Raw genomic sequence first — 135,950 nt, 5'->3', positions numbered from 1 at the left:
CCAAGTACTGGGATTACAAGCGTGTGCCACCATGCCCAGCTCTACAAATGGATCTTGAGAGCTTGTTTGAAGGTTCTAGCAGGAGAGCACAGCTACTCATATAACCTTGACTGAAGACTGGTCCTCCTTTATTCAGGGAAGTTTGTCCTCTTGACCGATCACACAGCTTCTGGAGGGGCGCATATGGAGCAGTGAGGGAGGAAGGGGACACCCGCCTAGCCAGCCAGATCAGCCGAATCAACCCTGGAGATCAATGGGGTGACAGATATCACAGCCAGATCGCCCTCACATCCCAGAGTTGAACATTTTTCTGAGTTCTCAACAGTTAAACTTAGGAGCATTCCTTCAGATTCATGTGCTAAGGACTAAGGAGATCTTGGGTCCATCTGGTTGAAGAAATTAGATCTCTTCTAGTAGAAACTAGTCCCCTTCCCTGGATATGGGTAGACTTTTATTTTAGTTGTCAAATGTAATAATCCCAACTGCCTGTCATTGAAACAAGAGGGAGTTTATTAGCTCTAACAAGAAGGGCACTGTGACCATCAGAATGTGTGTCCTTGGCGACAGTCCTGATAACTGGGAGTGACTTGCAGACTGCACCCTACAGTTTATGGGCTCCCTTTGAGCACAGAAAGGAAGACCTAAGGGGTTGAGACCTTCCACACACACAGTGCTAGTGTCCTCCAGACAAACTGGGTTGCTATTATGGCTCCAATCAGAGGGTGTATGTGTGTGTGTGTGTGTTGATGGAGATCAAACTGAGGGCCCTTGTGCAAGCTAGGCAAGTATTTCCAGAGGTACCAGTCACAGAGCCTGGCTCCTTCCCAAGGCAGTCTGGGACACCCAGCTCATGTTTGATGTAGGTGGTGGATAGCAGGACCATGCACAGCAAATGCCCTTCATCAGACAGCTGCCTGCCTTCTGCATACAGGGAACCAGATATCCTAGGCAGATCTGACAGCAGAATGTAGGTGGTGAGCTGGAGGGAGGGTTTTTTTTTTTTTTTTTTCAGTACTAGTGATGGAACCCAGGGGTAGTTGACCTCCGAGCTACACCCCCAGCCCTATTGTGTGTGTGTGTGTGGGGGGGTCTGGGAATGGAACCTAGGGGCATTTGACCTCCAAGCTACACCCCCTGCTCTGTTTTTTATTCTTTATTTTGTAACAGGGTCTCACTAAATTGCAGAGGGCCTCACTAAGTAACTGAGGCTGGCCCCACAAACCACGATCTTCCTGTCTCAGCCTCCCAAATGCTGGGATTACAAGCGTGCACCTTCATGCCCAGCTCCCAGCCCTATTTTGTTTTTGTTTTTTTTATTTTGCGGGTCTGGGGATGGAACCCAGGGCATTCGACCTCCAAGCTACACCCCCTGCCCTATTTTTATTCTTTATTTTGAAACCAGGTCTCACTGAGTTGCAGAGGGCCTCACTAAGTAGCTGAGGTGGCCTTGAACTGTGATCCTCGGGTCTCAGCCTCCCGAATGCTGGGATTACAAGCGTGCGCCACCACGCACCGGCTCCAGCCCTATTTTTTATTCTTTATCTTGAAACAGGTCTCTTTGAGTTGTAAAGGACCTCACTAAGTAGCTGAGGCTGTTCGTGAACCTCGATCCTTCTGTCTCAGCCTCCCAAGCGCTGGGATTATAAGCATGCGCCACCAAGCCCAGGTAGATTTTTGTTTTGAAACAGGGTTTGTGCTAGGTTGCTGAGTGGCTTATTATATCGCTGAAGCTGTCCTTGGACTTGTGATCCTGTTTTAGAATCCCAAGTACTGGGATTAGATGTGTGTACTCCCGCTCCCCCAGCCCCTTTTATATATTTATTTATTTATATTATTATTATTATTATTATTATTATTATTATTATTATTATTTTGCAGTACTGGGGATGGAACTCAGGGGCAGTCTATCTCCAAGTGACACTGTCAGCCCTGTTTTTATTCTTTATTTTAAAACAAGATCTCACTGAGTTGCAAAGGGCCTCACTAAGTAGCTGAGGCTGTCTGTGAACCGCTATCCTCCTGACTCAACATCCCAAATGCTGGGATTACAAACGTGTGCCACCATGCCTGGCCCCCAGCTCCTTTTAAATTTTTCATTTTGAAAAGGGTATCCCAAGGCTCTTAACCTACAATGATGTTACTACCAGGAAACATTGCTGTTAAAATGCAAAGCAAGCCAGGGCATGGTGGCACACGTTTGTAATCCCAGCATTTGGGAGGCTCAGACAGGGAGATCATGTGGTTCAGGGACAGTCTCAGCTACAACTTAGTGAGGTCCTCTGCAACTCAGTGAGACCCTGTCTCAAAATAAAGGATAAAATGCCGGGCATGGTGGCACACACTTGTAATCCCAACACTTGGGAGACTGAGACTGGAGGAATGCACAGTTTCAAAGCCAGCCTCAGCTACTTAATGAGGCTCTCAGCAATTTAGGGAGACCCTGTTTCCAAATAAAAAATAGATCTGGGAGTATAGTCTGGAGGTAGAAAGCCCCTGGGTTCCACCCCCCAGTACCACACACGCACACCAAAAAAAGAAAAGAAAGAAAGGAAAAAGAAGAAGAAATGACTTTATCAAATCAATGAGAAGAAAATTAGATCAACTGTTGAAAATTCTCTGTGATCTTACAAAACTAGAGGTTTTTTGGGGGGGTGATGGGGGTGAGGGGTTGATTCAGAGGCATTATAACTCTAAGCTACAGCCCTAGACCAATTTTATTTCTATTTTCCTTTTTTTTTTTTTATGTGTGTGTGGTACAGAGACATTCTACCCCCAAGCTATACCCAGCCCTATTTTTTATTCTTTATTTGGAAACAGGCTCTCACAAGGTTAATGAAAGTCTATTTGCTGAGGCTCTTTTAGAACATGTGATCCTCCTGTCTCAGCCTCCCAAGTACTGGTATTACAAGTGTGTGTCAACAGGCCCAATGTATTTCTTATTTGGAAACAGGGTCTCACTAGGTTGCTGAGAGCTTTGCTAAGTCGCTGAGGCTAGCTTTGAATCTATGATCTTCCCAAGTATTGGGATTAGAAGAGTGGGCCACCAGCCCCATCCCTGGCAGCAGTTTTGTTTAAGCATCTCACAGTAGTTTTGTGTAAGTAGAGTAACAGGTGAAAAAAGAACTATGAGTCCAGCCTGGCATGGAGGTACACACCTGAAATTCCAGTACTTGGGAAGCTGAGACAGCAGAATCGCAGGCTTTTTTCTTTTTCCCAATACTGGGGATTGAACCCAGGGGCATTCTACCTCAGCTTCACCCCCTCAACATTATTTTTATTCTTTATTTTGAAACAGAGTCTCACCAAGTTGCAGAGGACCTCACTAAGTAACTGAGGCTGGCTGTGAAGCTTTAATCCTCCTATCTCAGCCTCCCAGGTATTGGGATTGCAAGTGTTTGCCATTATGTTGGGCTAGGAGCATAGGTTTGAGACCAACCTCAGCAATTTAGGGAGACTCTTAGCAACTCAGTGAGACCCTGTTTAAGAAAACAAACAATTTTTAAAGGGCTCTGGGTAGCTGGGTGTGGTGGCACACCCTTGTATCTCCAGTACTTGGGAGGGTAAGATAGGAGGATCACAGGTTCCCTGCCAGCCTCAGTTATTTAGTGAGGCTCTCCACAGCTTAGTGAGACCGCGTTTCAAAATAAAGAAAAAAACAAAACAGTGCCGATGGGTGTAGCTCAGAGGGAGAAATTCCCTGGGTTCAGTCCCTAATACAGCAATTAATTAATTAATTAAGGCTGGGTATAGTCCACCCCAGGCTTCTATCCTTTGTACTAAAAACAAAACAAAACAACCCCCCTAAAAAGCCAAAACCCAAAAAACATAAAAAAGAAAAACAAAAGAACTGTGAAGCCAGGCGTGGTGGCGCACGCTTGTAATCCCTGCGCTTGGGAGGCTGAGACAGGAGGATCGCGCAGGTTCGAAGCCAGCCTCAGCTGCTTAGTGAGGCTCTCAGCAACTTAGAGAGACCCTGTTTCCAAATAAAATATAAAATGGGTCTGGGAGTATAATCCGGAGGTAGAAAGCCTCTGGGTTCCACCCCCAGTACCACCAAAAAGAAAAAAAGAAAAAAAAAAAAACAAAAGAACTGTGAGCTGACACAGGAGGATTTCATGTTCTAGGCCAGCCTAGGCAACATAGTGAGACCCTCTGCATCACTTGGTTGCCTCCCCAAGTGAGTCTTTGGTCATGGGGCTCCTAAATTTTTTGTTTTGTTTTTGTGGTACTGGGGATTGAACCTGTAATGTTGAAATTGGGTTGGGGTGTTGTGAAAGAGGTAAACACAAGCCAAGTTATCAAAAGCTGCTTTAATCAAACAGTGCCTTTGGGCGATATCTACGGACCTTGGAGGAAGGGACCGATGAGCCACGCGGTCAGCAGAGTTGCACAGTGGAGCGAAAGTACTGATATTTTATAGCGGGGTGTTTGGGGTGGGGCTAGCAGTGTGGGAATGCCAATTCTCTCACAACATCCGGAGTCTCATGGCATCTGGAGTCTGGAGTCTCATGAAATCTCTGGCTTCCCGGGTTCCATCTCCTATCCCCTCTGCACTGTCTCGTGGGGGAAGGGAGGGACCTGACCTATCAGAACCCAGGGGCATTCCACCTCTGAGGTACACCCTTAGTCCCCCACCCTTTTTTTTTCAAAATGTTGAAACAGGTCTCACTAAATTCCTGAGGCTGATCTACAACCTGCAATCCTCATGCAGGCGTGGTGGCGCACGCTTGTAATCCCAGCATTCTGGAGGCTGAGACAGGAGGATCATGGTTTGCGGACAGCCTCAGCTACTTAGGCCCTTTGCAACTCAGTGAGACCCTGTTTCAAAATAAAGAATAAAAAATAGGGCTGGGGGTGTAGCTCGGAGGTAGAATGCCAGAATGCCCCTAGAATCCTAAAGTTTTTTCATGTGTTTGGCTTCTTTCACATTGTATATATCAAGTTTTGTGGTTTTTTTTTTTTTTTTGCGGTACTGGGGATGAAACCCAGGGGCATTCTACCTCAAACTACATGCCCAGCCCTATTTTTTAGTCATTTTATTTTATTTATTTATTTTTGTGTGTGGTGCTGGAGATGGAACCCAGAGGCTTTCTACATTCAGGCTACACTCCCAGGCCGATTTAGTATTTTATTTGGAAACAGGGTCTCACTAAGTTGCTGAGAACCTCACTAAGTAGCTGAGGATGGCTTTGAACCTGCACAATCCTCCAGTTTCCACCTCCCGAATGCTGGGATTACAAGTGTACGCCACCACGCCTGGCCAAGTTTTTATTTATTTATTTATTTATTTTTATTTTGTGGTACTGGAGACTGAACCCAGGGTGTTCTACCTCTGAGTTACATCCCAACACCCCCCCTTTTTTTTTTTGCAGTACAGGGGATGGAACCCAGGGGCATTCTACCTTCAAGCTACACCTCAGGCCTATTTTTTATTATTTTTATTATTTATTATTATTTTTTGAGGGTCTGGGGATAGAACCCAGGGGCATTCAACCTCTGAGCTACATCCCCTGCCATATATATAAATATAGATATAGATATATAGATATAGGTATCTATATATATCTATAGATATCTATATATATATATATATTTTGTGTGTGTGTGTGTGTGTGTGTGTGTGTGTGTGTGTGTGTGTGTGTGGTACTGGGGTTCCTGGAAACCCGTCTACCTCCGGGCTACACTCCCAGACCTATTTTTTATACTTTTTTTGTGGTACTGGGATTCCTGGGAGCCCTTCTACCTCCGGGCTACACTCTCAGACCTATTTTGTATATTTTTATTTGGAAACAGGGTCTCTTAAGCCAGCGCTCCAGTTGGCTTCAAACCTTCGAGATACTCCTGTCTCCGCCTGCCAAGCGCAGGGATTACAAGCGTGCGCCACCACGCCCGGCTCCCTGCCCTAATTTTTATTTATTTTTATTTTTATTTTTTTATGGTACTAGGGGTGGATCCCAAAGGCTTTTTATTTGGAAACAGGGTCTCACTAAGTTGCTGAAAGCCTCACTAAGTAGCTGAGGCTGGCTTCGAACCCATGCGATCCTCCTGTCTTAGCCTCCCAAGCGCAGGTATTACAAGCGTGCACCACCATGCCCAGCGGCTATTCTTTATTTTGAAACAGGGTCTCACTAAGTTGTGGAGGGCCTCATTAAGTAGCTGAGGCTGTTGGTGAACCACGATCCTCCAGTCTCAGGCTCCCGAATGCTGGGATTACAAGTGTGTGCCACCATGCCTGGCTTACTCTTTTTATTTTTTATTTTTATTTTAAATATTTATTTATTTAAATATTTGTTTAAATATTTGTTTGTTTGTTTTTGGTGCTGGGGATGGAACCCAGAGGCTTTCTACCTTTGGGCTACACTCCCAGACCTATTTTCTATTTTATTTGGAAACAGGGTCTCACTAAGTTGCTGAGAGCCTCACTAAGTAGCTGAGGCTGGTTTTGAATCTGTGCAACCTCCTTTCTCTGCCTCCCAAGCGCGGGGATTACAAGGGTGCACCACCACACCCAGCTATTCTTTTTCTTTTCTTTTCTTTTTTTTTCTTTTTCTTTTTTCTTTTTTTTTTTTTTTTCTTTTTTGGTGGTACTGGGGTTCCTGGAAGCCCTTCTACCTCCGGGCTACACTCCCAGACCTATTTTTCATATATTTTTTTGAAACAGGGTCTCTTACACCAGCGCAGCTGGCTTTGAACCTGTGTGATCCTCCTGTCTCTGCCTCCCAAGCGCGGTGATTACAAGCGTGCGCCACCACGCCCGGCTTATTCTTTTTCTTTTGAAACAGTCTCACTGAGTTGAAAAGGGCCTCGTGACCACAAATCTGCGATCCTCCTGTCTCAGCCTCTCAAGTGTTGGGATTTTAAGTGTACGCCACCACACCCAGCTCCCTGTTTTTTTTGAAAGAGGATCATGCTAAGTTATCTAAGTATGTGCAATTGCACCCAGCAAATTGGTTTCTTTTCTTTTTTGCTACTATGGATTGAATCCAGGGGTTTTCTACCTCCAAGCTACACCCTCATCCTTTTTAAAAAAAATTATTATTGCGGCACTGGGGATGGATCCCACGGGTATTCTACCTCTGATCTACACCCCCAGCCCTATTTTTTATTCTTTATTTTGAAACAGAGTCTCACTGAGTTGCAAAGGACCTTACTAAGTAACTGAGGCTATCCACCAACCATGAACCTCCTGTCTCAGCCTCCCAAATGCTGGGATTACAAGTGTGCACCACCACGCCCGGCTAAAAAATTTATTATTATTACTATCATTACTATTATTTTTTTTGCTACTGGGTATTGAACCCAAGAGCATTCTACCTCTGAGCTATATCTCCAGCCCTATTTATTATTATTTTTTGAAGCAGGTTCTTGCTAAACTGCCAAGGGTCTCACTAAATTGCTTAGGCTGAGAGTGAACCTGCAGTCTTCCTGTCTCAGCCTCCTAAATACTGGGATTACAGGTGTAAAACACTATGCCTAAGTTTTTTTTAAAATTGCATTCCAATGATAAATATACCACTACATTTCTATTCCATATTTGGTGAATATTTGAGTAATCTCTAGGTTTTGGCTATTAGTTTTTTTGTGTGGGGTCTTGTTAGGTTGCTGAGGCTGGTATTAAACATGTGAGACTCCTTTCTTAGCCTCCCAAATATTGGGACCACAGGCATGTGCCACCATGTCTGGGTAAATTTTAGCTATTATGATTTATGCTATAAACACTTTATTTTTGTGGTAAAGGAGTTAAACCCAGAGGCATTCTACCAGCCTCTTTTTATTTCAAAACAGGGTCTTACTAAGTTGTGGAGGGCTTCACTAAGCAGCGGAGGCTGGTACAAACCTGTAATCTTCTGGTATTAGCCTCCCAAATACTGGGATTACAGGCATGTGACATTATGCCTGGACTATGAACACTTTTGTACATGTCTTTCAGTGGACACATGCAAGAAATTTATATTAGGCATATACCCAAATTAAACTGCTCGGTTATAGTGTATATTTATTTTTAGCTTAATTAATTTTTTAGTGTGTGGTACTGGGGGTGGAACCCAGAGGCTTTCTACCTCTGGGCTATACTCCCAGACCCATTTTATATTTTATTTGGAAACAGGGTCTCACCAAGTTGCTGAGAGCCTCACTAAGTAGCTGAGGCTGGCTTCGAACCTGCGTGATCCTCCTGTCTCAGCCTCCCAAGCGCAGGGATTACAAGCGTGCGCCACCATGCCTGGTTTAGCTTAATTTATTTTTGAGGTAGAGATCAAACCCAGTGCCTCCTACATGCCAGATAAGCACTTTACCACCCAGTATTTAGCTTTAGTAGCTCTGCCTAGTTTTCCAAACTGCTTATATAATTAACACCACTAACACTAAAGTGTGGGGGTTCCAATTCTAGTCCCTTGCCATTTTGAATTTTCTAGTTTCAGTAACTTTTGTGGGGTAGAATACTTCATTGTTTTTATTTGTATTCCACAAGAACATTTTCACATGCTAATTAGATATCTCAATGTCCTTATTGCTCAAAATTTTAAAAACCCAGCTGGGTGTGGTGTCTCCTGTTTGTAATCCCAGTACTTAGGAGGTGAGACAGGAGGATTGAAGGTTCAAAGCCAGCCTCAGCAATTTAGTGAGGCTCTCAGCAACCTAGTGCTCTACCACTGAGCCATACTCCTAGCCCTTTTTCATTTTATTTATTTTTTTATCTTGAAATAGACTTTTGCTAAATTGTCAAGGTTGGTCTTGAATTTGGGATTTTGTCCCCCAAGTACTAGGATTAGAGATGTGCATCATCATCCCTGGCTCCCAATCTTACCAAAGGTTAGACCTGCCAGTACAAGGCTGAATGTAATGGTAATAGTTGATATGCTTGATTAGTTCCTAATCTCAAAGGCAGAGAATTCTAAATCTGATCACTACATGTAATGTTAACGCTGTTTTTATAGCTTGTCCATTATTAGATTGAAGAAGTTACTATCTCTTTTCTTTTTGGTGGTACTTGGAAGCTACACTGCCTGCTCTGTTTTTACATTGAAACAGGGTCTCACTAAACTGTGGAGGGCCCCACTAAATTGCTAAGGTTGGCCACAAATCTGTGATCATCCTGTTTTAGCTTCCCAAGTACAGAGATTACAAGCATGTACCAACATGCCCAACTTACTATTTCTAATTTCCTAAAAGTATTTTTGTGTGTGTGATACTAAAGATTGAACCTCCGAGCTATAACCCAGCCTGTCATTTATTTATCTATTACTTATTGTGGTACTGGGGACTGAACCCAGAGGCATTATACCTCTGAGCTACACCCTCAGCCTGATTTTATTTCTTATTTGGAAACAGGGTCTCACTAGGTTGATGAGTCTCACTACTTGCTTAGGCTGTCCTCGAACCTGTTAGCCTCCTGTTTCAGCCTTCTAAGTACTGGGATTACAGGTGTGCACCACCATGCCTAATTTTTATTTATTTATTTATTTATTTATTTATTTATTTATTTATTTATTGCAGGTCTGGGGATGTAACCCAGGGGCATTCGACCTCTGAGCTACACCCCCTGCCCTATTTTTTATTCTTTATTTTGAAACAGGTCTCACTGAGTTACAAAGGGCCTCAATAAGTAGCTGAGGCTGTCCACGAACTGTAATCCTCCAGTCTCAGCCTCCCAAATGCTGGGATTACAAGCGTGCGCCACCACACCTGGTTTGTTTTTATTTTGAAACAGGGTCTCACTAGGTTGATGAGAGTCTCACTACTTGCTGAGGCTGGTCTTGAACCTGCAATCTTTCTGTCTCAGCTTCCCAAGTTTTGGGATTATAGATGTGCGCCAAGCACCCAGGTACATTTCACTTCTGAGCTACACTCTTGGCCCTATTTTATTCTTTTATTTGTAAATAGAGTCTCACTAAGTTGCGGAGGACCTCACTATGTAGCTCAAGTTGGCCTTGATCCTTCAATCTTCCTGTCTCAGCCTCCTAAGTACTGGGATTACAAGCATGTGCCACCATGCCTTGCTCACTAGGTATGGTAGATCTGCGGTGACAAAGACAGGGAGTAGGTGTGGGTGGACCTGGCATTGCTTGCATTGCTTTGCTCAAAGAAGGCCTTTAAACACTGGGCGTGGTGGCACAAGCCTATAATCACAGTATTTGGAAGGCTGACAAGAGGATCTCAGGCTCAAGACCAGTCTCAGCAATTTAGTGAGACTTTCAGCAATCTAGCAAGAACCAGTTTCAAAAACAAAAAATAGAGCCAGGCTTGGTGGTGCACGCTTGTAATCCCAGCATTTGGGAGGCTGAGACAGGAGAATCGAGGTTCGCGGACAGCCTCAGCTACTTAGTGAGGCCCTCTGCAACTCAGTGAGACCCGGTTTCAAAATAAAGAATAAAAAATAGGGCAGGGGGTGTAGCTTGGAGGTCGAATGCCCCTGGGTTCCATCCCCAGACCCGCAAAAAAAAAAAAAAAAAAAAAAAAGGCCTTCAAGCCAGGCGTGGTGCCGTATGCCTATATTCCCAGTACTTGAAAGGCTGAGACAAGAGGATTGAAGGTTTGAGGAAAGCCTCAACAAGTAAGACTCTCAGTAACCTAGTAAGAACTTTTTTCTTTCTTTCTTTTTTTTTTTTTTTGGTGGTACTGGGGGTGGAACCCAGAGGCTTTCTACCTCCAAGCTATACTTTTTTTATATATATTTTATTTGGAAACAGGGTCTCACTAAGTTGCTGAGAGCCTCACTAAGTAGCTGAGGCTGGCTACGAACCCGTGCGATCCTCCTGTCTCAGCCTCCCAAGCGCGGGGATTACAAGCATGTGCCACCACACCCGGCTTAAGAACTTGTTTCAAAACAAAAAATTAAGCCAGGAGCCAGCCATGGTGGAGCACATTTGTAATCCCAGTACTTGGGAGGCTGATACAGGTTCATGGCCAGCCTCAACAATTTAGTGAGGCCCTCTGCAATTTAGTGAAACCCTGTTTCAAAATAATGAATAAAAACAGGCCTGAGTAGCTGGACGTGGTGGTGCACCCGTGTAATCCCGGCGCTTGGGAGGCTGAGACAGGAGGATTGTGCAGGTTCGAAGCCAGCCTCAGCTACTTAGTGAGGCTCTCAGCAACTTAGTGAGACCCTGTTTCCAAATAAAATATTAAAAAAAAAATGGGTCTGGGAGTATAGCCCAGAGGTAGAAAGCCTCTGGGTTCCACCCCCAGTACCACCAAAACAAAAAACAAAAAAAAAAAAACAGGCCTGGGGGTGTAGCTAGGTGGCAGAATGCCCCTGGACTCAATCCCCAGTACTGAAAAATAAATAAAATAAATAAATAAATAAATAAAGCAAGCCAGGTGTGGTGGTGCATGTTTGTAATCCCAGTACTTGGGAGGCTGAGATAGGAAGATTGCAGGTTCAAGACAGTTTAGAGTAAAGCACTATGCCATAAGGGTGACACAGTGGGGTGACTTGAAGTCTTTCAGATACAGACTAGCTTTTTTTTTTTTTTTTTTTTTTTTGGTGGTACTGGAGGTGGAACCCAGAGGCTTTCTACCTCCGGGCTGTACTCCCAGACCTATTTTATACTTTATTTGGAAACAGGGTCTCACTAAGTTGCTGAGAGCCTCACTAAATAGCTGAGGCTGGCTTCGAACCTGTGTGATTCTCCTGTCTCAGCCTCCCAAGCGCAGGGATTACAAGCATCCGCCACCACGCCCGGCAGATACAGAGTAGCTTTATACCCAGTCTTCTGTCCAAAGTAGATCTGCTCTTTTTCAGGGGCAGGTCTTTTGATATGGGGATTCCTTCCTGTAGACCTGCCCTGTCTCCTGCAAGACCCTAAGTTGTTGGTTACACCCCAAAAGGTGTTAATTGAATATCAGTGTCTGGGATCATTTGGAGGTTCATGGCATCCTCCCACATCCTTGTGAAGTTCATTTATCTTTAAAATGTAAGAAGACCCAGGGCTTCCTCAGGAGCCACCCTTCCCATCCTTGAAGAAGTTTGCTTCTTAGAAATGCAAAGACCAGCTGGGCATGGTTGCACATGCTTGTAATCCCAGCAATTCAGGAGTCTGAGACTGGAGGATTAGCTACTTAGTGAGGCCCTCTGCAATTTAGTGAGACCCTGTTTCAAAATAAAGAATAAAAAATAGGTATAGCTTGGAGGTTAAATGCCCCTGGGTTCTATCCCCAGACCCACAAAAAAAAAAAAAAAAAAAAAAAAAGAAAGAAAGAAAGAAAGGAAGGAAGGAAGGAAGGAAGGAAGGAAGGAAGGAAAGAAATGCAAAAGACCTTGGGCTTCCTCTATTTCTTGCTAATCCCCCTTGGCGGGCTGGAACTCTGCAGCCCTTATTGAAACATTTTAAAACCATTTCCCAATACTGGTGCATTCATACATTTTAAAGCCCTTTTCCAATACTGGCACATTAATACATTTTGAAGCCATTTCTCAATACTGGTACAGTGCATGTTTGTAATCCTAAGTACTTGGGAGGCTGAAAAGGACTGAAGGTTTGTTGCTAGCCTCAGCTACTTAGTGAGGCCCTCTACAATTTAGTGAGACCCCCTGTTTCAAAAAGAATTTTAAAAAAAGGGCTGAAGGTGTAGCTGAGAGGTAGAATACCCCTGGGTTCCATCTCCAGTACTGAAAAAAAAAAAAAAAAGAAAGAAAGAAAAGAAAAAGAAATAATAAAATAGGGCTGGGGGTGTGGCTCAAATGCCCCTGGGTTCCATCCCCAGTACCAAAAAATTAAAAAAATAAAAATAAAAAAGGTATGAGAGTATAGCTCAGAGGTAGAATGCCCCTGGGTTCAATCCTCAATACAAAAAAAAAAAAAAAAAAAAAGCAGTAGTAGCGCTGGACATGAAACTAACTTCCTGTTGCTGCTGCCCACTGGCTAGTCACACAATTAGAGGTGTGTAGGTGCCCTGCTTAGCTAAAAGCCCTGTGATTATTTTTAGATCGGTGACTCAGAGGCCTAGACAAACACTGAGGCCTTGAAGAAGCAGTCCCTGCTCAGGTGCTGGCATTTGTGGGTAGCTGGGGTTTGTTTCACACCACAATCACCTTCATATCAGGGCATCATAGCGAGGTCGCCATTTCAAGGCAGGTGCAGTGGTGCACATCTGTAATCACAGTATGTGGAAGGCTGGGAGAGGAGCACTGGAGGTTGGAGGCAAGCCTCAGCAATTTAATGAGATCCTGTTTTTAAAAAAAAGTATAAAGGGAGCTGACATGGTGGCGCACGCTTGTAATCCCAGCATTTGGGAGGCTGAGACAGGAGGATTGCGAACTGGAACTGGTGCTCAAAGGTATAATGTCTCTGGTTCATTCCCAGTACCAGCTGGGCGTGGTGGCGCACGCTTGTAATGCACACACTTGTAACCCCCGCGCTTGGGAGGCTGAGATAGGAGGATCGCACAGGTTCAAAGCCAGGCTCAGCTACTTAGTGAGGCTCTCAGCAACTCAGTGAGACCCTGTTTCCAAAAAATACTTAAAAAAGGTCTGGGAGTATAGCCCGGAGGTAGAAAGCCTCTGGGTCCCACTCCCAGTACCCAGCCCCCTAAAAAAAATAAATTCCCAGTACCAAAACAAACAAACAGAATTTGTGTTTCCAAAAGTTCATTCTGGCGACTGTACAGAAAATAAAGTGGAGAAATATAGTATGGAGGGAGAGTGACTAATAAAGAGGCTACTGTGGTGGCTTAAGCAAGAGCTGAAGGTGCTCTAAATTAGAATAGAAACAGATTTTCTGGTTCAAGATGTTAAGTCAAGTGCAAGTCTTTACTTTCCCTTTGATACTTCATTAAATTTTAATAAATGAGCCAGGCCTAGTGTTACACACATGTCTGTGATCCCAGTACTTAGGAGTGTGAGACAGGGAGGACTGCAGATTCAAGTTTGAGGGTAGTCTCAGTAATTTTGCAAGACTCTCAATAATCTGGGGCGATCCTATTTCAAAACATAAAACAAGGTGGGTGAGGTGGCTCATAACTATAATCCTAAGTAGGGCTGCTGGGGTAGCTCAGAGGCAGAATGACCCTGGGGTTCAATTTCTAATAAAACACACACACAGCAAACAACTCCCACAAACAAAGAAACAAACAGGGGCTGGGAATGTAGTTCAGAGGTAGAATGTCCCTGGGTTCAATCCCCAGTACCAAAAAAAGTGTCAATAAATGAATAAAATTATACTTACACATAGAAAATGGAACTGGCCAGGGAGGAACCTGTAAGGCATTTAACAACTTTTTTTTTTTTTTTTTAACGGTACTGGGGATGGAACCCAGGGGCATTATACCTCCGAGCTATATATCCCCAGCCCTATTTTTTATTCTTTAGTCTTTATTTTGAAACGGGGTCTCATAAGTTGTTGAGGCTGGCCGTGAACCTGGGATCCTTCTGACTCAGTATCCCAAGTACTGGGATTACAAGTGTGTGCCGCCATGCCTGGCTCCATTTAACAACTTGTGTGTGTATGTGTGTGTGTCTGTTTCCTGGAATGAAACCCAGGGGCTTTCTATCTCCGGGCTACACTCCCAGACCTATTTAATATTTTATTTGGAAACAGGGTCTCACTAAGTTGCTGAGAGCCTAAGTAGCTGAGGCTGGCTTTGAACCTGTAGCATCCTCTTGTCTCAGCCTCCCAAGTACTGAGATTACAAGTGTGTGCCACCACACCTGTCTCCATTAACACTTTTTTAGACTAGCAGTTACAATTCTGGTGACCCAGAGCAGAGCACAGTGTTGCGGTGAAATGTGTTTTGTGTGTGAGGGGAGAAGTAATTCCCCCCACCACAACCACACAAACAGAAAAACAGAAAAACCGTGGATTCTTGTCCTAAGCTAAGAATAAATATGCATAGCTTGGACAGTTGCTGAAGATTTAAAGAAGTTTATTAAAAAGATAGAAATACAGGAGATAAGTACAGCCCTGTGCCCGAGAGAGAGGCACAGGGGGACATTTTGAATGAAATATACCGAAGAACTCCAATTTACTAAGTGTTTTTATCCCAACCAAGTCCACGGCAGGTCCTTTGATCTGTAGATATACTAGCCCTATCTCTAGCCCCGTTTCTCTGCTGTCTCCAGACGGATTTGCCCCGGAAGGGGGAGGTTGTCCTGCCTCCAAACACAGCAGCCCTCTACATCTCTTGTTCCATCCCCCAAGATGTGTGAAATTGTTTCTCCAGGATCTAGGATTTCTTCAGATTTCCCTTAGGCCATTTGTTTCTCTTTTAGAAATGTAAAGAAGCCTCTTTTCTGGTTCTGGCTTTCTTTCCTTCCCTTTAGAAATGTAAATTACAAGTCCCCCTTTCTGCTAGCCCTGGCTTTCTTTAGTATATATGATATATTTTCAAAATTGGAAATCTTTCCCAATACTGACATATTAATACATTTTAAAACCTCTTTCCAATACTAGTACACACAGGGTGCTGCTGCCTGGGCCATGACCCATGGGACCTTGATGTGCAGGAAAACCACTCAGCACAGGGCATGAGTGAGAAGGGCTCCTGAACATAGGGAAATTAACCCAAGGTCTGCACAAAAAGTTCTGAAAAGTCTTTTCAAACTGCTGCAGTCAGAATGATTATATTTAGGCAGTCTACTCCTATGAAAAGCAAGTAAAGGGTTTCTCTGTAGATATGTGAGATCTGGAGACACATTCTGGAATTGAGGGATCTCAAGCATAAGTTGGGCATGGTGGTGTATGTTTGCAATTCCAGTACTTGGGAGGCTGAGACAGGAGAATCGTAGGTTTGTGGCCAGCCTTGCTATTTAGTGAGGCCCTTCATAACACAGTGAGATTCTGTTTCAAAAACTAAATAAAATGGCCTATGCAGAATAATATTAGGGTTAAACAAAAGGACCAGCTGTTCATAGTGGCTTACATCTATAATCCTATTACTTGGTACACTAACACAGAAAGATCACAGGTTTGAGACCAGCCTTAGTAACTTAGCAAGACTCTGTTTTTCTTTTTTTGTGGTACTAGGGGAGAACCCAATACCAGTTGCAAAGGGCCTAAGTAGCTGAGGCTGTCTGTGAACCACCTGTCTCAGCCTCCCAAATGCTGGAATTACAAATGTGTGATACCATGTCTGGAAAGACCCTGCTTCAGGATAAAAAATAAAGCCAGGCCTGGTGTTGCATGCTTGTAATCCCAGTATTTGGGTGATAGGTTGGGTTCCTCCCTTCCTCCACAGGACCCCACAGCAGGGACAGGAGGCAGAACCTGGGAAGCCAGAGTGAAGATGTCGCGAGACTACAGAAATCGTGGGAGAACCTGCTAGTCCCCACAAACCTCCCCCTACACCCGCTTAAAACATCAGTACTTCCACTCCGCTGTGTGACTCTGACCAGGACTACTGGCCGACTCTGCTGACCGCATGGCTTATTGGTCCCTTCCCCCATGGCCAGCAGATCCACCTGAAGTTGCTGGTTGATTCAGCTGATTAAAGCCACTTTTAATAACCTGGTTGGTGTTTGCCTCCTTTGCGACTTCCCAGCTCAATTTCAATGTTACATTAGGAAGCTGAGACAAGAGGATTGCAGGTTTGCGGCCAACCTCAGCTACTCAGTGAGGCACTATGCAACCTAGTGAGTATGTGTTTCAAAATAAAGAATAAAAGCTGGGCGTGGTGGCGCACGCTTGTAATCCAAGCATTCGGGAGGCTGAGACCTGGAGGATCCTGGTTCATGGACAGCCTCAGCTACTTAGTGAGGCCTCTGCAACTCTGTGAGACCTGGTTTCAAAATAAAGAATAAAAAATAGGGCAGGGAGTGTAGCTCAGAGGTCAAATGTCCCTGGGTTCCATCCCCAGACCCACAAAAAAAAAAAAAAAAAAAAAAAAAAGAAAAAAGAATAAAAACTAGGACTGTAGGTGAAGCTCGAAGGTAGGATTCCTCTGGGCTGGAGTGTAGCTCAGAGATAAAATATCTTTGGGTTCAATTCCCAATAAACACACACACACACACACACACACACACACACACAACCTGATATTAAATTTAGGTAAGAATTATTTTATTTATTTATTTTGTGGTACTGGGATGGAACCCAGAGGCAATCTGCCCCCAAGATACACCCCTATTTTTTATTCTTTATTTTGAAACCGGGTCTCACTGAGTTGCAGAGGCCTCACTTAGTAGCTGAGGCTGTCCGCAAACCGTGATCTTCTGGTCTCAGCCTCCCAAATGCTGGAATTACAAGCGTGCGCCACCATGCCTGGCTTTATTTCTTATTCTTTATTTTGAAACAGGGTCTCACTTGTACCAGTACTGGGGAATGACTTAAAAATGTATTTGAAAATAGCTTTGGTATTAGAGAGCCAGAGCTTGAGTGCAGGCAGGCACTCAGACAGGGAAGGAACCCTGCAAAATTCCCCCCAGGGCCCTTTTTTCATTGTAAAGATAAGCTAAAATTTACCCAGGATATGGGAGGAGGCCATAAGCCTTCAAGAAATCCCAGACTCTGATGATCAATTAACATATTTTGGGGTATAACAAAAGGCTTGGGGTCTGTACCGGGGACAGGGCAGGCCTACAGAAAGGAATCCCCACATCAAAAGACCTGCCCCAGAAGGGGCGGATCCAGTTGGGTCAGAAGATTATTGGTATAAAACTGTTCTGTATCCAAAAACCTTCAGTGACTTATTTTCAAGTCACTCCCCTCCATCCCCCCCATTTGGGTGCAGGGCTTTAATATCTGTCTCTATCTTTCCATCTTTATAATAATAAAATTGCTTAAGCTTACAGAGTTCTGGCTATTGTTTTCTACACATAGCTAAGAACAAGAACCCGCAGCTACATCTCACACTGGTACAATTTCTTTGTACGGGTACCATAACATCACTGAGTTGCAAAGGGCCTGAGTAGTAGCTAAGGCTGTCCTCCAACTGTGATCCTCCTGTTTCAGCCTCCCAAATGGGATTACAAGTGTGTGCCACCACGCCTGGCTTCTTATCTGGTTTTTCACATAGACTTTGTTAGAAAGCTTCCTAAGGAACAAGTTGTGAACATGTTAGAAATGTGCTGGTATTGGGAAATGTCTTAGGTACTAATGTCAAAATGTATTTATTTCAAATGCTTTGGCATTAATTTTAAAATATAGAAAGTAGTTAGAGCTTGGGTATCATGCAGGCACTCAGGCAAAGAAGGAACTCTGCAAATAGGGAATCCTGCAGAGTTCCCCAACAGAGGTAGCCCAGGGCCTTTGTATTCTAAAGACAAGTTTTACATAATAAATAACTTCTAGGACAAGCTGAAATTCCTAAAGGATGTAGGAGGATGCCACAAGCCTTCAAGAGATCCCTGACTTAGATGGTCAATGAACACATTCTGGAGCATAACAAAGGCTTGGGTCTCTACTGGAGACAGGGCAGGCCTACAGGAAGAAATCATTACATCAAAAGACCTGCCCCAACAGATCCACACCTATGTCTGTCCAGTCAGGAAGATGATTGGTTAAGTAAAGATATGGATAAAAATGTATAAAAATGGTTTGGAGCTGGGCGTGGTGGTGAATGCTTGTAATCCTAGCATTTGGGAGGCTGAGACATGAGGGTTATGCAGGTTCAAAGTCAGCCTCAGCTACTTAATGAGGCCCTTTGTAACTCAGTGAGACCCTGTTTCAAAATAAAGAATAAAAAATAGGGCTGGTGGTGGTGTTCAGAGGTAGAATGCCCCTGGGTTCCATCCCCAGTACCGCAAAACAAAAACAAAAACAAAATAAAAACCAACCAACCAAACAAAAACCCTGTTCAGTATTCAAAACCCCCAGTAACTTATTTTTAAGTTACTCCACTATATACCTCATGTAGTGCTTTAATCTCTGTCCTATCTTTCTGCCTTTGTAATAATAAAATTGCTTAAGCTTACAGCAGAAGCATTCAGGCTATTCTTTTTGTAAAATAGCCCAGAACAAGAACCCGCAGCTATGTATCACACTGGTACAGTTTTGCTGTTCCAAATAATAGTTTTTGGTGCCCAACAATGTTGGGCACTGTAAGAGAAAGACCATTTCAAAATAAAAGAATAAGAGGTGGGTGTGGTGGTACACACTTGTAATCCCAGCATTTGGGAGGCTGAGACAAGAGGATCACACGTTCTCAGCCAGCCTCAGCTGCTTAGTGAGGCTCTCTGTAACTTAGTGAGACCCTGTTTCAAAATAAAATAGGTCTGGGAGTGTAGGCCAGAGGTAGAAGGCCCTGGGTTCCATTTCCAGTACCCTCCCTACCCCCCCACAGTATAAAAAATAGGGCTGGGAAGCTGGGTGTTGCATCATATGCTTGTAATCCCAGTACTTGGGAGGCTGAGACAGGAGGATAATGCAGTTTCTAAGCCATCCTCAGCTACTTAGTGAGGCCCTCTGCAACTCAGTGAGACCCGGTTTCAAAATAAAGAATAAAAAATTGGGCAGGGAGTGTAGCTCGGAGGTCGAATGCCCCTGGGTTCCATCTCCAGACCCGCAAAAAAAAAAAAAAAAAAAAAAAAAAAAGAAACAGGGTCTTACAAAGTTGCTAAGAGTCTCACTAAATTGCTGAGGCTTGCTTCAAACCTGTGATCCTCTTATCTCAGTTTCCCAAAGTACAGGGATTATAGGCATGCAAGAGAATAACAAGTTCAAGCCAGGCGTGGTGGCGCCCGCTTGTAATCCCTGCGCTTGGGAGGCTGAGACAGGAGATCGCACAGGTTCGAAGCCAGCCTCAGCTACTTAGTGAGGCTTTCAGCAACTTATTGAGACCCTGTTTCCAAATAAAATGTAAAAAAAAAAGGTCTGGGAGTATAGCCCGGAGGTAGAAAGCCTCTGGGTTCCACCCCCAGTACCACCAAAAAAAAAAAAAAAAAAAAAGAGAGAGAGAATAACAAGTTCAAGGCCAGCCTAGACTATTTATTTTGTGGTATTGGGGTTTGAACCCCGGGGTAGTCTACCTCCAATCTATACCTCCAGCACTATTTGTATTTGGAAACAGGGTCTCGCTAGGTTGATGAGAGTCTCACTACTTGCTGAGGCTTGCTCCAACCTGCAATCCTCCTGTCTCAGCCTCCCATATTCTGGGATTATAAGCGTGTGCCACCATGCCCAGCTCAGCCTAGACAATTTAGGAAAACTCTTTCAAAATACAATAAAAAGGGCTGGTGATGTAGCTCAGTGGTAGAATGCTTGCCTGGCATGTACAAAGTCCTGGGTCCAATCTCCAGTACCTTGCACTTGCCCTCTCCCACAAAGAAGGGGAAGTATAATGCAATTTTTTTCCATTTGATATTGAGTCTCCCTAAATTACTGAGGCTGGCTTCCAACCTGCCATCCTCATATCTCAGCCTCTCAAGTACTGGACTTACAGGCATGTGCCAGGTCCCTCAGCCCCATGTTCCTTTTTTTTTTTTTTTTTAAATAAATGCAGTCTTCAATGATCCTCAAACTCATTTGGGGACAAAAAAATTTTATAAAATACTAGGGCCTGGGTGTGATGGCACATGCCCTGTAATCCCTGTGCTTGGGAGGCTGAGACAGGATTGCAGGTTCAAGGGCAACCTCAGCAAGTAGTGAGACTTTCATCAATCTAGGGAGACCCTGTTTCCAAATAAATAAAGTCGGGTTGGGGGTGTAGCCTGAAGATAGAATGCTTCTGGGTTCAATCTCTATTATCAAAGCAAAACAAAACAGAAAAAACCTAGGGAATTGAGCAAGGGAGAAGCATTATCCAACCAATTCAGAAAGAGGAAATTTACACAATTCTTTCAGCACAAGCAAAATCCTGAATTGCAATGTTGGGATTTGCATTCTCATCAACAATCCTGTATGAGGCTGGTACCCGAGGATTATCTGGATTAGGAAGGCACTAGGATTAGAGTTACACTCCAGACACCTAGTAAACATGTTTCTATCCTCTGTGCTATAAAAACTATTCACTGGAATTCATTACAATTTTGCTGGGGGCGCAGGCTTCTCACAGCCTGTCAGTATTGACATTCTTCACTCCTAGACTGCTCAAGTCTAGGGAAAAGGTGAGACTTTCTGGGCCATGGGCTCCTTTGGTGGCTGTCCTCACTTGTTTTTGTGCCACTAATCTATGAGTGACTATGAGCCACTCCAAGAAAGCCTTATTATTATATTGAAACATGTTCAGGTCTCAAAGAACTGCTTTATTTCCCTATAAACCACTGGTATATTTTAAAGCATTTCCTTAAAATCAACATTATGACTTAAAATTAGATTCAGATATGTTTTGATATGTTTATGACCTAAACCTGAAAATATTTTCATCAGCCAGCCAAACTCACTCCACATGAACTGTGCTGGAATTTAAAGCACACTTATACCAATGGCTTACTTTTTTTTTTTTTTTTTGGTGTGTGTGTGTGTGTGTGTGTGTGTGTGTGTGTGTGTGTGTGTCTGGGGATGGAACCCAGGGGCATTCTACCTCCAAGCTACATCCCCTGCCCTACATTCTACCTCCAAGCTACATCCCCTGCCCTATTTTTTTTGGTGGTACTGGGGGTGGAACCCAGAGGCTTTTCTACCTCTGGGCTATACTTCCAGACTTATATTTTATTTAGAAACAGGGTCTCACTAAGTTGCTGAGAGCCTCACTAAGTATCTGAGGCTGGCTTTCAACCTGTGCGACCCTCCTGTCTCAGCCTCCCAAGCACGGGTATTACAAGCGTGCGCCACCACGCCCAGCTTCCCTGCCTTATTTTTTGTTCTTTATTTTTATTTTATTTTATTTTATTTTTGTGGTACTAGGGGTGAAACCCAGAGGCTTTCTACCTCTAGGCTATACTCCCAGACCTATTTTTTATATTTTATTTGGAAACAGGGTCTCACTAAGTAGCCGAGTCTGGCTTTGAACCTGTGTGATCCTCCTGTTTCAGCCTCCCAAGCGCAGGGATTATAAGCGGGCGCCACCACGCCCAGCTTGTTCTTTATTTTGAAACTGGGTCTCACCGAGTTGCAGAGGGCCTCACTTAGTAGCAGAGGCTGTCTGTGAACCGCGATCCTCTGGTCACAGCCTCCTGAATGCTGGGATTACAAACGTGCGCCATCACACCTGGATTGGCTCACAATTCTATACTAAGAACAAAAACCACATTGAGCCAGGTGTGATGGTGCATATCCATAATCCCAGTACTTGAGAGGCTAAAACAGGAGGATTGCAGGTCCGAGGCCAGCATCAGTAACTTAGCAGAATCCTTGGCAACTTAAGACTTTATTTCAAAATAAAATTGTTGGGAGCCATTAAGGTGTTCCCCTAGATTGGTGTCTCTGACTCAGCTGACTGTCCTTCGCCCAGAGTCAACAAGGTTTAGGGTTATGGAAAGTTCAAAGAGGTCTGAGAGAGGATCAGGTGGTGATGACACGAGGGTACTGATAGGCCTATCTGTAATAAGTGTTTTGTATTGGTCTTTATTGTATTCTGGTGGTGGTAGCACGAGAATGTTGATTGACCTGTAGCTGTGTATAAATACCTCTTGAGAAACAAACCTGTCGTCTGCACAATAAAGATGAGATTGACCCAGAAGTTGCGTTGGCCAGGAGTGTCGGCACAATAGAGAATACTGACCCAGGAATAGTCGTCGACCCGTAGGAAATATTGACCCACGAACAGGGGTCGACCAGTAGAGATAGTAGGCTGGCGGCTCCCCCATGTTAGAATTTAAAATTCTCTATCCTCACGCCTCACTTCAGAACCCGTACTCTTACCAGCTGGCTCTGGCATAAAATATAGAAAGTGTTGGGGGCAAGCCAGGCACAGTGGTGCACACTTGTAATCCCAGTACCCGAGAGGCTGAGACAGGAGGATCGCAGGTTTGTGGACAGCCTCAGGTACTTAGTGAGGCCCTCTGCACCTTAGTGAGACCCAGCTCAGAAATAAAGAATGAAAAATAGGGCTGGCGTGAAGCTCGGATGGTAGAATGCCCCTGTATTCAATACAATAGTAAAACAAGACAAACATTAGATTCAGTCTTACATTGTGCTCTTGGAGCTAGATTACATCAAAACCACAAGCCTCCTTTTATTAACACTGGTTCCGATAAGCAAGACATGGGCCTTTGCACCACTCCTCAGGAGGCTGGGATTACTCCCACAGGAGCAGTGCCTGACTGGCCCCTGCACCATTGGCCTCCCAGGGCACATTAGCAGCTGGGTGGCCAGCTGCTGCTGCTGCTGGCCTCCGAGCCTCTGTTGTCAAAGCTCTCTCCCTTACTTCACTTAGTTGGCTACTAACCGGATGACACCTCCAAGAAGCCCTGTCTCTCAATCTTCAGAGAAGCCATGGCAGCCTGCTGTGCACGGATCCTCAAATTCTGAGATTATTGGTACCACTTTAGGCCTCCAAGTTCAATTCCAATTGCACTATAATGTGTGGTGATGGGAAAACACTCAAGTCATGGGTTTGTGAGGCAAACACTCTACCACTGACTCAGTTATGTCTCTGGTCCTTGTCATTATTTATTTTGTGGTACCGGGGATTGAATCCAAAGGTATTCTACCTCCGAGCTACACCCCCAGCCTTATTTTTTTATTTGGAAACAGGGTCTCACTGGGTTGCTGAGAGGGTCTTGTTAAGTTGCCAAGCCTGGCTTTCAACTCATGATGCTCGTCGCAGCCTCCCAAGTACTGGGATTACTAGAATGTACCACCATGCCTGGCCCTTCTCATCTTTTGTTTTGCGGGTCTGGGGATACAACCCAGAGGCATTAGACCTCCGAGCTACAGCCCCTGCCCTATTTTTTATTTTGAAACAGGGTCTGTGTTGGAGAAGGCCTCACTAAGTAGCTGAGGCAGTCTGTGAACCGCGATCCTCCGGTCTCAGCCTCCTGAATGCTGGGTTTACAAGCATGCGCCACCACGCCCAGCTCCCTTCTCATCTTTTAAAAATAAGGCAGGACGCCGGGCGTGGTGGCGCACACTTGTAATCCCCGTGCTTGGGAGGCAGAGACAGGAGGATAGCGCAGGTTCGAAGCCAGCCATGTACGCTAGTTTAGGAGACCCTGTTTCCAAATAAAAATGTAAAAATAGGTCTGGGAGTGTAGCCCAGAGGTAGAAGGGCTTCCAGGAACCCCAGTACCACCAAAAATAAATAAATAAATAAATAAATAAAATAAAATAAAAAAAATAAATAAAATAAATAAGGCAGGTGTAGTGGTGTACACCTCTAATCCCAGTACTAGGGAAACAAGAAGATTGCAGTTTTTTTTTTTTTTTGGCAGTACTGAGATTTGAATTCAAGGCCATTCTACCTTTGAACTACACCTCTAGCCCCATTTTTTTATTCTTTTTTTGAAACAGGGTCTCACTAAGTTGCAGAGGGCCTCACAAGTAGCTGAGGCTGTCCTCAAACCTGCGTTCCTCCTATTTCAGCCTCCCAAATATTGGGATTACAAGTGTGCGCCACTACACCTGGCTAGGATTGCAGGTTTGAGGCAATTTAGTGAGATGTGTGTGTGTGTGTGTGTTACTGGGAAATGAACCCAGGGTCATTTTACCTCTGAGGTATACCTCTAGCCTTATTTTTATTTTGAAACAGGGTCTAAGTTGCTGAGGCTGGCCTCCAACTTGATTCTCCTGCCTCAGCCTCCCAAATCCTGGGATTATAGGTGTATATTACCACGCATGGCGTAAGACCCTGTTTCAAAAACTAAAAAAGTTGGGCTTGGTTGTGTGTACCTGCAATCTTAGTACTTGAGAGGCTGAAACAGGATTGTAGGTTTGAGGCCAGTCGCAGCAATTTAGTGAGGCCTTTAGCAACCTTTAAAAGACCTTGTTCAGCCGGGCGTGGTGGTGCACCCTTATAATCCCCACGCTTGGGAGGCAGAGACAGGAGGATCGTGCAGGTTCAAAGCCAGCCGCGCACTGGCTTAGGAGACCCTGTTTCCAAACAAAAATGTAAAAATAGGTCTGGAGTATAGCCTGGAGGTAGAAGGGCTTCCAGGAACCCCAGTACCACCAAAAAAAAAAAAAAAAAAAAAAAAAAAACCTTGTTCCAAAACTTAAAAAATAAAAAAGGGAGACTGAGGAGTGTAGCTTGGAGGTAGAATAGAGTATCTACAGGTACGATCCAGTTAAAAAAAAAAAGGGGCCCCTGGGCCCCCAACCCTGGGCGGGTGGGCAGGTGCTGGCGGGGCACCCCTAGGCAACCCCCCTTCCCACCCGGAAGGACCCCGTGGTCTGGGCCCTGGGCCCCCGACCCTGGGCAGGCGCTGGTGGGGTGCCCCTAGGCGAACCCCTCTCCACCTGGAAGGACCCTGTGAAAAATTAAAAGAAAAAGAAAAAAGGAAAATATTGGAGAGGGGTCAAGGAGGTGGTGGATGCCAGGATACTGGAGATGCAGACAAAACTTATCCAAATGAACTGGAATTATTGGAAAAATTCCCCGCTAAGGAGGACTGCTTCTTCTCTACATTGTTAAGAATCTTGGACATCACCTGTAAGGAGAGAGACTTTAGCGGAGACCAAGGAGAAAGGTGGTGCTGAAAGCAGTCTCCGCGTTGGCGGTGGAGAATTGTATTCAGGAGAAGCAGAAATCGGAACCTACCAACCTTATTTATTTTTTTGGAGAAATTACACCAAAGGTTGAATGCTACCATCGCGCATGCTTAGGAAGATTGGACAACATTCAGAGTGGAAAAAGAGCTTGGGAAAGATTTGAAAAGGTGAAGGCAGTGGCAATGGCGGTGGCCAGTACTCAGGGGAGGCAGAGATCTGATACATTACACCTGGAACTTTTGAAGTAATGACCCCAGAGGCAGAACGCTACCACAACCACGCATCCTCGAGAACATGGGAAAAAGAGTTGGGCGAAGAGGGTGCTCGGATTAGAGCCTGCCGAGGGGTGAGGCCGGCAACGGACACAGCAAAGCTGGGATCGGAGCCTGCCGTGAGGCAAGGCCGGTGCTGGGGCCTCCGAGACCAGGATCGAAGCCTGCCGAGGTGTTAGGCCGGTGCTGGGGCCAGCGAGGTTGGGATCAAAGCCTGCCGCGAGGCAAGGCCGGTGCTGGAGCCTCCGAGGCCGGGATCAGAGCCTGCTGAGGGGTTAGGCCAGTGCCGGGGCCACTGGCCAGCATCGGAGCCTTCCGTGAGGCAAGGCCGCTATTGAGGCCTCTGAGGCTGGGATCGGAACCTGCCGAGGGGTTAGGCCGGTGCTGGGGCCAGTGAGCCCGGGATCGGAGTCTGCCATGAGGCAAGGCCAGTGCTGGGGCCTCCGAGCCCGGGATTGGAGCCTGCCGAGGGGTTAGGCCGGTGCTGGGGCCAGTGAGCCCGGGATCGGAGCCCGCCGTGAGGCAAGGCCGGTGCTGGGGCCTCCGAGGCCAGGATCGGAGCCTGCCGAGGGGTCAGGCCAGTGCCGGGGCCAACGAGGCCGGGATCGGAGCCTGCCATGAGGCAAGGCCGGTGCTGGGGCCTCCGAGCCTGGGATCGGAGCCTGTCGAGGGGTTAGGCCGGTGCCGGGGTCAGCGAGGCTGGGATCAGAGCCTGCCGTGAGGCAAGGCCGGTGCTGGGGCCAGCGAGCCTGGGATCAGAGCCTGCCGAGGGGTTAGGCCGGTGCTGGGGCCTCCGAGGCCGGGATCAGAGCCTGCCAAGGGGTTAGGCCGGTGCCGGGGCCACTGGCCAGCATCAGAGCCTTCCGTGAAGCAAGGCCACTATTGAGGCCTCTGAGGCCGGGATCGGAGCCTGCCGAGGGGTTAGGCCAGTGCTGGGGCCAGCGAGGCCAGGATCGGAGTCTGCTGTGAGGCAAGGCAGGAGCTGGGGCCTCTGAGGCCGGGATCGGAGCCTGCCGAGGGGTTAGGCTGGTGCCAACGAGGCCGGGATCGGAGCCTGCCATGAGGCAAGGCTGGTGCTGGGGCCTCCGAGGCTGGGATTGGAGCCTGCCGAGGGGTTAGGCCGGTGCCGGGGCCAGCGAGGCCGGGATCGGAGCCTGCCGTGAGGAAGGCCGATGCTGGGGCCTCCGAGGCTGGGATCAGAGCCTGCTGAAGGGTTAGGCTGGTGCCGGGGCCACTGGCCAGCATCGGAGCCTTCCGTGAGGCAAGGCCACTTTTGAGGCCTCTGAGGCCGGGATCGGAGCCTGCCGAGGGGTTAGGCTGGTGCTGGGGCCAGCAAGGCCAGGATCGGAGCCTGCTGCGAGGAAGGCTGATGCTGGGGCCTCCGAGGCTGGGATCAGAGCCTGCTAAGGGGTTAGGCCAGTGCCAGGGCCACTGGCCGGCATCGGAGCCTTCCGTGAGTCAAGACCACTACTGAGGACTCCGAGATCTGGATCGGAGCCTGCCGAGGGGTTAGGCTGATGCCGGGGCCATCGGCTAACATCGGAGCCTGCCGTGAGGAAGGCCGGTGTGGGGCCTCCGAGGCCGGGATCGGAGCCAGCTGATGGGTTAGGCTATTGTCGGGGCCAGCGAGGCCAGAACCGGGGCCTCCCATGAGGCAAGGCCGTTGCTTGAGCCAGCATGGTCTGATCAGTCCACCGGGTGGCCAGGCCGCAACTGGGGCCGTCAAAAGTGGGATCGGTATTTGCAACGCGGCATGCACAGAGAAATATCGCAGAAAATTAAAACCAGATGCTTCCCCTAATCAGCAATAACTAGGAGGAAAGGGGCAACAGGAAGTAGTCGAGCTATAGAAAGGGCCCTATAGTGAAGCAATTAAGGTGACCAATCAGAGGGTATGGAATAGGGGAGGATGGAGCCTCTTTAAAAAGCAGGAGGTACATAAACATATGTATCAAAGTTAACCACCAAACAAGCATGGGATCAAGGGAGGGGGAGGGAATGGGATGGGGACTGGATGAGGGCTAATTGGATGATGTGTGCTTGTATATCCTCTCAAGTCTTATATTCCAATGTGATGTATAATTACAATGTGCCAATAAAAAAAAAAAAAAAGCTAGCCGGGCGTGGTGGCCCACGCTTGCAATCCCCGAGCTTGGGAGGCAGAGACAGGAGGATCATGCAGGCTTAAGAGACCCTGTTTCCACATAAAAAAGTATAAAAATAGGTCTGTGAATGTAGCCCATGGGAGTGCAGCAGGAGGTAGAACGACTTCCAGGAACCCCAGTACCACCAAAAAAAAAAAAAAAAAAAAAAAAAAAAAGCTAGGTATGGTGACATATTCCTATATTCCCAATACTTGGAAAGCTGAGACAGGAGGATCTCAAGTTCATCACATACTTAGTGAGGCCTCCTGCAACTTAGTGAGACTGGTTCAAAATAAAGAAGCAGCTTGGTGTGGTGGCACACATTGGTAATCCCAGTACTTGGGGGGCTGAGACAGGATCGCAGGTTCACAGCCAGCCTCAGCAACCTTCTGAGGCCTTCTGCAGCTGAGACCCTGTTTCCAAGAACAAAACAAAACAAAACAAAAAACATAAAAATAGGGCTAGGGGTGTAGTTTGGAGGTAGAATGTTCCTGGGTTCAATACCCAGTATTGCAAAAAAGAAAAAAAAGAAGAAAAAATATACACATATAATATAGATAGTTTATACAACATACACACATACATACATGGTAATAAAGTCAGGCATGGTGGCGCATGCCTATAATCTTAGTGACTCAGGAGGGTGAGACAGGAGGATCACAAGTTTGATGCTGTCTCAAAATAAAAAAATAAAAAGGGCTTGGAGCCAGATTTGGTGGCACACACTTTTAAACCCAGTACTTGGGAGAATGATAGGAAGATTCCAGGTTCAAGGACAGCTCCGGCAGCTTAGTGAGACCCTCAGCAACTTAGCAAGATCTTGTTTCCAAGTAAAAATTAAAATAGGGCTGAGGGTGTAGCTTGGAGGTAGAATGCGCCTGGGCTCTATTTCTAGCATGAAAAATAAATAGAGAGGGGACTAGTTCAGAGGTAGAATGCCTCCAAGTTCAAACCCCAGTACCACATACACAAAAGGGCTTGGAATGTAGCTCAGGGGTAAGAGTGCTCCAGGGATCAATTCCGAATACTGGAAGCAAAAAGTAATCACAGGTAAAGCAAGCAAATTGGTGACAACTGATCTGAAGATACCATTAACCATGACTGGCCTGTACCATCAAACTTTCCCAACCTTCACAATCTCTCAAGTAATAGGGTAAGTGGATCCCATAACACACCAAATCCAGACATGATTAGATATAGTAAATAATAAAACTTTAACCCTTTAAGATAAGAAAAGTGGCTTCTTGGCTTATGCTTGGGAATAAGGGGGTCCCAGAAGAACAGCTTCTCATGTACCTTAATATATACAAGGATGAGGGAAAACAGGTAAAATTGCAACAGAGAACATATACTCTATTATGTTAGAGAACATATGTTCTAACATAATAATGTTCTAACAGAGAACATTTCCACTATGCTAGGAATGAAAAATCACGTCTCAGTTCTCAATGAATCTAAGGACTGAAGGAAATGTTGAATCTCAACCTTCCCATTTCTCCCTAGATCTGCCCTTCCAAGGTCCTCAGAGGAGGGGGATAGATTAGATGAGCCAACTGAAATATATAATTGTCTTTCTAAACCTGACTGATGAAAATTACCTGTGAAACTAGAAAGAACAGAGCTGGCCAGGCATGGTGGTACAGGCTTCTAAGCTCAGTACTTGGGAGAGTGAGACAGGAGGATGAGTGGTTTCAGGGCATCCTTGGCAAGTAGAATCTCATCAACCTTGTTTCAAAATAAAAGCTGGATGTGTGGCACATGCTTGTAATCCTAGCATGTGGGAGGCTAAGATAGGAGGATGATTGCAGGTTTGCGACTAGACTTGGCTATTTAATGAGGTACTTCACAACTTAAGAGATCCTGTTTCAAAGATAAAGAACAAGCTGGGCATGATGGCACACACTTGTAACTCCAGTACTTGGGAGGCCTAGACAGGAGGATTGCAGGTTTGCGGTCAGCCTCAGCTACTTAGTGAGACCCTGTTTCAAAATTAAGAGTAAAAACTGGGCTGTGGGTTTAACTCAGAGGTAGAATGCACCTGGGTTAAATCCCCAGTACTGCCAAAAATAAAAAAATAGGGCTGGGGGTATAGCTCAGAGGTAGAATGCCCCAGTACCAAAAAAAAAAAAAAAAAAAAAAAAAAGCTAGGCTGGACATGGTGGTGCATGCTTAAGCAGTGAGACTATCATGGACCTAATGAGACCGTTTCAAAATAAACAATAACCCTGGGCGTGGTGGCGCACGCTTGTAATACCCGCGCTTGGGAGGCTGAGACAGGAGGATCGCACAGGTTCAAAGCCAGTGTCAGCTGGCTTAAGAGACCCTGTTTCCAAATAAAATATAAAATAGGTCTGGGAGTATAGCCCAGAGGTAGAAGGCCCCTGGGTTCCATTCCCAGTACAAAAAAAATAAATAAATAAAATAAAAAATAAAAAATAAATAAGTAAATAAAATAGGGCTGGGAGTGTAGGTAAGAGGTGAAACGCTGCTCGGTTCAATCCCCAGCATCACAAACAAAAATACATAAACATAAAACAACCCAAACCCAAAATGCTTCTCAGTAAATCTGACCAGATAGAGGGCAGAATGAAGTGGTCGCTTCTATTTGACAATAAATCCCAAAATGTTGATGGTACTCTTGGAAATAAGATCTTTTTATACCTTGCCTGCTCTTTCTTTCCCTCCCTCCTTCCTTCCTTTTAATTTTGCAGTATTGGGAATGGGTCCCAGAAGCTACATCCCGGATCCGGGTTCAGGACAGCTTCAGCTACTACTTTGTGAGGCCCTTTGCAACTCAGTGAGACCCTGCTTCAAAATAAAGAATAAAAAATAGGTCTGGGGGTGTAGCTCGGAGGTAGAATGCCTCTGGGTTCAATCACCAGTATAAAAGAAAAAAGAAAAAATTAGTTTTGTTATTACAGAATATACGCCACAATTCTGATCTTACTATATATAAATTTATATTTTTTTTGTGGTGCTGGGGATCAAACCCAGGTCTCGTGCTTTCAATCTTATATTTAGTGGGGCTTTTAAATTTTTTTTTTTTTTTTGATAGTGGGGATTGAACCCAGGGCCATTCTACCTCCGAGCTACATCCTCAGTTCTTTTTTTTTTTTTTTTTGAAACAGCGTCTAAGTTGCTGAGGCTGGCCACGAACCTGCGATCTTCTTGTCTCAGCCTCCCAAGTACTGGGATAATGGGAGTGTGCCATCATGCTTCCAATCTTTAAAGATACTTTTCATTATATTTCTTTGGAAGAAAATGTTACTATTTAAGAGAAAGAACTTTGACGAACACTTTTTATTGAACAGTTTTATTCTGTTTTAGAATAAAAACTTTGCTTTAATATTGTAAGGTGCACTGCAGGTATGCCATGCTGCCAGTTATTACGGGGACAACATATGTCCCAGTCAGTGACCCAGAGGGTGGGAAAACATGTGAATTCATACTTTCAGTGTGTAGAACTGGTATTTACAGTTTTCCTTCTTGAAATCTGCTTGGGACATCTCAGTCTACACAGGTATTGCCACAGCACTTGCTTAGATGCTCAAAATGCCTCAGAAATGTGTTTAGTATCATGATTTGTGGGTCCTCCAAAAGGTTTTGTTGTAAACATGCAAGCAAATAGTACTAAACAATATTATCTAAACTATGGCTGCCAAGTACTGGATCTTAATAATGAAGCCAAATTACAAAACATTTCCTTGTAGAGCCATACAAAAGATAGAAAATTAAAATTAAAAATATCAACCATCCTTAAATATTCCAATTCTCCTACAGTAAAGATTTTCACATCTTCATCACTACTGAATGTTTTAAGGAGAAAGTTAACAAAAATCAAAATAGATAAAATATTTAAATCTTTGGATCCCTTTATCCATGGCCTTCACAAAAACAGAAAAGTGGCCAATTTTTTTTCTACTATAGTGTAAAATATCAAAAAGATTTATTAATAATTTATAATTAGTGGTGAACTCCATACTGAGTCATTTGAAGGTCATAGGCCCAAGGACCAGTGGTAATAAAGTGTTACAAGTTGTCAAAATAAATTTGAACACACTGAATCTTCTTGAAATATAATGGAATGAGAATCAACATTATTGCAACAAAATTCCAGGCATATCAGGAAAAACATGTTAATTGATGCCTAGTTTTAAAGTTTTAAAAAAGGGGGATGATTACTTACTTGAAAATACAGCTAAGAACATTCTTATCTATTATTATTTACATTCATATACTGAAAATATCTATTATTTGGACAAATCCTGTGATATGCCATTTGCTATAAAATGAAGTTCTTACATTGAGCATGAATAATTTATCCTCTTTAGATAATGGAAGAATGTATCAAATCTTCATTTATGTTCCAAACATTAAAAAAGAAATAAAAAATCTTAAGCCAGGAAAGCTAAGAAAAAAAAAACACCCACCCACAATTCTGCTCCTCAGCACATCAACTTCTGCAAGGACACAGTACGTTCGCTGACTTTAAAATGTTTATTCTTTAAAAAATTAGTTGCTTTTTATACAGCTATACAAAGTTCTTAATGTTTCTTTGGCAATGGAATATAATGGAATTTTACAACTATATAAAAAAGTTACCTTTGCCTAAGAAACAGTATTTACTGTGTGTACATAGTTGACTGACAAAATTCTCTACCATCCAGCACCCTAATTAATTGATGAAATAAGCTACCTCATATTATAGGATTTCCAAAAAGAAAAAAAAAAAAGATATACATACACACATACACACACACATACACACACACACACACACCTTCTGTGGCTCAAAACACAGTATCACGGCCCTATCTGCAGGCAACTTGCAATAATTGCCAATACAATTTAGTGATAAGAAAAATCCTTTCAGTGATGAAAAAATACTTGTAAGTCCCATTGAAGTACTGCTTTAGCTTAACTATACATAAGAAATTACTTAACCTTCTGCTATTCCAAATATATTTAGTGCTCATTTCTTAAGATGAGCCTTTCTCCCCCCAAAAGCAACTGCATTGTATCTCTGAAATTAAGCAGAAAAATAAACAAACAAATGAAACCCAGTGCTGGTGACAAATATACAGCAAATTCACTTCTTCATTCTTCACAAAGACTGAAACCAATTTTCAGGACCATGAAGAGCTAGAAATTCACCTATTTTTCAAAGACTTGTTTGTAGACTAGGCAGCAACTTTGTTGTCTTTCTAAAAAGAAAAGAAAAAAAAATTAGCTCCCAAATTACTGGTTTATTAGTAAGCCTTTCTTTTTAGCAGTTATTGATCGACTGATTGCATTGGGGATGGAACACAGGGCCATTCTACCTCTGGGCTACACCCCAGCCCTGTTTTATTTTTTTCTTTGTAAACAGGGTCTTGTTAGGTTGATGAGAGCCTCATTACTTGCTTGTTCTCAAACCTGAGATTTTCCTGACTCAGCCTTACAAGTACTGGGTTTACAGGTGTGTGCCACCATACTCAGCTTCAGTTTTAAGTTAACTTTAAATATACTCTTCCTTTTATTTTCATGGAAAACTCTGTTTTACTGATTCCTAAGTAATATTTTTTATAACTTCTATAACCAAGTAGTAGCTCAGTTATCTGTTTACTACATTTTCTAGTCAACATAAGTGAAAGCAGTGGTGTTTGTGTGCTGGGCACCCGAAACATAGGTACAACCCCAATATCTTTGGTTATTGTAATGACTTTGAAAAAAATAGTGAAGCCGGGTGTGGTGGCGCATGCTTGTAATCCCCACGTCTTGGGAGGTAGAGACAGGAGGATCGTGCTGGTTCGGAGCCAGCCTCGCTGGCTTAAGAGACTCTGTTTCCAAATTAAAAAAAAACAAAAAAAAAAAACCCAAAATAGGTCTGGGAGTGTAGCCCGGAGGTAGAAGGGTTTCCAGGAACCCCAGTGCCACAAAAAAAAAAAAAAAAAAAAAAAAAAAAGAAATATCGCCAGGCTGGGGTGTAGGCCAGAGGTAGAAAGCCCCTGGGTTCCACCACCCAGCACCACAAAAAATAGTGAAATAACATAATGTTTGAACTTAGTAGTAACTCATCAAGTACAATGGACAATAGTTTTTCTTCTTTTTTTTTCTGGTACTAGGTATTGAACCCAGGGGCATTCTATTCCTAGGCAACACCCCTAGCCCTATTTTAGTTTTTGTTTTGAAACAAAATCTCACTAGGTTGTCAAAAGTCTTTATACATTACTGAGGTTGTCCTTGAACCTGCAATCCTCCTGTCTCAGCCTCCTAAGAACTGGAATTATAGGCATGTGCCATTATGCTCAGCTTTTACAAATTCTTTTGAAACAAGCTTCATTAAATCCCCAAGTCTTCGATATCTTTATAAGCAATAAAATACCAGGATAGTAAGATAATATTTCTCTCCAAAATTTCACGCCAAGAGAAAGCAATGATTATAAATGTAACCAAGTGAGAAAATAATAAAAATCTGAAGGAGCTTTCCAGTTAGACAATTCCTAAAGGCTTGTACACAGCATCAGAAGTATAAAGTATAGGCTTCTTTGCCTCTAGACTAGCTGCTACCACATAGAGTGGAGCTCTCTGCATTGTAGGTTTTGTATCTGCAGATTCAATCAATTGTGGATGGAAATTAAAGGGGAGATGGGATTGTACTGGTAGTGAATATGTAGATTCTTTTTTTCTTGTCATTATTTCCTAAACAATAGTTTATTTTTTGGTACTAGGGAATGAACCCAAGGGCATTCTACCTCTGAGCTAGACCCCTATCCCTATCTTACTTTTTATTTTGAAATAGGGTCTCATACTGGGTGTGGTGGTACATACTTGTTATCCCAGTACTTGGGAGGACTGCAGGTTCAAGGCCAACCTCAACTAGTTAGTGAGGCCCTCAGCCACTTAAGTGAGACCGTTTTCAAATAATAAAATAAAAAGGGCTGGGGATGTAGCTTGGCGGTAGAAGGCCCCTAGGTTCAAGCTCAGTACCAAAAAAAAAAAAAAAAACCCACAAAAAAACAAAAAATAAAGGGCTGGCCTGTAGCTTAGAGGTTTAATATCCCTGGGTTTAATCCCCAGTATGGGGAAAAAAAAAAAAAAAAGGGTGTTGTTGAGACTAGCCTCAAACCTGTGATTCTCCTATGTCTGCCTCCCTAATACTGGGATTATAGGTAAGTGCCATCAAGCCCAGACAATGCTTCTTTTTTCTTTTTCGTTTTTTAAAGGGACTTGGAATATGGGTCCTGGAACCAATCCACTGTGGAAACCAACGGGCAAATGTGCTGAGTCTCACTCAAATTAATTAATTAGTTAATTAATTAATTTATTTATTTTAGTACTGGGGATGGAAGCCAGGGGCATTCTACCTCCGAGCTTTATCCCAGCCTTATTTTTTATTCTTTATTTTGAAACAGGGTCTCCCTGAGTTGCAAAGGGCCTCACTAAGTAGCTGAGGCTGTCTGAGAACTTAGATACTCCTGTCTCAGCCTCCTGAATGCTGGGATTACAAGCGTGCGCCACCACACCTGGCTTCACTCCAATTTAGAAGCAGACATTTCCTAGGTAAAAGATTGGCTTCACTCCAATTTAGAAGCAGACATTTCCTAGGTAAAAGATTCCATTTGTGTATACAATACTAAATGGTTTGTACAAGGTTATTAAAATGAAATATGTATGGGATAGTACGAGATGGTACAGAAATAATGAACCAAAGATGAACCCGTTGTTCTTCCATAAAGTAAACCTTCACATCTCCCAATTATTTAATTAGCTAATCAATTAATTAATTTTTTTACCTTTCAGAAAGCAGTACGACCAATCCAGACCTTTTAGGGCCCAAAAGCTGTGGTTTTCTGAAAGGTAAAAAAGAAAAAAAAAGAACAAAGAAAAAAAAGGAGAGAGAGAGGGAAGAAAAACAGAGGGAGGGACGAGGGCAGGGTAGGGGAGAGAAGAAAAAAATAAAAGGGAGAGATGGAGAGAATCATGCTCAGTCATTTCAGATTCCTCATTGTCTCTAGACTCTCTATGAAGAAACATAGACTAAGTGCACTCTCACTTACCAGGGTGGCTTAATTTCCTTGGAAGCAGCATATAAAATAGGAGCTGACTACATTCGATTATCCTAATCCTGACCTAACCCTATCCTCCATAAAACAGAACAAAAAACCCCAAAACAAAACAAACCACCATAGAATCAAGTTTATGTTTAGAAAATTATCCTTAAGGAAAATCAGGTCAAAGTTTTGTGCCTAGATCAATCTCTCACGGTTCTTAAGTTTCCTAACCATCTAATAGGGTTAGGGTGGCAGAAGGTTTAGCATGGTTGATCTTTATTTATTTATTTTTTTGTACTGGGGATACCCAGGGGCACTGCACCTCCAAGCTATACTTCCAGCCCTATTTTTTAGTCTTTTTTTTGAAACAGGGTCTCACTGAGTTGCAAAGGGCCTCACTAAGTAGCTGAGGCTGGCCGCAAACCGAGGAATTCAGCCTTCCAAATGCTGGGATTACGAGTGTGCGCCACCACGCCGGGCCTTACTCTTTTATTTTTACTGGGGATTGAACTCAAGGGCAATTTTACCTCTGAGCGGAAACTTGAGACCTTATTTATTTTGAAACAGGGTCTCTCCAGATTGTTGAGGCTCCCCTCCAAGCTGCAATTCTTCTGTCTTAATCCTCTAAGCACTGAAATTATAGGCCTGCACCACCATGCCCAGCTGGGTTGATTCTTTTAAGGCTTCTAAAGTTTATGACACAAAGCCGGGCGTGGTAGCGCACACTTGTAATCCTCTCCCTTGGGAGGCTGAGACAGGAGGATCAACACAGGTTGAAGCCAGCCTCATCTACTTAGTAAGGCTCTCAGCAACATAGTGAGTCGTGTTTCCAAATAAAATATAAAATAGGTCTGGGAGTATAGCCTGGAGGTAGAAAGCCCCTGGGCTCCACCCCCAGTACCACCCCTCCAAAAAAAAATCTATGACACAACTGCACGTGGTGATGCATACTTGCAATGTATGTTCACGACCAGCCTCAGCTGCTACTTTTTTCTTTTCTTTTTTTGGTGGTACTAGGGTTCCTGGAAGCCCTTCTACCTCCGGGCTACACTCCCAGACCTATTTTTCATATTTTTTAAAATTTGGAAACAGGGTCTCTTAAGCCAGTGAGGCTGGCTCCGAACCAGCGCAATCCTCCTGTCTCCGCCTCCCAAGCGTGGGGATTACAAGCCTGCACCACCATGCCCGGCTTTTTCTTTTTTTCTGATACTGGGGATTAGACCGAGGCATCCTACCTCAGGACTATATACCTCCAGCCCGATTTTACTGATTTTATTCCATATTTGAAAATAGAGACTCACTAGGTTAATGAGTTTCACTACTTGCTGAGATTGTCCTTGAACCTGCGATCCTACTGTCTCAGCCTCCCTAGTATATGTTTGCCACCATACCTCTTGTTCAAGTCTCAAGCTAGGATGGTTACTATGGTGCTTTAGGATGGTTACTATGGTGCTTTAATTTTCTTTTTTTTGTGTGGAACTGGGGATCAAACCCAGGGGCATTCTACCTCCAAACTACACCCCCAACCCTATTTTTTATTCTTTATATGAAAACAGGGTCTTAGTTGTAGAGGGCCTCATTAAGTAGCTGAGGCTGTCCATGAACCTGCAATCCTCCTGCCTCAGCCTCCCAAGTACTAGGATTACAAGCGTGCGCAACCATGCCCAGCAATATGCTCCTTTAATTTATAGATGCCTTTCAACAAATAAATTATGCAAATAAGCACAATATACAGAGCCACAAAATTTCCTTATAGCAGTTCCTGATTCCAATATATGACAATATTTTCAAGATCATGGTGAAATAAGAAAACCCAGAGAAAATATAGTAATTTTCCACAAAACTAAGTTAAGGGCATTGACTTAGGAATCAAAAATGTTAAGTTCAACACTCAGAACTATCACTTACTGCTATGTAACCATGACAAGTTGTTTCATATACCTATTCCTGTTTCCTCATTTGTAAAATGAGAACAGAATTTACATCACAGAGTTGATGGGAGGTTTCAGGTATGTGAAAAACATTTAGAACAATGCCACATACTTGCTAAATACTGTATAAATGCTAGTAGCTATTAAATGTAAAGGCATGCTTTTCATTCTGGGAATATGTGCTTCCTAGAATCTTTTAGGGGTACAAGTGTATTTATTTTGTAATATGAAATAGAAGAGCCAGTTGTGGTGGCACATGCCTGTCCTGCATCTTAGTAGAGATTCTATTTAAAAAAAAAATAGGGGGTGGGGGAACTGGGTATATACCTCAAGAGGTAGAATGCCCCTCGGTTCAATCCTGAGTACCCACGCAATAAAAGGTAGACTATATAGTCTTTCTTTTGTGTGTTTGTGTGTGTGTGTGGGTACTGAGGGATTGAATCCCCAGGGGCTTTCTACCTCCGGGCTACACTCCCAGACCTATTTAATACTTTATTTGGAAAAAGGGTCTCACTAAGTTTCTGAGAGCCTCACTAAGCAGCTGAGGCTGGCTTCAAACTTGTGTGATCCTCCTGTAATCCTGTGTAATCCCAAGCGCTGGGATTACAAGTGTGCAGCACCATGCCCGGCTGTGTGTAATGTCTTTAAGTGATCTTTCTTACCAAAATAAACTTTTTTTTTGCGGTACTAGGGATGGAACCCAGGGCCTTCTACCTCCGAACAACACCCCCAGCCCTATTTTTTATTCTTTTTTATTTTTATTTTTTTTGGCAGGTCTGGGGATGGAACCCAGAGGCATCTGACCTCCGAGCTACACCCCCTGCCCAATTTTTTATTCTTTATTTTGAAAAAGGGTCTAAGCTGCAGAGGGCCTCAAAGTAGCTGAGACTGTCGCGAACTGCAATCTTCCTGTCTCAGCTTCCCAAATGGTGGGATTACAAGCGTGTGCCACCATACTCAGCTTTTTTTTTTTTTGTCCTGAGGATCAAACCCAGGGGCATTCATCTTCTGAGCTATACCCCAGGCCCTAATTTATTCTTTTTCTTGAAACAGGGTCTTGCTAGGTTAATCAGTTTCACTACTCGCTGAGGCTATCCTTGAACCTGTGATCTTCTTCTTGTCTCAGCCTCCCAAGTACTGGGATTATAGTGTATGTGCCACCACACTTGGCTTTATATTACATTTCTACCTGTGTGTGTGTGTGTGTGTGTGTGTGTGTGTGTGTGTGTGTTACTGAAGATTGAACCGAGGGGCTTTCTACCTCTAAACTACACTCTCAGCCCTAATTTTCATTTCTGAAACAAGGTCTCACTAAGTTGTTGAGGGCTTCACTAAGTAACCGAGGCTGGTTGTGAACCTACGATCCTCAGCCTCCCAAGTACTGGGATTACAAGCGTGTGCCACCACACCTGGCTTACATTTTTATTTTATTTATTTATTTTTTACATTTTATTTGGAAACAGGTCTCACTAAGTTGCTGAGCACCTCACTAAGTAGCTGAGGCTGGCTTCGAACCTGTGCGATCCTTCCTGTTTCAGCCTCCCAAGTAATGGGATTACAAGCGTGAGCAATCACACCCAGCTTAGTCTTTTTATATTTTGAAACAGGGTCTCACTGAGTTGCGAAGGGTCTAAGTAGCTGAGGCTGTCAGAACCGTGATCCACCAGTCTGGGAGTGTAGCCCGGAGGTAGAACAGTTAATAGGAACCCCAATACCACCAAAAACAAAAACAAAACCCCAAAAAACAGAAAACCATCCTAATCAGGATACTGATCATTATAAAGCCAAATATGAACTTAATTCTAATGCTCTCCAAAAATTTTTCCACAATAAATGTTAAAAATATTTTGACCTTCATAATATTTAATACCAGCCCCAAAGTAGACAATAACTTACCCTATATTCAAAATCTGCAAACTCCCTGCCCCCACGACCTCCTCTGAATCCACCACGAAATCCTCGAGGAGTAGTAAAGGCACCACCTCTGCCACCACCACGCCCTCTGCCACCACGGAAACCAAGACCTCCTCTGCTTCTGTACCCTCCACGTCCACGGTTTGGACGAAGTGGGATTCCAAATGTTTCAGCATTTAATCTTCTTTCTTCAGCCCAGGTTGGTCTCCGTTCCCTATTACAAAAGCAAATGCCTTCAGCATTATCAGGTATAAAACAAATTTCTCAGCAAAAGTATGTAGCATTAATTTCCAAATTAAGGCTAAGTAATTTCTAAAGATAAATTAATAAGCATTTCAAACTGGCTGGGGTGATACAAACCTGTTATCCCAGTACTTGGGAATATGAGACCAAGAGGACCACAGGCTCAAGATCAGCCTCAGCAACTTAGTAAGACCCAGTCTCAAAATAAAAAGGGCCAGGTGAATGCCTCAGAGGTGGAAAACTGCTGGGTTGATCCCCAGTGCAACAAGTGTCATAGTGAAATTATTAATTTGTACAATACAATTAATTTGTAATTATTTATATTATCAATTTATATCAATAAAAATACGATTAATAAAACAAAGAAACACAAGCTAGGTGGTGGCACATGCTTGTAATCTCAGCATTTGGGAGGCTGAGCCAGGAGGATCGCAATTCTAAAACAGCCTCAGCTACTTGGTGAGGCCTTTTGTAACTCAGTGAGACCCTGTTTCAAAATAAAGAACTTATGATCCTCAGCCTCCCAAGTACCGGGATTACAAGCGTGTGCCAACACACCTGGCTTACATTTTTATTTTATTTATTTATTTTTTACATTTTATTTGGAAACAGGTCTCACTAAGTTGCTGAGCACCTAAGTAGCTGAGGCTGGCTTCAAACCTGTGTGATCCTCCTGTCTCAGCCTCCCAAGTAATAGGATTACAAGCGTGCGCAATCACGCCCAGCCTAGTCTTTTTATATTTTGAAACAGGGTCTCATTGAGTTGCGAAGGGTCTAAGTAGCTGAGGCTGTCAGAACCATGATCCACCAGTCTCTGCCTACCAAATTCTGGGATTACAAGTGTGTGCCATCATGCCTGGCCAGATCTTATTTTTTATTGTTTTTGTGATATTAGGGGATTGAACCCAAGGACATTCTACTTCCAAGATATGCTCTCAGACCTATTTTATTTTTTATTTGGAAACAGGGTCTCAGTTGCTGAGAGCCTCACCAAATTGCTGAGGCTGGCTTTAAATCTGCATTACCTCCTCCCTCAGCCACCACCAAAGTGCCACCATGCCCAGCTTATATTTTCTTTGAGACAGGTCTTGCTAAGATGCCCAGGCTGGCCTTGAACTTGAGACCTTCTAGACTTAGCTTCTTAAGTAGCCGGGATTATTTATAGGTGCATACCATTGTAACTGGCTACAAGGTCTCACTTAGATGTTACATGAATGCATCTCTTTTAATTAGTAATATACAACTGTGACTGCATCCCTAAAGGGAAGTATATGGTTCTTTCTTCTTTTAAGGAATATAACTTAAAACTTCTTTAGTATATAGTTTTTTTTTTTGTTGTTTTTTTTTTTTGTGGTTCCGGGGATGGAACCCAGGGGCATTCTACCTCTGAGCTTCACTCCCAGCCCTATTTTTATTCTTTATTTTGAAACCGGGTCTCATTGAGTTGCAAAGGGCCTCACTAAATAGCTGAGGCTGTCTGCGAACAGTGATCCTCCTGTCTCAGTCTCCCAAATGTTGAGATTACAAGTGTGCACCACCACGCCTGGCTTTAGTATATAGAATTTTAACAAAATAAAAAATCAATTCTGAGCCAGGCACAGTGACATAAGCCTGCAATCCCAATCCCAGTACTAGGAAGGCTGAGATAGGAGAATTGCGGGTCTGAGGCCAGTCTCAGCAATTTACCAAGACCTGTTTCAAAATAGGAGGGTTGAGGTTATACCTTGAAGGTAGAATGCCCCCAGGGGTTCAATCCCCAGTACTATATATATTTGAAAATTAAAAAATATGAAACTATTTTAAACTTGAGCTTCATAAGCACCTAAGAACACTTAAAATTAAGTTAGGCATGATGGCACACATCTTGGGGGCTGAAGGAGGATGGCAGGTTCAAGGACAGGCTCAGCAATATAGTGAGATCCTATTTCAAACCAAAAAATAAAAAAGGCTAGGGGTGTAGCTTGGAGGTAGACTGTCCTGGGTTCAATCCTCAGTACCAACCCCCCCCCCCAAAAAAAAACAAAAACAAAAAACAATAAGGAATACTAAAAAGATAAAGATTATACCTATTATCATCACAAGAAATGTTATCAAAGAAGGATTTAGTCTTGTCATAATAGCAATTAGGTCCAAGTGGATCTTCTTCATCAGCATTTCCTTCACTGTTTTGGGTATCCACTCCTGAGTCTCCTTTATCTTCACCATTTATAGGTTTCTCTTGTTTCTCAAGTTTATCTTCTAAAGAAAAAAACAAAAAACAAACCATTAAAGTCAATAATTGTGCTAAATAAAATTAAACATAGAAAGTAAAAAACATCCTTAATTCATAGATCAAATACAATTCTTTTCTGAGTAAAAAAAAAAAAAAACAAACAAAAAACAAAAAAACAAAGCCTACCTTTTAATTTAAGTTTATTATGAAACTCTCTGTCAATCTCCTCCTTGTTAAATTGTGCATTTGCACTTTCAAAGTCAAAGTCTTTCTCAAATTTCATAGGACCATCTCGTCGAATACCAAATCTTCCCCTGCCACCTCGGTGACCCCCACGACCTCTTCTTGGAGCAGAAGAAGCACCTGGAACTATGTTAATAAAAGAATATATGTAATAATACCTTGAGTATTTTTATGCTGGTTAATGACAGAAGTTTTTATTGTGGTCTTTATTCTAAATTGTTGAGAAAAGAAATGTTTAAAGTCTACATACAGCAGGGTGTGGTGGTGCACGATTGAAATCCCAGTACTTGGGAGGCCGAGACAGGAAGATCACATGTTGTGCCAACCTCAGCAACTTTTGAGGCCCTCCACAATTTAGTAAGACTGTATGATTTAAAATAAAAGAACAGTATCCCAGTACTTGGGAGGCCAAGACAGAAGTATCTCAGGCTCACTGCCAACCATAGCTATGAAGTGAGACACTATTTCAAACTAAAGACTAAGCCCGCCTGTGGTGGCCCACGCTTGTAATCCCAGCATTTGGGAGTCTGAGACTGGACGATTGCGGTTCTGGGACAGCCTCAACTACTCAGTGAGGCTCTCTTCAACTTAGTGAGACCCTGTTTCACAATAAAAGAATAAAAAATAGGGCAGGGAGTATAGCTCAGAGATCGAATACCCCTGGATTCTACACCCAGACCCGCAAAAAACAAACAAACAAAAATAAAGACTAAAAATAGGGCTGAAGGTGTAGCTCTGAGGTAGAATGCCCCTGGGTTTCATCACCAGTACCGCATAAAAACAAACAAACAAACAAACAAATTAATAAAAATCGGGCTGTGGGTGGAGTTCAAAGGTAGAATGCTGCCGGGCGTGGTGGCTCACGCTTGTAATCCCCGCGCTTGGGAGGCTAAGACAGGAGGATCGCACGGTTCGAAGCCAGCCTCAGCTACTTAGTGAGGCTTTCAGCAACTTAGTGAGACCCTTTTTTCAAATAAAATATAAAAAAGGTCCGGGAGTATAGCCCGGAGGTAGAAAGCCTCTGGGTTCCACCTCCAGTACCACACACATTAAATAAATAAATAAATAAATAAATAAATAAATAAATAAATAAAAATTGGGCTGTGGGTGGAGTTCAAAGGTAGAATGCTGCCGGGCGTGGTGGCACAGGCTTGTAATCCCCGAGCTTGGGAGGCGGAGACAGGAGGATTGTGCTGGTTCGGAGCCAGCCTCACTGGCTTAAGAGACCCTGTTCCAAATAAAAAATATAAAATAGGTGTGGGAGTGTAGCCCGGAGATAGAAGGGCTTCCAGGAACCCCAGTACTGAAAAAAAAAAAAAAAAAAAAAAAATCACGTAGAATGCTCCTGGGTTCAATTCCCAACACACACACACACACACACACACACACACACACACACACACACACACAATCTGCATACAAGATTTTAGTCAATCACATGAGTATAATAAAGTAAAAACATGGGAATTAACAAAACAGAGGAATATGGAATAGCATATTTGATGTGAGTTAACTGAAAAACAGGACATAAAAGTATGAATTATTATAATTATGTGCAGTTTTTAAAAATTTTGGTGGTACTGGGGTTTGAGCCCAAGTGCATTCTACCTCAGAGCTACACCCTAGCCCTAATTTTCATTATTTACTTATTTATTTACTTATTATTATTTTTGGTGGTACTGGGGTTCCTGGAAGCCCTTCTACCTCCAGGCTACACTCCCAGACCTATTTTTTACATTTTTATTTGGAAACAGGGTCTCCTAAGCCAGCGCGCGTGGCTAGCTTCGAACCTGCGCGATTCTCCTGTCTCCGCCTCCCAAGCGCCAGGATTACAAGTGTGCGCCACCACGCCCTGCCTTACTTACTTATTTTTTTGTAGTACTGGGATGGAACCCAGGGGCATTCGACCTCTGAGCTATACCGCTTGCCCTATCTTTTATTCTTTATTTGGAAACAGGGCCTCACTAAGTAGCTGAGGCTGTCTGAGAACCATGATCTTCTGGTCTCAGCTTCCCGAATGCTGGGATTACAAGCTTACACCACCACGCTTGGCTTATTTTTTTTTTATTCCTTATTTTGAAACAGGGTCTCACTGAATTGCAAAGGGCCTCACCAAGTATCTGAGGTAGTCCATCCTGCTCAGCCTCCCCAGGCATTCATTCTTTATTTTGAAACAGAGTCTCAAGCAAGTTTAGGAAGGCCTCATTAAGTAGCTGAGGCTGGCTTCGAACCTGTGTGATCCTCCTGTCTCAGCCTCCCAAGTGCTGGGATTACAAGCGTGCACCACCACGCCCGGCTAAGACATTTTTAATTATTACTTAATATTTTTGGTACTGGGGGTCAAAACCAGAGACATCCTTTCTCTAAACTATACCCCCAGGGGTCTTTTTATTTTTGAAACAGGATCTCACTAAGTTGCTGACATTGTCCTCAAACCTGGAATCTTCCTGTCTCAGCTTCCCAAGTACGGGGATGATAGGTGTGTGTTATTACACCCAATTTTTTTTTTTTTTTTTTTGTGGTACTAGAGGTGGAACCCAGAGGCTTTCTACCTCCAGGCTATACTCCCAGACCTATTTTATATTTTATTTGGAAACAGGGTCTCATTAAGTAGCCAAGGCTGGCTTCGAACCTGTGCGATCCTCTGTCTCAGCCTCCCAAGCGCAGGGATTACAAGTATGCGCCACCACGCCTGGCTTCCCAATTTACTTTATAAAAATATTTGTGGGGTGGAAGTGCTGTGGACTGAACTTAGCAGCATTCTAGCTCTACATTACACCCTCATATCTTTTTTTTTTTTATCCATTTGGAAACTGAGTCCCACTAAGTTGCTGAGAATCTCATTAAGATGCTGAGGCTAGCTTCCAACCTTTGATCCTCCTGTCTCAGCCTCCCAAGTACTTGGATTATAGGCATGTACCACCACACCTGGCACTTTATATGTAAGTTTTGTATGATAAAAGTATGGCAATTAATTTTAGAGGAAAGCTGTTTGTTTTCCCAAATTATAAAATGTAATATATAAGCCGGGCATGGGGGCACATGCTTGGAATCCTAGTATTTGGGAGCCTGAGACAAGAAGATTGCAGATTCGAGAACAGCATCAGCAATTAGTGAGAATCACACCAACCTAGCAAGATCTTGTTTCAAAGTAAAAAATAAAATAGGGCAGGGAACCCTGAGGTAGAATGCCCCTGGGTTTCATCCCTAGCACTATTAAAAAAAAAAAAAAAAAAAAAAAAAAGCCGGGCGTGGTGGTGCACGCTTATAATCTCCGCGTTTGGGAGGCGGAGACAGGAGGATCGTGCAGGTTTGAAGCCAGCCATGCTGGCTTAAGTGACCCTGTTTCCAAATAAAAAGCATAAAAAAATAGGTCTGTGAGTGTAGCCCAGAGGTAGAAGGGCTTCCAGGAACCCCAGTACCACCAAAAAAACAAAAACAAAAACAAAAAAACTAACGAAAAAGAACTCTGTATTCTGGGGAACAAAACACATTCAACAGTGTGTATGAGGGCTGGGGTTATAGATCAGAAGTAGAAGGACCCTGGTATCAGCTTCTTGTATAAAGAAAGAAATTCACTATGTAAATAAGGTGACCATACATTGCATTTATTTACTTATTTTTATGGTGTCAGGGATGGAATCCAGGGACAGTCTACCTCTGCACTATACTCCTAGCCCTATTTTATTCTGAACAGGGTTTCACTAAGTTGTGAGGCTGTGTGTGAACTTGTGTCTTTTTTCCTTTATTAATTTCGAAGTTTTAAACTGTAATTTGAAGCTGGGCGTGGTGGCGCATGCTTGTAATCCCAGCATTTGGGAGGCTGAGACCTGGAAGATTGCGGTTCGTGGACAGCCTCAGCTACTTAGTGAGGCCCGCTGCAACTCAGTGAGACCCGGTTTCAAAATAAGGAATAAAAAGTAGGGCAGGGGGTGTAGCTTGGAGGTCAAATGCCCTTGGGTTCCATCCCCAAACCGCAAAACAAACAAACAAACAAACAAACAAACAAACAAACAAACTAACTGTAATTTGTTCTCCATCCAAAAAAAAAAAAATTTTTTGTTGGTGGTAACTGGGGATTGAACCCAGGAGAATTCTACTTCTGAGCTCTACCCCCATCCCTCTTTAAACTTTTTTTGTTTTGAAACAGGGTCTTAGCTGGGTGTGGTGGCGCATGCTTGTAATCCCCGCGCTCGGGAGGCTGAGACAGGTGGATCGCACAGGTTCGAAGCCAGCCTCAGCTATTAGTGAGGCTCTCAGCAACTTAGTGAGACCCTGTTTCCAATAAAATATAAAATAGGTCTGGGAGTATAGCCCGAAGGTAGAAATCCCCTAGGTTCCACTTCCAGTACCACCCAACAACAACAACAACAACAACAACAACAACAACAACAACAACAACAACAACAGAAACAGGGTCTTGCTAGGTTGTGCAAAATCTCCTTAAACTGCCAAGGCTGAACTTGCAAACCTCCTGTCTCAGCCTCACAAGTACTGGGATTACAAGTGTGTGCCACCACTCCTGGTTTCCATTAACAAATTTAAAATTAATAAAATAATGAATGCTTTGGGGATGTTATGAACTTCAAAACAAGGAAAATATAAAGCGATTGCTGAGGATGGCTTTAAACCGGCAATCTTCTGTTAGCATCCCAAGTACTGGGATTACAGGCATGTGCCACCAAACTTAACCATCCCTTTTTATTCTGAAACAGGGTCTTGTTAAATTACCATGGCTTAGCCTGGCGCACACTTATAATCCCAGTACTAGGGAGGATGAGACAAGAGGATGGCAGGTTTGAAATCAACCCTGGCAATTTAGCGAGGACCTCTGAAACTTAGTGAGACCTGTTTCCAAATAAATAAAATTAGGCTGAGAGTATAACATGAAGGTAGAATGCCTCTGGGTTCAATCCCTAGTGCAAAAGAAAGAAAAAAAGACCTGGCCAACGTTTATCTGAGTGTAGTAGTGCACATTTGTAATCCCAATAACTTGGGAGGCTGAGATGGGAGTATTGCAGGTTCGAGGACAGGAGCAGCAAGTTGTAAGACTGTCATCAATCTAGAAAGACCCTGTTTCCAAGTAATAGGGCTCAAATGTAGAATGCCTCTAAGTTTGATCCCTACTACCTCAAAATGAAAAAAGAGGAATAAGTAAATTGCCAAGTCTGGCACCTAGCCTTGCCACTTTCCTGTCTCAGTCTCCCAAGTACAGGGATTACAGGTGTGTGCTTTCACACCTGGCTTAATAGTTTAAAAAAGCCTTTATTTTAAATAATTATAGAAAAAAGAAAATGAAAAAATAGTACAGAGTGATCCTTAGTGACTATCACCCAGCTACCCAACAGCAACATCTTATGTAACTATTACACATTAACAAAACCAGTAAAGGGACACTGGCCCAATAGAATTAACCGAACCTCAGATCTTATTTAATGTCACCAGTTTTTTATGGTTTCATTTTCTGATGTCTTTATGTATTGGTTGGTCCATGACAATTTTATATATATATATATATATATATATATATATATATATATATATATATATATATACACACACACACACATACATACATATATAGTAAATTGTCATGGACCAACCAATACATAAAAGATATACATATATATATATATATATATATATATATATATATATATATATATAGTAAATTGTCATGGACCAACCAATACATAAAAGATATATATATATATTTGCATAACCACCTCTACCACAGTAAAGAACTGTTTAGTTACCACAAAAATACTCCATTGTGCTATTCCTTTATAATTAACAACCCCACCTTTCATTTTTTAACAGTAATTACATATCCATTTATTTATTTGGTGGTTCTGAGGATTGAACCCAGGGCATTATACCTGTGAGCTACTCCCCAAGCCCTAATTTTTTTTTTTTTTTTGGTGATACCAGGGATGGAATCCAGGGGCATTCTACCTCAGAGCTACACCCTAGCCCTATTTTATAGTCTTTTTATTTTTGAAACAGCGTCTCACTGAGTTGTGAAGGGCTTCGCTAAGTAGCTGAGGCTGTATGCAAACTGTGGATCCTCTGGTCTCCGCCCCCCAAAAGCTGGGATTACCAGTGTGCGCCACCATGCCCGGCTCCCCCCCCCCCTAAAAAAAACAACAATAAAAAACAGGGTTTCACTAAGTTGAGAAAGACCCCTCTATGTTATTAAAACTGGCCACAAACCTGTGATCCTCCTGTCTCAGTATCCCAAATACTGGGATTTTAAGCATGCACCACCATGCCTGGCTCATATATATTTAAACATTATTCATACTGAGAAGTAAAGAATAGGGCTTTTAGATCCAAGTAACTTACCTACTTGTCTCTTGTTATCATTTCTGAGTTGTTCATTTTCTGGTCTTGAAACTTTGTGTACTTCAGCTAAAAAAGGAGACACACAAAGTAACAGACATCAACTCAGGACACAAACAAAAATTTCTGTCAAGTTAGAAATGAGGGCTTGATACCACAAAACAAAATCTGTGTAGTACCCAAAAACTACACCCCCACCACCGCTTTGAGTCAAATCTGAAAGACTGATAATTCTATTAGGTTTAGCTTAAACCTTCTAGGATCAGTCACATAAAGTAAATCCTCTTAATGAAAATAAGGTAAGTGGAAAATGTTGATCAGTCAATTAAGGAACAGTAAATAGCTAAAGTTCTACCTCGCCTGTGCTCTTGATTCTCTATTGCTTTTTGGCTGGTAGATGGCAAAGGCCTGGTTGATACAGGGCTCCTTCTCCCAACAGGTGCTGGAGCAGGTAAGTGGGCCGAGGCGGTCTGTACTGCTTGTTCCATGGTTGGACTTTTTCTCAAAGGATCTAACTGAGGGCTTGAACGACCTAAAATGTAACCAAAAGATAAGAAACTACCCTAACTGGGGATTTCAAAATAATCTAGACCCTAAAAAAAATGTCTAGAATCTTATTTCTATCAATTCCAATCTTTAGCACAAGCCAAATATGATGGCGTATGCTTGTAATCCCAGTTACTTGGGAGGCTGAGACAGAAGGATCAAAGGTTCACAGCCAGCCTCAGCAACGCAGAGGCCTTCTGCAACTAATGAGACCCTATTTCAAAATAAAAAGTAAAAGGACTGGTGGTGTAGCTTGGAGGTAGAATAACCTTGGGTTCAATCCCCAGCGCTACAAAAACAAAACAATCCCCCCAAAACCCAAAAGAAACAAGAAAAACTTCATCTCCACAACTTTATCTGTGTTTCTACCTAGTGAGATAAGGTTTTACAAAGATTGTCACCTACCACAAGATTCTCTAAGAATATTATCAAAGACCACACTGTAGGCAGGTCAAATTAAGAATACCCTAATAACAACCATCACAAAATTATTTGACATATTTAAATATTTTTAGTACTTTCTGTCGATGACCAATATAATACCTCTCCATTAAATTCTATTACAAGAAAGTAAAGAACAAGAAAGTGAAGTAGGTGGTTCTTTAAATACCTTATGGGCTTGGGTAATTAAACATCAAAACTAAAAGGTCAGCAACAAATAAACCCTTCAGATAATCACACAGAAATCACACTAATTTCTTGCCATTTTAAAAATCTAGCAAGTTTTTGCTTAATAAAGGGTTTATACTTAAAAATTCCACTTTTCCTTTTGTAAGGCCTGATCACAGTAAGAAATAAGAATACAACATTAGATATTTTCATGATGTGATTTTCCTCCTACAATGTTTGCTATACATCTCTGCTCAGGGAGTTCTTGTTATTTCATGATACTGCACCAAAGTACAATTTTTTGCTTAAAAATTTTGCTCATTTTATACAAAGATATTTTCAAAAATGCTACTGTCTATGTGTGCATATTTTCATAGGTTATAAAGAACTAGTAAATGCTAACAATGTATTGGTTATCAGAAATGTCAGAGATAATTTATTAGTAACATTCTCAAGTTTACAATGATCAACAATAAGCAATGATCACCATTAATGGCAAAGTCATTTCAGAAAAAATTAAGCAAGTGTGTGTGTGTGTGTGTGTGTGTGTGTGTGTGAGAGAGAGAGGGAGAGAGGGGGGGGGCAACACACCTGTGAAATTCCTGTCTCAGGATCCCAAATACTGAAATTACAGGCGTGTACCACTTCTCCTGGCTTATTTTTGAGACAGGAGAATTGTCTCAAAAACACTAAGATGCTAAGGCTGGCCTCAAACTTGTAATCCTACTGCCTCAGCCTCCATAGTAGCTTAACTTTAGGCACTTACTAGCAGGTCTAGACATTAAGTGCTGAAGTTTTTGAAAGCTCTAGTTAATTTTACTACTACATAAAATGACCTTTTAAGTATATAAAACGATTTATCTGTGACAATTCTTTAAGATATTTGGAAATAAGATCATTTAAGTCAATATAAACAACAGTAGCTACAACTATTCCAAAATACCCAAAGTAAGATATAGTCAGGCAGGATGGCACATGCTTGTAATCCCAGTACTTGGGAGGCTGAGACAGGAGAAGCACAGGTTCGTGGCAGCCTTGGCAACTTGATGAGACCCTATTTCCAAAAGTGAATAAATAAATACAGATATATAGGATTATGTTTAGCACTGGCTTGAATTTTATATTCAAGAGCTTTTTTTGGTGTGTGCGTGTAGGTGGTGTTCCTGGGGATTGAACCCAGGAGCATTCTACTTCCCAGTTATACCGGCCCTATTTTGTTTTTTAATTTTATTATTTTTTGTGCGTGGCATTGGGGACTCATTCAGGGGCACTCTACTTCCGAGTTATACTCCCAGCCCTATTTTTTATTTTGAAACAAGGTCTAAGTTGCAGAGAGTCAGCTGAGGCTGAATGCAAACCTGTGATCCTCCTGAATCAGCTTCCCAAGGACTGAGATTACAAGTGTGTGCCACCTTGCCCAGCTTATTTTTTATTTTGAAATAGGGACTATGTTGCTGAGGCTGGCCACAAACCCGTGATCCTCCTGTGTCAGCCTCTCAAATACTGGAATTAAAAGCATGCGCTATCACGACCAGCTACCCCTAACCCTTTTTATTATTATTACAGGCATGCACCACTGTGTCCTGGTATACTCAATAGTTTTTCAAAGTAATGTCTTGTAATTTCAGAAGTTTACATTCAGAGAAAAAGACCACTATAAAAATTTAGAATAAAAACATCTGGAGGAAAAAAAACCAGCTTACCCTGAGATAACTGTGTTTTTATAGATCTTGTATCCTGTGTAAAGGCAGAACCAACTGCACTACTTTGAGATAAAGTGCTGCTGTTCGATGTTTCTGTTCCAAAGGATGTCAAGGAGCTTCCAGCTTGAAGAGATTTTTTTAAATGACAAAAAAATTAATGTTTTATATCTTCAATTATATAAAACAATGTAGAATTTTAATAATTGTCCACTATAGCACTTGTAAAGGTTAATAAACCTATAAATTAAGTATATCAAATAACTTGAATGAAAACAGCCAATATAGAGGCCAGTATCCTTGTATGCAAACAATTTTTATACTATATATAATACTGTTCAAGGTAGTTATGCAGATCAACAATAAGGGCACACATCAGACAGTGAAGCAGCAGAAATGATACATTGTACACCAATATTTAAGTTCAATATCTGTACAAATAGCCAAATCGGCACAATAGGAGCTTCTTCAGCATTTCCAAGATTTCAATGCTTCTCCTTATAATGCAACTGTGGACCTGCATTCTGCCCAAAGCAGCCACAAAAACTTGAGGAATATAAGTAATAGCATCCCAAGATAGTTTCTAATTCTCTGCCATTCTTGGCTGTGTTATCTTCTCTGAGTTTCTAAAGAACCTATATACCATTTATTTTTTCCTTGTGGTACTAGGGATTGAACCCAGGGGCATTGTACCTTGGATGTACATTCCAAGTCCTATTTTTTTTTTTTTTTTTGTGGTACTGGAAGTGGAACCCAGGAGCTTTCTACCTCTGGCCTATACACCCAGACCTATTTTTTATTTTATTTGGAAACAGGGTCTCACTAAGTTGCTGAGAGCCTCCCTAAGTAGCCGAGGCTGGCTTTGAACCTGTGTGATTCTCCTGTCTCAGCCTCCCAAGCACGGGGATTGCAAGCGTGCAACACAATGCCCTTTTTTTAGTTTGAAACACAGTCTTACTAAGTTGTAGAATGCCTTGTTAAGTTCTTGAGGCTGGCTTTGACCCTGCAATCCTGTTCCAGCCTCCCAAGTACTTGATAGGATGACAGGTATATACCAACATGCCCATCAACTCTTCACTTTTTTTTTGGTACTGGGGATGGAACCCTTCTACCTCCAGGCTACACTCCCAGACCTATTTTTATATTTTATTTGGAAACAGGATCTCTTAAGCCAGTGAGACTGGCTTCGAACCTGCTCAATCCTCCTGTCTCTACCTCCCAAGTGCGGGGATTACAAGTGTGCACCACCATGCCGGGCAACTCTTTACTTTTTATACACTGTGCTCGCCTTCTAATATTTCATCTCTGTAGGTTTTGTCTGGATTTCTGCAACCCTCATTCTCCAACCTCTAAACCCAGTCCAAGATGGTAGTCAGAATAATCTTTTGTGTGTATGTGTGTGTGTGGTACTGGGGGTGGAAGCCAGGGGCTTTCTACCTCCGGGCTATACTCCCAGACCTATTTTCTATTTTATTTGGAAACAGGGTCTCACTAAGTCGCTGAGAGCCTCACTAAGTAGCTGAGGCTGGCTTCAAACCTGTGTGATCCTCCTGTCTCAGACTCCCAAGCTCAGGGATTACAAGCATGCGCCACCACACCCGGCTTGTAAGAATAATCTTTAAAAAAAAAAAAAAATTTACATATGTATGTGGTACTGGGGATTAAACCTAGGGATAGTCTACCTTTGAGCTATACCCCAGCTTTTGGAAACAGGGTTTCACTAGGTTGATGAGAGTCTCACTACTTGCTCAGACTGTTCTTAAACCTCCTGTTTCCGCCTTCTAAGTACTGAGATTACAAGTGTATGCCACCATGCCTGGCATAAAAATCTTAAAATATAAAAAAAAACCCCACATTATTACAGTGCTTAGGACCCACTAATGGCTTCCACTGTCCCCAAGATAATAAACTACTCATGCATATTCATTCAGTAGAAGCTGTACTTTTTTTAATCTTTCCCAGGCTAACCATACGCAGTTGATATTCTGCTGTGATTTTTGGCCAGCAGCAGCATGCTGCAGTATCCAATCAGCTGTGTGATCATAGGAATTAACAACCCATACGCTACAATGTACTGTGTTGCCTTTTTTTTTTTTCTTCCGATATTGGGGATGGAACTCAGGGGCATTCTACCTCTGAGACACACCCCAGCCCTATTTTTTTATTCTTTATTTTGAAACAGGGTCTCATTGAGTTGCAAAGGGCCTCACTAAGTAGCTGAGGCTGTCTTCAAACCATGATCCTACTGTCTCAGCCTCCCAAATGCTGAGATTACAAGTGTGTGTCACCAGTGTTTTTTTTTTTTAAATATTATGCTTTGTTTTTATATCTCGTCATATCTCCAAAAGCCCATCTGGGTGTGTCCATTAAATATCCAACAATTTTGTTACAATACTTTGTGTTAGATGATTTGCCTAACTATAGGAGAATGTAACTGTTCCAAACATGTTTAAAGTAGGATAAGCTAACCTATGATTTTTGAGTAGGTCTTGGGATTTAAGCCCACTATCTGTATTACACTATAAACCTTTTCCCATCTCTGAATCTGTTCTCTTTAACTTTCTCCTCATTCCATGTGTGTGCTGTGCATTTCATTTACTCATTACGCATACTTTGTCTCAGCTCTCGCTGTGCCAGGTCTGTGTTGGAATTTGGGGATCCAGAAGTAACTAACTTAGCCCTGGTCCTTGCTGTTTTACAGTTCAGAGTTCAGTGGAGATATAGACACTTTACTAGGAAGCAAAAAAGTCCACAAGATAATCTGAGGAGTAATAAGAGGTGTAAAGGTGCCTAGGTGTGGTGGCAAATGCCTGTGATCCCAGTACTGGGGAGGCTGAAACAGAAGGATCAAAGGTTTAAGGCCAGCCTCAGCAACTCAGAGAGGCTTTAAATAACATAGTGAGACCCTGTTTCCAAATAATAAAATCATGCTAGGGGTGTAGCTTGTAAGTAGAATGCCTTGGTTTAAATCCTCATACCAAGAAAACAAAACAAAACAAAAAGTACAGAGCTGGGATGCAGTGTGGTGGCAGGGCACTTGCCTAGCAGGTATGAAGCCCTGGGTTTGATCCCAAGCATTATAAAAGAAAAGAAAAGAAAAGGGAGATACAATTTGTAATCATTCCTCATTTGAATCCTAAGTATAAGAGACTAACAGGCTATATCTATATCTATCAATATATAGTGTTTACTGGGTCTCAAACTCAGGGCCAATCTGTCAGTGAGCTATATCCCCAGTCCTTTTTGAGACAGGGTCTTATTAGATTGCTCATGCTGGTCTCAAACTTGTGACCTTCCTGCTTTAGTTTCCAAGTTGCTGGGATTACAGGCATGTAATCCATACACAGCCAAAGGGTATATATTGATTTAGCATACATAAATAATAACCTTAATAGGATTAAGAGTGGTACATGCTTGCAATCCCAACACTCAGGAGGTGAAGACCAAAGTATCGAGGTTCACAGACAGCCTTAGCTACTTAGCAAGGCACTTTACAACTCAGTGAGACCCTGCTTAAAAAAAAAAAAAAGATAAATTAAAAATTAAAAAGACTAAAAAGTAGGGCTGGGGGTGTAGCTTGGAGGTACAATGCTCCTGGGCCTCATCCCCAGTGCTGGGGGGGAAAAAAAAAAAGTAAAGACTAAAGCTAAGACTATTTCACCTATCTTTCCAAGAATAAGTATGAAAGAAATATCCACATTTTTAATTCTGGAAAATGTTAAACCTGTGTTAAATGCAAAGAGGACACTGAATACCAATATATTGCTCTAGACTCACGAGCTGCTAGCATTCTGCAACGTCTACTTCATTTCTCCCTTATTTCCCATACCTGTCCCCCTCCCTTTCCTTCCTTTTACACTGGGGATTAAATCCAAGGATATTGTTTTTCCAAGTTAAACGCCCAGCTCTATTTTATTTTTTAAGATACTGGGGATTGAATCAGGGGAATTCTTCCTTTGAGCTAGACCGCCCCCCAAGCGTGTACGTGCGCGCGCTATTTTTTTTTTTGGTGGTACTGGGGTTCCTGGAAACCCTTCTACCTCCGGGTTACACTCCCAGACCTATTTTTATAGGTTTTTAAATTTGGAAACAGGGTCTCTTACACCAGCGCGTCCGGCTTCAAACCTGTGTGATCCTCCTGTCTCCGCCTCCCAAGTGTGGGGATTAGAAGCGTGCGCCACCATGCCCAGCCCTATATTTTAGTCTTTATTTTGAAACAGGGTTTCAGTAAGTTGTGGAGGGCCTAAGTAGCTGAGGCTAGCTTTGAACCATTGATCCTCCTGTCTCAGCTTCCCAAGTACTGGGACAAGTATGCCCCCCCAGCTATTTCTCCCCCCCACACACACACACAATTTTTGCTACTGGGAACTGACTGAACTCAGGGGGCATTCTACCTCCAAGTTAAACTGACAGCCTATTTTTATTTTTTGTGGTACTGGGGGTGGGACCCAGGAGCATTCTACCTCTGAGCTCCACCCCCAGCCCTATCTTTTCTTTTCTTTTCTCTTCCCTCCCTCCCTCCCTTCCTTCCTTCTCCTTTTTTGAGGTACTGGGGATGGAACCCAGAGGCCTTCTACCTCTGGGCCATATCCCCGGCCCTATTTTATAATTTATTTGGAAACAGGGTCTCATTAAGTTGCTGAGAGCCCGTGTGATCCTCCTGTCTCAGCCTCCCAAGCGCTGGGATTACAAGTGTGCGCCACCATGCCCGGTTTATTCTTTAGTTTTGAACAGTGTCTCACTAAGTTGCAAAGGGCCTCACTAAATAGCTGAGGCTTTCTGCGGACTGGGATCCTCCTCTCTAAGCCTCCCAAATGCTGGGAATACAAGTGCGTGCCACCCGGCTTTCTTTATTTTGAAACAGGGTCTCACTAAGTTGCAGACGGCCTCACTAAGTAGTTGAGGCTGGCTGTGAACCTGCAATCCTCCTTCTTAGCCTCTCAAATACTGGGATTACGAGCATGCACCACCACACCCAGCTCTATTTAATTTAATTAATTATTTATATTTTTGTGGTACTGGGGATGGAACCCAGGGGCTTTCTTCCTCTGAGCTACATCCCCGACCCTCGTCTTTTTTTTTTTTTTTTAATTCTTTATTTTATTGAAACCGTGATCCTCCAGTTTCAGCCTCCCGAATGCTGGGGTTACAAGCGTGCACCACCACACCTGGCCTATTTTTCATTCTTTATTTGGAAACAGGGTCTCACTGGGTTGTAAAGGGCCTCACTAAGTAGCTGAGGCTGGCTGTGAATGGCAATCCTCCTGTCTCAACCTCGCAAATGCTGGGATTACAAGCCTGTGCCACTAAGTCCGGCTTTCTATTTTATTTTTGAAACAAGGTCTAAGTGGCTGGCTTTGAACCTCTGATCTTACTATCTCAGCTTCCCAAGATCTAGGATTACAGGTAAGCGCCACCATGTCCAGGTCATTTCTCCATTTCTTTATACTTTGATAAACATCTCTTTTGCTCTTACACACTACAGTTAGTTTGTACTGAGTGTAATTAATTTGTAATTTTTACAACTAATTTATAATCTGTGTATTGAGGATTGGACCAAAGTCTAAACACGAAATTAGATTATAATTCACATAACTATAAAAATAGCCTAAAGGTAATTTCATGTAATATTTTAAATGATTTTGTGCAGGAGACAAAATCTGTATATATAAGTCAGGTGTGGAATATTCCTTATCCTTAAATACTTGAAAACCATCTCATCAAAACAAAGACATTCTCAGCTAGGTGCGGTGGCACGTTTGTAATCCCAGCACTGCTTGTAATCCCAGCACTCAGGAGGCTGAGAATGGAGGATCACGGTTCAGAGAGCCTCAGGTACTTAGTGAGGCCCTTTGCAACTCAGTGAGACCTTGTTTCCAAATAAAGAATGAAAAATAGCCCAGGCGTGGTGGTGCATGCTTGTAATCCCAGCATTCAGGAGGCTGAAACTGGAGGAAACGGTTCCTGGACAGCCTCAGCTACTTAGGCCCTCTGCAATTTAGCAAGACCCTGTTTCAAAATAAAGAATAAAAAAAAAAAAAAAGTAAGGCAGAGTGTAGCTCAGAGGTCAAATGCCCCTGGGTTCCATCTCCAGACCTGGGGTGGGGGGGAGAATAAAAAATAGGACTTGGGGTATAGCTCAGAGGTAGAATTCCACTCCAAGAACAGAAAAAAAAAAAAAAAAAAAAAAGACATTCTCCTATATGGTTAAACAAAGCAGCATTACCACATCTAAGAAAATCAACAGCAGTAACAATGAACAGAGCCGAGTGTGGTGGCGCATGCTTGTAATCCCAGCATTCTGGAGAATCGTGGTTCCAGGACAGCCTCAGCTACTTAGTGAGGCCCTCTGCAACTTAGTGAGACCCTATTTCAAAATAAAGAATAAAAATAGGGCAGAGGGTGTAGCTTGGAGGTCGAATGCCCCTGGGTTTTATTCTTTTATTTTTGGAACAGGGTGTAAGTTGCAGAGGCTGGCTGCAAACTGGCAATCTGCCTTTCTCAGCCTCCCAAGAACTGAGATTATAAGTGCATATCATTTCTTTAAAATTAGATTCTGCATTTTTAGCAAGAACACCTTAAAGGTGATGTACTCTTTTTTTCCCCTCCAATCATCACATTGGGAGATTCATATTTACTACTTGATTAAAATAGTAAGTACCAGATTGCTTTCTTATAAAGGCATATTTTTCTGTTAGTAAAATGTACTTTACAACCATCTTAATAGCTGTTCTAGCACCTTTCACCCAATGACTTTAGCATTCATTATGAATCTTTGCCAACTGGAGTTTATATAAGAGTGATTGTCTTCACAAGTTGAGTATCCAAATACTTGGAACCAGAAATAATTCATTTTTTATTTTAGAATATTGCATATATATAATGAAGTATCTTGGGGAATCTAAACATGAGTTATAGTTCACATAACTGTATACATATCCCTAAAGGTAATTTTATGTAATATTTTAAATCATTTTGTGCATGAAATACAGTCTGTATATAGGTCAGGTGTGAAATTTTCTACTTGTAACAACATGTTTGGGCCTCAACAAGTTTAAAATTTAAGTATTTTAGATTAGAGATGCTTACTTACACCACCACCGTTTCGACTTAAGAGGCATTTTTCTTTTTATTTATTTATTAGGTTTCAGCCTCCCAAGTATAAGGATTACAGGTATGCACCACCACACCTGGGTTAGTAGGCATTTTTCTGTTTAAAAAAAAAAAAAAAGGCCTTGGTTCCTTGTAGTGAGATATGGCATTTAGAAACTAGGAACTTGTTCTACACGGGTTCTCTGCTACTGGGTAGCAATGCTTCTAGGCTCTTTCTATGAGCAAAGCCTGGAAATAACTTTTCTTTTCTTTCTTTTTTTTTTTTTTTTAGGTACTAGGGATTGAACCTAGGGGCATTCTACTACCACTGAGCAATCCCCCCATAGCCCTATTTTTTATTCTTCTTTTCCTTCCCTTCTTTTCCTTCTCTCTCTCTCTCTCTCTCTCTCTCTCTCTCTCTCTCTCTCTCCTCCCTCCCTCCCTCCCTCCCTCTCTCTCTCTCTCTCTCTCTTTTGCAGTACTGGGGATTGAATCCAGGGGCATTCTACCTCCGAGCTATGCCCCCAGTCCTATATTTAATTCCTTATTTTGAAACAGGGTCTCACTGAGTTGAAAGGATCTCACTAAGTAGCTGAGGCTGGCCGAGAACCTGGATCCTCCTGTTTCAGCCTCCCAAATGCTGGGATTAAGCATGCACCACCACACCTGGCCTCTGAAAGTCTCCTTAAGTAGCTAAGGCTGGCTGTGAACCTGGGATCCTCCTTTTGTAACCCCCCCCACCCCAAAGCCATGAACTTTACAAGTATGTGCCACCATGCCCGGCTTGAAAATAAATTTTTAAAAAAATGAAATGAGTGGGGCGTGGTGATGCACGTTTATAATCCCAGTAATTTGGAGGCTGAGACAGGAGAATCGCAGGTTCTTGGCCAGCCTCAGCAACTTGTGAAGCTCTCTGCAACTTAGTAAGACCCTGTTTCAAAATAAAAAATAAGGCCAGGTGTGGTGGTGCATGCTTGTAATCCCAGCCTTCGGGAGGTGGAGAGTGGACGTTTGTCGACAGCCTCACCTACTTGAGGCCCTTCACAACTCAGTGAGATCCTGTTTCAAAATAAAGAATAAAAAATAGGACTGGGGCATGTAGCTGGGAGGTAGAATGCCCCTGGGTTCCATTCCCAGTACTGGAAAAAGGAAAAAGAAAAAAAAAGATTAAAATAGGGCTGGAGGTGTAGTTCAAAGGTAGACTCCCCTTGGGTTTGATCCCCAGTTCTGCAAGGGGGAAAAAAAAAAAAAAAGAGTTGAGACTCATACCTTCAATTTACATTCAACACTACAGGGTTCTTTCTAACCTATCCCTATTAACATTATTTGTGAAATGATAAGAATAGTTTCTCAACATTAATCAATATAGTACTCAGTTGCCCTATCCTATTATACACAATTTAAGAATTAACAGCAATAAAACTACCATTAAGGCAGGCTCTCTCTCCAGTTTCTCTTGTTCTTTAAATATATCTTATTGAATATAAGAATTAAGGCTGGGTGTAGTGGTGCACGCTTGTAATCCCAGTACTTGGGAGGTTGAGACAGGAGAATCTCAGGTCTGTGGCCAATCTTACCAACTCAAGTCTCACCCTAAATTTAGTGAGACCCTGTTTAAATATAGAGAATAAGCTGAGTGTGGTGACACACACTTGTAATCCCCTCGTTTGAGAGGCTGTGACAGGAAGATCACACAGATTCGAAGCCAGCCTCAGCTGGCTCAAGAGGCCCTGTTTCCAAATAAAATATAAAATAGGTCTGGGAGTGTAGCCAGGAGGTAGAAGGCCCCTGGGTTCCATTCCCAGTACCACAAAACAACAACAACAACAACAAAAGGGACAGGGTGTAGTTTGGAGGCAGAATTCCCTGGGTTCAGTCCTCAGTGTGGTCTCCCCATCAATTTGATACATAGTTAGCAACCATCATTTCTGTTTATATTCTTCACTTTTAGTTTGCTTTCCCCTAATTTCTTTTGTGAATTAAAACATTTACATACTTGAAAAGTCACATCTGTACTAAGTGTAAAAAGATATTAAATAGTTTAAACAAAACTCTTAGAATACTAATAAGTCTTAAGATACACCTGAGCTGGCCATGGTGGTATATGCCTGAATCTTAGATTTTGGGAGGCTGAGACAGGAGAATTGCAGGTTTGTAGCCAAACTCAGAAACTTAGTGAGGCCTTCGGCAGCTTAGTGAGATCCTGTTTGAAAAATAAAAAATAGGGCTGGGATGTAGCTCAAAAGGTAGAATGCCTCTGGGCTTAATCCTCAGTAACCACCACCCCAAAAATAAGATATACTTGAAAGTGGATTTATGATTCTGTATTAAAAAAGCCTAAGTAGTTACACTCCAGCTCTAAAGTTATTCTTTACCCAGGTATGGTGTGGTGATGCATATTTGTAATCCCCGTACCTGGGAGGCTGAGACAGGAGGGCCACAGGTTTGTGGCCAGCCTCAGCTACTTAGGCCCTCCCCAACTTTGTGAGATGTTGTTTCAAAATAAAGAATAAAAAATAGAGCTGGGGGTATACCTTGGAGGTAAACCGCCCCTGGGTTCAATCCCTGGTACCACAAAAACACACAAAAAGTTATTTCTTACTGTGGCATTTCAATCAGGATGTACTTATTAATAGTGAAAATGCATAGCTATAAAGACAAAAATGACCCTGAGCTCATCTGATAATGTCTAGCTTTTGTACACAGTGGCCTTTGTCTTTTAATCATAAGTAAATTATCATTGGGCCAGATTTTCTGTATGTTATTATAGTTTTATGTTTCAAAGACATTGTTAACAACAAACAAAGCACTAAGCCTTCACATATACTATGCATAAGCATATCTCATAGGTAGATGTTAAAAGGTATAATCATTTAATTCCACTTACTATAAATAATATGCCTTAATGTCATTCTCCATTCTCCATATTATCTCTAATATTTTAGAAAATTCATTCTGCTTGAAAAAATTTTCCATCTTATTGGACACATGTTATGTAAGTTTAGAATAACATTCAATAAAATATGCTATTTGATATCTATCTAGGCTTACAATATATGAGTCTGAAAGGGGACTTCTATGAAACCACTAATCATTAACGACATTAAATAAAGACCTTGAAATAATATTAACTGTGTTCTTAACACCATAAAACAAAGTTACAAAAGGAACATCAAGCAACATTTCCAAAAGTTTGTGGTTAAGTTTTCTATACCTTTGTGGTAAAGAAAGGGAGATTACAAAAAGAGAAGAGGAAGAAGAAAACAAAAAAAAAATACCACGTACCAACACCAACAGCACCAAACTGCTGCCCAACTAATGAACTTGGACTGAACTGACTGTATGTTGGCATCCTGCCAAAAGGTCCATAGGAACCCACTGACTGGAATGAAGAAGTAGATGAACCTAGTGAAGACTGAAAGAAAATCATGGGTTATTTTTCTAAGCGCTAAGCAACATGAATATAATGAAGAGAAATTCAGATTTTATTTTTTGTGGTGCTGGGGATTCAACGTAGGGGAAAGTCTATCTCCCAGCCCTATTTTATTTTTTATTTTGAAACAGGGTCAAGCTAGGTTGCTGGGAGCCTCGCTAAGTTGCTGAGGCTAGCCTCAAACCTGTGATCCTCCTGAGACAGGAGGATCCCAAGTACAGGTGTATGTCACCACACCCAGCTAGAAATTCAAATTATTAAATGTTAAGAAAGGCAAATTATAATGATTTACAATCTGTATTTCATGTTACAACAGTTGAACAATCTTCTAGTTTTGTTATTTCTCTATATGTACCAATTATACTCAATGGATTTATAAACACTCTATGACAAACTTGTCCTTTAAGTTAAGAGTTTTATACTAGATTCAGAAAAAACAACAACAACAACAACAACAACCAAAAAAAAAAACAAAACAAAACAAAAAAACGAAGAGTTTAATTAAGGAAATAAGCTTCCTTAAAAAGAAAACTGTATTCAGGCTGGGCATGATGGCACATGCTTGTCACTCCAGTACTTGGGAGGCTGAGACAGGAGGATCATAGGTTTGCAGCCAGCCTCAGCTACTTAAGTGAGGCCCTTCGCAACTTAGTGAGTCCCCATTTCAAAATAAAGAATAAAAATATAGGGCTAAGGGTATAGCTTGGAGACAGAATGTCCCCAGATTCAATCCCCAAAATCAGAAAAAAAAATTATATTCAGTTAATACAGGGTTTCAATCTGGTACTGACATAAGATCTCTCACTTGTGATTTTTTTTTTTTTTTTTTTTGGTGGTACTGGGGTTCCTGGAAACCCTTCTACCTTTGGGCTACACACCCAGACCTATTTTTTAAATATTTTTATTTGGAAACAGGGTCTCTTAAGCCAGTGAGGCTGGCTTTGAATCAGCACAATCCTCCTGTCTCCGCCTCCCAAGCGCGGGATTACAAGCGTGTGCCACCATGCCTGACTTCAATGTGCGTTTTTTTTTTTTGCGGGTCTGGGGATGGAACGGGGGGGGGGGGGGGAGCGGCAATTTGACCTCCGAGCTACACCCTCTGCCCTGTTTTTTTATTCTTTATTTGAAACAGAGTCTAAGTTGCAGAGAGCCTCACTAAGTAGCTGAGGCTGTCCGTGAACTGCGATCAGCCTCCCAAATGCTGGGATTACAAGCATGGGCCACCACGCCTGGCTATGTTTTTTTTTTGTGTGTGTGGTACTGGGGTTCCTGGAAGCCCTTCTACCTCCGGGCTCCACTCCCAGACCTATTTTTACATGGTTTTTTTTTTTTTTTTTTTTTACTGGGGATGAAAAGCAGGGTCATTCTACCTAGGAGATAAACCTCCAACTCTCTTTTTTTTTTTTTTTTTTGAAAAAGGGTTTTACTAAGTTGCTGAGGATCTTAGTAAGTTGCTGAGGCTAGCCTTGAACCTATGATGGTACAACCAATAGACTCCCAAGTACTAGAATTATAGATGTGTGCCACCACTCCCAGCTTTCCTTTCCTTCTTTTTCTTTTTTTAAAATTGGTGCTGGGGATTGAACCTAGGGGCATTCTACCTCTGAGTTATACCTCTGGCCTTACTTTTTATTTTGAAACAGGGCCTCCCTAAATTGCTGAGGTTTGTTGCAAATCTCAAGTACTATGTTTAAGAAGTGTGTGCCACCACACCCGGCCTCCTTTATTTTCAATAAAGGCCTAATGTTAATGCATGAGAAAAGATATAAAAATATATTCCATATAAAAATCATCTATATATTTACATGCAATTAAATTGAGGAATACGAAATTAACCCTAACTTACTAAACCCAAAATGTTTTAACACAGGTTTTGTTAATTTATCTTTTAACTTATTTTATAATGTAAATATTTGTAAATATACATATACATATATACATACATACATACATACATACATACACACATATATATATATATATATACATACACATATATGTATGTATGTATGTTTTTGGTGGTGGTACTGGGGGTGGAACCCAGAGGCTCTCTACTTCCAGACCTATTTTTTTATATTTTTACTTGGAAACAGAGTCTCACTAAGTTGCTAAGAGCCTCACTAAGTATCTGAGGATGGTTTCGAACCTGTGCGATCCTCTGTCACAGCCTCCCAAGTGCAGGGACTACAAGGGTGTGTCACCATGCCCGGCATAAATATAAATTATATTGAAGGCTACTGAGATATAAGCACATTTATGGTGGAATCTTGTGTTCACTTCTGATATCCAGTACATGCTGAGTTCTCAATAAAGATTGCTGAATGAATAATAAAATGATCAAGTTGAAGGTTATGATGGTTGGAAGAAGTCATTCGGCACTATTTTGGTATGTGCTCGCTTCATCTTTTTTCTTTCATAAAACAGCACTCACCTTGTTTCCAGAGAATTATGGGGGAAAAAAATAAGCTGGACATAGTGGCACAAGCCTGTGATTCCAGTACTTGGGAGGCTGACATAGAAGGATTGCAGGTTCAAGGATAGCCTTGGCAACTTAGTGAGACCCTCATCAACCTAGTAAGACTCTGTTTGAAAGCAAAAAATAAAAAGGGCTGGAAGTGTAGCTCAGAGGTAAAATATTTCTGGATTCAATCCCCAGTACCACAAAAAAAGTGTCTTGTTGGGAGTAGTGGCACATGCTTATAATCATGGTAACTGGACAGGAGAATTATAGGTTCAATGATAGCCTCAGCAGCATAGCAAAATTCTCAACAATCTAGAGAGGCATTGTTAAAAAAAAAAAAAACTAAAAAGGGCTGGGGTATAGTTCAGAAATACAATGCCCCCTGGGTTTATTCTCCAGTACCACAAGTGAGTTTCTTCTTTCTCCATCTAAGAGATTCATTTTCTTAGGATTCCTTCAGCTTTGCTACCCCCCAAAATAAAGCTTAAAAAGGAAGGATAAGCCAGGCATGGTGACGCACACTTGTAATCCCAGTGCTTGGGAGTCTGAGACAGGAGGATCGCACAGATTCGAAGCCAGCCTCAGCTACTTAGTGAGGCTCTCAGCAACTTAGTGAGACCCTGTTTCCAAATAAATATAAAAGCCTCTGGGTTCCATCCCCAGTACCATAAAAACAAAACAAAACAAAAAAAAACAGGACAGGATAGATAAGAGTACAAAATTTTTCTAGTTTATACTGCAAAAACTATTCAATTTCTTATTAAAAACTTTATCTTATATTCAGGAAAAAATAGTAAATAAGTCTTTACAAGGTCCTTTTCTCTCTTTAAATTATATGTGCCTATACATACATACATACATACATACATACATACATACACACACACACATATATACACACACACACCCAGGGGCTTTCTACCTCTGAGCTATATTTCCAGACCTATTTAATACTTTATTTGGAAACAGGGTCTAAGTTGCTGAGCGCCTCACCAAGTAGCTGAGGCTGGCTTGGAACCTGTGCAATCCTCCTGTCTCAGCCTCCCAAGTGTTAGGATTACAAGCATGCACCACCATGCCATTTATATTTTAAAGAAGAGTTCGTTAGATATTTTCCTTTAATAACTGAAAGAAAAATCTTACACATGATGTAGATTTAAAAACTCTATTTTGGGGCTGAGACATAGCTCAGTGGTAAAGTGCTTGCCATGGTGGGGGATACTGGAGATTGAACCCAGAGGCATTTTACCTTTGAGCTACCTCCCAGCCCTATTTTTTAATTCTTTATTTTTTAATTTTTAATTTTTTTGGTGGTACTGGGGGTGGAACCCAGGGGCTTTCTACCTCCGGGCTATACTCCCAGACCTTTTTTATATTTTATTTGGAAACAGGGTCTCACTAGGTTGCTGAAAGCCTCACTAAGTAGCTGAGGCTGACTTCGAACCCGTGTGATCCTCCTGTCTCAGCCTCCCAAGCACGGGGATTGCAAGCGTGCGCCACCATGCCCGGCTAATTCTTTATTTTGAAATAGGGTCTCACTATGTTGCGGAGGGCCTTACTAAGTAGATGAGGCTGTCCACGAACCTGCGATCCTCCTGTCTTAGCCTCCCAGTGTTGAGATTTCAAGAGTGTGCCATCATGCCTGGCTCCAAGTATACTTTAAATGATAAAGACTTATGACAGAAAAAAGCCTAAGAAAAAAAATGAATTCTGGAGGAAAACCACGGGAAGAACACAACTATTAAACATCTGTGCTCTCAAGTTTGGTTCTGAGCAAGATCTTACATTCCAGGGCATTCTATATCTGAGCTACATCCTCAGCACCTTAGTTTCTTTTGTTTGTTTCTAGGTGGTACTGGGGATTGAATCGAAGGACATTCTACCTCTGAGCTATTTCTCCAGCCCATTTTATTTTTTCTTTAAACGCAGTCTTGATAAGTTGCTGAGGCTGTCCTTGGGCCTGCGATTCTCTAGGTACTGGGATTACAGTGCGTACCACTGTAGTGGGCTCAGACGTTTTATATGCTTCTAATGAACATGTAAACATATACTATAAAAAATATTTTGGGTTTTTTTTGGTGGTGGTGCTACTGGAGACTGAATCCAGGACCATAATACTTCTGAACTATACTCTAGCCTTTTTATTGCTAGGTTGCTGAGAGTCTCATTAAGTTTCCGAGGCTTATCTTGAACTTTATCTCTTTTCTCAACCTTTCAAGTACTGGGATTACAGGTGTGTGTCATCACATCTGCAGTGGATATCTTCTTTAATTAATAATTTATAGTTGTTTAGACATTGTGTGTGTGTGCGCGCGCGCGCGTGTGCGTGTGTGTGTGTGTGTATGTATGTATGTATGTATGTATGTATGTATGTGGTATTGGGATTGGACCCAGAGGCATTCTACCTCTGATTTACATCCCATCCCTATTTTTAAAAGTTTTATTTTGAAACAGAGTCTCCCTAGGTTGATGAGAGTCTCACTACTTGTTGAGTCTGTCCTAGAACCTGTGATCCTTCTGGTCTCAGCCTCCCGCATACTGGGATTACAGGCATGAGCCACTATGACCAGCTTAAAAAATAAAAAATAATTCTTTATTTAGTATATAATGTAGCTTGGCATTTATCCTCATTAAACTGAATAATTTTACCTCAGAGCAATTATTACCCTAATTTGTAATGACACCATTTTCTGCACAGTGTAGTGACATGGACTCAAGATTCTGAGCTAGACTGCCTGGGTCTGTTCAAAGACCAACTGTGGCTCCCAATCAATTTCTTCACCTCTAAAAATGAGAAAAGTTGTAATATCAAATTCAGAGGGTATTATAACTGACTTGTGTGTACAATGCTTGTACTTTGAATAGCAGTGCTAAAATTAGCTCTCAAGAAATGTTGGCCACTATAACACTAGTATTGAAATTAGAAAATATTTCATAATAAAAATAAATTCCTCAGCTATTTTTAAACTTAGTCTCAATATATGATTCAAAGAGAAATCTCTAGATAAGATTATCCAGTAATTTTAGATATTCAAGTAACTGTGAAATTTTAAGTTACATGAATATTCGACTGGGAAAGGCAAGTATCAAGGTTAGCCATGCATGTGTGTTTACTTGCACTGAAAAAATTTATTATCGGTTACCTGAACGATAGCTGGGTCCTGAGGCAAAGAACATTGTGGTTTTGGTGGCTCACAAACTGTGAGGTCTTTAATATCGCTCCCTCGGAATATAATGTATTCGAAGACTTCATCTCGAGGTGGTATTGGACGATCTGTTGGTCTGTCTTCTGTACCAAAGGATCGAACTGGCAAGAAAATAGAGGTATTTGTGTGTCTATTACTCCTCACATCCAAGTAGGGCTTTTATTCCTTTTTTTTTTTTTTTTAAAGTAATACTGAGGTTTGAACCCAGGGGCATTCTCTTAACTATACCCTGCCCCCCGCCCTATTTTATTTTTCATTTTGAAACAGGATCTCCCTAAATTGCTAAGGATCTTGTTAAGCTGCTGAGGCTAGCCTCAAATCTGAAATCCTTCTGTCACAGCCCCTGAAGTACTGAGACTGCAGGCGTGTGCCACCAGGCCCAGCAACAGCATACTGTTTTTGTACTTTTACTGGTGCATTGTAATCTTACATCATAATGTAGTTCAATGACAGGGACATACATGCAGACAGCACTTGGTGAGCCTACTCCTGGGTCTCTTCTTACCCTCCTCTTCCCCATACATGATATGAAGACTGGGATTAATAATTCACAAATATACATAACATCAATGAAAGTGCTTCCTTCATTAATTACCCCCCTCCCCTAGACCTACATCTCTCCAATGAAGTTTCTTCTCCTTTATCTAAAGTCCCTCTTGTATCAATAGACCCTAGCTTGTGTGTGTGTGTGTGTGTGGGGGGGGTACTGGGGGTGGAACCCAGAGGCTTTCTACCTCCAGGCCATACTCCCAGACCTATTTTATATTTTATTTGGAAACAGGGTCTCACTAAGTTGCTGAGAGCCTCACTAAGTAGCTGAGGCTGGCTTCGAACCTGTGTGATCCTCCTGTCTCAGCCTCCCAAGCACTGGGATTACAAGTGTGCGCCACCATGCCTGGCTTATACCCTAGCTTTCACATTAGAAAGAAAATTGAAAATTAAAATTTCAAGCTGGGTGTGGTAACACATGCTTGTAATAGCAGTATTTGACAGACAGGACTGCAGCCCCAGTAAGTAGTGAGACTTTCATTAACCAAGTGAGACTCTATTTCAAAAACAAATATAAAGTATGGCTAGGGGTGTGGCTTAGAGGTAGAATGTCCCTGGGCTCACTCCCTAGCATCACAATAAGAAAAAGAATATTTACAAAGTAGCATAGAAATATTCTTAGTAACCTAGCAAGACCTTATTTCAGAACAAAAGAATAAAATAAAATAAAATAAAATAGGCTGAGGGTGTAGCTGGAAGGTAGAATATCTTGGGGTTCAATTCCAGGTACTACAAAAAAATAAAACGGAGACAAAGAGAAAAACATAGAAGGAAGTTTATAAATCTATACTCTCCTCATGTCAAACAGTGTTACTTGGGGCAGATGTAGTCCATGGTAGAGCATATTCTTGGCACACTAAAGGCCTTGAAGTTTGATCCCCAGCATCATACACACACAAAAGTTTTTGGTTAGGTGATAAATTAATAAATGTGGGCTTTATTATTATTATTTTTATTTATTTATTTTTTGGTGGCACTGGGGTTCCTGGAAACCCTTCTACCTCCAGGCTACACTCCCATAACTATTTTTTTTAAAATATTTTATTTGGAAACAGGGACTCTTAAGCCAGCGCAGCAGGCTTCGAACCCTGTGCAATCCTCCTGTCTCCGCCTCCCAAGTGCAGGGATTACAAGCATGCGCCACCACATCCGGCTAAATGAGGGCTTTAAAATGTGTTATTTGAAGCTGGGTGCAGTGGTACTTGCCTGTGATCCTGGTATTTGGCAGGTTGAGACAGGAGGATTGTAGGTTCAAGGCAACAGTGTTCAGGAACTTAGTAATACCCTGTTTTTTTGTTTGTTTGTTTGTTTTGGTGGTACTGGTGTTCCTGGAAGCCCTTCTACGTCCAGGCTACACTCCCAGACCTATTTTATATTTTTATTTGGAAACAGGGTCTCTTAAGCCAGAGCAGCTGACTTCGAACCTGCGCGATCCTCCTGTCTCTGCCTCCCAAGCGTGGGGATTACAAGCATGCGCCACCAGGCCTGGCCAGTAATACCCTGTTTTTGAAAAGAAAACAGGGCTGGGGGGTATAGCTCGGAACAACCTTGGGTTCAATTCCCAGTACCCCCCCCCAAAAAAAAACTATACTTAGGCACATTATAAGCAGATTCCAAAAAATAATATTTTTGAGCTTATCAGTAACCCATAGTAAAATTTATAATTAAGGGCATATTTTCCAAAATACTATGTGAAGAAAAGCTGTGCCAAACAGCAAATGAAGCAAAAAGAAAACAGAATCCATGGAATGAGAATGATCTGCAAACATGAAAAGTTAGTGATACATGCTCTAATATAGTAAAGATCAGCTTGGATCAGATGAGGGGTTCTCAATAGAATGTAATTCTTTGTGTGTGCACATGGAGGGTACTGGGAATTGAACCCAGGGAAACGCTACCTCTGAGCTACAACATAACCTCATTTTTATTTTTGAAACAAGGTCTGACGAGGTTGCTGGAGTCTTATTAAGTTGCTGAGGCTGTCCTCCAACCTGATTCTCCTGTCTCTGTCTCAACCTCCCAAGTATTGGGATTACAACTATGCACCATTATGTCTGGCTATTTTTTTTTTGAAACAGAGTCTCAGTAACCTGTAATTTTCCTGTCTTAGCCCCCCAAATACTGGGATTATAGGTGTGAGTCACCACAGCTGGCCTGTTATTGTTTATGCATTGAAAAGCCATGTAAATAAAGCAATCTGTGGAGGAACAGTACATGACACATAATGCCCACTAACCCCAAGTTTCCTTCTGGCTCAATATGGCTATATATTCAGTTGCCTAAGTGCTTGTTGCATAGTTCTCCTTAATCTTTTTCTTCTTTTTTTGTGTGGTACTGGGGGTTGAACCCAGGGGCATTCTACATACGAACTACACCCCCAGCCCTATGCCCTATTTTTAACTCTTTACTTTTTTTTTAATTTTATTTTATTGGTGGTACTAGGGTCCCTGGAAACCCTTCTCTGGCTACACTCCCAGACCTATTTTATATTTTTATTTGGAAACAGGGTCTCTTAAGCCAGCAAGGCTGGCTTCGAACCAGTGCGATCCTCCTGTCTCCACCTCCCAAGCATGGGGATTACAAGCATGCACTACACGCCTGGCTTCAACTCTTTACTTTGAAACAGGGCCTCCCTAAGTAGCTGAGGCTGGCTGAGAACCTGCAATCCTCTTGTCTCAGCCTCCCAAGTACTAGGATTACAAGCATGAGTCACCACACGGGTTATTCTTTATTTCTGAAACAGGGTCTCACTAAATTGCTGAGAGCCTTACTAATTTGCTGAGCCTGGCTTTGAACCTGAAATCCTCCTGTCTCAGCCTCCCAAGTACTGGGATTACAAATGTGCACCATCATGCTCGACTCCCCCCCCCCCCCTTTTTTTAAATTCATGGGCATTCTACCTCTGAGCTATACTCACAGCTCTTATTACTTTGAAATGGTCTCGCTACACTGCTGAGGATCTTACTAACTTGCTGAAGCTGGCCTCAAACTTATGATCCTCTTGTCTCAGCCTCTCAACTACTGGGATTACTGAAATTCACCACAAGAATAAGATCCCTTAATTTTGATATATTCTTTTATTGTCTCTAACCAGGACCTCAACTATTCCTTATCCCTTCTTCCAAAGGCTATTTTTACCTTTATTTTAAAATGAAATTCCTAAATTTACTATATTTTTTATTAGAAATTTAACATGCATTTAAGAATGTTAGTATTTTAATTAGGTATTTTTAATGCTCAAATAAAAAAAAGCATTACACAAGTTTGGAATGGTCTGTCCTTTAATTTGTTTTTCCTATTATTCTTAGCACGGAAAGGTATACATCATTATTATGACTTAATGCCACTATTATGCCAGAATGTGGTTAAATACTTACTTGACTGATATTCTGGGAGTTATCATGAATTAATAAATACATAATAATTTAGGAGGTTTAGAATACTTAAGTAATACTTTAATAATATAACAGTACAAAAGCAGTACTCCACTAAAGCAAGCACACCATATACACTAGTTTGTCAGGGCTGCCAAAACAAAGTAGTACACATATTATGTCACACAGAAAGTTACAAAAAAGAAAAAAGAAACCACACAAATCCCAGAAATATATAAAAATACACACATATCATATATTTATTACACAATATATCTGAAAGAAATGTAATGGAGCTGGGAATAGCAATGCATGCTTGTAATCCCAGTACTTGAGAGGCTAAAATAGAAGAATTCCAAGTTTGAGGCCAGTCTCAAACTTGGAATTTAGTGAGAACTTGTTCCAAAATAAATAAATAATTCTGTGGTATTGGGGATTGAACTCAGGGGCATTCTATCTCCAAACTACATTCCCAGACCTATCTTATGTTTTTTCCCTATTTTCGAAAAAGATCTCACTAAGTTGCAGAGGGCCTTGCTAAATTGTTAAGGCTGCCCATGATCCTACTGTTTCAGCCTCCCAAATCCTGGGATTACAGGCATGTACCACCATGTCAGGCCAAAATAAATAAATATATATATATATATATATATATATATATATATATATATATATATATATATATGTGGTACTGGGGTTCCTGGAAACCTTTCTACCTCTGGGCTACACTCCCAGACCTATTTTATATTTTTATTTGGAAACAGTCTCCTAAGCCAGCGAGACTGGCTTCCAACAAGCGTGCGCCACCACGCCCAGCCAAAATAAATAATTTTTAGACTTCCGGGAAGATGGTGACCGAGAAAAGCGGGGCTTAATTGCCCCGCTAACAACCAATCTCCATTACCACAAAACCAGCGCCTTTCATATCCAGAAAACACCATCACCAGAAAAACAAAAAAACCCCACCAGGCTCCAGAGAGAAAGCGGACTGAGAACAGAGCTCAGGGCCACAGAGGAGACACACGCGCCCGAGGACGCGGCAGCAGTGCCATACTGCCGGCGGCAGCTGCGAACTCAAAGGACGGCTACAGCAAGCCGAGGTGAGCCACTGCGGAACAGCCAGGCGGGATTTCTCCACGCAGAGAGCGTCTAAAGCTCCCAGTGGCCGAACTCAGCACACGCTGCAGGGATTCAGAGTGGAAATCAAAACCAGAGAAGAAAAAATACGCCAGCCTCACGGCCGAGGGCGTGGCAGAGGCGCCATATTGCCACCGGCGGCGGCAGCAGCAGTGAATTCACCGAGTCCAGTACAGCTACATCTGCGTACTCAAGAACAGTGAGTCAAATTGCGGGCCACAGAGGAGAAATCCCAGTACTGTACCTCCTGGGACTTGACCCAGTGAGGGAGTGGTGGTGGCTGAGATATCACACCATAGGAGAACGTGCAACCTGGCACCCCCCATAGTTTAAAGCAGCCTCTATCGACTCCCTGGGTCGGAGACTCTGTGATACAACCCAGTAAAGGAGTAGTAGGGTCTGAGATAATACAGACTCGAGATCCAGAGCACCTTAAGTGAAGCCATAGTGACCCAAGGGAAGAACCCAGAGAAGGCACAAACCTCCGAAATCATGGGAAAGAGGAATAACACTGGAGTAATGAATGCGCACAACCCCACAACATCAGAACCCGATAAAACAGAAAATCAGAGATTTCTAGAAGATCAAATCAGGAAAATAACTGTAGAAATAATAGAGGTGCTTCGAAAAGAACTCAGAGAGAGCCAAAAAGAGATAAAGGATGCAATTAATGAAGTAAAGGCCTCAATTCAAAGCACAAACAACCGATTAGAACACATGGAGAACAGAATCTCGCTCTTAGAAGATGAGCAATCCAAAAATGAACGCATAGTTTCTAATCTAGAAAAAAATATCCAACAGCAGGAATCTGACATGGAAGAAATATGGGCCCATCTTAAGAGAGCTAACCTAAGAATAATTGGAATAGAGGAGGGAAAAGAAAGTGAAACCAAAGGGATCAACAATCTCTTCAAGGAAGTAATAGCAGAAAATTTTCCAAATATAGAGCAAGAGGTTGATACACAGATCCAGGAAACTTATAGAACTCCCTTTAGACAGGATCGGAGAAGAGGATCCCCACGCCACATAATTGTCAAAATGACCAATGTGGAAGCCAAGCAGAGAATCTTAAAGGCAACAAAAACAAAGGGCCAAGTGACATTCAGAGGCAAACCAATTAGAATCACTCCAGACTTCCCAAACCAAGTCATGAGAGCCAGAAGGGCTTGGAGTAACATATTCCAAACTCTGAAAGAAAACAACTTCCAGCCAAAAATTTCCTACCCAGAAAAACTTTCTATCAAATTAGATGGAGAAATAAGAAGCTTCCATGACAAACAGAAACTGAAGGAATTTATGTCTTCAAAACCAGCGCTAGAGAAAATACTCAAAGAGATTAACTAAAAAGAAGAAATAGGTAACACTCACCAGAACCAGAGAAACAAGATTTTCCATCCAACAGACAACTAAGATTGGTTATCTGTGGAGATTCATTATTTTTGTTAGTCTTTACCTATCTCTAAATTGTATTGTTTGCCTTTATTGTTGTTAATTTTTAGGATTTCTAGTTGGAATATTAATATACCTTCAGATATAGCATTTGGAAATATTTTATCCAATTCTATCAGTAACTTTTAACTCTGTTTACATTGTCTTTGGATATACAATACCTTTTTTTTTAGGGAGTTTGTATATTCTTCTGTTGCCTGTGCCATTGAAATCATAACCAAGAAATCACTGCCAATTTCAATGTTGTGAGGTTTTATGACCCAGATTTTCTTCTAAAAGTTTATAGTCTTAAGATTTATATTTAGGTCTTTTATCTATTTTGAGTTAATACTTGTATGTGGGATTAGGTAAGGGTCCAATTTTATTCTTTTCCATGTAATTATTATTTTTCAACAATATTTAGTTAAAAGATTATTATTTCCTCCACCAAATGTTCGTGGAAACCTTGTCAAAAATAACTTGACAATATAGGGAAGAATTTAGCTCTAGGCTTGTATTTAACTCCAATGGTTTATATATCTGCCTTTAGAACAGTATTACACTGTTTCAATTATTGTAGCTTTATATGGTTTGAAATCAGAAAATATATATCTGCTAGTTTTGTTCTTTTTCAAGATCGTTTTGGGTATCTAGAATTCATATTCCATATTAGGATAGATTTTTTTCTGAAAAATAAATATATGAATATATGATAGTTTCACCTAAAAAAACAGAAAAAAATATGCTCTGGTAAGAAAGAAAGCAAAAAGAAATATTGAAATGTTATCTTGAAGTTATCAAAAGCTTGGTATCAGACAAATGAAACTGTTATGTGAGATTAACATTTTTAATTTTGGATAAATTGCTATAATACTAGATGTCAACCACTAAGCCAAGCATGGGAAGGAGGGATGGGGAGGGAATGGGGTGGGGATCGGGTGGGGGCTGACTGGGCGATGTGTGCATGTATGTCTACAAAAGTTTGTATCCCACTATGATGTATGAATACAGTGCACCAATAAAATAAAATTAAAAAAAAATAAATAATTTTTAAAAAGGGCTCAAGGTGTAGCTTAGAGGTAGAGAACACCCCTGGGTTCAATCCCCAGCATATACACAAAAAAAAGAAAGAAATACTTCAGCCATAAAAAGGAATAGCTCAGTAGTAAGGTTTTTTTTTTTTCTTTGCTGGTCTGGGGATGGAACCCAGAGGCATTTGACCTCTGAGCTACAACCCCTGCCCAATTTTTTATTATTTATTTTGAAACAGGGTCTTATTGAGTTGCGGAGGGCTTCACTAAGTAGCTGAGGCTGTCCGCGAACCTCTGGTCTCAGCCTCCCAAATACTGGGATTACAAGCATGCGCCACCACGCCTGGCTAGTAAAGTGTTCTTAAATTTGATCCCCAGTCCTGGGGGTAGTGGGAGAAAAAAGGGGAGAGGGGGCAAAAGCTCCAAAGCATTATGCTAAATCAAAGAAATAAGATACAGTTATATATTATTACTTTTTGGATATATCCAGAAAAGAAAAAGTCATGGAGATAAAAGACAAATTGGTAGTTATTGGGGGTATGGAGTGGAGGTACTATTTAGTGGGCATTGGAGTTTTTCTAGGGTGATAGAACAACATATTGATTACAATAAATGCCTTACTAAATTGCTGAGGCTAGCTGTTAATCTGTGATCCTCCTGCTTCTCAAATACTGAGATTACAAGCATGTGCCACCATCCCAGGGCCTATTAATCTTTTATTTATTTATTTTTTTTGAGGTACTGAGGATGGAACCCAGGGGCATTCTACCTCCAAGCTACACCCTCAGCCCTATTTTTTATTCTTTATCTTGAAACAGGGTCTCACTGAGTTGCAAAGGGCCTCACCAAGTAGCTAAGGCTGTCCGCAAACTGAGACCCTCTGGTCTCTGCCTCCCAATTACAAGCATTTGCCACCATGCTCGGCCCAGGGCCTATTAATCTTAAAGAAATAATTATTTAATTTTTGCTACAAACAACAGAAGACTTATTAATAGAAATGTATTCCATAAGCCCGACATGGTGGCAAATGCCTATAATCACAGTACTTGGGAGGCTAGCCTCAGCAAGTAGTGAGATTCTCATAAATCTAGTGAAACTCTATTTCAAAATAAAACAATAAAATAGGGCCAGGGGTGCAGCTCAGAAGTAGAATGCCCAAGGCTTCATCCCCAGTATCATAACAAACAAACAAAATGGGCTGGGGGTGTAGCTTTGAGGTTGAAGGCCCCTGGGTTCAATCCCCAGAACCCTCCCCCCACAAAAACCCAACAAAAACTCAAGAATATTATTTGTATTTGGGTTATCCAAAGAAAGAAAACCAATAGAAAACATATGTACACACAGATTCATATAAAAATTGGCTTATGGAATTTTGAAGACCCTGTTGTGATATTATGAAATATATATTTTGGTTTCGCCTCCAGTCATTGGGTCATAGCTCCCTCAACAAGGCAGGTCTAGAAACTAGAATTTCATGCTGGACCCAGTGGCACATATCTGTTATCTCAGTACTTGGGAGGTTGAGAGAGAGGATAGAGGTTTAAGAACAGCATCGGCAATTAGCAAGACTCTCAGCAACACAGTGAGACTTTTTCAAAATAAAAAATAGGCCTGGGCTCAGAGGTAGAATGCCCCTGGGTTCAATCCCCAGTATCACAAAAACAAAACACCACACCAAAGAATCCAGGGAGAGTGGTACACATCTGCTTGAGAGGCTGAGGCAGGATAGCAATTTTGAGGCCAGTCTAGGCAACTTAACAAGACCCTGTCTGAAAATAAAAAATAAAAGGGTTGGGAATGTGACCCAGTGGAAGATCATCCCGGGGTTCAAACCCTGTACTGTACCTACCCCCTAACAACAGCATTAAAAACAACAACAAAAACAAAATAAAATAGGCTAAGAGTAGCTCAGAGGTAGATGGCTCTGGGTTCAATCTGCAGTACCACAAAACAACACAACAAACAACAACCACCACCAAAAGGAGAGTGCTGGGAGAACTTCAAGGTAGCTGAATATGCAGAGGTTTTCCTGAAGGATGCCACATGGAGTGAGGGCATGGAGTTTCCTTCTTCCGTATTTCACCTATATATCTCTTCAATTGTCTCTTTTGTAATATCCTTTACAATATACCAGTAAATGAGTTCTGTGAGCCACTCAAAATTAGTTAACCCTAAAGAGAAGGTTGTAAAGCTGGGCATGTTGGCGCGTGCTTGTAATCCCAGCGCTTGGGAGGCTGAGACAGGAGGATCGCACAGGCTCGAAGCCAGCCTCAGCTACTTCGTGAGGCTCTCAGCAACTTAGTGAGACCCTGTTACCCTGTTTCCAAATGAAATATCAAATAGGTTGGGGGTATAGCCTGGAGGTAAAGGCTATTGGGTTCCATCCCCAGTAAAACACACACACACACACACACACACACACACACACACACACACAATCAGTTTCATAAGTTTTTTTTTAAAAAATAGAGAAGGTTGTAGTAACCCTAATTATAGCTAGTCAGTCTGAAGCAGAGACATCTAAAGGGGGGGCACATTCTTGGGACTGGGCTCTCAATCTATGAGCACTATTTCCAGCCAGCATCAGAATTAAATTAGAGCTTGTGTCTGCTTTTACAGAGCTACCTCCCTGAGGATGGGGGAAAGTCCCCAGGTTTTTAAGGTCACAGAAGTCCTCTGTGTTAATTAGGATATGAGTGGGAGAGAAAAAAAAATAGATGATTTGTTTTTCCAAGACCAAGATCTACAAAAGAGGCTGGTAGAATTTCTTCTTGTTCATAGAAGGTCAGTCTGTTCTATTAAGCTCTTCAACTGTTTGGACAAGATCCACCAACATTACAGGGGTAATCTACTTTATTCAAAAACCTACCAATTTAAATGTCAATCTCATCCAAAAAATATTTTCAAAGAAACATCCAGAATGTTTGACCCAAAAGCAAGGTAATGGCACATGTAATTAGCCAAAACCTGCTTTTCCTCTTATAATCTCAAAGTATTGTATTGCTCTATGTATACTCTACCTTTCAAGATTTTGAAGATATTCAGAAGATTAGTATCTAAATCATTTTTGCAACATTCAAAGAATCTAACACAGTGCCCTACATACAGCTGACATTTGAGTATTTCTTGAATAAAATCCACAGTAAAAAAAGATGCTAAATTAGCTATTTCCAAAAGTACCGAACAGTGTTTAATATCAAGGGAACTGGATTAAGTTATTCAACAAACTTACTTAGGATAAAATGGGAGAATGTTATTTAGAGTAAATGTAAGAAGTAACAACTGGACATCAATAAGACAAAGAGAAAAAATTACAATACTTTAAAAAACAGCATACTTGCGGATGCCGGGCGTGGTGGCGCACGCTTGTAATCCCCACGCTTGGGAGGCAGAGACAAGAGGATCACACAGGTTCGAGCAGAGACAGGAGGATCACACAGGTTCAAAGCCAGCCGTAAGCCAGCCGTGCGCGCTGGTTTAGGAGACCCTGTTTCCAAAATAAAAATGTAAAAATAGGTCTGGGAGTGTAGCCCGGAGGTAGAAGGGCTTCCAGGAACCCCAGTACCACAAAAATAAATAAATAAATAAATAAGTAAACAAACAAACAAACAAACAGCATACTTGCAAAATTAAGCCAGAAAAAAGGAGGTTAGAATTGGTATTCTCTTTCTATTTCTGACATATATATGTAAGTCCAGCTATTGTTCCATATCTAGTGCCATATACTAATTCTGCTGAAACCAAGTGAAATATAGTAGGTTTGGAATATCACTATTTGTGACTTTAATATAAGGCTTAATTACTTAAAACTAAAAAAGCAACCATCTCTTCCAAGATGCAGACTCTCTGATAAAGGACCTGAAAATGGCTGTGAACCACCTCTTTCTCCCTGCTCTCTTGTCCTGTATGAGGATTGGACCTGAGCCTTGTGCATACTGGGCAAGTGCTCTAGTTGTGAACTAAATGCCCAACCCCTGGATTTTCTACTTGAGAGGAGAACTGTACAAAATAAGATTCTCTAGGCCTGTTCTGTGAACTGCATTACAGCCGCTTCCACAAATTCCTACTTTCTCCTCTAATTGTAGGCTTAAGACTTGACTCAGCTAACAAGATTCTCTCACTTCAACCTTACTTGTTCTTCTGTGCAATATTCTTCCCCCTGGATTACTAATTCAGACTGATTATCCTCCTATTCAAAATGCTTGGGACCAGAAGGGTTTTGGATTTTGAAATATGGCATCTTGAGAATGAGACCTGAGCCTAAACACAACATTCATTTATATACACTTAATATCCACCTTATATACATGGCCTAAAAGTAAAGAAAAAAAAGTAAATTTTTTTTTGGTACTGGGGACTGAACCCAGGGGCATTCAGCCCTGGTTTATTTTTTGTTTTGAAACAGGGTCTCATTAGGTTGCTGGTCTCAAACCTGAGATCTTCCTAAGTCTCTCAGGACTTAGAAAATTATTTTATACAATCCTGTTAATATGTCTGTATTTTTATTTCAACCTGTCACATGAGTTCAGGTGTAAAATTTTCTACTTATGGAGTGACACTGGCGCTCAAAAAGTTTCAGATTTTGCTTGGGAGGGTGAGACAGGAGGATTGTGGGTTCATGGACAGCTCAACTACTTAGTGAAGCCCTCTGCAACTCAGTGAGATCTTGTTTCAAAAGCAGGAGGATCGCAGGTTTGAGAACAGCCTCAGTAATACTGAAACTCTTATCAACTTAGGGAGATCATGTTTTTCAAAAACGTAGAAAAAGAAAAAAATATATAGCTAGAAAGTTTGGAGGTAGAATGTCCCTAGTTTCAATCTTCAGTAACCCCCCCTCCATATTCTACTCCTGAGTTACACCTGTAGCCTGTGTGTTATATATACATATATGTATACATCACACACAATACAAGACAATATAAGGGGACAGCAACTAGTGCAAATAAGAATTTAGGAAGAGTGATACAGAGAGAAATGTCAAACCAAAAGATCAATTTCAAATTTTATTTTGCAGTACCAGAGATGGATCCCAGGGCACTGTACCTCTGAGTCATACCCCCAGTCCTATTTTTTTAAGTCTTTTTTAAATGTTTGAAACAGAGTCTCACTGAGTTGTGAAGGGCCTTGCTAAGTAGCTGAGGCTATCTGCAAACCATGATTCTCCAGTCTCCACCTCCTGAATGCTGGGATTATGGGTGTGTGCCCAATTGAAATTTGGGCTCAATTTGAAATTTCTGATGGTGATATAATAATCCAGTAATAATGGTCCCATAGCATGTTATTATAAAGCAAACACATTTACATGATCTCTTTGAAACTATAGGTAAGAGAGATCCTGAAACATTTCTGTAAAGCACAAGATGGTCAAAGAAATTTGATTTGAACTCATTATTCATCTTAGAAAATAAAATATCTTTCAAACTGTGCTCATTTATTATAGTCTTCCCCATTAAATATTTATCAAGTTGTTCATCTATATATTTTCTGACCAAATAAAATTTTCAGAAAAAGTACCTCTCTAATGAGCAACAAGATCCAAGGGGAAAAAGATGCTGATATCTAGTAAGAAAACATAAGGTTAAGCTTGATAAGCACAAAACTAGCTTAAGCTTGTATTTCTCTTTAGCAACCTCTTAAAATAGTAAAACTGACCTCACCATAGTCTGTTTCCCCCTCACTTCCAATCAAGGATTTTTTGGTTTTGTTTTCTGTTTTTTGTGGTACTGGGGATGAAAACCAGGGGCATTCTACCTCCAAGCTACACCACCCAGACCTATTTTTTATTCTTTATTTTGAAAGAGGCTCTCACTGAGTTGCAAAGGGCCTCACTAAGTAGCTGAGGCTGTCCGCGAACAGCGATCCTTCAGTCTCAACCTCCTGAATGCTGAGATTACAAGTGTGCACTATATGCCTGGCTACCCAGCAGTCTAAAGTTAATTATGACTTTTGAAGTTGCTTTCATTTGAAATTATTCTTTGTGGCTGGCTTTATATTTTAACCTTCCAATGAAAAAAAAAAAAAAAAACCCAAGAGACAAATATGAAAGTGTGTGGGGGAGGGTGAGGAAAGGAAGGGAGGGAGCATAAATGCATCTAGTAGGATTAAAATAATGAGTAGGAACCAGGCGTGGTGGTGCACGCTTGTAATCCCCGCACTTGGGAGGCTGAGACAGGAGGATCACACAGGTTCGAAGCCAGCCTCAGCTACTTAGTGATGCTCTCAGTAACTTAGGGAGACCCTGTTTCCAAATAAAATATAAAATAAGTCTGGGGTATAGCCCAGAGGTAGAAAGCCCCTGGGTTACCAAAAATAAACTAATTAATTAATTAATTAATTAATGAGTAGGGGAGAGAGTGAACAGAAACAAAATAGAAATTAATAAGAAATACAGAGAGGGAATGAATTTTTTTAAAGAGTACTCATATTCACAAGTTCACCCCAGCTCATGTGTGTGTGTGTGTGTGTGTGTGTGTATATAATTTTTGTGGTAATGGGGATGGAACCCTTCTACCTCCAGGCTACACTCCCAGACCTATTTTATATTTTTATTTGCAAACAGGGTCTCTTAAGCCAGAGAGGCTGTCTTCAAACCTGCGCGATCCTCCTGTCTCTGCCTCCCATGTGCAGGGTTTACAAGCTTGTGCCACCACACCCGGCCAATTTTATTTATTTTGAAACAGTGTCTTAAGTTGTGGAGAATAGGATTTCTTAAAAATCAGGAACTTCAGAGTGTCTTTGAATAGACTTGTTAAGAGATAATGGACCAGATTAGGGGAGTAGAGAAGGTAAGAAGTCAAATTCTAGATCTGTTTTGAAAGCAGAGCTGATAGGTTCAGATCATATATGAGGTATGAGAAAAAGAGGAATCAATGATAACTCCAAAGATTTTGGCCTTATGAAACTAGAAGTAAGAAACTAGCATTTGGGAGGCTGAAACAAGTGATTGTGGTTCACAGACCTCAGCTACTTAGTGAGGCCCTCTGTAACTCAGGGAGACTTTGTTTCAAAATAAAGAATAAAAAATAGGGCTGCGGGTGTAGCTCAGAGGTAGAATGCCCCTGGGTTTCATCCCCATTAACAGACAGACAGACCCCCCCCACACACACACACACTCTTTCTCTCTCTCCTCCCTCCCTCTCTCTCACCAAAAAAAAAAAGAAAGAAAGAAAGAAAGAAAGAAAGAAAGAAAGAAGGAAAGAAACTGAGTAAGGCTGATAGAAGTACAGACCTGGTACACACTAAACTGAGATGTCAGGTGACCATTCCTTCAAATTAAGATGCTGAAGAGGCAATTCATATATCATTTCTGAATTTAGAGAAAAGGTACAGTTAGAGAAAGAAAGCTAGCAATGTATACAAACATATTTTAAGTATGAACTGGATGAGATCATCAAAAGGGTACACGTGATTATGCTAGGCCTCGTGGCATATGTGCCTGTAGCTATTCAAGAGGTGGAGGCAGAAGGATTGTAGCCCAGCATTTCAAGCTAGGGAAACATAGTGAGACCTGATCTCTCTACCACCCCCCTTCACTTCCTGTAGGTGGTTAAGGAAGTTAAAAAAGAAACAGAAAGACAAAGAGAGAAGTGAGCCCTAGCAATCTAAAACATTAGGAAGTTTAGGAGTTGAAAAATCAACAAAGGAGATGAAGAGGCAACCAGTAAAGTATGGGAAAAAAGGATTAAGGCCAAGTGAACAAAAATGCTTCATATAGAATAGACCAAATATGCCATATAATACTGACTGAAAAAGCATGAGAATAAAATCTGACCTCTTAATTTATCAACATGGATATCTTTAGTAACCTTGATAAGAACAGCTTCTTCTCTGTGGAAATAAAAACCTAAATGAAGTGGGTTATAAAAAAAAGTGTATGCCGGGCGTGGTGGCGCACGCTTGTAATCCCCGCGCTTGGGAGGCAGAGACAGGAGGATCGCGCAGGTTCGAAGCCAGCCGCGTGCGCTGGCTTTGAAGACCCTGTTTCCAAATTAAAAAAAAAATGTAAAAATAGGTGTGGGAGTGTAGCCCGGAGGTAGAAGGGCTTCCAGGAACCCCAGTACCACCAAAAAAAAAAAAAAAAAAAAAAAAAAGTGTACATAGGTGGTACAGACATCCTCAAAGAGATTTGCTGTTAAGAGGGAAAGATAGAATGGGCAATAAATTAAAAAAAAGTGGGAATGCAGCAATTTTTTTAAAAGAGAAATAAGGAAATGGAAAAAGCCATTTGAGATGAGAAAACAAAGGGAACTGCCTGAACAATGTACCTGAATTACTAAGAGACTAAGAGGAGAGGAAAAGTGTACAAGTAAAGGATGGTTTTGCACCGGGCGTGGTGGCGCACACTTGTAATCCCAGCTTGGGAGGCGGAGACCGGGACTGCACAGGTTTGAAGCCAGCCACACTGCGCTGGCTTAAGAGACCCTGTTTCCAAATAAAAATATAAAATAGGTCTGGGAGTGTAGCCCAGAGGTAGAAGGGTTTCCAGAAACCCCAGTACCACCACCACCACTACCACCACCACCACCACCAAAAAAAAAAAAAAAAAGAGATGGTTTTAAACCAGACACAGTGGCACACGCCTATAATCCCAGAGCTTGGAAGGTACAAGTGAGATGTTTATTAATTGTGCATATGAATGGGATACCTGTGCCTATAATCCCAGAATTTAGAAGGCAGAAGGAAAGAGGATAACAAGTTCAAGGCCAGCCAGGGTAACTTAAGGAGACACTGTCTTAAATAAAAAATAAAAAGGGCCGGGCGTGGTGGCGCACGCTTGTAATCCCCGCACTTGGGAGGCAGAGACAGGAGGATCGCGCAGGTTCGAAGCCAGCCGCGCGCTGGCTTAGGAGACCCTGTTTCCAAATAAAAATGTAAACATAGGTCTGGGAGTGTAGCCCGGAGGTAGAAGGGCTTCCAGGAACCCCAGTACCACCAAAAAAAAAAAAAAAAAATAAATAAATAAATAAAATAAAAAGGGCTGGGTTGCCGGATGTGGTGGCCCAGGCTTGTAATCCCAGCTCTTGGGAGGCTGAGACAGGAGGATCACACAGGTTTGAAGCCAGCCTCAGCTATGGAGTGAGGCTCTCAGCAACTTAATGAGACCCTGTTTGCAAATAAAATATAAAATAGATCTGGGAGTATAACCCGGAGGTAAAAAGACCCCGGGTTCCATCTCCAGTACCCCCTCCCACACACAAAAAGGGTGGTACATGCTTGTAATCCCGCATTTGAGAGGCTGAGACCTGAGGATCGCGGTTCACAGACAGCCTCAACTACTTAGTGAGGCCCTCTGCAACTTAGTGAGACCCTGTTTCAAAATAAAGAATAATAAAAAAATTGGAGCCGGGCATGGTGGCGCACGCTTGTAATCCCAGCATTAGAGAGGCTGAGACCTGGAGGATCACAGTTTGCAGACAGCCTCAGCTACTTAGTGAGGCCCTCTGCAACTCAGTGAGACCCGGTTTCAAAATAAAGAATAAAAAAAATAGGACAGGGGGTGGGTGTAGCTCAGAGGTCAAATGCCCCTGGGTTCCATCCCTAGACCCGAAAAAAAAAAAAAAAAAAAAAAATAGGGCAAGGGGTGTAGCTTGGAGGTCGAATGCCCCTGTGTCCCATCCCCAGATCTGCAAAAATAAATAAATAAATAATAATAAATAAAAAGGGCTGGGCGTGGTGGTATACCATTGTAATCCCAGTACTTGGGAGGTTGAGATGGGAGGATTGCAGGTTCACCGCTAGTCTCAGCTACTTAGTGAGTCCCTCTGCAACTTAGTGACCCTGTTGCAAAAATAAAGAATAAAAAACAGGGCCAGGGTATGTGTAGCTTGAAGGCAGAATGCCCTGGGTTCAATCTCAGTACTGAAGAAACAAAAACAAAACCAAAAGATGGGCTGGGGATGTAGCTTAATGGTAGAGCACCCCTGGGTTCAATCCCCAGTAACACAAAAATTGAAAAATAAATCAGGTTAAAGATAGCTATCTCCTCAAAAATTATCATTTCTTTACTGACAACCTTTCAAAAACCTTGTCACAGTACTTGTCTACTATTCTTTCCTCAGTAAAAAGGAAGTAAAGTCAACAAGCTTAAGATAAAGATGAGGAAGGATGTATTAGAAGTCTGAGGAAAAAAGAAGGAAACAACTCCATAGAAAAGTGAAATGCCCATAATTTCCAGGACTTGGGAGGCTGAGAAAGGAAGATCAAAGGTTCAAAGTCAGCCTCAGCAACTTAGTGAGGTCCTGTTACAAAATAGAGTTGGGGGTGTAGCTTGGAGGTGGAGTGTCTCTTGGTTCAAAATCACCAATACCACACACACAAAAAAGTTGAATAAATGGACTATGGAAATACAGCATGACTTCTGGGAAGTAACTATTACTGCTGAGGTTAGTGAACATACTTCTGAAGCAAATCTGATCAGAATGTTTGTGTTGATATAATCAGGGTTATGATTTTTTTAAGCCTATAGGTATAAAAACAAAACAAAACCCCAAATGAGCAAAAGGGGTATTTGGTGCAGGTATATGTATCAACTGTAATGACTTTATATAATTTAAGCAGGGAGGTGAAGTTATTGGAGGAATGAATGAAAGCTAGTAAGATCAAGATGCTAGTCTATAATAAGTCTGAATGGCTGATAAAGTAGAGGTACTAGAGACTGGGTACGTAAGTGATGGGAGATGGTTGGCAGGTGTGGTAGTGCATACCTATAATCCCAGAACTTGGAAGGCTGAGACAGGAGGACTGCAGGTTTGAAGCCAGCTTCAGCAACTTGGCAAAGCCCTTCATAATTGAGTGATAACCTTGTACCAAAATAAAAAATAAAGCAGGGATGGTGGCACATGCTTATAATCCCAGTATTTGGGAGGCTAAGACAAGAGGATATTGGATTTGCAGTCAGCCTTAGCAACTTAGTGAACCACTATTTCAAAATAAAATAATAAAATAGGACTGGGGGTAACTCCAAGGTAGAATGCCCCTGGGTTTTATCCTCAGTACCACAAATAAATAAATATAGGGCTGAGGTATAGCTCAGAGGCATAATTCCCCTGGGTTCAATGCCCAATACACTCCCCACTCACCCCCCCAGTGAGTTGGGGTGTAGCTTGAAGGTATAATGGCCCTGGGTTCAACAATCTCCAGTACTTAAGAAAAGTACTGTTTGGCCGTGGTGGCACACGCTTGTAATACCAGCATTCGGGAGGCCGAGACCGGAGGATCACGGTTCACAGCCAGCCTCAGCTACTTAGTGAGGCCCTCCGCAACTCAGTGAGACCCGGTTCCAAAATAAAGAATAAAAAAATGGAGCAGGGGGTGTAGCTTGGAGGTCAAATGCCCCTGGGTTCCATCCCCAGACCGGCAAAAACAAAAACAAACAAACAAACAAACAAAAAAAAAAAACAGTACTCTTTTTTCAAAAACAGGTTTGCTGACAGCCTCAGTTACTTAATGAGGCCCAACTAAATAGCTGAGGCTGGCTTCAAACCTGCACCTCCAGTCTCAGCCTCCCAAGTACTGGGATTAAAGGCGTGCTCCACTACACCCAGCTGTGGGATTGTCACTCTATTAGGCTGTGGGATTATCACTCTTTATTAAGCACCTATGATAAAGTAGTTTTTTTTTTTCTTGATTTAAACATCAGAACGGCTCTAAAAGATGGCATTATTGTTGTTATTTTTTGAGATACTGAAGATTGAACCCAGGGGCATTCTACCTCTGAGCTATACCCCCAGACCTTATTTTTATTCTTTATTTTGAAACAAGATCTCACTAAATTTTGGGGGGCCTCACTAAGTAGCTGAGGTTGCCAGCAAACCTGCAATCCTCCTGTCTCAGCCTCCCAAGTACTGGGATTACAAGCATGCGCCACCAAGCCTGGCTAAGATGGGTATTATTTTATCCCTACTGAAAAGATGAAGGGCCAGCATGGTGGAACAAGCCTATAATCCTAACTACTTTGGAGACCGGCAAGAAAATCACAAGTTTGAGGCCAGCCTCGGCAACTTAGTGAGATCTTATCTCAAAATAAAAATAATAAAAAGGTCCAGGGATATAGCTCAGTGGTAGCACCCTAAGTTAAATCAAAGTACAGGGTGGGAAGAAGTTAAATAACTTGCCCAGAGTCAGAGAGGATTATGTACTCCCACAGGTTTTAGGATCATATTTTTTTCTAGAAACAAACCCCCATAAAAGTAAGACTCTTGTGAATAGATTTCACAGACCAACTCACACTTTGCCCGTTTAAAATTTTACCATAAATTGCCGGGCTTGTAATTCCTGCGCTTGGGAGGGAGAGACAGGAGGATTGCACAGGTTCGAAGCCAGACGTGTTTCCAAATAAAAAAGTATAAATATAGGTCTGGGAGTGTAACCTGGAGGTAGAAGGGTTTCCAGGAACCCCAGTACCACCCCCCAAAAAAATTACCAGAATGATACCAGGTTTAAAAACAGCAAAGATACTTTGCAGCATGAGAAAAAATTGTTTCTATAGCGGGCATCTTTTAGCATGAAATAGTTATAGTTTATCTATAGTTACTGTTATTATTACTGTGGCACTGAGTTTAAACACAAAATTCCTGCTATATTATTATGTAATATTTTTCTTTTTTGGTGGTGTTGGGGTACAAACCCAGGATACTAAACATGCTAGATAAGTGGTCTACCACTATGCCACACCTCCAGCCTAAATAACATTTACTTATTTTTTTCCTTTTACTGATAATTCCTCTGACTTATACTGTCTTCTCTACTTCTGATACAGAAAGTTATCGCTCCTCTTATTCTACCAGAAAATGAACAGTTTTTGGCACCTGACTTCAGACTCTGAGAATTTACAAAGTCCTTCTGTAGACTACAGAGCAACAATAAAGTGTTTCCATGGCTCTAAGTTCTGGCAACCTCCCTAAATAGGACAACCAAAAGAAACTGGGGCTTGAAGTTTCACTAGATCTTTGTAGTTCTAGGTAGTGACTTTGTGAATTGCTAGGTTTTGATCTCCATGGCATGCAAGAAATCAGTGAAATATCTCCCGAGTTTTTCAACCATCATATAAAGTTCTGCTACCCTCTCCTCTAGGGCCATGGTTTAAAACCATGTGACTAACAATCAAGAAGTGGAAGCTGGGCATGGTGGCACACACTTGTAATGCCAGCATTTGAGAGGCTGAGACAGGAAGATCTCATTTGCAGACAGCCTCAGCTACTTAGTGAGGCCCTTTGCAACTCAGTGAGACCACTTCCGAAAAAGAAAAAGAAAAAGAAACTGGATAAATAGGAGGACTGAAGGTTCCAGGAGAAAAGGGTTTAATAATTATGCTAGAACAACCACTGATGACAACTTTCCACCAGGGCAAACCATGGCATACAGTCACCACATCAAATGTTAACTAGTTAAAAAACTAGTTAAAAACTTCAAGAGCAGTTTATAATTTGAGATATATTTAAATTAGGCAGGCAAGTTGGTGCACTCCTGTAATTCCAGTATTTGAGAGGCTGAGACAGAAGGATTTCAGGTTTGAGATTAACCTCACCAATTTAACAAGACCTTTGGTTTAAAATTAAAAGAGCTAGGGTATAGTTGGAGGTAGAATGCCCTGGGTTCAACCTCCAGTACTTAAAAAAAAAAAAAAAAAAAAAAGAGCCGGGTGTGGTGGCGCACGCTTGTAATCCCAGCATTCGGGAGGCTGAGACCTGGAGGATCACGGTTCGCAGACAGCCTCAGCTACTTAGTGAGGTCCTCTGCAACTCAGTGAGACCTGGTTTCAAAATAAAGAATAAAAAAAATAGGGCAGGGGCTGTAGCTCGGAGGTAGAATGCCCCTGGGTTCCATCCCCAGGCCCGGAAAAAAAAAAAGCCAGGTGTAGTGCTGCACGCTTGTAATTCCAGTCCTTGGGAGGCTAAGACAGGAGGATCGCACGTTCTTGTTCAAGTTAGTGAAAGGCCTCTTAGTGAGACTCTGTTTCCAAATAAAAACAGAAATAAAAATATAGCAAAACAAAAAACAAAACAAAACAAAAAAACCCAAGAAACTGGGTGAGGTGGTGCATGGCTGTAACCCCAGTATGCCAGAGGCTGAGACAGGAGGATCACAGGTTCAAGGACAGCCTCAGCAAGCGGTGAGACCTTGTTTCAAAATAAAAATAAAATAGGACTGGGGGTGTAGCTCAGAGGTAGAATGCCCCAGCCCCTGGGTTCAATCTTCAGTAACACACACACATACACACACACAAACACACACACAGAAAAAACAGTCTACTAGCCATAAAACACCTGATGAATGTGTTATACTAAAATGAAGAACTGTACACCACAAGAAATCACTAGATGGGAAAAGATATTTGCAACACATACATCCAACTAAGGATTCATATTAATAATGCAGAACTCAATTGGGCATGGTAGCATAGACCTTTAATTCCAGGTCTTGGCAGCTTCAGCAGCATAGCTGAGGCTCTCAGCAACTTAGCAAGACCCTGTTTCAAAACAAAAAATAAAAAGGGCTGGTGGTGGACCTCAAAAGTAAAATGTCCCTGGGTTCAATCCCTAGTACCACAGAGAGGAAAAAATTTCAGAACCTCAGAAAAAGACATGTATTTAGAGAGGACAATAAATTTAAAAGGCACTTGTATTTTTTTGTGTCTGTGGTACTTGGGATTGAACCCAGGGGCATTCTACCTCTGAGCTACACCCCAAGCCCTATTTTATTCTTTATTTTGAAACAAGGTCTAAGTTGCAGAGTGCCTCACAAGTTGCTGAGACTTTTGATCCTTCATTAACCTGTGATTCTGTCTCAGCCTCCCAAATATTGGGATTACAAACATGAATTACCATGCTTGGCACTTGTATTTTTTTTGTGTGTGTGGTACTGTGGTGGAACCCAGAGGCTTTCTACCTATTCCTAGACTTATTTTCTATTTTATTTGGAAACAGGGCCTAAGTTGCTGAGAGCCTCACTCAGTAGCTGAGGCTGGCTTTGAACCTGTGTGACCCTCCTGTCTCAGCCTCCCAAATGCTGGGATTATTCCATACGCACGCATGCAAAAAATGCTGGGATTACAAGCATGCGCCACCATGCCCGGCTTGGCACTTGTCTTTTTAAAGAAGAAATCTAAATGGCCAAGATATGAAAAGACATTCAACCTCATTAGTAAAGAAACGGAGATTAAAACCACATTCAACTACAAATCTACCAGACTGAGTAGAATTAAAATACATAATATCACCAGACATGGTGGTGCACACCTGTAATCCCAGTACTTGGGAGGCAGAGACATGAAGATCACAGGTTTGAAGCCAGCCTCAGTAACTTAGCGAGGCTCTCAGGAACTTAGTGAGACCCTGCTTTCAAATTAAACAAAACAAAAAAACACATTATCAAATGTTATTGTTAGTGAAGAATGTAGAACTAGAATTCTTACATACTAGTAATTAAGTAAAATTTAATAAACTAAGGCCGGGCGTGGTGGCACACATTTGTAATCCCAGTGCTTAGGAGGCTGAGACAGGAGGATAACACAAATTCAAAGCCAGCTTCAGCTACTTAGTGAGACCCTGTTTCCAAATAAAGTATAAAATATGTCTGGGAATATAGCTCGGAGGTAGAAAAGGCCCTGGGTTCCACCCCCAGCACCACCAAAATAAAAAATTAAAAAATTAATAAACTATTATTATAAAAAAGCTACTTGGCATTAATTAGTGAGGGCACATATTTCCTATGTTCCTACAATTCAATTTTTAAGTACATATTCTCAAAAAAGTGCACATAAATACAAAAGTGCTTTTTGTATTTTCATTAAAGCATTGATCAGAATAGCCCCAAACTTTTAAAGTTTTTTTTTATGTTGTTTTTTTGCGGTGCTAGGGACTGAAACCAGAGCATTCTACCTCCACACTATACTCCCAGCCCTATTTTATTTTTTATTTGGAAACAGGGTCTTACTACACTGAGAGCCTGGCTAAGTTGCTGAGGCTGGCTTTGAACCTGTGATGCTCCTGTCTCAGTTCTAGGATTACAGGCATGTTCCACATCAGCAAAGCCTCAAACTGTAAACAATCTGAACTGAATATGAACTTGTAAAATATCTGAAACTACTGCAGAAAGAATGACCCTGTGTTATATTCATGATAGAATATTGTATAATAAAAAGATAATTTCACATATATAGAGCTCAAAAATGGTTAAAACTAACAATATTCTTTAGAGATTTAAAGTTACATGGGTATCCAGATGTGGTTTGCATATGCTTGTATCCCAGGACTTGTGAGGTTGAGAAAGGAGGATAGCAGGTTTAAAGCTGGCCTCAGCAACTCAGTGAGGCTCTTAACAACTTGGTGAGATCATGTTTCTAAATAAAAAATAAAAATAGGTCTGGGGGTGTAGCCTGGATGTAGAAGGCTCCTGGGTTCTGACCCCAGTACCACAAAACAAACAAACAAACAAGCCTTGGTTACATGGTTAAACATTAAATGTCAGAATAACATTTATATCTAGCCTAAGACAGCAATCACCATTATGGTAACATATAAGCAGTGGGAGGCTTCTGGGAGAATTATAAGAACATTATTACAAAAAATTAACTTTTGGGGGGAGTACAAGAGGTTGAACCCGGGAGCATTCTACAATCAAGCTACATCCCCAGCCCTGTGTGTGTTACTAGGGATTGAACCAGTAGCATTGCTCCTCTGAGCTACATCCCTAGTGCTATTTTCTTTCTTTCTTTCTTTCTTTCTTTCTTTCTTTCTTTCTTTCTTTCTTTTTTTTTTTTTGTGGTACTGGAGATTGAACTCCAGCATTCTATCTCCAAGCTACACCCCAATTTTTTGTTCTTTATCTTTTTTTTTTGGAAGTACTAGGGATGGAACCCAGGGGCATTCTACCTTTGAGACACACCCCAGCCCTATTTTTTTTTTCCTTCTTTATTTTGAAACAGGGTCTCACTGAGTTGCAAAGGGCCTCACTAAGTATTAGCTGAGGCGTCCTCAACCATGATCCTCAGGTCTCAGCCTCCCAAATGCTGGGATTACAATCATGTGCCACCACGTGCCCCCCACCCCCCTTATCTTGAAAAAGGGCCTCATTAAGTTGCAGAGGACCTCATTAAATAGCCAAGGCTGTCCTCAAACTGCAAACCTTCTGTCTCAGCCTCCCAAGTACTGGGATAAAAGAAAAGACAAGCATAGCCATCATGCCCAGTTTACCCACAGACCTTTTCATTTTGAAACAGGATCTTACTAAATTGCTGAGGCTGACCTTGAACTTCCAACTCTCTCAGCCTCCCAATGGAGGGATGATGGCACATGCTGGGATTACAGGCATGTGCCACCACTCCTGGCTAAAAAAATTAGTTCATAATCCATAGTTTTTAAAAAGAGTAACAGGCAATCAGGTGTGGTGACGCAGGCTTGTAATCCCAGCATTTGGGAGGCTGCAACAGGAAGAATCGCGGTTAGCGGAGAGCCTCAGCTACTACTTAGTAAGGCCCTTTGTACTAAGTGAGACCCGTTTCAAAATAAAAAATAAACAAATAGGGCTGGGGGTGTCTCTTGGAGGTAGAATGCTCCTGACTTCCATTCCCAGTACTGCAAAAATAAATAAATAAATAAAATAAAAATAAAGAAAGAAAAGAAAAAGAAAGAAAAGAAAAGAAAAGAAAAAGGCAACAGGCAATAAATAGTGCATGCCTATAATTCCAGTACTTGGGAGGCTAAGACAGGAGGATCACAGGTTCAAAGCCAGCCTCAGCAACTTAGTGAGGCTCTCAACAACTCACTGAGACATTGTATCAAAATAAAAAGTGCTGGGGGTGTAGCCCAGAGGTAGAATGCCTCTGAGTTCAATCACCAACATCCCCCCAAAATAATTAAAAGAATAAAAAATAAGCTAGGCATGGAGGCACACTCCTATAATCCCAGTATTTGGAAGACTATAACAGGAGGATCACAGGACCAACCTCAGCAACCTAGACTCTCAGCAACCAAGTCAAACCGTTTGAAAACAAAATAATAAAAAGGATCAGGGTGTAGCTCAGAGGCAGGGTGTAGCTCAGAGGCAGAACCTCCCTGTGAGTTCAATCTCCAGTACTAAAACAGTAACAAAAATACCCCCAAGATATTATTTTTGGTACTGGGGATTGAACTTGAGGTATTATATCTCTGAGTTATATTCCCAGCTCCATTTTTTATGTTTATTTTTCTAAATAAGGTCTGATTAGGTTTATGAGAATCTCACTACTTGCTAAGGCTATCCTTGAATCTGTGATCTTCCAGTCTTAGCCTCCCAAGCACTAGGATTAGGATTACAAATTTGCGTTACCACACTCATTTTAAACCCTAAAATTCTAGGACTGAACTCCCTGTGGAATTTCAATTCTGAAATATGAAATGTGTCCAGTATTGACTGGACAATATAACTATCTCGATTATATATCAATATTTGACAAACTCCTATTTTGACAAAGATTAAATTCCTTAAACCCATTACACATTAACCCATACCACTTAAAAAACAGCATATAAATATATGGATTAAATATCAGTATCAAAATACAAATAAAATTTCCTTCACTGCTATACTGTTATGATACAAGGAACAAATTATGTTTCATGCCATATGAATTTAATTGTTATAAGTTTACAAACATAATATTTATTTAGAAGATGTTGAAAATATACTTTTTTTTGGCAGCACTAGGGATAGAACTCAGGGGCATTCTACCCTGGAGCTATACCTCCAGCCTTTTTTTTTTTTTTTTTTTAATTCTTGCTCAATCCCCAGTGCCCACCCTCCCAACACACAAAACAACCAACTAACCAACCAGCCTTATTTTTTATTCTTTTTATTTTGAAACAGGGCCTCACTAAGTTGTGGAGGGCCTAAGTAGCTGAGGGTAGCAACAAACCTGTGATCTTCCTGTCTCTGCCTCCCAAGTACTGGGACTACAAGTGTGTGCCACTATGCCCAGCTCCTATTTTTATTTTTTTATTTCGAAACAGGGTCTAGCTAAGTTGCTGAGAGCTTTACTGAGAGGCTAGTTTCAAACCTGTGATCCTCCTGTCTCAGACTCCCAAGTACTGGGATTACAAACCTGCACCACCACACCCAGTTCCTGGCCAAGTCTTTAATAACCACTAAACAGAATCATGTGTCCTGAAGTACAGTGGATGTCTAAGAAGATGATAAATAGCTACAAGTGTTTTAACAAGAAATGTTTCCTGAGATGTTTCACCAGGCAAAGCAGTTACCTCTTGATTTTTCATACTACTTATTTTGGTGGTGGGAATGAACCCCAGGGCCTTGCAGGTGCCAGGCTGGTGATCTACCACTGAGCTAATCCCTAGCCCTATTTTATATATTTTTGAGATAGATTTTTCTTACATAGCTCCTTTGCTCCAGCAATCCTCCATTCTCCATCTCCCAAGTAGCTGGGACTACAGGTAAGCATCACAGTATCCAGGTTCATATTACTGTTTAAATAAACTTGGTAATTTTTAATTATACGATTCAATTATTTTCTAGTAAATTTAGTCAGTTATGCAACTACCACCACAATCCATATACAGAGCATCTTACTTTTTTTTTTTTTTTTAAATAGCATACAGTTTCTCCCTTCCTTTCTTTGGTCCTGGAAATCAAACTCAGAACTCAGGGTTTCATTCATGCTAAGCAAGTTCTCTACCACTGGGCCACACCCATAGCCTGGATAGTGTGCAATTCTATAAAATAGATTTCTTACCAAGTTAAGATTTGTTTCAATATCCGTTCTATTAAAAGGACTGTGAAACACACCTTTCCAACTTAGCTAATCATTTAAAAAAAAAGTTTAGATTTTGAAAAATTTCTTCCGGTTCCTAGGTCTCTGTTCCTGCTAGTTTGTAAGAACTTTACCAGATGGGCTAGAAAAATTACCTGCGTTATCTTGCTTCTCTTCCTAAATATTACAGAATGTTGTGAGATTTCCTTTAAGATTAGGGGCTAAAGTTTATTTTCTTTCAGACTTCCTGGCGGAGCAAAGGCCCAGCAGGTGTGAACGGAAACAAAATCCACTGAGTATGGCAAAGCTAAATACTAGGTTAGGAACCAGCCTCCCTTTCAAGTATGAATTTACCGGGTTCGGTCAGCGGCTACAGACCTTCAGATATGAATTGTGAAAAAGGGTGCTGGATCAAACATGAACTCTTCTTCCTACCAGGATTCCAGAAACAGGACCATGGGGACGGCAGTAAAAATTTTTAACGTGCTCTTTAAAGAGACGATTGCACAACAGGCTTTGAGAGGGATTCCAGTTAAGCAGGTAACTATCACAGATGAGACAAGTGGGATGTGAACTGCTCGAGGGTACCAATGACATTTCGAGATCTAGAAGTCGCAGAGAAAATCCAAAGTTTTGGCACACTGCTTATAGTTCACTTAATAAATACTGCAACGAATCGAAATTAACGTGAGAAAAACGAGTGCTGTGGAATTAAAAAAAAAAAAAATCAGCACCAAACTCAAGGTGGGCGGAAAAATTCTTTGAATAGTCCGGCTTTGTCTGGTGGTAAGACGACAGAACCGCCGAATTTCCGAGTTGGAAGACGCGTCTCTCGGGGTTCTCGGCCGTCCTCGGGCCCGCCGCCCCGCCCGCCGCCGCGCACTCGGCCCCGCGGGTCCCGGCTTTGAGGCGCGGCCGGGGGCCGGGGAGGCCGCGGCCGCCCCAGGGCCGGCGGGGGACGGGGCGGCGGCGGGGTGAGGAGGCCGCGGCCCGCCCGGCAGGCGCGACCCGAGGCCCGCGCCCGCGTACCTTTGGCGAGGGCGACCGTGGAGTTCTCGGTGTCGATGGTGTAGAGGATACCCTCGTAGCGGATCTCCGCCTTGGAGATGAGGCTGATCTTGCTGCCGATGTAGGGGGTGCCCCCGCTCATGGCGCCGCCGCCGCCGCCCCTCGGGGCCGCTCGCAGAGACCCAGACCCCACGCCGCCCCGCACGCTCCTCCGCTCGGCTGGCGCCTACAGCCGCCGCCTCAGACCCAACATGGCGGCCGCGCCGGCTCCGCTACCCTCCCCCAGCCTCCCGCCCTGAAACCGCGGCGCAGCGGCGGCGGCGACGGCGGCGGCGGCGGCGGCGCGGGGCATGCTGGGGCGGCGCCGCGCTCTCGCGAGACTCGGCCGATCGCGCCGGCTCCGGCTCCGGCTCCTCCGCGTCTTCTGCGGCGGCCGGGGTTGCGGCGCGGCGCCCGGGAGGAGTTCCCGGGAGAGCTGAAGTGTTTGGAGGGCCTGAGGCACGGTGGCGGGCCTGGAGAAGTGCCCGTCCTCCTTTTGACACTTGCGGCGACCTCCGCCATCTATCTCCAGACGCGTCGGCACTTTGTCACGAGCCCAGTGTTTTTGTAAACGCGGGTTCCTCTGTCTGGAAAGTTACCCGCCTCCAGGCTCACAGAAGAGCTGCTGGTCATCCTCTAAGACGCTGCCCTTTGAGCCGGGCGGGGTGGCGCATGCTCGTGATCTTAATATGTGGGAGGCCGAGAAAAACGCAGGTTCAAAGCCAGCTCGGCCACTTAGCGAGGCTCTCAGCACCCTAGTGAGACCCTGTTTCCAAGTAAGAAATATCGGGCTGGGGATGTAGCTTGTAGGTAGAATGCCCGTGGGTTAAGAGAAAGAAAGAAAAAGACGCTGTTTTTTCCCTGCCTAGCCAACTGTCCCCCCTCTCCTCCACGGAGCACTTATATCCCTGTTATAAGTAAAATCGATCCTACCCAACAAGTTTGACCCTACGCTGCTCATAGAGGAGCTGGGACTCTATCCCAAAGACTCAGTGTTTAGCCCTGCTCTGTCCAACGCGAATTTCTGATGGCGTGGTCCACTCTCATGGCTTTCAGAGTTATTTTACATTGGCCAATCCCAAGTGTTTGTGGCTTTGGTCAGTTCTGTGAATACCAGGTTCATGTAAATGATAGCCTTCTGTTTCTGCAGTTGGATGTCACATTGGCATCTCAAACTGTGTGTGTCCAAAGCTGCACTTGATTTCCCCTCCAAAGTTACCTTCTCACACATTGTTCCCCCTTTGGGTAACGAGTGCCACTTACTTTTACTCACACCAAAAGCCTTGGAGTCATCCTTCACTTCTCTCACACCTTCACATCTGGTCTGTGAGTCCTGTCTGCTATAGAACTTATCCTAAATCTGACCATTTCTCACCATCCATCCCCATAGCTCTTCGAGAAACTACAATTACTCTAGCCAGGATTATTGCAGTGGCCTCCTAAGAGTTCCTCTACTTCTTCCCTTGCCCAGAGTAGTTCATTTGTGACACAGGAACCAGAGGAAAGTTTTTCATTTGAATCAGATCATGTCCCTCCTCTACTTTCTACTCTTCTCTCCATTGACTCCACAGGCTCTCCCAAGTTGCTGAGGCTGGCCTCAAAACTATGGTTCTAATGTTTCAGCCACCCAAGTACTGGGATTATAGGCGTGGGCTACCATTGCCTGACTTACTTTTTCCTTCTTTAGCGAGCTTATCCTTTTCTAACACTAGAGTTTCCATAAAGTGAGGATTCCCAAATTTATATTTCTATTCCACATCTCCTTATTTCAGCATCACATGAACTACACAATATGCATGTGTGTTTACGTGTGGGGAGGTTGGGTGCTAGGGATTCAAACCTAGGGCCTTGTGCATGCTAAGCAAGTGTTGTACCATTGAGTTATATCCCCAAGCCCTAACTACATAGTAAATATAATCATGTGGGTACCCCATAAATAATCTCTTTGGGTTTCCCCCCAATTAACTGCATTTTATCCATGCCCCCTGGCCTCATCAGTGGCCCTAGGACTACCCAAAGTGTCGGCTACGGTTTGGATATGTTTGAGTGTGTTCTCCAATTATTAATTTATTAGGGTACCTTTGTCTTCAGTGTGGTGATAGTTTGAGATGGAGCCTAGTGAGAAATCCTTGGGTTTGTCCTTCATCTCAAGGAACAGGTTCTCTCAAGAACAAGTTAAAAAAGAGCAAGACTGGCTTCTTCCTGCTGTCTGGCTTTCTGTTTCACCATATGATCTCTCCCTCTTGAATACACTCCGTGCCATGATGGTATCATGTATGATAGAGTGAAGAGGGCCCTCACTAGAAGGTGAACAGATAAGGCAGCTGGACTTTCAGCCTCCATTGTGAGTTAAATAAGCTTCTTTTCTTTTTATATTCCCAGCTTCAGGAATTTTGTTATAGTAACAGAAAATGAACTAGTATAGCATTCAGTCCTGAAACCTACTCTAACCCTAACTCTAGCTTCACCCAGTCATAAATGTTGTTGATTCTACTTTATGTTTTATAATTGATTTTTTCCTACACCATAAGGCATCAGAAGTATGCATAAGAGCAACTGATCAATGTAGTAGCCTATAGTATATTCTACATACAAATCTGCTATTTATATGGTAGAAATAAAAGTAGAAAACTATGATACATTTCACTACCACAGTAGGCTTCCAAAAATCCAAATCCTGCTGGGCATAGTGGTGCATGCTTGTAATCCCAGCATTCCAGAGGCTGAGACCCAAGGATTGCGGTTCACAGACAGCCTCAGCTACTTAGTGAGGCCCTCCACAACTTAGTGAGACCCTGTTTCAAAATAAAGAATAAAAAATAGGGCAGGGAGTGTAGCTCGGGGGTCGAATGCCCCTGGGTTCCATCCCCAGACCCGCAAAAACAAAATCAAATCCTTTGTTGCTTCCCTGCTTAAAATCTCCTGATAAGTTAATAGGAAAAAAGAAAAAAAAATCCCCCTCCATTGAATATTTTGAGCAACAGGAGCTTTAAAATTTCTGTATTGAAGGCACTAAAAGATGTCTGTATTGTTGGGAGGAGACACACACACACACACACACACACAGGATTGAACCATGGGGTCCCAAGTCCTTTTTCCATGTAAAATTTTAGCAAAAAGACAGAACCAGAAAGTGAGTCCTCATCAGACACTAAATCTGCCAGAGCCTTTATCTTAGACTTCCCAGTCTCCAGAATAGCAAGAAGGAAATTTCTGTTGTTTATATGCCACTAGTTAAACTGCTTGTCAGCAGTCCAAATGAACTAAGATAGGAAGAAGGGTCTTGAGGGAAAGGTCTGGCATCATCAGATTTATGTTTTGAAAAAAGTTTTCCTCAGAAAAAAATTATTATAATTTCCATTATTATTCTAAAAAATAAGTAAGTAAACACAGATTACTTTTTGGAACTGGGGATTTTTTTTGGGGGGGGTGGAATTGGGGATTGAACCCAGGGGCATTCTACTTCTGAGCTACATTCCGAGCTCTGTTTTTTATTCTTTTTTTTTTTAAAACAAGTTCTCTCTAAGAGCCTCACTAAGTAGCTGAGATCCTTCTGTCTCAGCCTCCCAAGTACTGAGATTACAAGCATGCACCACCACACCTGACCTCTGCCAGCCCTCTTGAGGGGGAGGATTTCAACAGATGAATATTTTGCAGGACGTAAGTATTCAGCTCATTGCACATCCTCTTCCCTCTACCTAAGCCCTTGAGTTGTTCCAGTAGCTTCTCATGGTTTTATGTTCTTTCAGCCTCAGCAACTTAATGAGACCCTATTTCAAAATAAAAATAATAGGGCTGGTGGTGCAGTTTAGAGGTAGAATGTCCCTGGGTTCAATCCCCAGTACAAAATAAATAAATAAAAGAATAACTTGGGGTATGATGTTTACAAAATCTTGTGTGCATTGGCTGCTGAATTCTCATTCTTGCTTTCCCCCCTTCCTCATGCCTCATTTCTTGTACCCACCTCCCCCATCCTCTGTTCTGCATTCCAGAAGCCATATTAAATTTCTCTCAGATTTTCCCCCTTGAGCTTTGTCACTGCAGCTCTTAGCCAAGATATCACTTCAGTCCAAGAGCCTTCCCTCTGCCATCCTGAAATCTGTACTCTGAAGTAATTGTTATCCAACTCATACTATTTCATTGCATGAATGTACACATGTACTGTCTTTTTGTGTGTAGTACTAGAGATGGAACCCAGGGGTCTTCTACCTCAAGGCTACATTCCCAGGCCTATTTTATATTTTATTTGGAAACAGGGTCTTACTAAGTTGCTGAGAGCCTCACTAAGTAGCTGAGGCTGGCTTTGAACCTGTGATCCTGCTGTCTCAGCCTCCCAAGTGCTGGCATTACAAGTGTGCACCACCACGTGCGGCTCAGTCTGTGTTCTCTTGCTATAACAAAATACCTGTGATGGAGCGATGTATAAATAAAAAAAGGTTAGCTTAACCCATAGTTTTAGAGGCTGAAAGTACCAAGACTGGGCAGGCCCATTAGTTTGGTCTCCAGTGAGGTCCCCCTTGACTGCATTATAACATAGTAGAGAAAAAGAAAGGTAACTGGCTCTGTCAGAATAGGCCAAGAATATGTTTATAATAACCTGCTCTCACAAGAACTTACAGCAGTAATTTCTTCTAAGGGAGATGCCTCCCCTAACCTAATGACCTTGCACTGGGCCCCACCTATCAAAGTTTCTGCCAATTCAACACCACTGCTCTGGCAATCAAGCTTACTTCACACGAACCTGTGGAAGACAACCCATAGCATGCACTAAGTTTGTCATTGCACTTCGTTGTGACATTGTTTATTTCCTTATCCATATTATACATTAGTCTTTAAGTTGTACTGACAGCAAGGACTGCGTATGTTTTCACTGTTGCATTCTTAGCACCAAGTCAGGGCCTCACACAGAGTGAAGATAAATCTTTTCCAGATGAAATAATAGATTAAATGATTTATTTTTGGTATTATGATCACAGGAGGTGAACCCTTTTTTTTTTTTTTGGTGGTAATGGGGTTCCTAAAAGCCCTTCTTCCTCTGGGCTACACTCCCAGACCTATTTTTTATAATTTTTTATTTGGAAACAGGGTCTCTTAAGCCAGCACAGCTGGCTTTGAACCTGTGTGATCCTGCTGTCTCCGCCTCCCAAGCACGGGGATTGCAAGTGTGCGCCACCACGCCTGGCAAAGTGAACCTTTTATTTTATTTATTTATTTTTATTTGTGGTACTGGGGATGGAACCCAGGGGCTTTCTACCTCGGGGCTAATTCCCAGACCTAGTTTTATATTTAATTTGGAAACAGGGTCTCACTAAGTTGGTTGGCTTTGGACCTGTGTAATCCTCCTGTCTCAGTCTCCTAAATACTGGGATTACAAGGGTGAACCACTGCACCTGGCTTTGAGATGAACCTTTTAAAAAATAGTAGTAAGCCGGGCGGTGGTGGCACATGCTTGTAATCCCCACGCTTGGGAGGCTGAGACAGGAGGATCGCACAGGTTCAAAGCCAGCCTCAGCTACTTAGTGAGGCTCTCAGCAACTTAGTGAGACCCTGTTTCCAAATAAAATATAAAATAAATCTGGGAGTATAGCCCAGAGGTAGAAGGCCTCTGGGTTCTACTCCCAGCACTATAAAATAAATAAATAAATAAATAAATAAATAAATAAATATTAAAAAATAGTAGAAGCCTGGTGTGGTAATGCACACTTGTAATCTCAATACTTGGGAGGCTGAGACAGGAAGATCACAGGTTCATGGCCAGCCTCAGCTACAACGTAGTGAGATCCTGTTTCAAAAAAAAAAAAAAAAAAATAGGGCTAGGGTGTAGCTCAGTGGCAGAAGGCCCCTGAATTCAATCCCCAATACCACACTCACACAAAGAGAAGATATATTTCTAACTCTAAAGATTTTATTTTAACATGAGGGCTTAGAATGAGTTGTATAGGACATTGAGTTTTAAAGTGAAATGTTTTGTCTTAAGTCCCAGCATTTTTATTCATTTCTTGTTGTATACTAAGTTCACATGCAAATTTCAATTGCCAGTTGAGTAGTTCTGTGTGATGTTTTCTGTTACTATGTGGCAGACACCCATGGTTTTCTCATTCACCCCATCTGGGCCTCCAGTGTGGTCTAATTATTCTGAAAAGCCAAGATGCATTAGAGCCGAGCTTGATTACTCTAATGGCACACAATGTTTTTACAAACTTCCCAATTCCTGAATAATTATCATTATCATATTTATGTGTTTAGCCAAAAGCTTAATTGGAGGATTCCAGAATGAAACAAGGCTATACAAGGAAAACCTTCCAGTCATTTTCTTTGAAAAGAAAAAAAAAAAGTAATCAAAATACCATGAATACAGGCACAAGGTTAAAATCATCAAATCATGCAGAAGGGCTCATGATGCGCAGGCAGTCATTCCCAGCCTACCCCTCTCCAGCTGTGGTCCTATGCAGGCAAGTGCATTTAACTCTTTCAATAGTTTCCAAATAATATGCTTACATCACTAGTTCTGTGTGTGTGTGTGCGCGCACGCACACTGAGGATTGAACCCAGGGGCATTCTACCACCAAGCTATACCCCCAGCCCTACTTATTTGTTTATTTATTTGTGGTACTGGAGATTGAACCCAGGGGCATTTTATCTTTAAACTGTACCACCAGTCCTATTTTTTATTTTGAAACAGGGTTTCACAGGTTTTAGAGGGCTTCTCTAAGTAAACCTGTAATTCTCCTGTCTCAGCTTCCCACGTACTGAGATTACAGGTGTGCATCTGTTTATTTACTTTGAAACAGGACCTTGCTAAGTTGCTGAACTTCTTGCTAAGTTGCTGAGGCTGGCCTTGAACCTGTGGTGCTCCTATCTCAGCCTCCTCAGTACTAGAATTACAGGCTTGTACCACTGTACCCAGCTCAACCCCAGCCCTTTTTATTTTTGGACTGGAGATTGAACTGGATGTGTGTGTCCTACCTTTGAGCTACTACACCTTCAGCCCTCCCCCCCTTTTGTTGTGGTGCTAGAGATTGAACCCAGATATATTTTGCTTTCAAGATATACCCCAGCCCGATTTTATTGTTTTTGTGTGGTACTGGGGATTGAACCCAGTGGTGTTATCTCTGAGTTATACCCCAAGCCCTGTTTTATTTTTTATTTTGAAACAGGTCTCACTAAGTTGTAGAGGGTCTTGTTAAATTGCTGAGGCTGTCCTCAAACCTGTAGTTTTCCTGTCTCAGCCTCCCAAGTACTGGGATTACAGGCATGCATCACCATGCCTAGCTTATTTTTTATTTTGAAACAGGGTCTCACAAACTTGCTGAGAGCCTGGTTACACTGCTGAGGCTGGCTTTGAATCTGGGATTCTCCTATCTCAGCCTCCCAAGTAGTGGGATTATGGGCATTTGCCACTATACTCAGTTGGGCCTCTTTCTGTTTTTAAAAAATTATTTATTTATTATTTATTTTATGGTTCAGGGGATTGGACTCAGGGGCATTCTACCTCCAAGCTATACTCCAGCCCTTTTAATTTTTTGTTTTTAAACAGGGTCTTACTAGGTTGCTGAGAGTCTCACTACTTGCTCAGGCTGTCCTCAAATCTGTAATCCTCCTGTCTCAGCCTCCCAAATACTGGGATTACAGGTGTGCACCATCATGTCTGGCTATATCACCAGTTTTTGATGCTTCTATTTTAGACATTATATATTAATTTCCAAATCTAATACAAGATTTATCTCACAGTCCAAGTGTTTAGAGATATTTGGCAATTCTTTCCCATTCTAGAGTTAAATTATTTGCTCCATGCAGGCCTAAGGCCCAGGCTATATGCATGGTAGGTGAGACTGTCTTATGTGAGTGAGACCTGTCCTGACTATGTAGAGGCTTGACTGTAGTTATATTTCATGAAGGGTCTCCTTGCCTCTGTTTTTTGTTTGCTTATCTGAGCTTGAGTCTTTGATACTATGGACTGTAATAAAAGTCTGATGACTGTAATAAAGCACATACGAGAACAAGATCATAAGCACTTTGTTTATGGACTCCGTAGTGGACTCATTCACAGGAGAACTTCGCTTAGGGGATCAGTTGGATAGTCACTCTTTGGACATTTAGTCAGTGAACATCTAAGTGTATGTGGAGTTAGGGAGGGATTTGCTCATTTTTGTGAAGAAGAAGAACTCCTGCAGTTTTTTTTAAGGGGTGCATGCTAGGCCACATGTCTACTATATGAGAGTGATAGGAAAATAGATTCAGCTCCACGTTTCTTCCTACCCTTTGCTTTGCTGGGAATTTATGAGGTATGGGTCATGTGGGGGTCCAGGGAGGGAGGGTTTGCCCCCTGCTTGCCTTTACCTGTTCACCATGTACAGGTGAACATGCCTCCTCTGCTTGGCATAATCAGTTACTGTTACCCTCTACTTCTGTATGTGTATGATAAAATATTACAAAATCTACTGTTTTCACTTTTTAAAAATGTATATTTGCATCACTGTATGGCCATTGCCATTGTCCATCTCAAGAACTTTTCATCTTATCAAACTAAAACCCTGCCCACTGGACCCTCAGTCCCTCTTCTCCTCTCTCAGCCTCTAGCAGCCATCATTCTACTTTCTATCTTCGAATTTGATGACTGTAGGAAATAGGTGTAGTCATACAATTTTTGTCCTTTTGTATCCTTCCTCTATATCTTCAGTAATTCTGTTGAGCTTCTTATCTCTTGCTTCTATCTTCTGTAGATTTTCACCTTTTACCTCCTTTACTATTACCATTTTTATTTTTTGCAGTACTGGGGATGGAACTCAGGGGCATTCCACCTCCAAGCTACACCCACAGCCCTATTTTTTACCCTTTATTTTGAAACATGGTTTCACTAAGTTGTGGAGGGCCTAAGTAGCTGAGGCTGGCTCTGAAAGTACGATCTTCTTGTCTCAGCCTCCCAAGTATTAGGATTACAGGCCTGTGTACCATGCCTGGCATCCTCCTTTACTATTATTATAGTGGAATAATGGGAGTGGAGATAAGAGTATAGGGTTAAACTGCCATCTTAAATCAGGAGTTTATCATTTTTGAAAAGAGAGTATTCTAACAAAGGGACAAGTAGTGTATGTTTCCATTTATATGGAGTACCTAGAATATTCAAACTAGAAGAGACAGAAAAGAGAGTGAATGGTGATTGCTAGGAGGTGGGTAACAGGAGTTTTGTGGAATTACTGTTTAATGGGTATGGGATTTTGGGAATTTTCAGATTGGGATGATGAAAAAGTTCTGGACATAGATGGTGGTGATGAGACATGAATTTTTTTTTTTTTTGCAAGTCTGGGGATGGAACCCAGGGCATTTGACCTCCGAGCTACACCCCCTGCCCTAATTTTTATATTTTATTTTGAAATAGGGTCTCACTGAGTTACAAAGGGCCTCACTGAGTAGCTGAGACTGTCTGCAAACCGCAATCCTCCGGTCTCAGCCTCCTGAATGCTTGGATTACAAGTGTGTGCCACCACGCCCAGCTGAGGCATGAATTTAAAGTCCAGTGATTTCAGCTGAGCACGGTGATGCACACCTATAGTCCTACTACTTGGGAGGCAGATACAGGAGGATCACAAGTTCAAGGCCAACCTCAGCAACTGAAAGAGGTTCTTAGCAACTTAGCAAGATCCTGTTTCAAAATAAAAAGTAAAATAATTATGGTGATGTTGTTCAGAGGTGGAACACCCCTTGATTTCAATCCTCAGTCACACACACACACACACACACACACACACACACACACACGCACACGATTTCTTAAATGCAGAGGAATATAGAGGATCAGCCCCTCTATGATGAAGCTTCAGTAACCAGAGCACATCAGGCCTGGAAAGGATTCATGTAGCTTACTCCTATATCTATGGGCTTTGTAAACATCCTTTTTTAAGGGACTAGGGTGAGGCAAGTAGTCATCACAGCATTTAAGGAGAGTCTCATTCTTAAGGTACTGTTCCCATGAAGAGAGAGAGGACTGCTCCAACATATATCCTGTGTTGGAAAGTCTGAATAATGTGTGTGTATTAGTTAGGGTTCGCCAGAGAAACAGAATCAGTGGGATATATATAGATTTATAAGAAGAGATTTATTACAGATAAACTGCTCATGCGATTATGGATATCGAGAAGTTCCACCATCTGCTATCTGCAAGCTAGAGACCTAGTAAAACCTGGGGTATAATTCAGGCCAAGGCTGAAGGCTTGAAAATGGGAAGGTACATGGGTGGGATTTGGGGTGGGACAGAGCCCAAGAATTAGGAACTCTGAGGTCTCAGGGCAGAAGATGTATGTCCTACCTCAAGAAGAGAGAGAGACAGAGAGACAGAGAGTCTGTTAGTCAGCTCTCTGTCACTATAACAAATACCTGAGATAAATCAATTTATGAAGAGAAAAGGTTTATTTTGGCTCACAGGTTTATAGGTTCCATGGATGATTGATTGGCCCCATTGCTTTGGATCTATGACAAGGTAGCTCATTGTGGCAGAAGTACCTGGTGGGGAAAAAAAAAACTGATTATTTCATGGCTGCAAAGCAAAAGAGGGAAAGAAGAGCCAGGCTTGGTGGTGCATGCCTGTAATCCTAGTACTTGGGAGGTTGAGACAGGAGGATCACAGGTTTGAGGATAGTTTTAGCAACTTATCAAGATCCCATTTCAAAGTTAAAAAATAGGACTGGAGTGTAGCTCAGAGGTAGAATGCTTCTGGTTTCAATTTCTAGGACCAAAACAATAGAAAGAAATGGCTTAGGTCTCCCACAATCCCCTTCAAGGACATGTCCCCATTAAGGTAAAGACCTCAAATTAGGGCCCCCTCCTAAAGTCTCCACCACCTCCTAATAATGCCTCCTTGGGGAACAATCCTTTACCACATAGTCATAGACCTGTGGGGGATGCTTAGGATCCAAACTATAGCAGTTGCTTTTCTGTTTTATTCAGGGCTTCAGTGGGTTGGATAATGCCTGCTTACAGTGGTGAAGGGGATATTCTTTACTCAGTCTACTGATTCAAGTGCTAATTTTCTCTAGAAATCTCTCAATAGACACATCCAGAAATAAAGCTTTACTGGCCACCTGAGCATCTCTTGTCACAGCCCAGTTAAGACCTAAAGTTAACCATCACAGTCTGCGGTGTCCTGACAGCATTAGGAATCATGATCCAAAGAATAGAGTATGCCTGTCATGAGCTAACAAGTAGCACATTAATGTCACTGTTAACGTGTGTGTGTGTGTGTGTGTGTGTGTGTGTGTGTGTGTGTTAAAGGTAGAACAGGGATGTTCTACTTCTGATCTATACCCCAAACCCTTTTTATTTTATGATATTGTGGTTCTGGAGGTTGAACCCAGGAGCATTCTACCTCTGAGCTACACTCCCAGCCCTATTTTATTTATTTTGAGACAGGATCTCACTAAGTTGCTGAGGATCTTGCTAAATTACTTCTGCTGGCCTGTGCTTTTCCTGTCTCAGCCTCCCAAGTACTGGAATTATATGCATGCATCACCATGCCTAGTAAGTACCCTTTTTATTTTGAAATAGGGGCTCACCAGGTTATCATTTACTGGCTTCAAACCTGCAATTCTCCTATTTTAGCCTCCCAAGTACTGGAATTACAAGCAGGTGCCATCGTGTGCTCTGACTATGTATTCTGATGATGACCTGAGTCATTGAAAATATAGTTTGCCAGGCATGGTGCTGCATGCTGTAATCCCAGCACTTTGGAGGCTGAGACAGCATCACAGGTTCACAGCCAGCCTCAGCTATTTAGTGAGACCTGGTTTCCAAATAAAAAATATAATAGGTTGGGAGTGTAGCTCAGAGGTAGAATGCCGCTGGGTTTAAGTCCCAGTACTGCAAAACAAAAACAAGTAGTAAATTATGCTGAGGAACAGGCATAGCTATTGTCAGATAATCAGTGATAATATATTATTGTAAAACACTCATAAAAATTGCCTTTTTCTAGAGATTCAAATATCTAAAATGAGAAATTACAATGGACTAATTTTGGAAATTTATCTTTATAGAAAAATATTTAGACAAATATTTAAAAATATTTAGACAATATTTAAAAATATTTAGACAAAGTAAAAAGCTAAGCAAAAGGAAAGAACAATAAATTATATAATATACTATATTATAGTAATTGTGTAAATTATATAGATGTAATTTTTAAAATTATATGATGCCTTACCACAAATTATATCATTGGAAGTTTTATTTATTTATTTATTGCAGTACTGGGGATTAAACCTAGGGGCATTCTACCTGAGCTATACCTCCAGCCCCATTTTTTCTTCTTTATTTTGAAACAGGGTCTCATTAAGTTGCTACTAAGTAGCCTCACTAAGTAGCGGAGGCTGGCTACAAACAGTGATCTTCCTGTCTGAGCCTCCCAAGTACTGGGATTACAAGTATGTGCCACCTGCCTGGCTGGAAATTACATTTAGACCAATACTCATCTCTTACCTTTAAAAAATACAAAAAGTTAAGCCGGGCATGGTGGTGCATGCTTGTAATTCCTGTGCTTGGGAGGTTGAGACAGGAGGATCACACAGGTTCGAACCCAGCCTCAGCTACTTAGTGAGGCTCTTAACAACTTAGTGAGACCCTGCTTCCAAATAAAATATGAAAAAAATAGGTCTGGGAGTATAGCTGGGAGGTAGAAAGCCTCTGGGTTCCACCCCCAGTACCACCAAAAAAAAAAAAAAAAAAAAAAAAAAGAAAGAAAGAAAAGTTAGAGATACTGCATGAGATAGCATTTTAAAGAATTTCTAGCCAGGTATAATGGCACATGCCTGTAATTACAGCTACTTTGGAAGCTGAGGCAGGAGGATCACAAGTTAAAGCCTGCTTCCTGGGTAATCTAGCCAGACCCTGTCTCAAAATAAAGAGGGCTGGGAGTATACTGGGGGTATAGCTCAGAAATAGAACACTCCTGGGTTTGATCTCCAGTAGTACCTCCCTGCCAAAAAGTTGCTTATCATTTTGGATACACGTCACTGCTTACAAGATCTGGGTACCATACTGGTATTATTTAGTGAACTTGGAACTGAGCACACCCTTATATTGGTAGGATGGCAGCCACTACAGCATCCTGTAGCTTTAGAGTGTTCTGGGTGTGGGTAATGTACTTTAAGGTCCTGTGCTGATCAGATGGCACAGATAGTGGTAGTCACATTGGTGGTGGTGGGTGTTTAGAAAGAAAGAGAAAGAGAGAGCCAGGTGTGGGGGCGCACACTTGTAATCCTAGTCCCTGAGATGGTGAGACAGGAGGATCACAGCTTTGTGGGCAGCCTCAGCCACTTAGTGAGGCCTTCTTCAATTTAGTGAGATCCTGTTTCAAAATAAAGAATAAGCCAGGCTTGGTGGTGCACACTTGTAATCCCGGAGCTTGGGAGGCTGAGACAGGAGGATCACACGGGTTCGAAGCCAGCCTCAGCTACTTAGGCTCTCAGCAACTTAGTGAGACCCTGTTTCCAAATAAAGTATAAACTAGGTCTGGGAGTATAGCCCGGAGGTAGAAAAGCCCCTAGGTTCCACCACCAGTCACACACACACACACACACACACACACACACACACACACACCACAGAATAAAAAATAAGGGGGGATAGCTTGGAGGTATGATGCCCTTGGGTTCTATTCCCTCACTATTGTAAAAAAAAAAAAAAAGTAGAAATCTGACACGTTGAGTTCCACATCACATGTTGAGGTGGTGTGGTGGGAAGCTAGCCCCTATCTATGTCCTAATCTCCAGTCTCATCCCTCCATTAGCTCTTACCCTCACTGCCAGGGCCTCAACTGCAGGCTCACAGACACTCCAGCGTGTGTGTCTAAATTTGTCCTCAAAGCAGCCATGTCTTGGTCACATCAAGCACAGGAAAGAGACATACTGTAGTGGCAATATGTTGCGTCTTAGGATAAGGGACATGGGAAAGAGGCTCACACAGGACTGTTTTGGAAATGGGCTTGAGGCTAGGCATGGAATTCTGGTTTTTGGTTTTGTTTTGGTGGCTGAGGCATACATTAAAACAGGGACCAGCAAACTATGGTACAGGGACCAAATCTGGGTTCTCTACCTGCTTCTATAAATAAAATTTTATTGGAAGTTGGGTATGGTGGCGCACACCTGTAATCCCAGTTTTTGGGAGGCTGAGCCAGATAGACTGCAGGTGGGAAGCCAGCCTCAGCAATTTAGGGAGGCTTTTAGCAACTTTGTGAGACCCTGTTTCCAAATAAAAAGTAAAATAGGGCTGGAAGTGTAGCTCGAAGGGAGAATGTCCCTGGGTTCAGTCCCTAGCACCACACACAAATTATTGGAACATAATTGTCTCAGCCCTTTCCTGTTGCTATAATTGGACATCACACAATGGGTAATAGGGTTGTGTCGCTCTCAGATCTGGACTATGGTGTTGGCATCTCCTCACATCTGGGGCAGGGCAGGGCAGGGCCATCACATGTGAGCAAGGTGCTCCCAAGAGGCAGCCAAGCTGCCTTTTATAACAGGCCTACTCTTGAGATAGCCTGTTAATTCATTAATTAATGAACAGACAGTCCGTCATGAAGGCCGAGCTCTCATGGCACTATTACCTCTTAGAGGTACTACCTCTTAATACCTCATAATGGGGATTAAATTTCAACGTGAATTTTGGTGGGGACTTTCAGACCGCAGCACCAGCCATGCTTCTTTGTTTACGTGTTACCTGTGGCCACTTTCATATTACAATGGCAGAGCTGAAAATCATGACAGAGACCATTAAGGAAAGTTGTGGACCTCTAGACTAAGAGGTAGGATTGGGAAGGTTCCAAAGATTTTGTTTTTCTTCTTTGGCTCTAGTCTTGAGATTGTGTCTGGAGGAGGAGCAGAGTGGAGTTTCCCTAAATCTTGATGCCCCAGACCTAAATCTGATCATGAGGAATAATTAGCCAAATTCAATATTGGCTTATACTCTTCAGAATGACTATGTCATGAGGAACAACAAAAAAAGAGCCAGGCATGCATGGTGGCACACGCTTCTAATCCTAGTACTGGGAGGCTGAGACAGGAGAATTGCAGGTTTCAGCCAGCTACTTAGGCCCTCTGTAACTGTTTCAAAATAAAGAACAAAAAATAGGGCTTGGGGTGTGGCTTGGAGGTAGAATGCTCCTGGGTTCCATCCCCAGTACTGAAACACACACACACACACACACACACACACACACACACACACACACGGACAAAAAACTAGAGTAAAGAGAGACATGGCAACTAAAAGCCATGAGATGTCCAAAAGACTGGATTTTTTTTTTTTTTTTTTTTTTGGTGGTACTGAAATTCCTGGAAACCCTTCTACCTCCGGGCTATACTCCCAGACCTATTTTTTATACTTTTTTATTTGGAAACAGGGTCTCTTAAGCCAGTGCGGCTGACTTTGAACTTGTGTGATCCTCCTGTCTCTGCCTCCCAAACGCAGGGATTACAAGCATGTGCCACCACACCTGGCTGAAAGATTGGATTTTTTTTTTTTTTTTTTTTTGTGGTCCTGGGGGTGGAACCCAGAGGCTTTCTACCTCCGGGCTATACTCTCAGACCTATTCTAATTTTATTTGGAAACAGGGTCTCACTAAGTTGCTGAGAGCCTCACTAAGTAGCTGAGGCTTCGAACCTGCAGGATCCTCCTGTCTCAGCCTCCCAAGCGCGGGGACTACAAGCGTGCGCCACCACGCCCGCCCCGAAAGATTGGATTTGGATGAGGAAAATAATGCTCTCAAGAGCAGCATTGGAACAACTAGTGTAACAGTAGTAGGTTTCTTAATTAGGTAATAACATTATGTTAACTTAATCCCCAATTGATAAATATACTGTGATTATATAAGTGTGTCTTGTTTTTAGTAAATACACAATCAAGAATTTAAGGGTAAAATGATATAATGACTACAGTTTACTCTCAAGAAATGCAGTAGGCCCAATTGTGCTGAAATGTTATATTGTCTTTTTTCTTTTTTTCCCAGTACTGGCGATGGAGCCCAGGGGCAGTCTACCTCCAAACTATACCCCCAGCCCGATTTTTTAATCTTTATTTTGAAACAGGGTCTCACTAAGTTGTGAAGGGCCTCACCAAGTAGCTGAGGCTGGCTGCGAACCCAGATCCTCCTGTCATAGCCTCTCAAATGCTGGGATTACAAGTGTGTGTGCGCGCCACCATGTCCAGCAAAAATGTTATATCGTTGCTGCCATGTATGTAGTTAGGCCTAGTATGATTGAGCCTGTACAGATTTTTCTTTGTCACCATTTCCTAAACAATTCAGTATAATAACTACTTATATAGTAATTATTATATTAAGTGTTATAAATAATCTAGAGAAGATATGGGAGGATACATGTAGATTATGCACAAATACTAGGCTATTTTATTTTTTGTGGTACTGGGGATTGAGCCCAGGGGCGTTCTACTTGTGAGCTACACCTCCAGTCCTACTTTATTTTTTATGTTGAAATAGGTCTCACTAACTTGCTGAAGCTGGCCTCAAACCCACAATCCTCCCGTGTAGCCTCCCACATACTGGAATTGCAGATGTGCACTACTATGCCTGAATTACTATACCATTTTATGTAATGCACTCAAACATCCTCAGATTTCAGTATCTTCAATGGGTCCTGGAACCAGTCCCTCTCTCACACTGAGGGATAACTGTAATAGCTGTAATAATAATAATGGCTGGGGATGTAGCTCAGAGTGGAATGACAAGGCTCTGGGATCTGGCTCTTGAGCTCTAGCACTGCCAAAAAAATGAACGAATAAATAAATATAAAAATAAATAGGAGTACATGGAAGAAATAAAGGCAAAATAAAGCAAATATGGAAAAGTGGTAACAGTTGGTGAATCCTATCATTGTGAACTTTTTTTGCAGGTCTGGGGATGGAACCCAGGGGCATTTGACCTCCGAAATACACCCCTAGCCCTATTTTTTATTCTTTATTTTGAAACCGGGTCTCACTAAATTGTGGAGGGCCTCACTAAGTAGCTGAGGCTGTCCACAAACCGTGATCCTCCTGTCTCAGCCTCCTGAATGCTGGGATTACAAGCATGCACCACCACGCCCGGCCATTGTGAACTCTTCATAGGTGTTGTTTAGATTCTTTTTACAATTTTTCTGTAAGTTTAAAGTTATTCATAATAAAAAGTGGAAAAATAAACTGTGGGTGACAAGACTTCCTCTCCCTTGCCCCAGCTATTATGCTCACTATAATTCAGCATTCTTCTGTATATTCCAGAGATGGAAAGTAAATTATAGATATAAAATGGAAAAGGGAAAAAGTGATTTTTAGCAGATCATAAAACCTATACAATATCCAGCCAGTAGTCATTCTAGACTTATGTGAACTCACAAGATGACCAGAGGCCACACACAGAATATTCAGAAGGATTTAGGGCAGGAAGCATGGCTGTTGGTAGGGCAGTTTCCTTCAGGTGTTCCTTGAAGTTGCTGCCCGTCTCCTTACTCACTAGGTGCGAGGAGGCTGGTGAGATTCCCATCAGGTCCTAATTTACAAGCCCATGCCTCAAAGGAAACAATCTCATGATAATTCCATAGGCATGGCTTCCAGAGGCTCTGCAAAGAATGAGTTACAAGAGCTCCACATTCAGAAAACCCGAACTGAGGGGTGAGCTGGGGATAAAGCCCGGAGTGCCCAGCATGTGCAAGGCTTTGAGTTTGATCCCCAGAACTGGAAAAACAAACACAAACCCCAAACCAACCAAACTGAGATATCACTATCACATATAATTATCTCACCAGGTAGTTCGAGGTCTTTCAATCCAGATGCAATTTACTGAAGATTTTTTTTTTATCCTAAGCAGTCTTAAGCAGCATAGTGGACACATACTTTCAGGGAAATAACCCTGAGGTTAGATTCTTGGCACATAATTTTGTTTAACTTTTGACTTTAACCCATGACTTTGGGTAACACCCTTAGTAGAAAAGGACAATGTAGTGCATGTCACTATCATCAGGATTTACATACCCACTGGATGTCCCCGCCATACCCCATGCAACTGAAATAGTCTTTGGCCATCAGTATTAATAAGCTTATAATACTTTTATTCTGGGAATTCTAGACATTTTGTGTCAAACATGATAACGTGTGTGTGTGTGTGTGTGTGTGTGTGTGTGTGTGTGTATGTGTGTGTGACTGAATATTGGGCCCAGGGGCATTCTAACTCCAAGCTATGCTTTCAACCCTATTTTTTAAATTTTTATTTTGAAACAGGTTCTCTTTAGGTTGATGAGCCTCATGACTTGCTGAAGCTTTTCTCCAACCTGCAATTTTCCTGTCACAGGCTCCCAAGTATTGGGATTACAAGTGTGTGCCACCATGCCTGGCCTACATGATAACATAAAAAAAAGACTTGGTGTGATATGGTGGCTCACACTTGTAATCCCAGTACTTTGAGAGGATGAGACGGGAGATCGCAGGTTTGCGGCCAGCCGCAACTTAGACCCTGTTTCAAAATAAAAAATTAAAGCCGAGCATGGTGGCACATGCTTGTAATCCCAGCATTTGGGAGGCTGAGCCAGGAGGATCGCAGTTTGTGACCAGCCTCAGCTACTTAGTGAGCCCTCTGCAACTCAGTGAGACCCTGTTTTAAAAATAAAGAATAAAAAATAGGGTTGGGGGTGTAGCTAGGAGGTAGAATGCCCCTGCGTTCCACCCCAGTACCGCAAAAATAAAATAAAATAAAAATAAAAAATATAAAACAGGGCTGGGGTCTACCTATCTCAGAGGTAAAATGCCCCTGGATTCAACTCCTAGCACCCAAATCCCCCCAAACAACAACAACAACAAACCAAACCAATTTATTTTATTTTATTTATTTATTTATTAATTTTTGGTACTGGGGGTGAAACCCAGGGACCTTCTACCTCAGGGCTACATTCCAAGACCTATTTTTTATATTTTATCTGGAAACAGGGTCTCACTAAGTTGTTGAAAGCCTCACCAAGTAGCTGAGGCTGGCTTTGAACTTGCGTGATCCTGCTGTCTCAGCCTCCCAAGTGCAGGTATTACAAGCGTGTCCACCACGCTCGGCTAAAAACAAACCAATTTAATACAATACAAACTGTTTAGCCGGCGTGGTGGCGCATGCTTGTAATTCCAGCGCTTGCGAGGCTGAGACAGGAGGATCGCACAGGTTCGAAGCCAGCCTCAGCTACTTAGTGAGGCTCTCAGCAACTTAGTGAGACCCTGTTTCCAAGTAAAATATACAAAAAATAGGTCTGGGAGTACCCAGTACCACCCCAAACCAAACCAAAACAAAACAAAAAACTGTTTAGCTTTTGCATGAAAGATACAGTTTTTTAGACAGGCATGGTGGTGCATACCCTTAATTCCAACTACTGGGGAGGCTGAGATAGGAGAATCATTCTAGTGTGGGCATCTTAGCAAGAGCTCATCTAAAAATAAATTAATAATAATAATGAAGGACGGACTAGGGGTGTAGTTTAGTGGTAAAATGCCCTTGGATTCAATCCCCAGTACAAAAATAAAAAAAAAAGTCTTGTCTGTCACTTTATAAACAATGTTTACATTCCAGTTGACTTCACTAGATGGCAGCAGAGGACAGTGATGGGATTCAAATGTAGCGTTAAATTGGAGCTCGAAGCCCATAGCTTTTGTCAAAACTCTTGGGCACGCTGTTTAGGTTACCTTTTCCACAAGAGAACTTTCAAATCCTCTTAACGATTGCGCTGGCCCTGCCGATCTGCTTTTGCTCTCTGCTGCTCTTTTCGGTGCTTCTAAACAGTTCTCTGTGAAGGTTAGAAATTTGAATGGAGTTGGAGTCGATTTGACAGTTCCCTCTGCTCTTTTAGGTGGTGGTCCTGTCACAAGCATGGGCTTTGTGGCTTTATTCTCTTCACCATCCCCAATGCCACCCCAGTCAGGAATTAATCTGTCCTTGCAGCCCACCTGCAGCTGGGTTTCTGGCCAGGTCCCTTTAGTGGACAGTGTAGTTTCTCTCTCAGCATGCCTTTAGTTTTGCTCCTGATTCCATCTGCCTCCCCTAGTGGGATTCATTCCACATTAGAGGATGGGTAGATACACTCTCCCAGCCAGGCTTCAATGCCTGTCAGCATTTCCTGCCCCTCTCCTTTCGTCTCAGTTGCACTGACCAAATTGAATCGAGGGTCTGGAAGTCTACCTACTGCTGTCACCGTCCTGCAGTTCCCAGGAGGGGTCTTAGATTCAACTAAACACTGATTTAGCTGGCCTATTCAGAGGACCTGAAGCAGGAACCACTCACACTAGTAAGGCAGTGTCAGATATCCCCAACAGTGAGAAGTTTGCAGAAGTTCACTCTGCAGATGGCTCAGATAGAAGACAAGATCTAAATCAGCAGGTGTGTGAGTTGCTCTGGTTCAGGAGCTTTGTGCCCTCTGGCAATTGGTTGCTTTGGTCATAGCTCCGCAGGCATGGCTTCCAGGGTCCCCACTAGGGACTTGCAGATTAGAAGAGGAATCAAAGCTATGGTGATTCTCAATCCAGATAAAATGTACCAACTAGGGATGATTTTCATTATAAGCAATGTTGTCTAGCAACATTGTTGACACATACCATCCTTATCTGTTTCCAGGAAAGCATAGTTAGAAAAATAAAAGTCAGATTCTCATGAAAAGAGGAAAAGATTTTGACACTTTATCTAGAAACCTAGAAATTAAAAAAGAATCAAATGAAAAACTAAATAATGAAGGAGTTCAGCGAGGTGGCCAGATACATATATTTTAAAGTTGTTGTTTCTTTGTGGTACTGAGGATGAAACCCAAGGGCATTCTATCTCCAAGCTACACCTCCAGTTCTACTTTCTTCTTTTTTTTCTCCTCCTCCTCCTTTTAATTTTGAAACCGGGTTTCACAAGTTGCAGATGGTCTCATCAAGTTGCTGAAGCTGGCTGTCCACTGGCTATGCTCCTGTCCTAGCCTCCCAAGCACTGGGATTACAAGTGTTGCCATTATGTCTAGTGAAAAAAATATTTTTATGTTAGCAATGATTAGAAAACATAACTGGGTAAAAATTTCTTTTAAAATAGCAACAGACACCATTATATACTAAATATACATAATGTGGCAAAAATGTTCAAATCCTTTTGAACATGAAGAATACCTTAATGCCAGGTGTGCTGGATTATGCCTGTAATCCTGGTACTTGGGAGGCTGAGGCAGGAGGATCGCAGGTTCAAGACCAGCCTTAGCAATGTACAGAGACATTCAGCAACTTAGTGAGACTCTGTTTCAAAACAAAAAATAAAAACGTTGGAGTGTAGCTTGGAGGTAAACTGACTCTGGGTTCAGTCTTTAATAACACACACACACACACACACACACACACACACACACACACACCTTAAAATTAGCCAGGTACAAGGGTCATGCCTGTAATCTCAGCACATGGAGACTGAGATAGCAATTTAGTGAGACCCTGTTTCAAAATAAAAAGAAAGAGCTGGGGTTCAGCTCAGAATTCAGATGCCAGTGGATTCAATCCCTGGTACCACTTTTTTTAAAATGAAAAATTCCTGACTAAATGAAGCACTGGGGATTGAACCCAAGGGAATTCTACCTTTGAACTATGCCCTCAGTTCTTTTCACTTTTTGCTTTTTTGAAACAGGTTTCTGAGAGTCTCCCTACATTGTTGAGTCTATCCTCAAACTACAGTCTGTGATCTTCCTGTCTCAGCCTGCCCAGTACTGGGATTATAGGTGTATACCACACCTAGCGTGTGTGTGTGTGTGTGTGTGTGTGTGTGTGTGAGAGAGAGAGAGAGGGCTACTGGGAACTGAACCCAGGGGTATTCTACCTCTGAGCTATAACCCCAGCCCTATTTTATTTTCAAACAGGGTCTGTCTCACTAAATTGGTGAGAGCTTCAATAGATTGCCGAGGCTGGCTGTGAGCCTGTGATCCTCCTGTCTCAGCCTCCCAAGTACTGGGATTACAGGTGTGCACTAACATGCCTGGCCAAGGTTCATGTTTTCTTATGTGAATATTCAACAGCCTCATCTAGGAAAAATAAATAAAAGTCATTTGAGTTGGGAAGAAAGATGAAATGGTCTGTATTAAGAGATGACATAATTGCTTACAAGGAAAATCCCATAGAATGTATAAAATGCTACTCAATAGTGAGTTTAGCAGATTTTTAGAATCAATATACAAAAATGAGCCAGGCGTGGAGGCACATACTTATAATCCCAGTACTTGGGAGGATTCCAGGTTTATGGCCAGCCTCAGGTACTTAGTAAGGCCCTCCACAACTTAGTGAGTCCCTGTTTCAAAATAAAGAATAAAATATAGGGGTGGAGGTGAAGCTCCGAGGTAGAATGCCTCTGGGTTTAATCCCCAGTACAGAAAAAAAATATATATTTATATACAAAAAAACCCCAATTGTATGTCTACATGTTGGCAACAAATTAGGGATAAAAGGTAAGACTATTTATTATAGCATAAAAGTACAGATTACTTAGGAACGTATCTGACCAAAGATGTGTAATCTTTGTTCATGAAAACTACAAAATACCTAAATAAATAAAGATATATACCATATCCATATATTGGAAGACTCAATATTTTTAGGGTATCAATTTTCCCTAAATTGATCTATTGATGCATCACAATTTCAGTCACCCCTCTTTTTGTGGTATTGGGGATTGAATTCAGAGTCATTCTACTCCTGAGCTATACCTCCAATCCTATTTTATGTTTTATTTTGAAATAGGGTCTTGCTAGACTACTGAGAGTCTGCTACATTGCTGAGGCTATCCTTAAACCTGTGATTCTCCGGTCTCAGCCTCCCAAGTACTGAGACTAGCCAGGTATGGTGGCGCACGCTGGTAATCCCAGTGCTTGTTAGGCTGAGACAGGAGGATCGCACAGGTTCAAAGCCAGCCTCAGCTACTTAGTGAGGCTCTCAGCAACTTAGCGAGACCCTATTTCCAAATAAAATATAAAATAGATCTGGGAGTATAGCCTGGAGGTAGAAAAGCTCTTGGGTTCCACCCCCAGTATCACACATACACACAGTATTGGGATTATAGGCATGTGCAGCATGCCATACTTATTTTAATTTAATTTTTGTTGACATGTACAGACTAGTTCTAAAAGTTATTTATTTATTTTTTGCTGTACTAGGGATGGAATTCACATTTTGATTCTTCCTTGAGTCAGTTCTATTTAGACCTGCAGGCCAGGGTCACGTTGGTGTGTTTATCAGAAGGAGCACAGTGTAAGTCTTTCTTGCATCAGTTTCTCCTCAGATCCACGGGCCAGTCATGCTGGTGCAGGAGGGATACAATTTACATTTAAGTATTTTTTAGTCAGTCCTTATACAGATCCACAGGTCTCAGGTCCCCTTCCATCAGTAAAGGGATAAGAATATGTTATTTGATAACAGGGGAGGACAAAGAAGGAAAAAATGTCAGCTTTGACACATGTCATCTCTTAGCTGCCAGAGTCAGAAGCAGGTGCCTGTTACACTCTGCTATTCTTTTTGCCGTCTCCTCCTCCTCCTCCTCCTTTCTTGATACAAAACAAATAAAATACTTTTTTATCAGTGTATTCTTTTTTTTTTTTTGGTGGTACTGGGGTTCCTGGAAGCCCTTCTACCTTAGGGCTACACTCCCAGACCTATTTTATACTTATTTATAATTGGAAACAGGGTCTCTTACACCAGTGCGGCTGGCTTTGAACCTGCGCGATCCTCCTGTCTCCGCCTCCCAAGCGCGGGGATTACAAGCGTGTGCCACCACGCCCGGCTATCAGCGTATTCTTATACTCAGTTTTATTTGTGTAGACCTCCCCATAAAATGCACTATGTGAGAGTCAATAGTTAGCACATGGGGACACTGAGGCTCAGAGACGCGAAGTCACCTCCCAAAGAGTTTACCATTTTTACCCAGCAGACAGGTTGCATCAGAGCCTGTGCGCTTTACCTGTGCTGTTCTCAGAACAGTTTATTTCAAACTGTACATACATTTACTATACTGGCTTTTTTTTCCTTTTTTTGTGCTGCTATTACTTTATTTTTAATTTATTTTTAATTTTTTTAAATTGGTGCATTGTAATCCTATATCACATTGGAGTACAAGACTTGAGAGGATATACAAGCACACATCATACAATTAGCCCTCATCCAGTCCCCATCCCATTCCCTTCCCCTCCCTCGATCCCATGCTTGTTTGGTGATAACTTTGATACATTTGTTTATGTACCTCCTGCATTTTAAAGAGGCTCCATCCTCCCCTACTCCATACCCTCTGATTGGTCACCTTAGTTGCTTCACTATAGGGCCCTTTCTATAGCGCGACCTCTTCCTGTTGCCCGTTTCCTCCTAGTTATTGCTGATTAGGGGAAGCATCTGGTTTTAATTTTCTGCGATATTTCTCTGTGCATGCCGCGTTGCAAATACCGATCCCACTTTTGACGGCCCCAGTTGTGGCCTGGCCACCTGGTGGACTGATCAGACCTCGCTGGCTCAAGCAGCCAGCGACCTTGCCTCATGGGAGGCCCCGATTCTGGTCTCGCTGGCCCCGACACCAGCCTAACCCCTCAGCTGGCTCCGATCCCGGCCTCGGAGGCCCCAGTAGCGGCCTTGCCTCACGGCAGGCTCCGATGCCGGCCATTGGCCCCGGCACCGTCCTAACCCCTCGGCAGGCTCTTATCCTGGCCTCGGAGGCCCCAGCACCAGCCTTGCCTCATGGCAGACTCCGATGCCGGCCTCGCTGGCCCCAGCACCGGCCTAACCCCTCGGCAGGCTCCGATCCTGGCCTCGGAGGCCTCAGTAGTGGCCTTGCCTCACAGAAGGCTCCGATGCTGGCTGCTGGCCCTGGCACCGGCCTAACCCCTCGGCAGGCTCCAATCCAGGCCTTGGAGGCCCCAGCACCAGCCTTTCCTCATGGTGAGCTCCGATCCTGGCCTTGCTGGCCCCGGCACTGGCCTAACCCCTTGGCAGGCTCCGATCCCGGCCTCAAAGGCCCCAGCACCAGCCTTGCCTCACGGCAGGCTCCGATCCTGGCCTCACTGGCCCCAGCACCGGCCTAACCCCTCGGCAGGCTCCAATCTGAGCACCCTCTTTGCCCAACCAATTGTCCCACGTTCTCGAGGGTGCATGGTGGTAGCATTCTGCCTCTGGGGTTATTATTTCAAAGGTTCCAGGTGTAATGCATCAGATCTCTGCCTCCCCTGAGTACTGGCCACTGCCATTGCCACTGCCTCCACTATATCAAATCCTTCCCAAGCTCTTTTCCACTCTGAATGTTGTCCAGTGTTCCTAAGCATGCGTGACGGTAGCATTTGACATTTGGTGTAATTTCTCCAAAAAAATAAGGTTGGTAGGATCCGATTTCTGCTTCTCCTGAATACAAGTCTCCACTGCCATCGCGGAAACCACTTTCAACACTGCCTTTCTCCTTGGTCTCTGCTAAACTCTCTCCTTACAGGTGATGTCTAAGATTCTTAACAATATAGAGAAACAGCAGTCCTCTTTCACTGGGAATTTTTCCATAAGTTCCAGTTCATTTGGATAAGTTTTGTCTGCATCTCCAGTGTCCTGGCATCCGCCATGGCCTTCTTACCCCCTCTCCAATATTTTTCCTTTTTCTTTTCCTTTTTTTTTTTTTTAATAAGAGAAGACAGTATGTGTGGTTTGAGGAGGTAGTGGGATCAGGCACTCAGTAGCACTGTGACCCGGTCGGTTTCCCCATGGGTCCAGCGTGCTCCGCACTACTCCGCCTGGGGCCCAGAGTCCTGCGACCCGGGCCCCGGCTGTTCCGGGGTCCAGCGTACCCCACCTGACCCCTGCCCGGGACCCAGGGTCTTACTGGGCCCGGTTTCTCCAGGGATCTGGTGTGCTATGCGCGGTCCAGCCCGGAGCCCAGAGTCCCGCGACCTGAGCCCCGGCTGGCATGCCCCACCCGACCCCTGCCCGGGACCCAGGGTCTTACGACCGGGCCCAGTTTCTCCAGGGGTCTGGCGTGCTATGCGCAGTCCGGCCCGGGGCCCAGAGTCCCGCGACCCGGGCCCTGGCTCTGGCTTTTTTTTTTCTTTAAGAATACAATGTGTGGGCTGGGATTACACCTGTAATCCCAGTACTTTGGAGGCTGAGTCAGAGGGTTGTATGTTCAAGGAAAATTCAGTAGTTTAAATTTCTTTTTCCTTTCTTTTCCCCTCCCTCCTTCCTTTTCTCCTTCCTTCCTTCTTTCCTTTCTTCCTTCTTTCCTTCTTCTTGTGGTATGGGGGAGTCTGAACATAGAAAGTTTCTCTACCCCCAGTCCTATTTTATTTTATTTTTTGAATTTATTTATTTGTTTGCTTTCTTATTTTTGGTACTGGGGATTGAACCCAGAGGCATTCTATCTCCAAGTTATACTCCTATCCTGATTTTATTCTTTATTTGGAAACAGGGTTTCATTAAGTTTTGGAGGGCCTCACAAGTTACTGAGGTTGGCTTTGAACCTGCGATCCTCCTGTCTTAGCCTTTCAAATACTGAGATTTCAAGTGTGTGCCACCATGCCCAGCTTTATTTTTTATTTTAGAACAGGATCTCACTAGGTTACCAAGCACTGACCTTGAACCTGTGATCCTTCTGTCTCAGCTTGCCAAGTACTAGAATTACCGGCATGTACCATCATGCCTGGCCTCTTGAGAACCTGTTTCAAAATAAATAAATAAGCTGGGTGTGGTGACAGATGCTTGTAATCCCGTACTTGGGAAGCTGAGATGGGAGATCACAGGTTAGTGGCCAGTCTCAACTACTTCTTGAGGCCCTCTGAAACTTTAGTGAGACTTTGTTTCAAAATAAAGAATTAAGGCCAGGTGTGGTGGCCCATGTTTATAATCCCAGCATTCAGGAGGTGGAGACTGGAGGATCACGGTTTGCTGACAGCGTTAGGTACTTAGTGAGACTCTTTGCAACTCGGTGAGACCCTGTTTCAAAAATAAAAAGACTTAAAAATAGGGCTGGGGGTGTAGCTTGGAGGTACAATGCCCCTGGGTTCTATTCCCGGTACAACCAAAAATAAATAAATAAATAAATAAATAAATAAATAAATAAATAAATTAGGGTTAGGGATGTAGGTTGGAGGTAGAATGCCACTGGCTCAATCCCAGGTACCACTAAACAAACAAACACAAACAAACAAACGAACAAAAAACAAAGAGCTGTGTAGCTCAGAGGTAGAGTGCCCTTGGGTTTAATCCCCAGGGTCTCTCTCCCTCTTCCCCCTCCTCCTCCTCCTCCTCCTCCTCTTCTTCTTCCTCCTTCTCCTCTTCCTCCTCCTCTCTCTGTTTCTCTCAGACACATACATAAACACACACACACACACACACACACACACACACACACACATAAACAAATGGCTGGATCTTGTATACTAATTGACAATAGTGAGTAAAAAGTTATCCAGGATGGCTTAGTATGCTCTGTTTACATCTTAAAATATATTGTTAGGATTTTTTTTTTTCGGTGGTACTGTGGTTCCTGGAAATCCTTCTACCTCTGGGCTACACTCCCAGACCTATTTTTATACTTTTTTTTAAATTTGGAAACAGGGTCTCTTAAGCCAGCAAGCCTGGCTTTGAACGTGCACAATCTTCCTGTCTCTGCCTCCCAAGCGCGGGGATTACAAGCGTGTGCCACCACACCCGGCTGGAAATTCTTATTTTTTTGAGATTATGAACAAGTTATTTGTGACTCAAACACCCCTCATTCTATTTTTGTTTTAAAGTCAGATCTGTATGTGAGAATACCTGTAATTCTGTGTGGTGCCTTTTGTCCCACTCCTTAGAGTTATAGCAGCTACCCTTAAATAGGAGGTGCTATTCTCTTGAGGGGGCCCCCACAGTCCACCCTAGGGCTGCTGGCCAGCTGAGTAGACTCAGGAGTGGCAGTGGCCATCAGACTTCTCTTGCTGCTTGGCAGGATTTTGTTTCTCCACTATAGTGATTGTTGAATGCTTTTATAACAAAAATAGAAAGTTTCAATGGCTGATGACCAAACACAAACTTCCCTTGCAAAAAAGTACTACAGCTACACCCCTAGCTCTATTTTATTTTTTCATTTTGAAACAAGGTCTCACTAAGTTGCAGAGGGCCTAAGTTCTGGAAGCTGGCCAGGAACCTGCCATCCTCCTGTCTCAGCCTCCCAAGTACTAGCATTACAAGTGTGCACCACCATACCTGGCTATCCAATTCTCTATTCTTAACTCACCTCCCCAGGCCCACAGTTTCCTGTAAAGTTAGGAACATTAGCCTCACTTGGCAGCTGTATTTTTCAGCTTCTATTAAAGAGGCTCCAAGTTTGGTTGGGGGCTAAGCGTCTTAGAGAAAGCAAAATTTCTTTACCCTATAGGAACTGAGTTTCTGGCTGCCAGTGCCTGGCTCAGTTCCTTGCTCCCAAAAGGCCTGGGGCTGCTCTTCTACCACCACCGTGTATATCTAGCCATACCTTGTCTACTGAGATGATTTTTCTCATTCTTGAGCTCAACTGCAGCTTATTAGTTTTCAGCGGAAGGAACTGTCAGTTTTGTTCACCGTAGTACCTCCAGCATTGAGGATAAATCCCGACACATGGAAGGTATCAAATAAGTAATAACTGGAAAAATAAATGAATGAAATGTTTTGTTTTGAAAAAGAGTGTCAAAGTATGAATCTAGGTCATCCAAAAGCTGGACCCGGCACGTTCTTTCTGGTCTTGGTCAAGTTGGGCTACTATAAGGGAATACTGTGGCTTGGACGGCTTTACCAATGAAGGTTTATTTCTCACAGTTTCTTGAGGCTGGGAAGTATACGATCAGGGTTGTTTTAGTCTGTTTTTCCATTGCTCTGACCAAAATACCTGACAAGAAGAACATAGAGGAGGAAAAGTTTACTTGGTTCCTGCTTTCAGCGGTCCAGGCCATTGTTCACATTTTCATAGTTGGCAGACTTCAAGGAAGCACGGTGTGCAGCAGAGGACAGCAGCGCATCTCATGGCAGCTGGGAAGCAGAGAAAGACACAGGACATGCTCAGGGACCAGATAGAGTTCTCAAGGCCATATCCCCACTGATCCACTTCTGCTAGCCACGACCCACCTGCCTAAGTTACCACTTGGTAAATCCATTCAAATTATTAATCCTTCAGTGAAATTTTCCTGTGATGATATTAGAAACCAATTCAATTATTTCACCTCTGAATATTGTTGCATTGGGGTATACTTTCAACATATGAGTCTTTTGGGGGCCATTTCAAATTCAAACCTTAAGGATGGTTAAATTCAACCCTTAACAAGGTTCCTAGCTGATCAGTTGTCTGGTGAGAGCTCCTTTGAGGGTATAACCTGTTTCCTCTTTTATCGGTTCAAATGTACTGCAGCTAGGTTATGTTGTGACTTAATCCTGATTTTGGGATTAAATTATAGTTTAAGTATTGAAATGCTGTGGCTGGGAAGAGCAAACAGATCCTGAGGATGTACACCCCATTGAGATGGGAGTGGGAAGGTGAACATCATGTCTTTGGGGAATAATGTGTCATGTTCAAGCATGGAAGGAGGAAAGCTCAGCTCTTAGTGGGCGAAGGGGGATACTTCTGCAGGCTCATAGGATTCAAGGAAACCTGGGAATTCAAAGTTTTTAGGAAGCCAGGTGTGGTGGCACCAGCACACCTGTAATCCCAGTACTTGGAAGGCTGAGGATTGCAGGTTTGAGGACAGCCTTAGCAAGTAGTGAGACTCTCATCAAACTTAGGGAGACTGTTTCAAAATTAAAAAAACTAAAGCCCAGCATAGTGGTTCATGCTTGTAATCCCAGAACTCAGGAGGCTGAGACAGGAGGATTGCAGGTTTACAGCCAGCCTCAGCTACTTAGTGAGGTCCCTTTCAACTTAGTGAGACCCTGTTTTAAAATAAAGAGTAAAAACTAAAGCTGGGGTATAGCTCACAGGTAGAATGCCTCTGGGTTCAATCTCCAGTACCACACACAAAAAAAGATTGAACAAAGATAATATTTTTTACTGCTTTCTCAAGAACATTCTTTTATAATGGCTCTTTTTTTTTGTACTGAGGATTGAACTCAGGAGCACTCTACCTCTGAGTTACATCCCTAGCTCTTTTTAATTTGGAAACAGGTTCTTGCTAAGTTGCTGAAGGTCTTGCAAAATTGTTGAGTCTTGCCTTGAACCTGAAATCCTCCTGTCTCAGCCTCCCAAGTATATTGGGATTACAGGAATGTGCCACTGTGCCTGCCTGTCTAAAACTGGCTGCGTGTGAGTATGTGTGTGTGTGTGTGTGTGTGTGTGTGTGTGTGTGTGTGTGCATGCGTACCTGTATGTACTAGGGATTGAACCCAGGGGCATTCTACCTCTTAGCTTCACCACCACTAGCCCTATTTTATTTAAAAATTTTTTTTGAGGCCTGGCATGGTGGCACATGCTTGTAATCCCAGTACGTGGGAGGCTGAAACAGGAGGATCACGCAGGTTCGAAGCCAGCCTCAGCCACTTAATGAGGCTCTCAGCAACTTAGTGAGACCCTGTTTCCAAATAAAATATAAAAAATTGGTCTGGGAGTACAGCCCGGAGGTAGAAAGCCTCTAGGTTCCATGCCCAGTACCATACACAAAAAAAATTTTTTTTGAAACAGGATCTCACTAAGTTTTAGAGGGCCTTGTTAAGTTGTTGAGGCTGGCTGCAAACCTGATATGCTCCTGTCTCAGCCTTTTAACTGAGATTACAAGCGTGCCCAATTAAAACTGGCTTTTTTTTTTTTTTTTTTTTTGGTACTGGGAATGGAACCCATGGGGCCTTCTGCCTCCAGTCTACACCCCCAGCCCTATTTTATTTTTTATTTGGAAATAGGATCTCACTAAGTTGCTGAGTGCTTCACTTTGAACCTGTGATCCTCCTGTACTGGGATTACGAGCACGCCCCACTAAACTTGGCTTAAAATCTGGCTTTTTAAAAGACCCCCCCCCCCCAATGTGAAGGCAGTGAAGACTACAGACTACTGCCTGGTGCTGATGCCTGGTCTGTCTGTGTCACCAGCCCCTTCCATTCATGCTTCCCCCCACCATCTCTAGCCAGGTGGCCTTCATCCTAACTTCTAATAGATTGATAATTTCCATCTGTTTTTCAGCTTAATATAAATGAAATCATTAAGTATGTACTTTTTTTAGTTGTTTTGTGAGATAGAGTCTGTCTATATTTCCCAGGCTGGTCTTGAATCTGAAGCTCATACAATGTTCCTACCTCAGTCTCCTAAGGAGCTAGGACTATAGATGCCTGCCACAGTGCTGTACTCATATATGTATTTTTTTCTGTCCAGTTTCTTTCCCTCAACATTATGTTTGTGAGATTCATTCATATTGTGTATATTTGGAGTTTGTTCATTCTCATTGTTATTCATGTATTCCTTGTCATCTAACTTTGTTTTCTTTTACTGTAACAGAGCACCTGAGATTAGTTAATTTATAAAGAAAAGAGGCTTTTTTGGGCTCATGGTTTGGGAGGCTGGGGAAAACCAATAGCATGATATTGGCACCTGCTTGGTTTCTGAGGGCCTCATAGCTTCAAGGCAGAAAGCAGAGGGGCAAGTGGACACATGTGGAAGGGATGGAACATGAGGGATAACTACCCTTTGTAACAACCCATTCTTGTGGTAGCTAGTCAAGTCCCAAAAACTCATTCCAACCAGATGACATTAATCAATTTATCAGAGTTCTACCCTATAACCCAAACGTCTTTCTTTAGGCCCTGCCTGCTCCACTGAGGAAGGAGGCCCCATATGAATTTTTTTTAGGGAACTTCCGGGAAGATGGCAACCGAGAAAAGCAGCGTTTACGAGTCCTGCTAACACTCGATCTCTATTGTCACAAAATCAGCACTTTTTCTAGCCGGAAAACACCATCAGCAGAGAAATAAAAAATGTAAACACAAGGGACAGATTAAAAAAAAGACTAGAAGAACAACCAGAGACCAGAAATCAAGCCCGCAATGCGGCGGCAGAGCCGCGCGGGCACCATCTTCCCTCATAGCACCAGGATCCAGAGAAGAAAGATAAACAAGGAGCTGAAGTGAGCAGCTGCGGATCATTCGGGTGTAATTCAGCAGTTCTTTTAGCGCAAAGAATGTCTAAAACTCCCAGTGGCCAAGCTCATAACACCTTTCAGGGACTCAGAACGGAGCTCAAAACCAGAAAAGAAATACGCCAGCCTCACGGCCGAGGGCGTAGCAACAGCACCATATTGCCAGCAGCGATAGTGAGTTCACCACGTCCGCGACAGCTCCAGATCAGCGCGCACAATAACCGTGAGTGAAGTTGCGGCCCCCTAAAGGAGAAATCCCTGTATTGCACTCCCAGGGACTTGCGCAGCTTTGATAATCTCCCTGGGTCTGAGATTTTGCAATCCAAATCAGTGAAGGAGTAGCAGTGGCAGAGATATACCACACCTTAGTCACAGCTCTCCGTGGGAAAATGCCGAGCCCGGCACCCCCACGGTCTCGCACAGCCTTGATTAACTTCCTGGGTCTGAGACTTTGCGATACAACCCAGTAAAGGAGTTGTGACAGCTGAGATGACCACAGACTCGAGATACAGAGCACCCTAAGTGAAGTCGTGGTGACTCAGGGAAGGCACAAACTTCTGAAATCATGGGAAAGAGGAATAACAATAGAGCAATGAATGCCCACAACCCCATATTATCAGAACCTGATAACACAGAAATTCAGCTAGTCAGACTTGACTAGCTACCAGAAGATCAAATCAGGAATATAACTATAGAAATAATACAGGACCTTCAAAAAGGATTTAGAGAAAGTCTAAAAGAAATAAAGGATGCAACTATTGAGGTAAAGGCCTCAATTCAAAGTATAAACAATCGATTAGACTACATGGAGAATAGAATCTCGCTCCTAGAAGATGATCACTCCAAAAATGAACACATAATTTATAACTTAGAAAAAAACCAGACAGCAGAAATCTGACATTGAAGAAATCTGGGCCCATTTTAAGAGAGCTAACCTAAGAATAATCGGAATAGAGGAGGGAAAAGAAGGTGAAACCAAAGGGACATTTTGACATAATTGTCAAAATGACCAATGTGGGCACCCGGCGTGGTGGTGCACACTTGTAATCCCTGCGCTTGGGAGGCGGAGACAGGAGGATGGTGCAGGTTCAAAGCTAGCCTCTCTGGCTTAAGAGACCCTGTTTCCAAATAAAGAATATAAAATAGGTCTGGTACTGTAGCCCAGAGGTAGAAGGGTTCCATCCCCAGTACCAAAAAAAAAAAAAAAAAAAAAAAAAAAATTCTCTATGCCGGGCGTGGTGGCGCATGCTTGTAATCCCCATGCTCGGGAGGCTGAGACAGGAGTATTGCGCAGGTTCGAAGCCAGCCTCAGCTACTTAGTGAGGCTCTCAGCAACTTAGTGAGACCCTGTCTCCAAATAAAGTATAAAATAGGTCTGGGAGTATAGCCTGGAGGTAGAAAGCCTCTGGGTTCCACCCCCAGTACCACCAAATAAAAAAAAAAAAAAAAAAAAAAGACCAATGTGGAAGCCAAGAAGAGAATCTTAAAGACAACAAAAACAAAAGGCCATTCAGGCCATTCAGAGGCAATTAAAATCACTCCAGACTTCCCAAACCAAGTCATGAGAGCCAGAAGGGCTTGGAGTAACATATTCCAAATTCTGAAAGAAAACAACTTCCATCCCAAAATTTCCTACCCAGCACAACTATCTATCAAATTAGATGGGGAAATAAGAAGCTTCCATGACAAACAGAAACTGAAGGAATTTATGTCTTCAAAACCAGCACTAGAGAAAATACTCAAAGAGATTAACTACAAAGAAGAAATAGGTAATACACACCAGAACCAGAGAAATAAGATTTTCCATCCAGCAGACAACTAAGCAAAGAAGAATATAGTTTAAAATCTTTGGAGATTCATTATTTATTTTAGTCTTTTACCTATTTCTAAATTGTATTGTTTGCGTTTATTGTTGGTAATTTTTAGCATTTCTATTTGGAATATTAATATGCCTTCAGATATAGCATTTGGAAATATTTTACCTCATTCTATCAGTAACTTTTCACTCTGTTTACATTGTCTTTGGATGTACAATATTTTTTATTTCTTAGGAAGTTTGTTTGTTTATTCTGTTGTTGCCTGTGCCTTTGAAATCATATCCAAGAAATTACTGCCAATTTCAATGTTGTGAAGTGTTATGACCCAGGTTTTCTTCTAAAGGTTTATAGTCTTAAGATTTACATTTAGGTATTTTATCAATTTTGAGTTAATATTTGTATATGGTGTTAGGTAAGGGTCCAATTTTATTCTTTTTCACATAATTATTATTTTTCAACAATATTTAGTAAAAAGATTATTATTTCCTTCACCAAATGTTCTTGGAAACCTTGTCAAATATAACTTGACCATATATGGAAGAATTTATTTCTAGGCTTTTTATTTTACTCCACTGGTTTATATATCTTCCTTTATAGCAGTACTACACTGTTTCAATTATTGTAGCTTTATAAGGTTTGAAGTCAGAAAATGTATATCTTCTAGCTTTGTTCTTTTTTGATATTGTTTTGGGTATTTAGAGTTCATATTTCATGTTAGGATAGCTTTTTTTCTGGAAAAAAAAAGTACGATAGTTTCACCTTAAAAAAAAAAGAAAGAAAAAAATATCCTCTGGTAAGAAAGAAAGCAAAAAGAAATATTGAAATGTTATCTCTAAGTGATCAAAAGTTTGATATCAGACAAATGAATCTGTTATGTGAGATTATCATTTTTAATTTTGGATAAATTGCTATAATATTAGATGTCAACCACTAAACCAAGCATGGGAAGGAGGGATGGGGAGCTTATGGTGTGGGGATTAGGTAGGGGCTAACTGGGCAATGTGTGCATGTATGTCTACATGTTTTTTTTTTATCCCATTATGATGTATGAATACAGTGCACCAATAAAAAATTTTTAAAAAAAGAAAATAAAAGAAAAAAAATTTAAATTTAGTAATCCCAGTAGTAGGGATTACTAAATCTCAGGTTTGAGACTTCATTAACTCAGTGAAACCCTGTTTCAAAAATAAATAAATAAATAAAAAGGTTTGGGGTATGGGAGAATAACTCAGAGTTAGAATGCCCTTGAGTTCAATCCCCAGCACCAAAAAAATCTATTCAAATCTATTTATTTATTTTGTGTACTGCTAGAGATTAAACCTGGGGGCTTACATATGCTAGGTAAGCACTCTACCTCTGGGCCACATCCTTAGTCCTCAACATCAGTTGTTGTGGGGACAAACCATAGCATTTGAACAAATATTTATCTTTTCTGTTGCAGATGAATGCTTGGGTTATGCACACTTTTAGTTTTGGCTGGTATAATTAGCATTGCAAGAAGCATTGGACCTGTCTTTTGATGAAAATCTCTCTCTCTGTCTCTCTCTGTCTCTCTCTCCCTCTTTCTCTCTCTCCCTCCCTCTCTTTCTCTCTCTGTACTAAGGAACCCAGTGGCTTTCTACCTATGAGCTATATATACTACTGGCCCTTTTTAAAAATTTTTATTTTTTAATTTTTATATTGTTGCAGTAAACCAGAGATGGAACCCAGGGACATTCTGCCTCTGAGCTCCACCCCCAGCCCTACTTTTTAGTCTTTTTATTTTGAAACAGGGTCTTACTGAGTTACAAAGGGCCTCGATAAGTAGCTGAGGCTGTCTTCGAATGAAGATCCTCCCATCTCCCCCTCCAGAATGCTGGGATTACAAGCGTGTGCCACCACACCCAGCTTTAAAAATTTTTATTTGCAACAGGGTCTCTCTAGGTTGCCGAGAGTCTCCCTAAGTTTCCGAGGCTGGTCTTTAACCTGTGATCATCCTGTTTCAGCCTCCCAAGTACTGAGATTACAGGCATGTGCCACTATGTCTGGCTCATGTGTACTACATTTCTATCAGGTATTTACCTAGGAGTAGAATTTCTGGATTGTCAGGTGTCTGTATATTCAGCCTTAGCAGTTGCTGCTAGTTGCTTTTATACAGTGTTACTTTTTTTTTTTTTTGGCACTGGGGATTGAGCACCCAGCCCTATTTTTATTTTGAAATAGGGTCTCACTAAGTTGCAGAGAGCCTAACTTGCTGAGACTGGCTGGAGCCTCACTAAATTGCTGAGGCTGGGAATAAGAAAAAAAAAAAAGATTAAATGAGTAATGTATGAAAACTGCTTAGAAGAAGGCTTTGTACATAAGACACCTCCCCAAAATATTCGTTTCTCTCCTCCCTAAGGATTTTCTTTGTAGATATTAATAATATTTGTACAGGAAGATATATCATGACCTGCTGCATCCTTTAGAGTGTTTCTCAAAATGAAGGTTAGCCTGAGGCTGAAGTGTGAGTCGCAGCCTCCTAGTTTTCTGCTGGTGAGATGTGTTATGCCCATCACGGAATGGGTGTGTTATAAACTTCTTTCTCAAGATGCTGTTTTGTATATGGCTTTGATGAGATGCAAAAGAACCTGCGCAGACTCGTCCCCATGTTCACAGTGCTTTGAAGAGTAGAAACAATTTATTGTCATTATATAGCAATGGCCATTTCAGGGAATTTTCTTTCTGTAGCATTTTCTCTAGAGGGTAAAACCCTAAAAGGTAAAGCACGAAGGCCAAGATGCACATAATTGGCCTTTCTTTTTTCTTTTTTCTTTTTTATTGTGGTACTGGGAATTGAATTCAGGGGTGTTCTATCTCCAAGCTATACCCCAAGCCTGATTTTATTTTTTATTTTGAAACTGTCTCGCTATGTTGCTGAGGTGGGTTTTGAACCTGTGATCTTCCTGTTTCAGCCTCCCAAGTACTGGGATTATAGGTGTGTGCCACCACACTTGGCTCATAATTGGTCTTTCTCTCAGTTGAAAAGAGATGACCATTGTGGTTCATCTCACAAACCAAAACCAACCAAGCAAAAAATAAACCAAACCAAAACAAAAGGAAAGCAAAAGGGATGGAAGCCTGAAATTCTTAGGACCTAATAGCATGGACTTTGCAGGTAGATATAAGGAAGGGTGGGGAATCAGTAACAGGAACTTTGTGTTATGTTCACAGATCTCATAAAAATTTAATAAATGAGCTAGGCATAGCGGTGCATGCCTGTAATGTAATACACACACATACACACACACCTCATGAAAATTCAGGTAAACTAATTTTGCTAAAAAGATTATGGTCTAGTGAGCAATCAAAATCAGCTGGCTTAAGAGACCCTGTTTCCAAATAAAAATATAAAAATAGGTCTGGTAGTGTAGCCCGGAGGTAGAAGGGTTTCCAGGAACCCCAGTACCACCAAAAAAAAAAAAAAAAAAAAAAAAAAAAATCACATTTTGCCGGGCATGGTGGCGCACGCTTGTAATCCCTGCGCTTGGGAGGCAGAGACAGGAGGATCGCGCAGGTTCGAAGCCAGTCGCGCGTGCTGACTTAGGAGACCCTGTTTCCAAATAAAAAAATGTAAAAATAGGTCTGGGAGTGTAGCCCGGAGGTAGAAGGGCTTCCAGGAACCCCAGTACCACCAAAAAAAAAAAAAAAAAAAAAAAAAAAAAAAAAGTGCAACATGATCTCAAAATGAGGTCTGCTTAGTGAAGACCATTAATGCCAGGGTGAAAAGTCTGAGATTTATTTTATAGGCAACGAGAGTCACTTAAAGGTTTAATACAGGTCTTTCATATGATCAATGATGTATTTTAGGAAGATGATTCTGACATTGTATGATCCTGGATGGAAGGAAGCTGTCACTAATTTCCTCAGCCTCCCTCCAGCCTCCAGGGAGTTTCTTTTTTTATATTAGCTTTGAAAATAGAGTCACTGGATTTCACTTCACTCCTCTTCATACCTTGTTTAACTGGAAGAGACCACAGATAACCACAATTTGGCTGTTAAAAGGAGAAATGTAGCCAGGTGTTGTGGCACATGCTTGTAATCCCAGCATTTGAGAGGCTGAGACAGTAGGATCGCAGTTCAAGGACAGCCCCTGGTAATTCTTAGTGAGGCCCTTTGCAACTCAGTGAGACCCTGTTTCAAAATAAAGAACAAAAAACAGGGCTGAGGATGTAGCTCGGAGGTATAATATCCCTAGGTTCCATCCCCAGTACCGCAAAAAAAGAAGAAAAAAATCAGGAGTAAAAATAGAGCTGGGCATGGTGCTGCAAATAAATAAAACAATAAAAGAGGGCTGGGAGTATAGCTCTGAGGTAGAATCCCCTTGGGTTCAATTTCTAGAAACACCCCCTTACACATACACACACATAAAAAAATTAAAAATAAACACAAAATAAATAGCTGGGATTGGTCCTGCATGCTTGTAATCCCAACATTTGAAGGCTGAGACAAGGAGGATTGCTGTTTGTGGCCAGCCTCAACTACTTAGTGAGGTCCTTTGCAACTCAGAGAAATCCTGTTTCAAAATAAAGAATAAAAAATTGGGCTGGGGGCGGGTGTAGCTCAAAGGTAGAATGCTCCTGAGTTCCATCCCCAGTACCATTAAAAAAAAAAAAAAATGTTGGCCGTGGTGACTGAAAACTTTAATCCCAGTACTTGGGAGGCTGAGACAAGAGGATCAAAGGTTTGCTGCCAGCTTCAGCTACTTAATGAGGCTCTCTGCAACTTAGTGAGACCTTGTTACAAAATAAAGAATAAAAAATAGGACTAGGGGTGTAGCTTGGAAGTAGAATGTCCTTGAGTTTAATTCCTAGTACCACAAAATAAATAAATAAATAAGCAAATAAGTAAATAAATAAATAAAATAGGTCTAGGGGTATACTGAGAGGTAGAATTTCTCTGGGTTCCATCCCTAGTACCAACAAGTAGATAGAGAATAAAATGAGTAGAATGAAAATTTTTAGAAACACACACACACAAATATTAGCCAAGACAAGAGTCAAGCATAATAAAACTAAATGGCAGCACTTGCCTAGATTTTTAGGCTACAAATTAAAGATACTGCTTTAATCTTTTCTTTTTCTTTTTTTACTTTTATTTTATTTTTATTTATGTATTTATATTTTGCAGTACTAGGGATTGAACCCTGGGACATTCTTCCTCCAAGTTACACCCCTAGCCCTATTTTTTTATTCTTTATTTTGAAACAGGGTCTCATTAAATTCCAGAGGGCCTCACTAAGTAGCTGAGGCTGACTGCAAACCTGCAATCCTCCTGTCTCAGCCTCCCAAGTACTAGGATTACAAGTGTGCACCACCACGTCCGGCTTTTGCTTTCATCTTTTTTGGGGGGACAGCCTGGTGATTGAAACCAGGAGCATTCTACCTCTGAGCTACACCCCCAACACTATTTTTTTTTTTCAGTACTGGGGATGGAACCCAGGGGCATGTACCTCTGAGCTACACTGCCAGCCCTATTTTTTATTCTTTATTTTGAAACCGGGTCTCACTCTGTTGCAGAGGGCCTCACTAAGTAGCTGAGGCTGTCCGTGAACCGCGATCCTCCGGTCTCAGCCTCCTGAATGCTGGGATTACAAGCATTTGCCACCATGTCCAGCTAGTCTTTTTATTTTTGAAACAGGATCTCACTGAGTTGTGAAGTGCTTTGCTAAGTAGTTGATGCTGTCCAGGAAGCGCAATCCTCCTGTCTCTGCTTCTGGAGTGCTGTGGTACCCAGCTGCAGCATTATTTTTTTATTCTTTGTTTTGAAACAGGGCCTCACTAAGTTGTAGAGGGCCTCACTAAGTAGCTGAGGCTGGCCCAAACTTGTGGTCCTCCTGTCTCAGCCTCCCAAGAACTGGGGTTACAAGTGTGTGCC

General features: G+C 42.1%; 1 protein-coding gene across 15 annotated transcripts; it reads right to left on the bottom strand.

The window, feature by feature from the left end:
* Positions 1–33,037: 33,037 nt before the first annotated feature.
* On the bottom strand, positions 33,038–96,254 carry LSM14A (LSM14A mRNA processing body assembly factor; the record flags this gene model as incomplete). Of its 15 annotated transcripts, none has more annotated exons than XM_080702733.1 (10): positions 33,038–33,076; positions 39,737–39,968; positions 42,064–42,235; positions 42,396–42,578; positions 48,798–48,863; positions 49,150–49,326; positions 51,653–51,775; positions 62,027–62,156; positions 67,779–67,942; positions 96,134–96,254. In XM_080702733.1, the coding sequence occupies 10 exons, from the start codon at positions 96,252–96,254 to the stop codon at positions 33,038–33,040; spliced, it is 1,407 nt and encodes a 468-aa protein (XP_080558859.1). The 15 variants fall into 15 exon arrangements, with proteins under 15 accessions (XP_080558859.1, XP_080558872.1, XP_080558867.1 ...); XM_080702741.1 differs by having other exon boundaries at positions 33,057–33,080; XM_080702743.1 differs by having other exon boundaries at positions 33,057–33,080; positions 42,396–42,572.
* Positions 96,255–135,950: the final 39,696 nt, after the last annotated feature.

Source organism: Muscardinus avellanarius, assembly GCF_963383645.1.
Source record: "Muscardinus avellanarius genome assembly, chromosome: 10".
In the NCBI taxonomy this organism is placed as follows: Eukaryota; Metazoa; Chordata; class Mammalia; order Rodentia; family Gliridae; genus Muscardinus; species Muscardinus avellanarius.
This window is presented reverse-complemented; position numbering and strand designations above follow the sequence as displayed.